The following is a 144,179-nucleotide window of genomic DNA, read 5'->3' as shown; positions in this document are numbered from 1 at the left end:
AAAAAAAAAAAAAAGGGTGGGAATGGGGGAGCTTCAGATCAGCAAAGAGGCTGGAAGTGACTCCAAAGGTGGCAGATTTTGTCAGTTAAAATCTGTCTTAAAATGAGCTGCTTATCAAGATATTTTAGGCTGAATTTGAAAGCAAAAGTTGCACTTTTTTTGCATTTTCCTTCTAAACTTGTTTTAAAACCATTTGTATTGTAGAATATTGTACACATACAGAAAATACATAAAATATACATGTTTGGTTTAACAAATTATTATAAAGCAAGTCACATTTAACTACCTCCTCAAGCCAACACCCGCAGAACATTGCCAGCACCCCAAAAGCCTCTCCCAGCCTCTACCCATTATGACCACATCCCTCCTCCTCCCCACTTTTCTGACTTTTATGATAATCATTTCCCTGCTCTACTTCATAATTTTATCCCCTAAGTATGAATCTCTAAGCACCGTACTAGTCTGTCTGTTTGAAGTTTAAATGAATTGAATCACACAACATGTGTTCTTTATGTCTAGCTTCCTAAGCATAACATTCATCCGTGTTGTGTGTAACCGGGTTCATTAGTTTTTATTGCTGTATGGCATTCCATTGCGTGAATATACCCCAATTATGTCTCCATTCTCCTGTTGATAGACTTCTGGGTTATTTGCAGTTTAGGGTTATCACAAATAATGCTGTCATGGCCATTCTTTTCATTTCTTCTGATGCACATGTGCAACATCTTTCTTGGGCATATAGTCAGGAGTAGAATTGCTGGATCATAGAATATGCAAATCTTCAACTTAGTAAATAATGCCAGTGGTTTTCCAAAGTGCTTATCCCAATTTACACTCTTACCAACAGTGTATGACAATTTTCTCTTAACTTTTAAGAGAGGAAAGACATGTTAAAATATATTTAACTACATGAAATCCATACATTTGACTATTGCAAAAACAGGGCACGTTTTATGGACTAAGTTCCTACAAATGGTATGAGTGGTGTGCTCAATAAGTGCTTTTGCTCTGGGCTCTGACAAAGCTGAGTTCAAATGTTGGTTCTGTCACCTATTTTATGTGTTACATTAGGCAAGGCATTTAACATTTCTAATTGTTTTCTTATCTGTAAAACAGGGGTGAACATAGCATGTAATTCATAAGATTGTTGTGTTGAGATAACATATTTAAGGTGCCTAGTATCTTGTCTGGCCCAGAGAAAAACTGAATATAATAGTAGCTATTACATTGTTATTATTATTACTACTATTACTGTTATGTGTACTCAGAATTTCCTTTCTAATCATAGCAGTGAGAAAGATTAGGAAGCAGAAAGTTAGACTTGACCATCTATACTTGTATATTTTCCAGTAATGTCCCACATCAGGAAATGGTGGAATAGTCTCATAAAAGGAGAATCAAGTTGTTTACAAGCCAAGACTCAGTTTTGTCTGAGTGGCATCGTCAAGAGAGGACCTCCCAGGTCACTTTGACAGTTTTACATTTCTTGGCATCTCACACAACGTGCTTGGAACCCTGAGCTCTCCACCACCTGGCTGGGGCGCTCAAGCGCTCTGTTGCCCTCATTCCAGGCATAGTCCCTGGCGTGCTCCTGACTTTTGAGACCACAGCTGTGGTAGCAGCACGGCAGCCACATCCAGTTGGACCTCTGTTCACCATCGTGCTGGGATGCAGCTGCCAGGCTCTGCTCCCAGAGGACTATGGTGGCTGGCAGCCAGCAATACTGAGAAACGTGAGTCATAGAATCCAGGATGCAGGGTGGAAATTATTGTAAAATATCCTACAATGAGTGAGCAGGAAGGCTGCCAGTGAAATTCTGCACCAGGGTTGACTGATCCCACAGCAGCTTCTCTTCAGCACCTGTTCCTTTTGTCCATTTTTCTAAGAAGAAGCCCAGAAGGCATCAGAAAGATTTCTGCAGGGCTCTGGTAGCTCTCTACATGAATGGCCCATCACGGTTTCACGGGGCAGGGCCTTGGGCTGGAACTCCTAAAGGGAGGAGGGATGTGACACCACATTCCTTGTTCTTTTAAGGCCAAGCCTTCCCACTTCTGACTGCTTCGTTTTGGAGAAGTGATGTATTGGGAAAGGCTCAGGAGTCTGCTGGATAGGGAACTTGAGTCTGGGCTAGCCAAAAATCTGAATCAGAGTACACACACACACACATACACGTGTGCGCGTGCAAGTTCAGTGACTTTAAATTGATCTTGCATTAGAGAATCTATTTAATAAATCTTGGAATCACTTTAGACTACTCATTCTTTTCATGCTGCATATCATATTTCTCCACTCCAGTCAGTTCTCTCTGAAATGTTCCCATGTGGTGTTTCCCTTCTTACTTTGAATCTCGCTACCTTTATTCCTTTTTTACTGCAAAGATCTCCCCCTCCAATCAATTTAATGTCATTTAAGCAATTCTTTTATCATTTTATGATGAAAAGCTCAAAAAGCCCCCCATCTACCTATGCAGTAATACAAAAATTCTCCACCCTGGAATTTAAGGTCCTTTACAGTCCATCAGTTTTTTAATTCTCATTTCCCACCGTTTCTCAGTGAATTCTTACATACAGTCAAATTAGGGGACTCATTTTTCCCTTTAACAAGCTACACCCTCTGTTCTTCTGTGGCTCACCTTCTGACACCATTCACTTTCTTTCCCTCTTCTTCTATCAAGCTCAGTATTGACAGCATGTGATATGGGTATCTCTGCTGTCCCACGATATGATTAGGTGGTAAACCAAATTTTAAAAACTTTAATATGTAAACTTCTAATTAAAATGTTTTGTAGAATAATCAGATTATCACATCACACTCATGACTTTGTGGATATCATTGTCCAGGCTAGTCTAGAGCAGGTAATGCCACAGTATCTCACTTATGCAGACTGAATAATTATAGGGGGCTTCCCTGGTGGCGCAGTGGTTGAGAGTCTGCCTGCTGATGCAGGGGACACGGGTTCGTGCCCCGGTCCGGGAAGATCCCACATGCCGTGGAGCGGCTAGGCCCGTGAGCCATGGCCGCTGAGCCTGCGCGTCTGGAGCCTGTGCTCCGCAACGGGAGAGACCACAGCAGTGGGAGGTTCTGCTGTAGATGATCCATGCCTAGGGTTCTTTCTTTTCAGAAATGTGTAGAAATTTTACTTCTGGAAGCTGTCATTCATTTAGCAAGTGAAATACAAACATTAGGGTTAGGATTTTACTCTTTGTTTTTCTCTTGTGTAGAGCCCATTAGAGAGCCCTGGTTAAAAATGAAATTTTTACAGTGTAAGGGTGAGCCCATATTGGAAACATAAGTACTAGTAGTGACTGGTGTTTGAATGATTGCACTGGAAGTTAAATCTGCTGACCACCATGTTCTGGTGAGCTTTATGGAAAGGTGGGTACACACTAAAACGATTTCTGTTTTGTTCTGAAGTGCTTGGGCTTTCACATAGAAAGGTCCTGAACATCTATTGCAAATCAGTTCTCCTCACTCACAGCTCAGCAGTCTTTCCCAATCAGTCTGCCTCCACAAAATAATGAAAATATGTATGTTTTGGGCAAGCCATAAACTTCATTTGTTTAGAAGGCTCTGGTTAGAAAGAAGATGAAGAATTGGGTAAATGAGAGAAATTTATCATTTTTTTCAGTTACGGAGATAATTCACTCCAGAAAATAGGTATGGTGCCAAATACCTGTGAATGAATTCAGCATATCTGGGGAATAGAATATTTAAAGAAACCCCATTTATCACATTATTTAAAAATAGCCAAGATGAATGGATAAAGAAGATGTGGTCTATACATACAATTAAATATTATTCAGCGTGAAAAAAGAGGGAAGTCCTGCCATATGTGACAACATGGATGAACCTGGAGGACTCTACGGTAAGTGAAATAAACCAGCCACAGGAGGACGAATACTGCTTGATTCCGTCTACATGAGTTATTTATAATGGTCAAACTCATACAAACAGAGAATAAAGTGACATCTTCCAGGGGCTGAGATGTGGGGGAAATGGAGTGTTGCTGTTCAATGGGTATAAATTTTCTAGATGAAGAAGTTCTAGATATCTGCTTTATAACATGGTGCCGATAGTTAACACTGTATGGGCAATTAAAAACCTGTTAAAAGGATACATCTCGGAGGAGCTTCAAGATGGCGGAAGAGTAAGACGTGGAGATCACCTTCCTCCCCACGAATACATCAGAAATACATCTACACGTGGAACAGCTCCTACAGAACACCTACTGAATGCTGGTAGAAGACCTCAGACCTCCCTAAAGGCAAGAAACTCCCTCACATACCCGGGTAGGGCAAAAGAAAAAAGAAAAAACAGAGACGAGAATCGGGATGGGACCTGCACCCGTGGGAGGAGACTGTGAAGGCGGAAAGATTTCCACACACTAGGAAACCCCTTTGCGGGTGGAGCCTGCGGGTAGCGGAGGGGGGAAGCTTCAGGGCCGCGGAGGAGAGCACAGCAACAGGGGTGCAGAGGACAAAGCGGAGAGATTCCCGCACAGAGGACCGGTGCCGACCGGCACTCACCAGCCCGAGAGGCTTGTCTGCTCACCCGCCGGGGCGGGCGGGAGCTGGGAGCTGAGGCTCGGGCTTCGAAGGTCGGATCCCAGGGAGAGGACTGGGGTTGGCAGCGTGAACACAGCCTGCAGGGGGTTAGTGTGCACGGCTAGCCGGGAGGGAGTCTGGGAAAAGGTCTGAAGCTGCTGAAGAGACAAGAGACTTTTTCTTGCCTCTTCGTTTCCTGGTGCGTGAGGAGAGGGGATTAAGAGCCTGCTTAAAGGAGCTCCAGAGACGGGCGCGAGCCACGGCTATCAGCGCAGACCCCAGAGACGGGCATGAGACGCTAAGGCCGCTGCTGCGTCACCAAGAAGCCTGTGTGCGAGCACAGGTCACTCTCCACACGTCCCCTCCTGGCACCCTGTGCAGCCCGCCACTGCCAGGGTCCCGTGATCCAGGAACAACTTCCCTGGGAGAACGCACGGCACGCCTCAGGCTGGTGCAACCTCATGCCGGCCTCTGCCGCCGCAGGCTCGCCCCGCAGCCGTACCCCCTCTCTCCCCCTAGCCTGACTGAGCCAGAGCCCCCGAATCAGCGGCTCCTTTAACCCCATCCTGTCTGAGCGAAGAATAGACGCCCTCAGGCAACCTACACGCAGAGGCGGGTCCAGATCCAAAGCTGAACCCCGGGAACTGTGCGAACAAAGAAGAGAAAGGGAAATCTCCCCCAGCAGCCTCAGGAGCAGCGGATTAAATCTCCACAGTCAACTTGATGTACCCTGCATCGGTGGAATACCTGAATAGACAACGAATCATCCCAAGTTGAGGAGGTGGACTGTGGGAGCAAAGATATATATATATTTTTTCCTTTTCCTATTTCTGTGAGTGTGCATGTGTATGCTTCTCTGTGTGATTTTGTCTGTATAGTTTTGCTTTTACCGTTTCTCCTAGGGTTCTGTCTGTTTTTTTGTGGTTTTTTTTTTTTTTTTTTTTAGTATAGTTTTCAGCACTTCTTATCATTGGTGGATTTGTTTTTTGGTTTCGTTGTTCTTTCTTTCTTTTTTTGTAATTACGTAAAAAATTTTTTTTAATAATTAGTTTTTCTTTCTTATTTTAATAACTTTTATTTTACCCCTTCCTTCCTTCCTTCCTTCCTTTCCTTCCTTCCTTCCTTCCTTCCTTCCTGCCTTCCTTCCTTCCTTCCTTCCTTCCATCCTTCCCTCCATCCTTCCTTCCATCCTTCCTTCCTTCTTTCTTTTTCTCTCCCTTTCATTCTGACCCATGTGGATGACAGGCTCTTGATGCTCCAGCCAGGCATCAGGGCTGTGCCTCTGAGGTAGGAGAGCCAAGTTCAGGACACTGTCGACCAGAGATCTCCCAGGTCCACGTAATACCAAACGGCAAAAATCTCCCAGAGATCTCCATCTCAATACCAACACCCAGCTCCACTCAACGACCAGCAAGCTACACTGCTGGACACCCTATGCCAAACAACTAGCAAGACAGGAACACAACCGCACCCATTAGCAGAGAGGTTGCCAAAAATCATTATGTCACAGACAACCCAAAACACACCATCAGACGTGGGCCTGCCCACCAGAAAGACAAGATCCAGCCTCATCCACCAGAACACAGGCACTAGTCCCCTCCACCAGGAAGCCTACAAAACCCACTGAACCAACCTTAGCCACTGGGGACAGACACCAAAAACAACGGGAACTATAAACCTGCAGCCTGCGAAAAGGAGACCCCAAACACAGTAAGTTAAGCAAAATGAGAAGACAGAGAAACACACAGCAGATGAAGGAGCAAGGTAAAAACCCACCAGACCTAAGAAATGAAGATGAAATAGGCAGTCTACCTGAAAAAGAATTCAGAATAATGATAGTAAAGATGATCCAAAATCTTGGAAATAGAATGGAGAAAACACGAGAAACATTTAACAAGGACCTAGAAGAACTAAAGAGCAAACAAACAATCATGAACAACACAAAAAATGAAATTAAAAATTCTCTAGAAGGAATCAGTAGCAGAATAACTGAGGCAGAAGAACTGATAAGTGACCTGGAAGATAAAATAGTGGAAATAATGACTGCAGAGAAGAATAAAGAAAAAAGAATGTAAAGAATTGAGGACAGTCTCAGAGACCTCTGGGACAATATTAAACGCACCAACATTCGAATTATAGGGGTTCCAGAAGAAGAAGAGAAAAAGAAAGGGACTGAGAAAATATTTGAAGAGATTATAGTTGAAAACTTCCCTAATATGGGAAAGGAAATAGTTAATCAAGTCCAGGAAGCACAGAGAGTCCCATACAGGATAAATCCAAGGAGAAACATGCCAAGACACATATTAAACTATTGAAAATTAAATACAAAGAAAAAATATTAAAAGCAGCAAGGGAAAAACAATATACAAGGGAATCCCCATAAGGTTAACAGCTGATCTTTCAGCAGAAACTCGGCAAGCCAGAAGGGACTGGCAGGACATATTTAAAGTGATGAAGGAGAAAAACCTGCAACCAAGATTACTCTACCCAGCAAGGATCTCATTCAGATTTGATGGAGAAATAAAAACCTTTACAGACAAGCAAAAGTTGAGAGAGTTCAGCACCACCAAAGCAGCTTTACAACAAATGCTAAAGGAACTTCTCTAGGAAAGAAACACAAGAGAAGGAAAAGACCTATAATAACGAACCCAAAACTATTAGAAAATGGGAATAGGAACATACATATCGATAATTACCTTAAATGTAAATGGACTAAATGCTCCCACCAAAAGACACAGATTGGCTGAATGGATACAAAAACAAGACCCATATATATGCTGTCTACAAGAGACCCACTTCAGACCTAGAGACACATACAGTCTGAAAGTAAGGGGATGGAAAAAGATATTACATGCAAATGGAAAAGAAAAGAAAGCTGGAGTAGCAATTCTCATATCAGACAAAATAGACTTTAAAGTAAAGACTAATAGAAGAGACAAAGAAGGACACTACATAATGATCAAGGGATAGATCCGAGAAGAAGATATAACAACTGTAAATATTTATGCACCCAACATAGGAGCACCTCAATACATAAGGCAAATACTAACAGCTATAAAAGGGGAAATCGAGGGCTTCCCTGGTGGCGCAGTGGTTGAGAGTCCATCTGCCAATGCAGTGGACGCGGGTTCATGCCCCAGTCTGGGAAGATCCCATGTGCCGCGGAGTGGCTGGGCCCGTGAGCCATGGCCGCTGAGCCGGTGCGTCTGGAGCCTGTGCTCCCAACGGGAGAGGCCACAACAGTGAGAGGCCCGCGTACTGCAAAAAATAAATAAAATTTAAAAAACGGGAAATCGACAGTAACATAGTCATAATAGGGGACTTTAACACCCCACTTTCACCAATGGACAGATCTTCCAAAATGAAAATAAATAAGGAAACACAAGCTTTAAATGCTATATTAAACAAGATGGGCTTAATTGATATTTATAGGACATTCCATCCAAAAACTTCAGAATACACTTTCAAGTGCTCATGGAACATTCTCCAGGATAGATCATATCTTGGGTCACAAATCAAGCTTTGGTAAATTTAAGAAAATTAAAATCGTATCAAGTATTTTTTCTGACCAAAACGCTATGAGACTAGATATCAATACAAGAAAAAAAATCTATAAAAAATACAAACACATAGAGGCTAAACAATACACTACTTAATAACCAAGAGATCACTGAAGAAATCAAAGAGGAAATCAAAAAATACCTAGAAACAAATGACAATGAAAACACAACAGCCCAAAACCTATGGGATGCAGCAAAAGCAGTTCTAAGAGGGAAGTTTATAGGAATACAATCCTACCTTAAGAAACAAGAAACATCTGAAATAAACAACCTAACCTTACACCTAAAGCAATTAGAGAAAGAAGAATAAAAAATCCCCAAAGTTAGCAGAAGGAAAGAAATCGTGAAGATCAGGTCAGAAATAAATGAAAAAGAAATGAAGGAAACGATAGCAAAGAGCAATAAAACTAAAATCTGGTTCTTTGAGAAGATAAACAAAATTGATAAACCATTAGCCAGACTCAACAAGGAAAAAGGGAGAAGACTCAAATCAGTAGAATTAGAAATGAAAAACAAGAAGTAACAACTGACACTGCAGAAATACAAAGGATCATGAGTGATTACTACAAGCAACTATATGCCAATTAAATGGACGACCTGGAAAAAATGGACAAATTTTTAGAAATGCACAACCTTCTGAGACTGAACCAGGAAAAAATAGAAAATATGAACAGACCAATCACAAGCACTGAAATTGAAATTGTGAGTAAAAATCTTCCAACAAACAAAAGCCCAGGACCAGATGGCTTCACAAGCGATTTCTATCACGCATTTAGACAAGAGCTAACACCTATACTTCTCAAAGTCTTCCGAATATAGCAGAGGGAGGAGCACTCCCAAACTCATTCTATGAGGCCACCATCACCCTGATACCAAAACAAGACAAAGATGCCACAAAAAAAGAAAACTAGAGACCAATATCTCTGATTAACATAGATGCAAAAATCCTCAACAAAATACTAGGAAACAGAATCCAATAGCACATTAAAAGGATCATACACCATGATCAACTGGGGTTTATTCCAAGAATGCAAGGATTCTTCAATATACGCAAATCAATCAACGTGAAACACCATATTAACAAATTGAAGGAGAAAATCCATATGATCATCTCAGTAGATGTAGAGAAAGCTTTTGACAAAATTCAACACCCATTTATGATAGAAACCCTCCAGAAAGTAGGCATAGAGGGAACTTTCCTGAACATAATAAAGGCCATATATGACAAACCCACAGCCAACATTGTCTTTAATGGTGAAAAACTGAAACCATTTCCACTAAGATCAGGAACCATACAAGGTTGCCCAATCTCAGCACTGTTATTCAACATAGTTTTGGAAGTTTTAACCACAGCAATCAGAGAAGAAAAAGAAATAAAAGGACTCGAAATCGGAAAAGAGGAAGTAAAGTTGTCACTGTTTGCAGATGACATGATACTATACATAGAGAATCCTAGAGATGCTACCAGAAAACTACTAGAGCTAATCAATGAATTTGGTAAAGTAGCAGGATACAAATTAATGCACAGAAATCTCTTGCATTCCTATACACTAATGATGAAAAATCTGAAAGTGAAATTAAGAAAACACTCCCATTTACCATTGCAACAGAAAGAATTAAATACCTAGGAATAAACCTACCTAAGGAGACAAAAGACCTGTAGCAGAAAATTATAAGACACTGATGAAAGAAAGTAAAGATGATACAAATAGATGCAGAGATATACCATGTTCTTGGATTGGAAGAATCAACCTTGTGAAAATGACTATAGTACCCAAAGCGATCTACAGATTTAATGCAATCCCTATCAAATTACCACTGACATTTTTCACAGAACTAGAACAAAACATTTCACAATTTGTATGGAAGCCAAAAGACCCCGAATAGCCAAAGCCATCTTGAGAAAGAAAACGGAGCTGGAGGAATCATGCGCCTGTACTTCAGACTATACTACAAAGCTACAGTAATCAAGACAGTATGGTAATGGCACAAAAACAGAAAGATAGATCAATGGAACAGGTTCGAAAGCCCAGAGATAAACCCACGCACATATGGTCACTTTATTTTTGATAAAGGAGGCAAGAATATACAGTGAATAAAAGATAGCCTCTTCAATAAGTGGTTCTGGGAAAATTGGACAGCTACATGTAAAAGAATAAAATTAGAACACTCCCTAACACCATACAGAAAAAATAAACTCAAAATGGATTACAGCCCTAAATGTAAGGCCAGACACTATCAAACTCTTAGAGGGAAACATAGGCAGAACACTGTATGACATAAATCACAGCAAGATACTTTTTGACCCTCTTCCTAGAGAAATGGAAACAAAAATAAACAAATGGGACCTAAGGAAACTTAAAAGCTTCTGCAGAGTAATGGAAACCATAAACAGAACGAAAAGACAACCCTCAGAATGGGAGAAAATATTTGCAAATGAAGCAACTGACAAGGGATTAATCTCCAAAATTTACAAGCAGCTCATGCAGCTCAGTATCAGAAAAACAAACAAACCAATCCAAAAATGGACAGAAGACCTAAATAGACATTTCTCCAAAGAAGATATACAGATTGCCAACAAATACATGAAAGAATGCTCGACATCATTAATCATTAGAGAAATGCAAACCAAATTACAATGAGATAATCATCTCACACTGGTCAGAATGACCATCATCAAAAATCTACAAACAATAAATGCTGGAGAGAGTGTGGAGAAAAGGGAACCCTCATACACTGTTGGTGGGAATGTAAATTGATATAGCCACTATGGAGAACAGTATGGAGGTTCCTTCAAAAACTAAAAATAGAACTACCATTCGACCCAGCAATCCCACTACTGGGCATTTACCCTGAGAAAACCATAATTCAAAAAGAGTCATGTACCACAATGTTCATTGCAGCTCTATTTACAATAGCCCAGAGATGGAAACAACCTAAGTGTCCATCGACAGATGAATGGTTAAAGAAGATGTGGCACATATATACAATGGAATATTACTCAGCCATAAAAGGAAACAAAACTGAGTTATTTGTAGTGAGGTGGATGGACCTAAAGTCTGTCATACAGAATAAAGTAAGTCAGAAAGAGAAAAACAAATACCATATGCTAATACGTATATATGGATTCTAAAAAAAAAAAAAAAAGTCATGAAGAACCTAGGGGCAAGACAGGAATAAGTACACAGACCTACTAGAGAATGGACTTGAGGACACGGGGAGGGGGTAGGGTAAGCTTGGACAAAGTGAGAGAGTGGTAGTGTATATATGGACATATATACACTACCAAATGTAAAATAGATAGCTCGTGGGAACCAGCCGCATAGCAGAGGGAGATTAGCTAGGTGCTTTGTGACTGGCTGGAAGGTTGCCATAGGGAGGGTGGGAGGGAGGGAGCCACAAGAGGGAAGAGATATGGGGATATATATATATGTATAACTCATTCACTTTGTTATAAAGCAGAAACTAACACAGCGATGTAACGCAATTATACTCCAATAAAATTGTTGAAAAAAAATGGATAGATCTCATGTAAAGTGTTCATGTCACAATACAAAAACAAAGGGGCAGAAGGAAACTTATAGAGGTGATGGATATGTTTATTACCTTGATTGTGGTAATGGTTTCATGAGTGAACGCATCTCTCCACACTTACCAAATTGTATATATTAAATAGGTCCAAAATTTTTTTATGTATCATACTGCAATAAAGTTTTTTCTTTTTCTTTTTTTTAAAGAAATCCCTTTTAGAATCTTTTTTACACATAAACGTATTTTGGAATATGTATAATTGTTTTTTATTAAGTATAGAATTTAGCTTGTTTCGTATGTAGTTGATACATAGAAAAGTCCAACTGTAACAGGTCAAGGCTCTTAAGGGAAAATGCTGTATTATTAATGGTAAATAAATATGGCTGCTGTGACAGAACTCTGAATTTCCAGTGACTTTACACAGTACAGTTCATTTCTTGTGTTGCAGCCTGTTGCAGGTTAGAGAGGGTTGATCATTTAGGGACCCAGTACCACCCTCCTCTGGGTTCTAGGAGTTCTTTCCATCCCACCAGCCAATAGAGAGGGAGAGAGAGAAACACACATGGGTTGTAAGGGCTAGATTGAAAATTGCACATGTCACTGCCACTCACTTTCTTTTGGGCAGAATTTAGTCCTAGGACCAGATTAGCTTCATGCCAAGCTTTATGACAAGGAAGCAATAAGCTCACAACTTTTGGTGAGGACCAGCTTTCTCACAGTTCTAACTAAAAGGAATCTACACAGTTATCCAAATTAGCAAACTTTCACCTACTCTGGCAAGCCACTGTGCTGGAGGGGTCGTGGGTCTTTTCACTATGAGAATGCTCTAGGGACCCCAGCATCCTGTTTGTGAGTCCTACCACAAAGTGACAGGCTAACAGAAGCTTCCTCTATGAAGAATGAAGGCCTCGGATATGATATAGCCCTTGAATACCTGGCCTGGGTCACTCCTTTCCAACAACAGTAGAAGTTGTTAGGTGTCAGGCATAGGCATGAGGGATATGAGAACCCAGTTTGTTTTTAGAATATGTGAAATATTAGAAGGAGGTGTAATGCTCTAGAGTTTTCCTAAGACTTAAGAAAATAGACTGTGGACAGTCTGAATATGCTCAGCTTGAAGCCTTCCTGGATAAACTGTGGTTCTGTTTTTCTTTCAAAGTACTTCTTGCTCAAAGATGTGTTTCCTCCTGCTGCTTGAAAATAGACGCCTAAGGAAGAAATGAGAATGGTTTTGCAATGAAAGGTTAAGGCAGGCAGTGGTTATTGATGAGAGAAGTAAGCTGTGATAGTATGAGAATGTGTTTTACCATTTGCTTACTTTACGGAACATAACTGACTGAGGGCCTCAGATGCTACTCTTTGAAAATTGTCTTGGCTTTGCACTGAGGCCACACTTCCCATGAGCAGGTCTCTGCTTCTGAGAGTTACCTCTGTTCAAGAACTCCCTGATGGGTTTTTTGAAGTTTCCTTTGACTTCATGAGTCTCAGACACTTCTACCCAACTTTCTCTCCCCCTCTCTCTTACCTGGGGTCTGACTTGCATCACAGTCTGATGCTTTCCCAGCCTATCCTGGCTTCTTCCTTATTGCCTTTTACATGGGCATTTTCCTCGTAAAGTCCCTGCACATCCTTCTTGGTATCTTCTTCTTGGAAGACTAACACAAAAGCATATGCTTAATATTACTTTGCTGACTGTCACTTACAAAGAAAACACATATACAAACATGCACACCACATGTTTCCACAGAGGTCAGTTCTAATAAGTCTTTCTTTAAAATTCCTGTGAATTAAGAGAGGGAACTGAACAACCAGGAACTTGGGAAAAGAGTTGTTGGGGAGATCGTGAAGCTTGGGGCACTGTTAAGTGATATTTGGCTAGGGAACAAAGAAGCCTAAATTCTCTCTCTCTAGGTCCTTAAGAGAAGAACATACACGGGAAACAACAGCAAGTGGGTGATAATGTACTACTTTACTGTTTATTATGTTTATTATTGGTTGGCTTGAACTCAATGAGGAGCTTTCTTGTAGGCTGGGCTGGGCTTGAGCACCCAAGCTAGACTAAAGACCTAATGGACTCTTCAAAATCTTTAACTCAAACCTAATTTCCAGAATCCACCTACCCTTCAGCCAGACACATGGGACAGGAGACAAGTGAACAAGACAAGTGAACAAGCCCATGTGCTTGAAGAAAAGAGAGAGCAAGATGGCTGAGTCTCCTCCCACATGGGAGTGGACTCTGCCTTACTTCACCACCTAAGCCAGGGGGAGAAATGGAACAATTAAAGAAGTCATCCCAGAAATTCACACTGACCCCACTGCTAGTGAACAAGACCTAGTCAGAGTCTTGGAAACCAATCCAATCAGATTACTATTTCCTTTTTTCAGGGGAAGAGAGGAGAGAATAAGGAGGAGCAGATAATATTCTCTCTCCTCAGGGAGCATACCTGGATCCTTACTAGAATGGACATCAGTCAGCTAAGAGCTCTGTGTGTGTGTGTGTGTGTGTGTCTGTCTGTCTGTCTTATAGGAGGCAATCTCTTCCCTTGAGGAGTAGAAAATTTAATTGGGAGATGAAACACATGCATACAGAGCAATCAGATAACAATTTATAGCTCAGCTCTGTGATTCTGATCAATAGGATGGATGGGAACAACATGGGCCAGGCTGACTAGCCTGAGCTTCCAAGAAGAGTTAGACCAGGGTCGAGAGAGATGGAAGGAGGGGCATTGGTTAAGTGCTCATGTGCTGGCATGCAACAGACCTGGGTTCAAAACCTGACTCCACATCTTGTGAGGTTTAGCAGGTTGATGAATCTTTCTGAGCCGCATTTTCCTTATCTGTAAAATAGGAATAATAATCTTATATGACAGGTTGTTGCAAAGATTAAGTGGTAGATGACTGCCTATCATGATAGGTGGAGGGGAGGAACCATTCCAGCGGAGAGGAGCAGTGGTAGCAGAGATGCATGTAGGGGACCAGGAGGAGACCAGCTGGCCAGAGAGAAGAATGCACTTTGTAAGGTCTTGGAAAGTCAGGCTGGCTCATGTGATGGGCCTAGTAAGGCTGCAAGGCTGGCTGATATTCCAGCTTGATGCAGAAAGAAAGGAGATTAAGAAGGTTTTCCAGTAAGCAGTAGCAGATGAGGGTGAGTGTTTAAATATTTAAATCCCTGGGAACAGTAGGGTAGAAGGGTTCAGCTGGAATGAGACTTGTACTCTTCCTCCTCTAAGGGCCCCACACACAGGATCTACAGCATGGAAGAGAAGACTGCATTTTCTCATATCAGTCAATCAAGGAAACTTGGAATTAGGGAAACTTGCAGAAGACCAAGTGGAGATTTTGCCTGTTGCGATGCTAATTGCTTGCAGAATTGTGTTCACTTCCTATAGCTACAGCTGCATTTGCAAATAAGATATGTAAGGAAGCTAAAAGCAGAATGACAGTGTGGAGTCTTATTGAAAAAGTTATTTCTCAAAAATTTACAATTTACATTTTTTTCATCACAAAAAACCCAGATAAAAGGCACTTGGCCTCTAATTTTTATTCCAACCTAATTACAAAATGACTAATCTGTTTACTGAGCTCTTTAATATTTATCCATATTCCCCCTGCCTGTTGAGTTTAATACACATCCAAGCCTTTTTGGTTCTTGGACCTACACAGATGTAATTTTCTATGTTATTTTCACATTAAGTTAAATACTCCTGGTCCTTCTGACCTTTTTCCTCCATTGGTTTAATCTTGACTTTATCCCAGACTCGACATGCATGGCTGTCTGTTTTTATTAAGATATTCTGGTCTGCCTTGGAAAACAAAAATTGCATGTGATGTAGCCCATTGGGATTTTAATCACAGCAAAAATGACCACAGGATTAAAGATGCACAGCTTGATTTAAACAGTCTTGTTAATAAGTACTCCCCCACACCCAAGATTCATTCCAGCCAAGGAGCACAGGCAGTAAAATTGGCCAGCCCACATTTTTTCATCAATCATTAGTCTCCTGTTGCCCTGGTTCTGATCTAGTGGAGAAAATAAGATCTTCAGGGCCTGTGACTGCTCTGCTTTCCAGTATATTCTGGCTTGGTCCAATTCTAAGTCAACTTGATGGCTGGTGTTTTTTTTTGGGTCACAACAAATGAACTATTTTATTCTTTAGATTCTTAAAAAGAAATTGAGTGAATCTTTGCTCACTGCTAGCTTTTCTAGATCTCTCCCAATCTCTCTTTTTTTTTTACATCTTTATTGGAGGATAATTGCTTTACAATGGTGTGTTAGTTTCTGCTTTATAACAAAGTGAATCGGTTATACATATACCTGTGTTCCCATATCTCTTCCCTCTTGCGTCTACCTCCCTCCCACCCTCCCTATCCCACCCCTCCAGGCGGTCACAAAGCACCAAGCTGATCTCCCTGTGCCATGCGGCTGCTTCCCACTAGCTATCTACCTTACATTTGGTAGTGTATATATGTCCATGCCTCTCTCTTACTTTGTCACAGCTTACCCTTCCCCTTCCCCATATCCTCAAGCCTATTCTCTAGTAGGTCTATGTCTTTATTCCTGTCTTACCGCTAGGTTCTTCATGACATTTTTTTTTCTTAAATTCCATATATATGTATTAGCATACGGTATTTGTCTTTCTCTTTCTGACTTACTTCACTCTGTATGACAGACTCTAGGTCTATCCACCTCATTACAAATAGCTCAATTTCGTTTCTTTTTATGTCTGAGTAATATTCCATTGTATATATGTGCCACATCTTCTTTATCCATTCATCTGTTGATGGACACTTAGGTTGTTTCCATCTCTGGGCTATTGTAAATAGAGCTGCAATGAACATTGTGGTACATGACTCTTTTTGAATTATGGTTTTCTCAGGGTATATGCCCAGTAGTGGGACTGCTGGGTTATATGGTAGCTCTATTTGTAGTTTTTTAAGGAACCTCCATACTGTTCTCCATAGTGGCTGTACCAATTCACATTCCCACCAGGAGTGCAAGAGTGTTCCCTTTTCTCCACACCCTCTCCAGCATTTATTGTTTCTAGATTTTTTGATGATGGCCATTCTGACCAGTGTGAGATGATATCTCATTGTAGTTTTGATTTGCATTTCTTTAATGATTAATGATGTTGAGCATTCTTTCATGTGTTTGTTGGCAGTCTGTATATCTTCTTTGGAGAAATGTCTATTTAGGTCTTCTGCCCATTTTTGGATTGGGTTGTTTGTTTTTTTGTTATTGAGCTGCATGAGCTGCTTATAAATTTTGGAGATTAATCCTTTGTCAGTTGCTTCATTTGCAAATATTTTCTCCCATTCTGAGGGTTGTCTTTTGGTCTTGTTTATGGTTTTCTTTGCTGGGCAAAAGCTTTTAAGTTTCATTAGGTCCCATTTGTTTATTTTTGTTTTTATTTCCATTTCTCTAAGAGGTGGGTCAAAAACGATCTTGCTGTGATTTATGTCATAGAGTGTTCTGCCTATGTTATCCTCTAAGAGTTTGATAGTTTCTGGCCTTACATTTAGGTCTTTAATCTATTTTGAGCTTATTTTTGTGTTTGGTGTTAGGGAGCATTCTAATTTCATTCTTTTACATGTAGCTTTCCAGTTTTCCCAGCATCACTTATTGAAGAGGCTGTCTTTTCTCCATTGTCTATTCTTGCCTCCTTTATCAAAGATAAGGTGACCATATGTGCGTGGGTTTATCTCCGGGCTTTCTATCCTGTTCCATTGATCTATATTTCTGTTTTTGTGCCAGTACCATACTGTCTTGATTACTGTAGCTTTGTAGTATAGTCTGAAGTCAGGGAGCCTGATTCCTCCAGCTCCGTTTTTCGTTCTCAAGATTGCTTTGGCTATTCAGGGTCTTTTCTGTTTCCATACAAATTGTGAAATTTTTTGTTCTAGTTCTGTGAAAAATGCCAGTGGTAGTTTGATAGTGATCGCATTGAATCTGTAGATTGCTTTGGGTAGTAGAGTCATTTTTACAATGTTGATTCTTCCAATCCAAGAACATGGTATATCTCTCCATCTATTTGTATCATCTTTAATTTCTTTCATCAGTGTCTTATAATTTTCTGCATGCAGGTCTTTTGTTTCCTTCGGTAGGTTTATTCCTAGATATTTTATTCTTTTTTTTCCAATGGTAAATGGGAGTGTTTTCTTAATTTCACTTTCAGATTTTTCATCATTAGTGTATAGGAATTCCAGAGATTTCTGTGCATTAATTTTGTATCCTGCTACTTTACCAAATTCATTGATTAGCTCTAGTAGTTTTCTGGTAGCATCTTTAGGATTCTCTATGTATAGTATCATGTCATCTGCAAACAGTGACAGCTTTACTTCTTCTTTTCCGATTTGGATTCCTTTTATTTCTTTTTCTTCTCTGATTGCTGTGGCTAAAACTTCCAAAACTATGTTGAATAAGAGTGGTGAGTGTGGGCAGCCTTGTCTTGTTCCTGATCTTAGTGGAAATGCTTTCAGTTTTTCACCATTGAGGACGATGTTGGCTGTGGGTTTGTCATATATGGCCTTTATTATGTTGAGGAAAATTCCCTCTATGCCTACTTTCTGCAGGGTTTTTTTAATCATAAATGGGTGTTGAATTTTGTCAAAAGCTTTCTCTGCATCTATTGAGATGATCATATGGTTTTTCTCCTTCAGTTTAATATGGTGTATCACATTGATTGATTTGCGTATATTGAAGAATCCTTGCATTCCTGGAATAAACCCCATTTAATCATGGTGTATGATCCTTTTAATGTGCTGTTGGATTCTGTTTGCTAGTATTTTGTTGAGGATTTTTGCATCTATGTTCATCAGTGATATTGGCCTGTAGTTTTCTTTCTTTGTGCCCTCTTTGTCTGGTTTTGGTATCAGGGTGATGGTGGCCTCGTAGAATGAGTTTGGGAGTGTTCCTCCCTCTGCTATATTTTGGAAGAGTTTGAGAAGAATAGGTGTTAGCTTTTCTCTAAATGTCTGATAGAATTCTCCTGTGAAGCCATCTGGTCCTGGGCTTTTGTTTGTTGGAAGATTTTTAGTCACAGTTTCAATTTCAGTGCTTATGATTGGTCTGTTCATATTTTCTATTTCTTCCTCATTCAGTCTTGGCAGGTTGTGCATTTCTAAGAATTTGTCCATTTCTTCCAGGTTGTCCATTTTATTGGCATAGAGTTGCTTGTAGTAATCTCTCATGATCTTTTGTATTTCTGCAGTGTCAGTTGTTAATTCTCCTTTTTCATTTCTAATTCTATAGATTTGAGTCTTCTCCCTTTTTTTCTTGATGAGTCTGGCTAATGGTTTATCAATTTTGTTTATCTTCTCAAAGAATCAGCTTTTAGTTTTATTGATCTTTGCTATCGTTTCCTTCGTTTCTTTTTCATTTATTTCTGATCTGATCTTTATGATTTCTTTCCTTCTGCTAACTTTGGGGTTTTTTTGTTCTTCTTTCTCTAATTGCTTTAGGTGCAAGGTTAGGTTGTTTATTCGAGATGTTTCCTATTTCTTAAGGTAGGATTTTATTGCTATAAACTTCCCTCTTAGAACTGCTTTTGCTGCATCCCATAGGTTTTGGGTCGTCGTGTCTCCATTGTCATTTGTTTTTAGGTATTTTTTGATTTCCTCTTTGATTTCTTCAGTGATCACTTTGTTATTAAGTAGTGTATTGTTTAGCCTCCATGTGTTTGTATTTTTTACAGATATTTTCCTGTAATTGATATCTAGTCTCATAGTGTTGTGGTCAGAAAAGATACTTGATACAATTTCAATTTTCTTAAATTTATCAAGGCTTGACTTGTGACCCAAGATATGATCTATCCTGGAGAATGTTCCATGAGCACTTGAGAAAAAAAATATATTCTGTTGTTTTTGGATGGAATGTCCTATAAATATCAATTAAGTCCATCTTGTTTAATGTATCATTTAAAGCTTGTGTTTCCTTATATATTTTCATTTTGGATGATCTGTCCATTGGTGAACGTGGGGTGTTAATGTCCCCTACTATGAATATGTTAGGGTTGATTTCCCCTTTTATGGCTGTTAGTATTTGCCTTATGTATTGAGGTGCTCCTATGTTGGGTGCATAAATATTTACAATTGTTATATCTTATTCTTGGATCTATCCCTTGATCATTATGTAGTGTTCTTCTTTGTCTCTTCTAATAGTCTTACTTTAAAGTCTATTTTGTCTGATATGAGAATTGCTACTCCAGCTTTCTTTTCTTTTCCATTTGCATGTAATATCTTTTTCCATCCCCTTACTTTCAGACTGTATGTGTCTCTAGGTCTGAAGTGGGTCTCTTGTAGACAGCATATATATGGGTCTTGTTTTTGTATCCATTCAGCCAATCTGTGTCTTTTGGTGGGAGCATTTAGTCCATTTACATTTAAGGTAATTATCGATATGTATGTTCCTATTCCCATTGTCTTAATTGTTTTGGGTTTGTTATTGTAGGTCTTCTCCTTCTCTTGTGTTTCTTGCCTAGAGAAGTTCCTTTAGCATTTGTTGTAAAGCTGGTTTGGTGGTGCTGAACTCTCTCAGCTTTTGCTTGTCTGTAAAGGTGTTAATTTCTCCATCAAATCTGAATGAGTTCCTTGCTGGGTAGAGTAATCTTGGTTGTAGGTTTTTCTCCTTCATCACTTTAAATATGTCCTGCCACTCCCTTCTGGCTTGCAGAGTTCTGCTGAAAGATCAGCTGTTAACCTTATGGGGATTCCCTTGTGTGTTATTTGTTGTTTTTCCCTTGCTGCTTTTAATATGTTTTTTTTGTATTTAATTTTTGAGAGCTTGATTAATATGTGTCTTGGCGTGTTTCTCCTTGGATTTATCCTGTATGGGACTCTCTGTGCTTCCTGGACTTGATTAACTATTTCCGTTCCCATATTAGGGAAGTTTTCAACTATAATCTCTTCAAATATTTTCTCAGTCCCTTTCTTTTTCTCTTCTTCTTCTGGACCCCCTATAATTCAAATGTTGGTGCATTCAGTGTTGTCCCCGAGGTCTCTGTGACTGTCCTCAGTTCTTTTCATTCTTTTTTCTTTATTCTTCTCTGCAGTAGTTATTTCCACTATTTTATCTTCCAGGTCACTTATCCGTTCTTCTGCCTCAGTTATTCTGCTATTGATCCCATCTAGAGTATTTTAAATTTCATTTATTGTGTTGTTCATGATTGTTTGTTTCATCTTTAGTTCTGCTAGGTCCTTGTTAAATGTTTCTTGCATTTTGTCTATTCTATTTCCAAGATTTTGGATCATCTTTACTATCATTATTCTGAATTCTTTTTCAGGTAGACTGCCTATTTCCTCTTCATTTATTAGGTCTGGTGGGTTTTTATTTTGCTCCTTTATCTGCTGTGTGTTTTTCTGTCTTCTCATTTTGCTTATCTTACTGTGTTTGGGGTCTCCTTTTTGCAGGCTGCAGGTTCGTATTTCCCGGTGTTTTTGGTGTCTGTCCCCAGTGGCTAAAGTTGGTTCAGTGGGTTTTTCAGGCTTCCTGGTGGAGGGGACTAGTGCCTGTGTTCTGGTGGATCAGGCTTGATCTTGTCTTTCTGGTGGGCAGGTCCATGTCTGGTGGTGTGTTTTCGGGTGTCTTTGGACTTATGATTTTATGCAGCCTCTCTGCTAATGGGTGTGGTTGTGTTCCTGTCTTGCTAGTTGTTTGGCATAGGGTGTCCAGCACTGTAGCTTGCTGGTCGTTGAGTGAAGCTGGGTGCTGGTGTTGAGATGGAGATCTCTGGGAGATTTTCGCCATTTGATAGTATGTGGATCTGGGAGGTCTCTTGTGGACCAGTGTCCTGAAGTTGGCTCTCTGACCTCAGAGGCACAGCACTGACTCCTGGCTGTAGCACCAAGCGCCTTTCATCCACACGGCTCAGAATAAAAGTAGAAAGAAAGAATTAGGAGAAGAAGGAAAGAAAAAAGAAAGAAAGGAAGGAAGGAAGAAAGAGAGAAAGAAAGAAAGAAAGAAGGGAGGGAGGAAGGAATGAAGGAAGAAAGGGAAGAAAGAAAGAAAGAAGATAAAGTAAAATAAAGTAAGTTAAAATATAATAAAGTTATTAAAGTAAAAAATATTAAGAAAAAAATGGACGGATAGAACCCTAGGACAAATGGAGGAAGCAAAGCTATACAGACAAAATCTCACACAGAAGCATACACATACACACTCCCAAAAAGAGGAAAAGGGGAAAAATCATAAATCTTGCTCTCAAAGTCCACCTCCTCAATTTGGGATGATTTGTTGTCTATTCATGTATTCCACAGATGCAGGGTACATCAAGTTGATTGTGGAGCTTTAATCCGATGCTTCTGAGGCTGCTGGGAGAGATTTCCCTTTCTCTTCTTTGTTCTCACAGCTCCCAGGGGCTCAGCTTTGGATTTGGCCCCGCCTCTGCGTGTAGGTCGCCTGAGGGTGTCTGTTCTTCACTCAGACAGGACGTGGTTAAAGGAACAGCTGTGTCGGGGACTCTGGCTCACTCAGGCCGCGGGGTGAGGGAGGGGCACGGAGTGCAGGGTGAGCCTGCGGCGGCAGAGGCCGGCGTGAGGTTGCACCAACCTGAGGCATGCCGTGCATTCTCCCGGGGAAGTTGTCCCTGGATCCCAGGACCCTGCTCCCCGGAAGGGAGGTGTGGAGAGTGACTTGTGCTCGCACACAGGCTTCTTGGTTGCTGCAGCAGCAGCCTTAGTGTCTCATGCCCGTCTCTGGGGTCCGCACTTTTACCCGCGGCTCGCACCCGTCTCTGGAGCTCCTTTAAGCAGACTCTTAATCCCCTCTCCTCGCGCACCAGGAAACAAAGAGGGAAGAAAATGTCTCTTGCCTCTTCGGCAGGTCCAGACTTTTCCCGGACTCCCTCCCGGCTAGCCGTGGCGCACTAACCCCCTGCAGGCTGTGTTCACGCCGCCAACCCCAGTCCTCTCCCGGCGCTCCGACCGAAGCCCGAGCCTCAGCTCGCAGCCCCGCCCGCCCCGGCAGGGGAGCAGACAAGCCTCTCGGGCTGGTGAGTGCCGGTCGGCCCTGATCCTCTGTGCGGGAATCTCTCTGCTTTGCCTTCCGCACTCCTGTTTCTGTGCTCTCCTCCGCGACTCCGAAGCTCCCCCCTCCGCCACCCACAGTCTCCACCCGCGAAGGGGCTTCCTAGTGTGTGGAAACCTTTCCTCCTTCACAGCTCCCTCCCACTGGTGCAGGACCCGTCCGTATCCTTTTGTCTCTGTTTATTCTTTTGTCTTTTGCTCTACCTAGGTACGTGGGGAGTTTCTTGCCTTTTGGGAGGTCTGAGGTCTTCTGCCAGCATTCAGTAGGTGTTCTGTAGTTGTTGTTCCACGTGTAGATGTATTTCTGGTGTATCTGTGGGGAGTAAGGTGATCTCCGTGTCTTACTCTTCCGCCGTCTTCGCCTCCTTCCCGGATGGCTGTTTTTGTGGCTAAACTGGAGCGTCAGATTTCTTTCTTGCTTATCTCAGTCTAAAGCCCCAACGCCACTCCCCATGCTGCAGTGAGGGATGCTCCTGTGTCAAGGGAATTACAGAGGCAGTGCATGGATTCCTTGCTCATGGGAGGCTTAACAGAGACATCAAAATTGGATGAAGAGGGTTCCTTTTTCTCCACACCCTCTCTAGGATTTATTATTTTTAGACTTTTTAATGATGGCCATTCTGACTGGTGTGAGGTGATACTTCATTGTACTTTTGATTAGCATTTCTCTAATAATTAGTGATACTAATTATTTCATGTGCCTGTTGGCCATCTGTATGTCTTCTTTGGAGAAATGTCTGTTTAGGTCTTCTGCCTATATTTGATTGGGTTTTTTTTTAATATATATATTGAGTTGTATAAGCTGTTTGTATATTTTGGAAATTAATCACTTGTTGGTTGCATTGTTTGCAAATATTTTCTCCTAGTCCATAGATTGTCTTTTCATTTTGTTTATGGTTTCCTTTTCTGTACAAAAGCTTTTAAGTTTACTTAGGTCCCATTTGTTTGTTTTTATTTTTATTTCCATTACTCTAGGAGATGGATCCAAAAAAATACTGCTGCGATTTATGGCAAAGAGTATTCTGCTTGTGTTTTCCTCTAAGAGTCTTATACTATCCAGTCTTACATTTAGGTCTTTAATCCATTTTGAGTTCATTTTTGTGTATGGTGTTAGAGAATGTTCTAATTTCATTCTTTTACATGTAACTGTCCAGTTTTCCAAGCACCACTTATTGAAGAGACTGTATTTTCTCCATTGTATATTCTTGCCTACTTTGTCGTAGATTAATGGACCATAAGTGGGTGGGGGTTTATTTCTGGGCTTTCTGTCCTGTTCCACTGATCCATGTGTCTGTTTTTGTGCCAGTACCAGACTGTTTTGATTACTATAGCTTTGTAGTATAGTCTGAAGTCAGGGAGCATTATTCTTCCAGCTCCATTCTTCTTTCTCAAGATTGTTTTGGCTACTCAGGGTCTTGAAGAGTGTTGTTTGTCATGATTGTCATGAATTTATTTACATATCATTAACTTTGTTTCTACAGCATATTTTTAATAGCTGCATTTTATTTTATCATAAGGATATATTATAATTGAAACAGTTCTCTGTTACTTGACATTAGGTAATTCCCAGATATTTTTTAAACAAAATTCACATTTTATTTAGGTTGAAATAAACTATACAAAATTGATTTTCTTCACGAAAAATAACAGCAATATTTTCTATATTATTCCTAGATAAGCCACAAAACACTATTTTTGTAGGTTTTCTAGGTTTTGCTTGTAAATCAAGATGAGGCAGTAGATATAGTCATGGAAAAAGACAGAAGAAAACAGACAAATCAGTTGTCAGTATCCATGGTCTCTGATCCTGTCTTGACCATGAAACAGAAGTGTTCAACATATACCTGTCAAAAAGCTTATGAAGATGTAGGCTCAATAAAGGAATGTAAACAGCAACAATCAGATGTGGAACAACAATGGCAGGCTCTTCCATTCAAACTTTAACTATAACTTGTTCCTTCAACTTCATTTGATAAAGGCAAAATCTACACTGAAATCCTTGCTTGGTGAGCTCACACGTTTCTCTTACAGTCTGATCATTTTAACGGTCCCGTACAGATTTTTAACAGCATACGTAGAACTCCTACTTTTCAGAGGTCAGTCGTGAGCTTCATTGTAATGTTTTATTAAATGTATTCCTTCCTCCCATACCTCCTCCTCAAAGTTTATTTCTTCAAAGAACCAATAACTAACTACCTGACAATTGGATCCACAGTGACAAATGTTATATCTAAAATGACTTAACTAATACAATTTCAAAGTACCATTAGCAGAGATCACACAGAGTGTAACATGGTACTTTCAATGCTATCTTCTGGAAGAACAGTTAGGTCTCCAAAGCATGGGACTTCAAACGGGCCATTTAAACAGGAAGATTATCAATGACTAATGTACTCAATGGGAGGCCTACAGGTCAAGGTATTCAGTGATTAAGTGGCCTACGTACACCTTACAACTTTTCTTTAAGATATTTTCAAATTTCTTACAGATTTTTTCAAATATCAAATATAAGAGAAAGCCTATTTTAAAAGTCTCTTAGGTATTTTCAGTGGTTTCTGAATTATCTGTAGGAAGCTCTGGCTTACTTGTATAGAGTTTGATATATGTACCCACCATTAAATCCAAATCGTGTTTTAAATTTATTTATTTATTTATTTATGGCTGTGTTGGGTCTTCGTTTCTGTGCGAGGGCTTTCTCTAGTTGTGGCAAGCGGGGGCCACTCTTCATCGTGGTGTGCGGGCCTCTCACTATTGCGGCCTCTCTTGTCACGGAGCACAGGCTCCAGACGCGCAGGCTCAGCAGTTGTGGCTCACGGGCCCAGTTGCTCCGCGGCATGTGGGATCTTCCCAGACCAGGGCTTGAACCCGTGTTCCCTGCATTGACAGGCAGATTCTCAACCACTGTGCCACCAGGGAAGCCCCAAATCGTGTTTTATATCAAAATTTATGTTAAGCAAAGTCAAGTTACTTGACCTTTGGTCTGTCAAAGTGTTCCTCAGGTATGCTTTGAGACGCTTTCGCCCATTTTCATAGCGTTCATTCTCAAACTTCATCACAGGAAGAATACATAGGACCTTCAGCAATGCATAAACATTAGGAAAAAACTTGATGTCTGGCAGATGAAGGGCTTCATAAATAGTGGATGGAAGTTCTATATCTTTCCGTGTTTCCACCTGATTCTCCAACAATGCAACTCAGCAGAGAGTGTGTCAGGATTAGGTAAATCACTTCTGTACATGTCAGCATGATGCTCCTCTGATGTATTGAATTTAAGCTGTCCCATGACAGAGGGTACCAGAGGTAAGCATTTAAGAGCTTTGAGGTGTTGTTCTGAGAAGATATCTTTCAGTTCCTGAATAATGTGTTCCACTGTTGGAACACTTAGAGTTTCTTTATAGTAACTCTCAGAGGTTAGCTGAGATTCCAGGTTACTGTGCTGAACTCTGCGAAATTTCCCTGGGAGTTTCATCTGAATATCAAGTTTGGCTGCCAAATTTGTGGCTTCCTCAAACCAAAATTCATGATAAACTTCGATATTTTCCATCACTTCATTTAGTGAATGTAGCACTGCAGTCAAACTACTGGCTGCAAAGAAGACATCAGAAGTTTGCCCCTGAAGATTTTTCCCAAAGGCTCTTGTAAAAGATAGAACATTTTTAAGAACAACAATGGTAACGATGAAATCAAAATCTGTTACTACACTACAGGGTAAAAATGCTCGGCCAGCTATATACAGTTATTCCATCTAACATTTGTGTCACTATTTATACCATCTAAACATAAAACAAGTGCTTGTAGGAGGTCCACTAAGATTTCAAAAGCATCATGCCTGCCTGTCCACTGAGAATGGCAAATTTCCTTCAGTTCTTTGCCCCTTTCTTCATTGTTCTGAAATAGGACAGAAATTACATCGTCAAGCTCTAAAAGCAGTTGTGGTGATCCACGGGAAAAAGAACAAACTTCCTCAATTGTTCCTAACGCGACAGATACTCCCATAACAGGCACTGATTTTGCCAACCACATATTTAAGGCACAGGAAGAGCAGAGTATGTACATAGCTTGGGGATATTTCTCTAAAAGTCTAGAAGCAACAACTTTCATTTTGGAAGAAAATCCACTGGACACAGTGTAAGCCTGGCCACAACAGTACCCCATGTTGAATCCCCACGTCTCAGTTATCGTAGTGTGAAATTTCACAGCCAGAATTTCTGCATCAGCTTCATAAGGCAGGAAGCCCACAAATTCCTCTCTCAGGTGTGAGCTTCATCAACAAACCTCACCAACACAGGCAGGTGCTCTTCCCCTGCTAAGTCCACCACATCGTCAGTGACGATGGAAAAGAAGTGAGTCTCTCACTTCCCTTAGGGTTTCTTCCCAAATGCAGCTCTCACAGCTCTCTAGCATCTGTTTCTGCTGTGTTTTCAAACAGAACAATGTGTTAACTGCTGCTGTCTCAAAGCACCTTCTCAGAACCTCTCCACCAGAATTGATCCGGCACTCCAGCAGTGCTTGAAAGTTATCAGGAGTAAAGAGACCTTCTGGGATTTCATCAGCTTCATGTCCATCCAGAGGTGTGTTCTGTTTTCCTGTAAGAATCAAAATTTCAAATAAAGATTTTAAGTATTCTTTGTTTTCCTTCTCTTCAAGGGTTAAAGGTAAAATGTCTTCACCCTGCTCTTCACCCCTTTCTTCTGCACTGGAGTTCTGAGCATTGCTGTTGTTTATTTCCTTATGTTTTCGTTCCTGTTCAGAAGTTTCATCAATTTTTTTCTGTTTCAGTGTCCTGATTTCATCTTCACTCAATTATTTTCTTCGTTTTCTGTGTCTACTGTGTGGATTATTCAAATGGCTGGTAAGATCAAATATTGTTGGTATTGCATTAGCTCGAAGAACTGTCCTATAAGGGCTAGTTCTACAGATCACAGACATCTCAAAGTGTTTGGCACACAATCGATAATGTTTATTTAGTTGATCAGGTGTTCTATCTTCTAAGTCTGCTCTCCTACAATTCTCCACCCGCTTCTGACATCTGGCTGGATCCCGCGGGAACCTGTAAAAGGCCAGGTCCGACTGCGAGCTCTTGCGTGTGCAGTTGGGGGCCGCGCAGAAGTTCGGCATTGTCTTCTGCCCGCTGGCCGGCCCAGCCCTCCCCTCGCCGCCTCTTCAGGGCAGCCCGCCTGTCGGGGTGGGGCCGGGGAGGGGCCCCAGATTTTTGTTTAAAAGTACTGATATAAATATCCCAGACTATCAATTTGCGGTCACACAATGATGATTTCCTTAGAGAAAATGCTTCTAATTGGACTTTCTGGGTCAAAGGTTATTGGCATTTTAGGGGCTTTTTATATATATTATCTAATTACCCTCCGGAAAGAGAATTGGACTTCAGTTTCAGACTCGCAAGCAGTGTGAGCAGCTGTCTGGTCACTGAACCTTTGCCAACACTAGATATTGACCATTGGTACCTTTTCATATCTTTATTGAAGTCATATTAATTAGCTACACTAGAGGATTATAAAATAATAATAGTTACACACTGGCCCCTTCCTAATGCCAGATCCTAAGCTGAACACTTTACACACACATAAACATTTCCCTTAAAAGTCCCATCCATCCTGGGAGATGGTGTTATTAACATCCCCATCCTTTAGATGAGGATATGAAGACAAGAATGGTTAAGTAACTTGCCTAAACTCTCATAGCTAGTAAGTGGCAAATTTGAAACTAGGATTGTGTGATTTCAAAGTTTGAGTTTTTACTGACACAACCATCCTGCTTCAGTAGCATAAGTTTTTAGATGCTGCATAATCTGTCTTAAGTTGATTCCCCAGAAAGGGTTTCAGACTTTGAGATCTGTGTGCAGGAGAATTATTGGGGAGTGCTCTTGGGAACAGTCCCTGGGTTCAGGGCAGAGGCAGAGAAGCAAGATGGGCACAGAGGGAGAAGTTGATTAGCAAAGCAGTTGTGACAAAGGCCTCAGCGAGTTCTGGAGCCAGGGTTGGGGTGGGAGGTGCTTCAGAGCATCCTGCATTGGGGCCAGAAAGCCAGACCTTCATAACCCAGTCATTGAATGTGGGCCTGGCCGGATAGTGACTTAACCCTGGATAAGGCAGCTCCATTTGCCCAAAGGCAAGTCCCAGAGAGGCTCCGCTGTGAGCTGTCAGGCAGGAATGAGTGCCTTGGTGCTGAGTGGGGGTATTAGCAGCACAGCACACATCCCCTCAGAACTCAGAAACAGTTGTTCAGGGGACTGACCGGATGAGTCAAGCATAGGCCCAGAGTCCTGCCTGTCTTTAGTCTTTCTGGGAAAAGTATAGTTTTCCAAGGAATTTTTCCTCCTTTTCTGGGACTAGCTGGAGAGGGTCATTGTCACAGCTGTATTCAGCTTCAGAATGTTGGTGATGGGGGTGGAGGAAAGAGCTGAGGCTGTGGTCAGGAGTCCGCTAGTCACTGTTCATTAGCTGGTGATGTCACAAAGGGTCTTGAGGGAGGCAATTTCTGGTGCCCTGTGCTGGTACCCCTCTTTCACTTCAGGAATCACCTTGCCCCATTTTCAGCTCATATGGTTTTATGGGGTGGCCCTCTCCCCAGCCCCAGGAACGGGCACAGTACCAAATGCCTCTGGCTACAGTGATTGGTTAAAGAATAAACAGGTGACTTCCCTAGGCTAATGAGAGTCACACCTGGGACTTTGGCTGGAACATTTGGGAAAGAGATTCTCTTTCTACCATGGTTGCTCCAGCCTGGAGTTTCTGGTGGCTATCATGGCCTTTACTTGGAGAGTACTCATTGGGAGAAAATGGGAGGAAAAAGACACATGGAGGTAGCGACAGAAACAAAGAGATACAGAGACAGAGAGGGACTGATTTCAGTGACATGGTTTTAGCACCTGAATTCAGACAAGCCTGTGGTTATACTTTCCTTATCACCATTCTTCAGACTTTTCAATTACCATAGCAAATAATTTCCTTTTTCTCCCTCTTAAGAAAGTGTGGCTTGGGTTATGGCCTTTGCTTTTGACAGAGTTCTCATGATAAAAGAGATAGCTGAAGGTCTCAAAGCACAGTAAACAGGGCTTCTTGGCCACCAGCGGCAGTTTTGGGGGGGAGTGGTCTAGTATCCTTGAGCATCATAGAAGGCTGTAGTGACCACCACTACAGTGTAGTGACGGCACTTACCTAGGGTCACAGGTGCTGGAAAATCCAGTCGGAGGACATACCTCTCCCAATGCAGAGAAGGAACTAAATGTACACTGACCTTCCCTAAAATCTTTATGTGATAAATAACACGGGTATTGATGGCTGGTGAGGTGAGATGGGCTGCGTTATGTGCTGAGAGATACAAAGATGAATCAGTCATGAACTCTGGCCTCAAGGGGCTATTCTCAAAGTTTTTTTCTTTTCTTTCTCTTTTTTAAAATAAATTTGTTCGTTAATTTTTGGCTGCATTGGGTCTTCGTTGCTGTGTGTGGGCTTTCTCTAGTTGCGGTGAGTGGGAGCTACTTTTCGTTGAGGTGCACGGGCTTCTCACTGTGGTGGCTTCTCTTGTTGCGGAGCACGGGCTCTAGCTACACAGGCTTCAGTAGTTGTGGCACACAGGCTCAGTAGTTGAGGCTCGCGGGCTCTAGAGTGCAGGCTCAGTAGTTGTGGCACACGGGCTTAGTTGCTTTGCAGCACGTGGGATCTTCTGGGATCAGGGCTCGAACCCGTGTCCCCTGCATTGGCAGGTGGATGCTCAACCACTGCACCACCAGGGAAGCCCTCAAAGTTTTTTTCTTAAACTCAACGTATTTGAGGTAGAATTGACAAGATTTGAGTATCAATGGAATGGAGGAGAGGAAAGGGATGATAGAATTAAGAATGACTGTAGCCAAAACGATTAATTAAGGTGGGGAGTAGAGGAGAATCTGATTAACTGAATTCTGGTTCACCCAGTCTTACTCACTGTAGGAAGAGCCATGAGCCATGCAGTTTTCTTCCCTTCTTCCCTCCCTTCCTCCCTCCTTTTTCCCCTTCCTTCCTTTCCCTTTCCTTCCTCCCTCCCTCCCTCCCTTCTTCCCTTCCCTTTCTTATGCCAGAGGTAGATATTCATGAAGAATGAGAGGCCAGAATTGGGAGTGCAACATGTAACAATTAAATGACAGTGTCATAAAACTATCACTCTGCTAGATTCCAGGAATAAAATAGGATGCATTTGTACTGATTTAAAGTTATCTATGTTTATTTGCTTTTCTACCACTTGCTATTTTGAATGAAATAATTATTTAATGTGTCAAAGATTATTTTCCTTAATACATGCCTCCTTATTTACCACTCTGCTTCATCTCCTCTCTTTTTTTTTTTTTTTAATTTATTTTATTTATTTATTTTTGGCTGTGTTGGGTCTTCCTTGCTGCGCATGGGCTTTCTCTAGTTGCGGCGAGCGGGGGCTACTCTTCGTTGCGGTGCACAGGCTTCTTCTCGTTGCAGTGGCTTCTCCTGTTGCAGAGCACAGGCTCCAGGCACACGGGCCTCAGTAGTTGCGTCACTCGGGCTCAGTAGCTGTGGCACACGGGCTCTAGAGCGCAGGCTCAGTAGTTGTGACGCACGGGCTTAGTTGCTCCGTGGCATGTGGGATCTTCCCAGACCAGGTATTGAACCCATGTCCCCTGCATTGGCAGGTGGATTCCCAACCACTGCACCACCAGGGAAGCCCTATCTCCTCTCTTTTTTCCTGTTCCCTCTTACTAAAAGCCAAACGTTGATAAGAAAGTAAAAGAAAATACAGAAGTTGTGTCTAAATAAACTTAAATTGTGTTCATTTTTCTCCATTTTTCAAATTGTCCAATTTCATCAGACAATGACCTCAGTCTAGCCTAGAATAATAAAGGCAATTATCAGCTACTTTGCTGCATGAATAAGCCCTAATTTTGCTTTGCCAAGCAGTCCATTAACTGTTTGCTGGATTCTTCTTTTTTTCTTCTTTGTGTCGGAATCAAGGCAAGCATCACAAGCCAAGTAGCCATACTGCAGACTGGAAGTAAGTGGAGAGCCAAACAAGGAAAACAGACTCAGGGACGATTAATTGTCCCTGAATGAGAAACAACCTACTCTGATCAGAGAAGACCAGTGTCACTTAACATATGACCAACTACTGTCCACGGAATGAATTACCATGGTAACCCAGGGCTGCAGAGCACAAAACTTCTGGATCAACCCCATTTTGTGCTCATTGGTCACATCTTGTGCCTTCTGACTCTTATTGAATATCTACTGTGTGTAAAGCATGTGATGAACTTCATCATTACTAAATAGAATTTGGACAAAGCCCAACCCCCCTTTCCAATACAGAATGTACCTTAGGAATAAGATTGAGCAGAAATATAATTCCATTCCATGCCCAGAGACTATACGGGTATCCACTTGAGATGGGACGATACTCATTAGGCTTAGTCCTGATGCTCCAGGCAGGCCCACTTCAGCTCACTCTCGGGGCTGAATCCAAATCACTAGGGTGGGTACAGTCATGTGTCAAACTGACTACACAGCCAGAGAAAACACTGGAGAATAACCAAGCTGAAAGAAAGCATCTTTCCAAGTCAGGGCTTACACTCTCCACAGCTAGACCTAAATCAGTCTGTCCTTTGACTGTGGAATTGGAAAGTATCCTTAAATTGGACTGATGTCCGTGAAGCTCAGAAAAGCTGGAAGAGAATAGGATGACACTTGGCAAATAATAACCTTACCTTCAGGGAAATCCACAAAGCTTACTGGTTGTCAGAAATTCCCACAAGGAGCTCTCGCCCTGCAGGAGTCTTGCCAATTACAAAAGTTCAAAGCTTATCGAGGAGTCACTCTTAGCCTGGCACTCTGCCAAAAGCTTTGTAAGAGTTAGTTCACTTAAATCATCCAGTGAGTCTATGATATAGTTTTTAATTAATCTGGGAAAACGGAGGCTCCGAGCGGTTAATTAATTTGACTAGAATCACAAACTACAAGGTGGTAGAACCAAAGTAGTCTGACCCCAGATAAGCCTATGCTCTTATCAGCTCTGCTTTGCTGACTCAATGCCCAGCTTCTTGACCTGGCAAGGAAAACTATGGAAAGCTGTGTATACGGACTGTGGGGCCCACACAGAAACATCTTCCTTGGGCTGTCCTCTAATATTATTCCCTCTGCTTTGCCAGAATGTAAATGAGAGACCAACCTGGCTGAACCATGCCCTTATGTCATTTGTGGAAATGTAGTAAAAGGCATTTGTTCCCTGCTATTCGCTGATCTAAACAGGGATTGATTTGATTTATTTCTAAATAGTTTTACAAATTAATTTGGAGGCAGTATGCTGTAGTGGTAAAGAGCACGGCCTTAGGAATAAGCCTGCCTGGGATCAGTATCAGCTCTGTGTCTTACAGCTAACCCGCCTGACCCTCACATCCTTTATCTGTAGAGTCAAGGTGATGATGGTTCTTACTTCGGACGATTATTATGAAAATTAAAATGAAGTACTTAGAAGTGTTCTGAGCACAGAGTTAGCCCTCAGAATTAGATATTGGAATTATTTCTCTGCTTGCTGTTTTCAGAAAGTAAGTTACATTCCCCAAATCTCTTCCCTAGAAGTCTTGCAGCCAGGTGTGCTCTAGAATTCACAATTTGGGGGATTTTAGAAAGGTAACAGGGCATCTGTACTGTATATGCTTTATGATGTAGCTTCCTCGGTGGGGCCTGGGACAGCACACAGTGATCAAATGCAGGCATATTTCTTCAGCAAAATGTATAACTTCTTACTCTCAGTGGGATAAGTAGAGATGGTAAGAAGTCTCATGTCTTTTGTGGCAAGTGAGTTTGCCTGTGACTACAAATAAGTAAAATAAATGGGCTTGTTTTCAGAACTCTTTGCTTTTCAGAATTGTGGACAAGAGACTGTAGATGTTAACTGCAGGACAGGAGTTTCACTAGGCATCCAGTTCCACTCCCAGCTTCAGCCATCTCCTCCCTGAAATGGATCCCCCATCAGCACTTCCTGGACTCACTTTCATGTCCAGGTACAGAAAGGACAACTCCCGGTCACTTCCTATTGGTACTGCAGGCCTGACTTGTTTTCTTTCCCATCAGACCTGCTCCTCCTCCCATATTTCCTCTCTTTATTAGCAGCATCTCAAATTCCAGTCCCCTTGGAATCCCACCTCTCCAGCCAGTCGGCTGCACTGCCCTGCTGCTGGTGCTCTCCTGCTCTCCTGAAGTCTCTCCCCCATCGTCTGGCTGGAACCTCTCTCCCTCACTGGTTGTCCCAGCCTGGCCATCAGACACAGGCTGCTGGGTCAGTCTCCCCACAGTGCCGCTCACATCCTGGTCCTCCACATTTGAAGATCCCTCTTGCTTTCAGGAGAGTCCTAGCTCGCCAGCCAGCTCTTAAGGGTCTGTGGAACCTCTTCTTAACTTCTCTTTCCAGTCTCACCTGCCTTTGCTCCAGCACACCTGTGGACTTGCTGTTTGTACAACAACCCATGCAGCTGTCTCTGTGTGTTGGTGTGTCCTTATACTGAGCCTAATTTACCCTCCCTCGTCTCTACCTTTTGAAACCTTACTCAAGCCATTTGCTGCCTCTTCCTTGAAGACTGTTTTGATTGCTCCAGCGGGAAGTGTTCCCCTCCTACCACCCCATCGTCCTTTCCTTGTTGCTTCCCTCGTTCTCCGGTTGCTCTGTCCATCTTGCTGTCTGTAGGGAGGCTGCATAGCATCATGGTCAGGAGTCCAGGCATTACGTACCTCATCAGGTTGTTTTTAGCACATTTACTGCTTTGCTGTGTGTAAAGGAAACCATTTGGCAGAGTGCCTTGGGGACAGCGAGTACTCTTATCAGTGTTTGATATTTTTTTGTTGTTGTTTTTCTTATTCTGTACGTTATACCATGAGTGCCCTCGTGGAAGAAACATGTCTAGTTCATTGTTCAAATCCTCTTCAGTGCTTTTCATAATCTCTCACACACCATGGGTAAAATGAACATTTGTCAAATGGAATTCTTATACCTTCATACTCTTCCTTTTTAATATTCAACTCACCTACAGCCCTTTTTGGAGTGAAGGTCTCAGAAGCTCAAAAGAATGAAAAGGTCGAGCCAAAGTGAGAAGATTGTGTTCTTGTGTGTGTGTGTGTGTGTGTGTGTGTGTGTATTTTTAGTATTTATCTGTATGTATAGTATTTTAGTATACTTTAGTATATATTTCTATATGTAGTATTTGTATTTAAATACACAAGAGTCATAGGGACTATATCCATTTCTTTGAATGGCTCAACCTAAATAAAATCTGGAAAATTCTATATCCATCAGTGCTCCTGAGGAATAGCGTACGAAGAATGAATGAGAAATAAATCAGTTTAGGGTATGAGAAGAGGACCACCTGGCAGAGGCAACGGGAAGCTTCATTAAGGTCTGTTAAACCCCAGCTACTAGGTCAATAACGGGGATTTGTTTTGAGCTCTGTAAAACTGTAAGTATGTTTAATTGCACTGTGTCATCCAGGCAAACCGTTGACCCTTCTCAGATGCTCTGCTGTCAATCCAGCTGCTGTGCCAGCTGTTTCCTTTCGTCCCAAAGCCGCTCCCCCAGGTTCAAGTGAGCCAAGGCAGCCAAAGAGATAAAAGCCTTTCCTCTCACTGGAACTGGATGCCTGTGTGACAGACCATCTGCCACAGTCCTGCAGTATCTGATCAGATTCCCCCTCTGCAGTAGCTGTGGGAGGGGCAGCCGGGTAGTTGAGAGCAGAGGCATCATAGAGACCAAAACAGAAAACTGTATCTAGTCCAAGTCATCAGATCCAAAGGGAAAGGCACGCTTTACAGACAGAGGGCTTTTAAGCGTACGGTTGAGTTGCAGTGTGAGCAAGGAGAGTCTGCCTTTCTTCCACCATCTCCAGCCCTGGAGGTAGGTGGGCACTGCCGGGACCCTCCTCAGGATTCCAAGTTGGACACAGTTGGGGCCTAAACATGCCATCCTGAGTGTGTGTGGCTTTTGCTTGTTTTTTTCTCCACACATAATCCATTCTTAAGAGCACCCCACTTTCCTCTGGGGAATTATTGCATTCCATAGTGTGCAGTCATGATGTGGTAGTAAATCCAGGGCACGTGTCCCCCAGTTTGCAGTTGAATATTCCATGCCAAACCCTTCAGCCTTTACTTAGATCCTGCACGTGTCCCCATTGCCTTCTAGAAAATTCTCTTTCTGCTGAAGTTTCTAAATAAGTTTCTATGGCTTTTAATCAAGAACCCAAACTCAGACCCTGTCTGAGTGATGGGCACCTGAAAAGGGCCTTTCTACAAACACCATTTCCATTCCTTCTAGTCCTTCTCCAGAAGGCTTCCAGGCTTAAGGGAACATTCCCCAGAGGAGAAGAAAGAAACAAAAGACTTCCATAAACAAGTAATCCAGGGAGCCGGCTGTGGGCAGCATGGGCAGCAGGGTTGCACTCACTCAGCATCTCCGGAGCAGCTCACGCTAGCTGGACCCTGCAGGAAGGTGTGGGCTGAGCTGGTCAGCTCATTGAAGCCCCACCCAGCTAAGCATCCAAACTGAGTTTATGCTCTTTGGTTGAAAACCTTTTCTAAAATGTACTCATATGTTTTACATTTCTGTATCAAGCTCTACTGCAGCGGTGCCCTCAGGCCCCATTTCTTGGGCCCCCTGGAGCTGTTTGCCTCTGTACTAATTGCCGCGCTACTTGAGTGCCTCTGTAATTTTTAGTGTTCTCCCCCTCCCCACTTCCTTATTTTGAGTAGTTTTCTCTCACTTCTCACCACTAAACGTGTCTGCACACTGTATCACTCTTCTAATTTTCTATCACCTTTGAAACCAAAACGTCAGGCTGGTTAGAACTACGTGTAAAGCATAGTGAAGGCTTTGGTTGTGAGTAAAATGCATCTCAGCACATGGGCTTTGTGGCGTTACCTTTCCTCCTATAAAGGAGTTTTCTCTTGTATTCTGAAATGATAAGATTGTCAGAGCTGAACTCCAGACACAAGAGATGTTTCTGTGCTCAGAAACCAATTTTATTTCTCTCAGATTTGACTGAATTTCCTCAGCTGCTTTTCCTCCTCCAATGGACTGTTAATCGTCTTGACAAAAATCAGTAGAAAGCACTGAGTTCTTACAGGCTGCTCTTGATGAGATGTTTACATCAGAGTCCACCCTTGTCAGAGAGGAGACACGAAAGATGGATCAGATAGCTTTTGTTGCATAACATGCCACTCTGAAACCTAAAAGTTTAGAATGACGATCTTTGTCTGTTCGTCTGTGATTCTCTGGTTCAGAAATCAGGCTCAGTTGGGGTGGCGTGTTCCTGCCCCACTTGATGTCACTTGGCGACTTTAGCTAGGACACCGGGGATGGTTGGGAAGGCTGGTTCTCTCTCACCTCATGGTCTCATCCTCCAGGAGGCCAGGTGGCCAGCTTGAGCTTCTTCCTGTGGATGCTGGGTTACAAGACGGTGAGGATGGAAGCTATGACAGTAGGCTCAGAGGTCCCACAGTGTCACCTCAGCCATATTCTGTTGGTCGAAGCAAGTCACAAGACTGGTCTACACTCAAGGAGTAGAGAAATAGACTCCATCTCTTGATGGGAAAAGGTGCAAAGATTTGTGATCATTTTCAATCTATAGCAGCAGGAACCCCCAAGCTCATCATTTTATAAAGGACCAATAAGGCATAAACTCTTCTGATTCTAAAATAATCATCTTTCCCTGGCCTTGTCCAACCTCTTGTTATCTGATTAGTGCTTGTGAATTAACAGATTGCTTTCATGTTCTGTATTTCATTTATCTACAGGACAAACTTTTGAAGTGTGTCATTTCCTGTTTTGAGGTCAAGGATTAGAAGCCCAGAGGAGTTAATGACTCACTCAGGGTCCCACAGCTATGAAACAGGGGCACCTCAAGTCCTGTGCTTGTCCCCTGTGCTCTTCTTATGAGGAATTCCATTTATTTCAAGAGGTCGGTCTGCTTATTTCGTATCATGTTTGAGATCAGATTGAAGCTGGTTCTGCCCCCGGTTCAGGGGGCAGATTGCTGGTTCAGGGCTACCACTGACTCATGGGAGATGAGCACACATTCGTCTGGGATGCACTTCTCCCTAACCACAGAGTTGTGCTTACAGATGCCACAGGTGCTTTCAGTGGGCTCTAGATCGGCTACACTGCAAGTAGAAGTATTGGTATGTACAGCTGGTACTCCTCAGAAGAGCAGGACTAATAGCCATATCACTATAAAATGATAGCCGCAGACTGGGAACTTTTATGGCTTCTAAGCATATATAGTGAAATTCTTTAAACCCGTTGCCTTCAGAAATCTATAGCATCTACCTATCCTATTAAATGAGGTATGCATGCCATGGTTCTCTAGCACAAATGAAGTTTTGAATTCAGCTGGAAACATGTTTGAGCTGTTAAATAGTCATCTTAAAAAAAAAAAAGGAACGTTCTACCCACCTGCCTGAGAATCTTGAAAATTTACTAAGGGGATGCTTTAAAAACGAAATGTGAATAAATTAAATCATCGAACAGAGCCTCCACACTGGACAGAAAGTTCAGGGATACATGGAGGGATCAGAGATCATTATTGCCAACTGTGAAGGAATGTCAGCCTTAAAATGGCTACGGTGATACATTATTTATTTACCTACTGCATTTCTATGCTTCCTCTAGTTTTTCATTTCAGATGCCAAGGAATCTGAGGCAGGGTTCTTGGAAAGTCACTTAATTTTTGTACCTTGTGACACTTAGCGGTATGCTGTCATTGATGCTGCTTTTGCAGCTTCACATTTTTATTATATGGAGGATTCTTACTTGTAATTCCTTTCTTTATTCCCAGTTCTGTGAGAGAGCCAGGGCAATTTCTCCGTCTGAGTGAGGAAGCCGAGACTATGAGGCTATTCTAAAATCACAAGTTAAGTCAAAAGTGAAGCTAAAACCCCTGTTATAATTCCTTCCACCTGTCGTATTGCTGGCTTTTAAAAATATGTAATAGTCTATGGATTGTTTTCCAAATATCAAATAAATAAATGCACAAATAAATGAAAGTCTAAACAAGAAAATAAAAAATTATTTAAGATCCCACCACCTAGAAATAACCACTGTCATTCTGTCATTGGCTGGCTCTGTTTTCTTGTCTTTAGTATTACTGGTATTATATGTGTATACAGATTTTTATCATGATTTTTGTTGTTTGGCTTGTTTTGCTTAAACTTAGATCAGGAGTATTTTTCAATGCTATTATAAAATCTTTGGAAATATAACTATGAAATGCTGCCGTGATACCATGTCATATGCATATTCCATAATCATTTAATCAGTGCCCTGTTGTCTGACAGTATCATGGATACTATCTTGTTTTTAATCCAGTACATAACAATGGAATGAAAAAGGTTATGTATAAATTTTCTTTTATATTTCTGGCTTTTTCCTTAGGACATATTCTTATGGGCCTGTAGGGTCAAAAGCCGTTACGTTTTTTAAGGCACTTGACATTTCTTAAATATTAAATCTCCCCCATTAAATTCAGGCGAAACTCAGACTGTGAAAGACAACTTCTCAATAGTAAGCACCAGGGTTCGCTCTACTGGAAATTCTCTTCTAGGAGAGGCAGGAACATATTCGATGGACAGTGGCTTGGTCTCACAAATTACACCCTACACAGAGATTGGTAATAATTTCTTTAATGGGCTTTGCTGTCTTACTTTTGCTCTCTGTGTCCCTGTTCTAAGATTCTGCTGTGACTTCCACAAAATTCTCCACTATGAGATTAAAAAGTGGGAATGAGAGGAATAATTAAAGTGTGGAAATCTGGTGAGAAGGCTGTGTTGTAGTTATCCTGGGCCTGCTGTCCTTTGCATCTATTCCTTCTGCCTGGAATGCTCAGTACAACCTTTTCGTTCAGTTACTTCAACTCATCTTCAAATAATCAGCCTAGTCCTTGCTTCCTCTGGGCAGCTTACTCTGTCCTCCTCCCCATTAAATCTCACTATAGTGGCTTCGTGGTACTTACTGCCTAGCTGTGGTGTTTATCACATTTTAAACCTTACATTTATTTGAAGACGTGCTTGGTTAGTATCTGCCTCACCTACTAGATCGTGAATTTCAGTCACATCTGATTGTTGCACATTATTGTGTCTTCAGTACTTGGCATGTAAAGGTTCAATAAATATTCGTTCACTTAATAAACGACTGAGTGAATGGATGAGTGAAGACAAGGCTATATCAGTATCAAAATAGAAGAAGTCAGGGGTCAGGGAACGTAGGGAGCAGGGAGGTGAGTGTGGTTCCAAAAGGGCAATATGAGGGATCCTTATGGTGATGGAAATATTCCCTAGCTTGACTGGGTCAGCGTCCATACCCTGACTTGGCAAGACGTGGGTAAAGTGTAGACGGGATCTCTCAACCGCATGTGAATCTACAGTTATTTCAAAATAAGGTTTAATTTAAAAAACAGAAGTGATGTTCAGTCTGTGGAAGTTGGCCTAAAACACTTGTCTGAACACTGAGTTAAAAGGTGAGGAAAGCTCCAAATTACTTAACATGGTTGCTGGTGGACTTGTCCACTACATGATGAGTATAAGGATGTTGGAGGAGCTGTTTCTGTCACTATGCTCCTCCTATAAATGTTTGGCTGGAGAAAACCCAGATGTACATTTTCTGAGACATACAGAGGGTATCAAATGGGAATGGAATGTTTAAGAGCTCTATCTTGTAAGGAGTAAAGAGCGGCCTTTTTGAGGATGCTAAACCATCTGTAGTCATGGTCTGGCTTTTCTAGCACTGTAACATATGAGCATGCCATTCAGTACTGTCTTTATATATCCTGCAGGAAAATATCTTCTCCTCATGCTTTTTCTGGTACTGATTTATAAGTTTATGATGGAAGTGACTGTTGCTAAGCCCTGGTCAGAATGTTCCCTGGGATCTACAAAAGCCAAGGTGTTTGCCTTTGGTTTACAGAGCAGAGAGAACTTTCAAGATGTCAGTGGTAGCTGAGCTCTGTTCCCTAAGGAGGGAAAAATTTATTGCAAAAATCCTTTACTTAGTGAGAAAGTAATTTGGCATCAGATAAAATAGGAGGGAGACCTTATCAATATTAGGGTCATATCAAGAGCTCATCTTCTGATCTTTCTTTAACGTATATATGTATATATTTTTAATAATCTTTCCTTATAAACACATTAGGTTTTTCTTTCTCTTCAGATTTGTTATAGTAGTTGTGGGAGGATTCCCTTTAGATTTGGTCAGTGTCTGGTTAGTATATAAATGTGCATGTTTCTTTTCTAAAGGACAAAGAAAATTTTGTCTTCAGTTCTTATAAACTACATTTCAAAGGCAAAATTTATTTGTATTTCTTACACAGTTCTTTGAGTATTTAAAAAATTTTTCTCCCAACTCATACCCTGCCTCTTCCTTTCTTCTGTTTTCTCTGATTACTATCCTCCCATAGAATTTGCAGAACAAAATAACTCTGCAGTAATAGGTTGTAACTGCTCAGTAATTGCAAGCACAGTGCTTGAGTGCTTCACGCAATGGGTTGGTACAAAAACAGGACCCCTTCAGGTCATCTCTGCTGGAGATATTTATCATCAGAGAGATGCAAATACAGTCATCTGGAAAATGCTTTTTTAAAAATTAATTCAAAGGATGTTGCGTAAGAGTGGCCAAAATCTCATGATCCACAAAGCTGCTAGCAATGAGAATAACGGAATACAGAACACACAGAAGCAGCACTCGATTGATGCTAAAATGAAGGAAGGTTTTTGGGAAGGAGGCTGAAGAGCACAGGGTAAGTCAGTTCTTGTTTGACAATCTGATTACTAAGAAATAAGAGAGAGTAAACAGCCTACTGGATTAAAGGTCTGGTGGGAACCAGTAAGCTGCTCTCTGAGCACAGTTGCCAGGGTGATAATAAAACCATTGAGATGTGCAGAGAGATGGACATGGATCTTCTAGCAGGAGAAACAGCAAGGAAAATGGAAGTGAGCGTTGGCAAATATTTTCCTGCAAACTTGCAGAAGCTCTGTTCTTTGCAAATAATGGGTAAGGTGTTAGTCTTTATAAAGCTGCACTCAAGGCAAATTTTATTTTCCTTGTATAATGAGGTATCGTAAAAGATGTTACTGGAAAACAAAACATCACTGAGAAAAGGACTTGAAAAACTTGAGGTGGGTAAGACTTCAGAGATAAGTTATCTACACTTCTTGAAAATCTCCGGAATTAATGATGCTAAGTCCACACTACCAAATATTTAGAATGACTATAGGTCAGTTGAGTTATCCAGTCTGAGAATAAAGGAAATCAGAAAATAGTTTGAGATGAATGAAAATGAAAACACAACATACCAAAACTTACAGGCTGCAGTTAAAGCAGTACTTATGGGGAAATGTATAACCGTTGATGACTGTAGTTTTTAAAAAGGATATAGATATCAAATTAGTAACCTAAACTTTCATCTTAAGAAACTAGGAAATGAAGAGCAATGTAACTCAAAGCAGCAAGTAAGATTAGAGCAGAAATAGATTAAAGAGCAAATAGAAAAATGATAGAGGAAGTCATTCAGTAAATATAGTTGAGCATGTTTATGTGCCAGGCATTGTGCTAGGTATAGCTAACACCACGTCTTTCTCATCCCCTTGTCTGTGGGTTCCTCGTGGGAAAGAGTTTGAGTGAATCGCCTTTGTGACCTCTACAGTGGTTTTTAGGTAGTACTCAATGAATGTGGCCCATCTGACTGAAAGATTAGTACTCACTCATCCTTATTTCTATCAACAATACTCAGAGGTTGCTACAGTTCATTATGCCTGTTTGTGTAATAATATCACTAGCTAGAAATTACTGAATACTTTCCAAGAGACAGACTCTACCGTAATCACTGATGTTCACAGAAATTTTGAAAAAAGTATGAATATCAGCCCTTTTTATAAATGAGGAAACAATGTTGAATTGTAGGTCACAGATAGTAATATGTGGTGGAGATGAGATTGGAGCTGAAGCCTGCAGTACTCTTCCCACCACACCATGGTGAGTACTAAAGGAAAGTGTCACTTGAATTGGACCGAATATTATGGAAAACAAGGTACTAAGGATTCCATGTCCCAGTGTGCTAAACGACATGACCTCTGAGAACAGCTGCCCAGGTAGGCACAGCTGTCCAAGAGGGGTGCCTGGGAATGTCGTCCTACGGTAGCTGCTGCCTTTCATGGAAAGTGAGCTTTCAGATTTCAACGCTGAGAGCTATGTAAGGCCTTCCAAAATTGATTTTTTTCCTATGATGGCTTTTGTACTCTTTAACAACCCAGGCTTATTTTTTGATTGAACTAGACCCTAGTAATTTCCAGACTAAATGGATTTCAGAAGTTCCAAAAAGCTGAACTGTTTGAAAACTACACAGCCTACATGCGGCCACAGAGGGAATCTTCCTCTTGAGCCAACTGCATTCTGAATATTGAAAGTCATTTTTACAGCTAATGCAGTTTTTCCAGATGGATTCTTTTTCAGATTTGGTCGACATTACCAGAAATATAAGTTCTTCTTATTAAAAAAAAAAACCCATTTCTTTGAGTTTGAAATAAATCAAAGTTAGAAATAGTGTTCTGTGAGTGGAAATGTGAATTAAGATGCCTCTAACGTCACTTGTTCCTGATGCAGTTTTCCCTGAGGATGTTGTCAGCAATGCACTGTGATTGTGTTGAGAAGGAAAAAGAGCTACTTTGTAAGGCTTAGTAATCTCTCCAGAATTAATTCCATAAGGGACAGTCAGTACATCCATTTTGGCTAATAACCACAGTCTATGGTAGTTATCCGAAGTAAGCACCCTTTCCACCTGGAAGACAAATTTGAAAGCTAAATTCTTGCTTTTATCTTGGAGATGTCTCATTTTGTGGTGTCCCTGTGATTTAATTGTCAAGCGTCTGTGTTGCAAAGTTTTGTTTTTAACTTCTTAATTGAGGCATAACATGTATATAGTTAAGCATATAACTCTTCTGTGAACAATCCAGTAAATGTTTCCATATGTATACATCTGTGTAACCACCATCAAGACCAAGATACAGAACATTTCCAGCACCCCCAGAAAGCTCCATTGTGCCGCCTTTTAGCCAATAACCTCTTCAGAGGTAACCGTATTCTGACTTCTATCACTATATATTTGTTTTGCCTGTCCTTAAGCTTTGTAACCATAGAATCATGAATGTGTATTCCTTTGTTTCCAGTTTGTTTTGTTCAACGTTATTTCTGTGAGATTCATCCATGTTGCATGTAGCACTAGTTTATTCTATTTTGTTCTGTGTAGTATTCCATTGTACCACATTTCCTTTTAAGCATCATAGCCAAGATGACCATACATTTACTCAGTGTGATAGGCAAAGAACCTATCTGTCACTGCTAGAGGAAGATACATTAAATTTTTAAAAATCCTATGGTCTTATCTCACCCTACAGAGAGAGACAGAGAGAGAGAGTGAGCAAGAGAGAACATCATCTAGCCAGAAAAACTTCATCTCACATCGGCAGACAAGTCAGCCCTTTATTGGGTCTGAGCAGTTTCACTTTTCAACTGCCTCTACAATGGTTTGCAATATTCAGGGATTCCTAATAAGAAGGTAGTATTGGTAATTGACGAGCGTGGAAGAAAACACTGCCTTTTTGGCTCATAATCAGTAAAACGTATTTAGTCGTTGAAACATCATTGGCAGCTTCAAAAAGAGGCAGTTTCTAGGAGCAGTACACTTGGGACAAGTGTTGATGGTGTGGAAGCCTGAGTCATGTTGACACTCAGTAGATATCAGTACGTGGAGTGTACTTAGTGCACTCAATACGTGAGTATATGAGGACCAGGAAGAAAGAGGCTCTATAGCTAGAGCCCATAGACATGAAAGAGCAGAACAAAGTGAGATGGGTGAAGAGGTTTAATGGAATAAAACCTGAGACTGGGGTGATTTTATATAGAGCTACGATAGTATGGTGTATCTGAACACGTATCACAGTTACAAGGGGGTGGAGATGAATAGAGAAATGGGAGCCTAGATCGTCTTCTAGCATTTGAGACTGTTTTATGATCTTGTAGGGGAGTGAGGCATTCTGAGGTCATTACAGCATAAAGTGTACAAAACTCCAGACCTTATCAGTGCATTGTCTTGAGCCAGCCATCATGATAGTCATGCTAACTAGAAGCAGAGAGGCATTTGATAAAATAGTAAAAAAGGAGAATGATGTAGAATTCATATATCATGAAAGAAAGAGCTTGAGGTGAGAACATGACTTATAAACTCTTTCAGCTTCACCATTCCAGTTATATCATTAAAATAAATAAGTATTTTGTCTACAATTCATTCATTCATTCAACTAGTTTTTGTTGAGCTCCTCCCATGTGCCAGGATACGGGAAGAGACTTATAGGTACCAATGCCCATTGTCAATGACCACACTCTGAATCAGCATCTTAGCTATTTTCCAAGGACATTTTATCCTACATCTGTTTTTGCTGCCTGTACTTTCAAGTCTGTGACTATATTTACAGTTTTCTTTTTGCCTTTGACATTTGCACTTCTCACCTCAATGCTTCAGTAACTCTCCATGCCCATTACATATCCTGCAGCTAATAGCTACGCTGCTTACCTAAGAAAAATAAAAGAAAAATAAAAGAACCTTGATATTGAGCTGCATGAGCTGCTTGTAAATTTCGGAGATTAATCCTTTGTCGGTTGCTTCATTTGCAAATATTTTCTCCCATTCTGAGGGTTGTCTTTTGGTCTTGTTTATGGTTTCCTTTGCTGTGCAAAAGCTTTGAAGTTTCATTAGGTCCCATTTGCACATATATACAATGGAATATTACTCAGCCATAAAAAGAAACGAAATTGAGCTATTTGTAATGAGGTGGATAGACCTAGAGTCTGTCATACAGAGTGAAGTAAGTCAGAAAGAAAAAGACAATTACCGTATGCTAACACATATATATGGAATTTAAGAAAAAAAAATGTCATGAAGAACCTAGGGGTAAGACAGGAATAAAGACGCAGACCTACTGGAGAACGGACTTGAGGATATGGGGAGGGGGAAGGGTGAGCTGTGACAGGGCGAGAGAGAGTCATGGACATATACACACTAACAAACGTAGTAAGGTAGATAGCTAGTGGGAAGCAGCCGCATGGCACAGGGATATTGGCTCGGTGCTTTGTGACAGCCTGGAGGGGTGGGATAGGGAGGGTGGGAGGGAGGGAGACGCAAGAGGGAAGACATATGGGAACATATGTTTATGTATGACTGATTCACTTTGTTATAAAGCAGAAACTAACACACCATTGTAAAGCAATTATACCCCAATAAAGATGTTAAAAAAAAAAAAAAAAAAAGAACCTTGAGTTGGGAATTTGTTGAGAACTACGAGCCAAAAGCTCCTACATCCTGACTGTGCATTTTCTGAGCATGGTTTACAAAGGAAAAGCATCTGGGTTTGCTTGGGTGTGGACGGAAGAGAAAAGTAGGCATCTGCTGGTACTTGGGGTGTCTATAATGAAGTTCCTTCAGTGTCAGGTACCCCTACTATAAGAGGGAGGGGAATTTGTTTTCCTTCATCCTTTAGCCTCAGATGGTCTGAGAAATGTATCGATTGTGCAAGTTGCTCAGTGCTCAGGACAGGAAATGCAATAAGAAATGTCATTCAGACGCTGAATTGCATTCATTTTGGGTTGAGAAAGAAGGTCCAAGGAGGAGGAATGGAGAAGATATAATGGACTGATAAAACAAATCTGGAAGGAGAGAAAACATTTGACCCTAGCTGAGGTTACAATGTTACAACAGGACTCTTGTTTTTTGAGCACTTACTACTTGTCAGACCCTGTGCAGCTCCCAGGGCTTGCAGTATCTGATTTAAGCTTTCTGGCAATCTGACCAGGTGTCTACTATTAATTTTATCATATTAAGAAGAGGAGACTGAAAATCAGATACTTTCTGTAAATCACAGAGCTTATACACAGCAGATCTGGGATTTGAACTCTGGCCTGAGTGACCCCAGAAGCCATGAATTTAACCAAGTGGCATGCTGTCCCCATCTCTATATGTAGGTTGAGATAAGGGAAGCGGTATAGGACAGAATGCTTTTCATTAGGAGGTGAAGGTAATCAGAGGCAGAGGTACCTGCACGTTTGGAGACAGAGAATTGGAAGGATGAATCCTCAAGTTTTATAAAAACTTGCAGGCTCTCTGCAAACCTCTGAATACTCTAGTGCATCAGGTAGCTCTATACTTGGAGCGGTGGGTATCACTGCCAGTCAAACCTGGATATGTCCTTCTATACGGAAACCTGATTTTCTTGTCTTCATTCATCAACCACTCTGAAGCTAAACCAGGACCTCCACAACTGGAAAAGCTCGCTAACCTTCTACGAGCTGTCTCCTTATGATGTCTCATCTGCATCTCACCATGCTGCTGTGAAGTACGATGCAGATGTAATTACTCCATTTTCATAGATGAGGAGTCTGAGCCATAGGAAACTACATGGAATTGGACTAGCTGGGTCCCTGCCCCCTCCCTGTTCTCCAGGCTGGTTCCGTTGTTTGTGCTTCAGTCTGTGTAACCCGGCCAAAGAACCAGTGCCAATGCTTGTCAGAATTTAAATTAAATTTCAGAGGGTTCACAGGCTTGATTTCTTCTTCTCTTGTTTTTTTTTTTTCCCTTTTTAGGAAAATGGTCTCAGAGACTTGATGTATTCGGTCGCTTCGAGTCCTTCCTACTCCAGAGCCAATTCCACAAGCTGTTTCTGGGAAATGCAGGGAGCAGAGCCTCACCCAGACCCGCTGAAGCCTGAAGGGTGGCAGAACAACCAAGGGCCTCCCTAGTGATTCTGGAATCATGAAGACTGCACAGCCTTCCCTACTGACTCCATCCATGCTAGTGGGGCTAGAGTCATGTCTTGCTTACTAAAAAGCATGAGCTCTTCATTATGCCAGGCATTATGCTGTGTGCCGGGGATTTAGAGGTAAATGAAACTCTGTCCTTACCTTCAAGGCTATCATAGCTCAGGCAAAGTGTGTTTGGGGGATAAGCCTAACAGCCTACCCTTAATAAGCCATGGTTAAGCATGAGACCAATTGCATGAATAACGTGTTACAGGATTTCTGAGGAAGAAAGAATTGATTGTGCTTTGGGTAAGGAGAATGAAGGGGGGAGGCTGTTTGAGTTGGGCTTTGGGGCACGAGGAGTGTTTTACAGCAGAGGCAGCATTATGAGCAAAAGTGAGAAAACATAGGAATAGTTTGAAAATGATAATTCCAAAGAGGGTTCTGTGATTTTAATTACTTCCTTAAAGCCGTATTCATTTACTTGTTTATTCAGCAGATATTTGCTGGGTTGCTACCTGTGCCAGGGCCTGGCTAAGCTCTAAGGATGCAGCAGTGACTAGGACCAGCCAGATCCCCGCCCTGTGGAAGATGAAAGTCTCATGGAGGAAGGCAAAAGCTAATCAGCTAATTACACAGGTATTTCTTTGGTAACAGTAATGACAAGTAGAAGTAAAAGGGTACCAAAAATGTGCCTAAAAAGGGGCTAGAGCTTGTCATTGGAAAGTGAGGAGGCCGTCAGGATGGGCTTCTTTAAGGAAGTACTATTTAAGTTGGAATCCAGAAGATGATGAGGAGTTAGTTAAGTGAACGGGAAAAGCATTCCGGACGTAGGAAGTCGTTATGGGCTGATCTGTGTCCCTCTCTCTGATTCATATGTTGAAGGCCTAGACCCCAGTACCTCAGCATGTGACTGGATTTGGACATAGAGACTTTAAAGGGGTGAATAAGTTAAAATGAGGCCACTAGAATGAACACTAATCCAATGTGACAGGTGTTATTCTAAGAAGAGGAAATTATGATACACAAAAAGATACCAGGGGTGCAGGCTCACAGATCATGTGAGACAGTCACTTGCAAGCCAAGGAGAGAGGCCTCAGGAAATCAACACTGCCAACACCTTGATATTGGACTTATAGCCCCCAGAACTGTGAGACAAATTTCTGTTGCTTAAGCCACTCAGTGGGTGGTATTTTGTTTTGGCAGTCCTAGCAACTAATACAGGAGTAGGGTATGCTGAAGCCCTAGGGTGTGTGGGGCTCTGTTTGAGGACTGGAAAGGTGGCAGCTGTGGCTGATGACAATTTTGGTTTTGACTTGGTTAAGTCTGTCCCCTGTCCCTGGAACTTGGCATTCTCTCCTTGTAAGACAAAGGTCCTGGATTGATTGACCATCTCTGAGGTTCCTCCTGGGTCTGTGATGCTCTAAATTCAGTGCATGAATCCTTATAATAATCCTAGGACCCTAGGGAATAAATGGGCAAGATGATTATTTGAGAGCCTTTCAAAACATTCATTTTTCCTTTCAGCTTTATTGAGGTATAATTGACAAATAAAATTATATACTTTCAAGTGTACAATGTGATGATTTAACATACATAAATTTTGTGAAATGCTTATCACAATCAGGTTAATTATCATATCCATCATCTCACATAGTTACTTCCACCCTTTTGTGTGTGTGTGTGTTGAGAACACTTAATATCTGCTCTTTTAGCAATTTTAAGTATGTATTATTATTAACTATAATCACCATGCTGTACATTAGATCCCCAGAACTTATTCCTCTTTTTTTTTTTAAAAAAAAAAGAAGATGTTGGGAGTAGGAGTTTAGTAATTAATTAATTTATTTTTGCTGTGTTGGGTGTTCGTTTCTGTGCGAGGGCTTTCTCTAATTGTGGCAAGCGGGGGCCACTCACTATCGCAGCCTCTCTTGTTGAGGAGCACAGGCTCCAGACGCGCAGGCTCCGTAGTTGTGGCTCACGGGCCCAGCCGCTCTGCGGCATGTGGGATCCTCCCAGACCAGGGCTCGAACCCGTGTCCCCTGCATTAGCAGGCAGATTCTCAACCACTGCGCCACCAGGGAAGCCCCCTTATTCCTCTTATAACTGAAAGATTGGACCCTTTGAGCAGCCTCTTCCCCAACCTCTAGCCCCTGGTAACCACCATTTTATTCTCTACTCTCCGTTTCTATGAGTTTGACCTTCTTTTTTATTTTGGATTACACATATAAGTGAGATCATAGAATGTTTGTCTTTTTCTCTCTGGCTTATTTTGCTTAGCATGATGTCCTCTTGGTTCATCCATTTTGTTGCAAATGGCAAGATTTCCTTCTTTATCATGGCTGAATAATATTCCATTCTCTCTCTTTCTGTTCACATTACATCTTCTTTACCCATTCATCCATTGATGGACACTTGGGTTACCTATCTCTTGGCTATTGTGAATGATGCTTCAGTGAACATGGGAGTGCAGATATCTCTTTGAGATACTGATTTCATTTTCTTCAGGAATATACCCACAAGTGGGATTACTGGATCAAATGATGGTGTCATTTAAAAATTTTTGAGCAAACTTTATACTGTTTTCCATAAAGGCTGTACCAATTTACATCCACATCAACAGTGCAAAAAGTTTCCCTTTTCTTCACATCCTTGGCAACACTTATCTTTTGTCTTTTTTATAAGAGCCGTCCTAACAGATGTGAGGTGATAACTCATTGTGGTTTTGATTTGCATTTCCCTGATGATTAGTGATGTCGAGCACCTTTTCATGTATGTGTTAGCCATTTGATGTCTTCTTTTGGAAAAAGTCTACTTGGGTCCTTTGCCCATTTTTATATTGAATTATTTTGTTTGTTTGCTGTTGAGTTGTATAAGTTTATTATATATTTTGGATATTAACCCATTATTAGATGTATGGTTTGAATATATTTTCTCCTATTCCAGAGGTTAGCTTTCCATTTTGTCAATTATTTCCTTTGCTGTGCACAAGCTTTTAGTTGGTTGTAGTCCCACTTATTTTTCTTTTTGTTGCCTGTGATTTTGGTATCATATCCAAAAAAATTATTTCCATGGCCTATGTCAAGGAACTTTTTTCCTATGTTTTCTTCTAAGAGTTTTCAATTTCAGGTCTTATACAGTAGTCCCCCGTTATCCATGGGGGATGCCTTTTAAGATCCCCAGTGGATGTCTAAAACCATGGATAATATCAAACCCTGTATATGCTACATTTCTTCCTATACATAGATGCCTATAATAAAGTTTAATTTATAAATTAGGCACAGTAAGAGATTAACAATAATAATAATAATAAAATAGAACAATTATAACAATATACTGTGATAAATGTTATGTGAATGGGATCTCTCTCTCGCAAAATGTCTTATTGTATGATACTCCTCTTCTTCTTGTGATGATGTGGAATGATAAAATGCCTATGTGATAAGATAAAATGAGATGAATTACATAGGCATTGTGACACGGTGTTGGGCTGGCTACTGTTGACCTTCTGACAATATGTCTTTGGATGTTTTTCGATCATTGAGCCATGATGATGTTGATGGTTGGATGCCAGGAGGAGACCGTGTAGATGGTTGCGGATCCCAGGTAGGATGGATCAAGATAGCATGAGATTTTATAATGCTACTCAGAAGAGCATGCAATTTAGAACTTATGAATTGTTTATTTCTGGAATTTTCCATTTAATATTTTCAGACTGCGGTTGACTGTTGGTAACTGAAACTATAGAAAGCAAGACCATGGATGGGGAAGACTACTGTGTTTAAATCTTTAATCCATTTCAAATTAATTTTTGTGAGTGGTGTAAGATAGTGGTCTAATGCCATTATTTTGTATGTGGATATCCCGTTTTCTCAACACCATTTATTGAAGAGACCATCCTTTCCCTATTATATGTTCTTGGCACCCTTGTCCAAGAGTAGTTCACCATTTATGTGTGGCTTTTTTCCTGGGCTCTGTATTCTGTTATATTGCTCTGTGTATCTGGTTTTATGCCAGTACTATACTGTTTTGATTACTATAGCTTTGTAATATAGTTTAAAGTCAGAACATGTAATGCATCCACGTTTGTTCTTTCTCAAGACTGCTTTGGCTCTTTGGAGTCTTTTCTAGTTCCATACAAATTTTAGGATAGTTTTTTCTATGTCTGTGAAAATATCAATGGAATTTTGATAGGGCTTGAATTGAATCTTTATATTGCTTTGAGTAGTATGGACATTTTAACAATGTTAATTCTTCTAGTCCATGAATATGGGAATATCTTTCTATTATTTATGTCTTCTTCAGTTTCTTTCATCAGTATCTTAATAGTTTTCAGTGTTCAGATCTTTCACCTTCTTGGTGAAAGAACATTTATTTCTAAGTAGTTTATTGTTTTTGATACTATAGTAAATGGATTATTTTCTTAATTTCTCTTTCTGATAGTTCATTGTTATTGTATAGAAATGCACGTGATTTGTGTGTATTGATTTTGTATCCTACAACTTTGTTAAATTCACTTATTAGTTCTAACAGTTTTTTGGTAGAGTCATTAGGGTTTTATATACATAAAATTATGTCATCTGCAAACAGAGACAATTTTACTTCTTCCTTTTCAGTTTGGTTGCCTTTTATTTTCTTGCCTAATTGCTCTGGCTGGGACTTCCAGTACTGTGTTGAATAGAAGTGGCAATAGTGGTCATCCTCGTCTTGTTCCTGATCTCAGAGGAAAATATTTCAGCTTTTCATCATTAAGTATGATGTCAGCTGTGGGCTTACCATATTTGGCCTTTATTATGTTGAGGTACATTTCTTCTATATCTCATTTATAGAGAATTTTTATCATGAAAAGAAGTTAAATTTTATCAAATGTTTTTTCAGCATCTGTTGAGATGCTTGTAAGTTTTATCTTTCATTCTATTAATGTGGCATATTACATTTATTGACTTACGTATGTTGCATCCCTAGGATAAATACAACTTAATCATGATTATGATCTGTTTAATGTGCTGTTGAATTCTATTCGTTATCTTGTCTTTGATAACTGATTTCTGGAGCCCTGGCTTAGTGTTATTTCATCTGGCTTCTGGTATCTTGGATGTCAAAAGAGGTGTTGATACTTTTCCCTCCAAAAATAATAATAAGTAACATGAATTGAGTGTAAACCATGTTCTGGGCACTGTACAGAATGTGTTACATCCATCTTATCCCTTTTAAATGAGGAGATTGAGGTACCAGGGGTTTAAGTAACTTGCCCAAGTTTCCACATTTACATGTAGAGGAGCAGGAACTTGCCTCTAGCAGCCTGTCTCTACACACCATATTTTTAACCTCTATTATATACTGCCTCCTGTGTAATTATGGTATCTATGTTGTAGGGATGTGTGAGGACTAAAAGAGATACTGCATACGCTGATGTGTGTACACAGGAGGCACATATTGTATTATTATTATTAAGGAGAGAACACATATTGGCTCTAATCTGCAAGGCTCTACTATCATGCTTGATGTCTACATTCTAGCACAGAATAGCCAAACAGTGACAGATATGCGTGCGTTTACACTCCCATGTTTAAGAAGGATGGAAGAATGTGTGGCACTGGATTCTGAGGGGTTTAATAGGGACAGACCTTGAGGACTTTGTGGGGAGCTGGCTACTTAGCAAGACCGGCGACCAGGAGCTCCTGTTTCCATACACCTTCAGGAGGTCATTTTCTGGTCTTGCCTGGATCTTGTAGGCACAGGCCTGACCTCTGTCACTGCAGCCTGGCTTCCTAGTTTGTGCTTGGCTCAGGCAGACTCCCCAGGTGCCCTCCCAAACTCCCAATCACCTTTCCACTCTGTTAAAGTAACTTTGCTATGGGGAAAGAGACAGGCAGAGTTAAGCTATTCTCCAATGATGTCAAATAAATTGGCAAGGTATCCAGGGAGGGAAACTGGGTGACTGGAATAGTGGTATAAGAGATACTTTTCCCTGTATACCTTTTTAAGTCTTTTGGCTTTATATCCAGTGAATGTATTATTTATTCCCACAAAATGAAATTCAAAACTAATGCATAAATAAACAAATACATAAATCATGTTCCCTAGGTGGTTCTGCTGCACAACCAGGTTTGAGAATCACTGCATTAACTCATCATAGGGAGGAAAATAAACTCAAATTTCTTAGCCCATTTGTCAGTCTTCTAGTGTAGACATCTGCCTTGTATCCCCAGCACTTAATACAGGGCATGGATGAAGGGTACTCAATAAACATTTGCTGAATTTAAATCATTCTTCACCTGACCTCTACAGCAGACAGGTGAGTTGGTCTGATGTTCTGTGTGTGTATCTTTACATGCCACCTGTAACAAGGGCCACATCATCATGGCCTGCGTGAAAAACTCTGATTTCCAAATATCTAGCACTAAAATGCATTTCACTGGGTAGCCCCAAGGAACAGTGGGTCTCCTGCTCTTATCCTGTTCTTTCAAAATTGTGGTCTTTCAAGGTAAATTTGGAAAGAGCCTCAGGGCAAAAGTCAGAACTCTGTGTTTACAGGGAGTAATGCAAGCTTGGGCGCATCTCCATGGAGGAGGGCACATCTTGACCCAGCCTATGAGAATGGCTAGGATTTCATAGTGCTGTCATGGGAAAGGTGGACTTGGGGGCTAATACACTGCAGGTGGAGATATGGAAATGGCAAAACATAGCATGGGGAAATGCTTCAAGTGGGAAAGTATGTGGGTGTTTATGGGAAAATGGGAGCAGCCAGCTATGGGAAAGGCGAACTAGGAGATGCAGGCTGGAGAAAGGAGTGGGCCAGATTGTGGGAGGCCTAATGCAAATAGTGTAAAAGTATTTGACATGATACACACACAGAGAAAATGATTAATTGTTATCTCATTAGAATTATTAAGATGTGGTTGAAGAAATAATGCAGATTATGGCCTTGTAGCTAAATTGGGCTGCTATTTTAAGCAAGAAATATACCACAAAGCTTGCTATAAAAGCAGACAGCACATGTGAAACTACACTCTCCAGAAAAGGAATGAGTCCCTGGGACAGATGCAGGCAGGTTTTGATGTTGAACCTGCTGAGAATAATGAGGAGAGAGGTAGTGAGTGGGAAGAATAAGATAATCATTCCTTAAAGAAAGGAATATAGAAGCAGAGTAAATAACTGTTTTCTCATCTCAGTGTAACAGGGAAAGAAAGGCTGAGATAGGTGATGATAAAAGGTGGCCCAAGATGAAATGGAGGATCAAGTGACAGAAATCGATTCCCCGGAAATTGTATATCCATTCTGGGCTCAGAGGCAGAGCCACCCTAGACTTTTGTTCCATATTCTCAGCTCAATAAATTCCTCTCCTTTTCCCTAAAGCACTTCTCACCGAGCCTTTGTTGGAAAGGATGGGGTGTGCTCTTCCATCTCGGTCTGAAAGCTGCCAGGCAGCCTGAGTGTGAGGCGTGTCAGCATGCCTCCCCACAGATGCCAAGGAACCCTAGACAACATGAAAGAGTCCAAATTAATGGAAGACAGAGCAAAATAAAGTACTCCATATGTGAGCCCTATTTGCCCACAAATGTTTTGAGGGAGGAAATAGGAAAGACATCAAGCAAAATGATCTTCTTTCAGAAGGTCAGTTTTATTCCTCTAGGAGAGCAAAGGAACCTGGGGAGTGTGGATCACAGTTATAAATTCCACCCCCAAACTGGGAACAGGTATTTGTTTTATAAGCTAAAAGGTCTTAAAATGTGGGAGTTACCTTTTGATACAACCTGATGCAGAATATCCCCTCCCTAATAAGTTTCAGGCCTTATAAATCAAGGCACATTCCTTAATAGGATTATTTTTTTCTCTTTCTCACTTTTAATGTTCAAATTCCTAATAACAGCTCTTTTCATGGGAGATGGGATGAATTTAGAAAAGATGTTCTTCAGAGACTAGATGGAGCCCACACCGTTTCCCTGTCAGGCTGAGTGAAATTTCCTCTTAGGCTGACACATAACTAGCTTACTCCAACTTGGTGTGTAAGGGGGCTATGGATGTAAATTTGCATGGAAAAAGGTCTAGGGCAAAATTAAAGATCAAGAGAGTCCATTTACTGTTGCAGCTGAAAGATCAGCCTCAGCAGGGCCAGTACAAGGTTGTGGTGAGTAAGGTGCCTAAGGCTAAAATTTAAGGAGGCACTCACTCTTAGGGTTATTTAAATATAGAGTAAGCCCCAGGAGCCTCCTTAAGTTTTGCCCCCCATGTGCCTCATTCTGGCCCCTGCCCAGAACCTCAGTGCTCTACTCACAAACACCCAGACATTTTATGTCTGCCTTGACAGTTTATGCAACTAGGTCACCATTTATCCAGTAGGTATGTTTCTAAATATTATTCACATATATTGAGAAGCTTGATCTGTTTCTTAGGATCTTCTACTGGCAAGGGCCCCAACCCTGTTACTTTTCTATTTACCTTATTGCTTCATGCAGAGAACCTTAAATGCACTGCAAGAAGTTAACATTGAATGAATTGGTAAAAGAAAAATAATCTTGGGGTGTTAATGGTCACCTCCCAAATTTACCTGTTTTACAATTTTGTTTTCCTGTTTGATCTTCTACAATTTGAGACCACCTGTGATAAATTTGGATTTTTGCAGTTAACTGTCCCTCCAACCAACCAGGAAGCTAAACAAAATAAGAGTTACTATGACTCATCTTACTGCCCATTCATCATGCATACATTCTAGGTCAAAGCTATATGCTGTATTTAAGGGTCTTACAGTACCCAATTGATCCCGTATTATTCTCAGGGTTGAATTCACTGGGAACCTACTATTAACCACCTGGAGAAATGAATTCTCACATTCTGTGGTCCTTGATTTAGCATCTTGCTAAATAAGGGCATCTATATCAATCTGGATAACAGGATTCAAATCATTTGGTTTTAATCTCTCTTTTTTTTTATATGTATCATGAGGTAAGTTTTGGCCAGTACAAGCCTGAATCCACAACAGTTTTAAGACTATGGCCAACAGAGGACATTTTCAGGTCATTTCATCCTAAGTATCAGAAAAGTTGTGTTATCTACATCATTCATTGCTGAATGCTATGGCAATATGATAACTGAATATCTAAGAGGGATACTTCTCACATGTACAGCTCTATCACTACCTTTTTTCTGACTGTTTCCATTGCTCTTATGCTTAGAAGGTCCTTTACTATTAAAAAACAAAATTCAACTGAGTAAATTTTAAAAATCATATTGGCTTTATTCAGTGATTCATGAATCAGGCAGCATTCAATCTAGCAGATAGAAAGAAGTTCCAAGGAGCTGTACAAAATGAAAGACTCTTATGGGCAGAGGGAGCAGGAACAAGGAAGTTACATTGGACAAAAAAACCGATTGGCTATATAGCAAGGTTATTTCCTTTAGGAGATGGTGGGGGTCTATTGGGCAGAGTACCTAACTAGTTCTGATTAGGTGATTCCTGATTGACTGGTTTAAAATGGCATTTCTGGGAGAGCTGAATCTTTAAGAGTTGGTTTGGTGATGTGGGGCCTAGCATAAGTGACTCCATTTTGGGCTTGTTGTCTTGTTTTAAAAAATTTCCCCCTGATCAGACTCTCAGCCTATCTGAGAGATGTGATTAAAAAGTTAAGGCGTGGGATTTCCCTGGTGGTCCAGGCAGGTTAAGAATCTGCCTTCCAATGCAGGGGATGCAGGTTTGATCCCTGGTTGGGGAACTAAGATCCCACGTGCCACAAGGCAACTAAGCCCACGCGCTGCAACTACTGAGCCCATGCCGTCTAGAGCCCACACGCCATGACTACTGAGCCTGAACGCTCTGGAGCCTGCATGCCACAACTAGAGAGCCCGAGCACCACAACTACTGATCCCATGCACTCTGGAGCCCACGCACTGCAACTACTGAGCCCATGCACTCTGGAGCCTATGAGCCACAACTAGAGAGAAGCCCGCCTGCCGCAATGAAGAGCCCATGCGCCAGAAAGAAAGATCCCACATGCCGCAACAAAGATCCCATGTGCCACAGTTAAGACCCAACTCAGCCAAATAAATAAATTAATTGATTTTAAAAAGTTAAGGCATTAGCTTACCACCTAAGCTACTCCCAGCTGCTACTCTGGAGTTCTCACAGGTTTTGCCGAGTCTTTGTGTGATATTCACAGGTCACAACATCGGGTTCACATTCTTTGTTAGTCATTGTTTGTTCCTTTTCTAAGGTTCTAGTCTTAGGAAGATCATTTTCTTGGTGGTTCCTATGTTCTAGATTTTGAGCTGTTTGTCTTTGGAAAGTTTTTCTTTCCCTCTGGGTACATCATTTCATTTAGCTTAGGGGAGAAGGTCTAAAGTAATTTCCCCTTAGACTCTGAATATCAGCTTCCTAATGGCCAACTTCTGACCATAGAGCTACTTATAAAAAATCCTTTCAAATATCTGGTCAGGTTTCAGCCAGAACAAATGCTAAATATTCCTGGAAGTACTGAACAACGCTTTGGACAGAGAGGCATCCCTGAAGAGGGTGCAAAGGAGACTTCTCTCCCAAGATTCAGAGCCATTCCCCAAAGATAGTCAAAAGAAAGAAAGACTTAGTTCCCCTGAGAGCTGGCAACAGGTGGTAGGACCCTCACTGCAAATGGAGAGCAACCCACATTTCTGTCTGGCCATATTTTTGGGCCTCCAACCTGATGGTTGAGCTGCCTGTGTATGCAAGAACCAACAACCGACATGTCTCAGGCAGGCAGAAAGCCAAGCTAAGTTCTCAGGATACAAAACAAGACAGATAAGAAGGAAAGAGCTGTCCCTGGGAGAGAAAGGATCAACAACCAATGGGTACCCCGAAACTGAATTCCCAAGAGTCTAAATTTGGAAAGGAAGGGACAACCTTTAATTTTACCTTTCTCTCTCAACTGGGTACTACAAAGATCCGTGAGAGCTGACTCTGGTAAGATTTCTCACGCTTCACTGGCTTTTGCCACTTTCCCCAGGATCTTATCTGCAGGCTCCAGAGAGAGTGGGGTTTAAAGTAGAGAGTGTTGCCCCAGATTCTACCAGAATTTGTCACTTTTTACCACTAATTTTAATTTTGGTTTCCCCTTGGCTATTTAAGGGGATAACTGGTGCAGTTTAGCAGAAAATCCCTCAGAGTCCCATCAACCCTGGGAGGGGCCCATATGGGGTCACTGCTTCAAGGGAGATATGGGGGCATCTATAAGGATACTAACTTGGCAGACTTTTGTTTACAGTCTTGTGATCTCTTCAGAGTGGAGTGGCAGTTGAGCTAGAGGATTTGTAGACTGTGCGTACTCAGGGGAAGGAGGGTAGAAGGGAGCAGTAGGAGCCATGCCAGTCTTAACAGTCTTTTGTTTTAGGTACCACTTGGGTCTTTCATTTTCATTAGCCTTTTGCAATGAATTTTTCAATGAAGCTAGTTTGGAATTTTGAAACATTTTTGGAGGCTTTTGCATGCCCAAAATAATTTGTTTTGATTTGGGAAACTTGCTTTCAAGTGTACCTCTTAAATGAACGATCTTGTTTAATTGGAACATTCCCCGTAATGGCCATTGTCGTTCTAGGTTGTCCTAGTAAGATTTTGCCATTTTTGTAGATATCTACAGCTTCTGGGGCCACAGTTCTTAAATGTAAAGTAAGTAGGTGTGCCAGAAGGTGGCACATTCAGTTCTTTGAAACTAGAGGATCCCATTTCTTCAGCTAAGCTTTGGGTCTCTCAAAGCCAAATTAATACCTAAGAGGTATTAAATACAAGCAGATAGGGACAAACCACCAATGGCCACAAGATCTTCATGGTGTTGGCGTTTTTGTGGAAGAAGGAAACAACAGGGCAGCATCTGATAGAAGTGAGACTGGGAGAACCCAGAACGGTCAATAGGTATTCACTGGAAAGCAAGGCAGGCTGATTTGAGAGCAGCAGCTGAAATGAGGAGGGGTGTTTCTTTCTCTAATACTGGATGAGTGCAAGGAGTCCACACTAAAAAGGTTTGAGGGAGCAGCAGTAGTCCAGCCCCTGTGAATTCTCAAAACCAGCCAGTCAGAGCTCCTATCAGGACAGGGTCCCAGGCTGAGGAATAACTGCTGGAAGTAGAATGAAAACTGAGCAGGACAGAGACAACAGGGACAAGGAAAGACAAACCAGGGAGGGGAAGAGCCAGGAAGCCTCAGGAAGTGAGCTGCCCTATTTTTTGAACATTACATCACAGCTGAAAAGGGTGCTCTGAGAAGTTTTAAACACTCTGCTGAACACGCCTCATTCTAAAAGTTCAGGAAACCAATTTCACACAAAAATCAGCAACAGAAGAATATGGAAGTCAAATCCATACCAAGTTATTATAAGATAAAAGAATAAGGAGCAGAATCTCATCCCTACAGACAATGAAAGCATGCCAGAAAGACATGCTCTCAAAATGGAATAAAACTATAACCTATTATTTTAAAACAAACTTAAAGAGACTAAGACAAAGATATAAGATATTAAAGAACAGTACAAATCAGAGTAAGAAAAACTCAGAAACGAGGTGGCAAAACTCGGGAAAAGACTAAAAGTAATAAAAAACCTTGTGGTCTTTTTATCAGCTTCCTTTTTTTTACCAAGTAACTAGAGAGATAATAGCTCTAAGGGCCAGTAGTGAGTATTGCATACATAGGTACGTATAGAACTAAAATGAAATGAGAGCTAAGGAGAGGTTGTAGTTTATAATTATATCAGTATTGTCATTCCAACACTGTCATATGTATCATGTGTGAAAAGAGAAATGAGTAATTATTAAATATTCTTATTCTGTCACCCCTGCTGTCCTTGAAAGCCAGGATTCTCAGTGTGAAAGAAAGGAGGCATATATATATATATATATATATATATATATATAATAAAATTATATATAATATAAAATTATATTATATATATATTATATATATAAATTATATTATATATTATATATATTATATTATATTATATATATTATATTTATATAAAATATAAAATTATATATAATATATATATTATATATTATATATATATTATAAATATATATATTATATATATTATATATATATATATAAAAGGTTAAGTAAAAGTTCTGCAGGCTTAAGTTTGAATTGTAAGCAGCAAAATGAACTCATGAAGTCCTGTGTGTGTGTGTGTGTGTGTGTGTGTGTGTGTGTGTGTGTGTGTGCGTGTTTCCTAGTTCTGTGTACTAATGAAAAAGCCTAGAGATAATGACCAACCCAGTAGCAATGAGTTAGTACCCAGACTGTGGTCTTGAAATAAAATGTTTTCCTAAAAGTAACTTGGGCTTCATAAAGAAATAGCTGATTCTAGGTCTGGGGCAGGAAAGCTGAGATGGGCATGGAATATCTTGTCCCACGCCCAGAGGGGACTGCTTGGAAGCTACCAAATCCTCCTTGGGTCATGACAAAAGGACTCTCCCAGTCAACTTAAAGAGGCTCCCACTGGATAAAGGTGGGACAAATTGTGTTTCAATAATGATAAAAATCACAGTGGGTGAAGCCCAATCAATATGTTTAAACCCATGAGTTTATAGCATTACAAAATTAATCACCTTCAGAGAATGACAGAAAACTACTTCATTGTCTTGAAAACCTGTACATAAATGAAAAGGACCAAGCATCTTCCTACCTTTCCTATATGAACTGTACCACAAGTAGTCAAAGAGTAGAAGAGGACAAGTGTCTCTTTATAAAATATTCCAACAAATAAACTAATAAAATGTCTGACTCTATTTTTTTGATGTTTGACTGCTGTCAACTTTTAAGCCTCATTCTTTCTCTTTTCACCTTTTGCTCCGAATCTGGGCAAGCTGATAAGATTGGGTGCTCTCTCCTTTGGCACCTATGGAAAGTTCAAACCACACAGGTCCCATCCATGCACAGAAACCCTCACCTCAGTCTAACCTTCTAATCAAAATAAAAACCCTAAGCCAGTGTCCTTTTCTTGGTCTCTCAAGTCATTTCTGGGCTAACTGAGAAGACCAGCCATGCTCCTCCAGAAGCTTCATTATGTAAATAATAAGCCTTTTCATTCCCTCTCGGTATGTGTGTGTGACGTTATCAGTCTTGACATCCAAACCAATTTTGGATGGGGATCCATTCTTTCTCTTCAGAATGATCTCGTCATAAGCTAAAATGAAAAGATAGAATGTTGCCATTTGTAACACCCAATTAAAAAAATGTATCTAAGCATTCAGTGTCAAAGGCTGCTAATATCATAAAATGAGAGACACATCAGACACGTGTTCCTCCTATAGTTTCGATAGAATCTGAATCTGTGTGTGTGTGTGAGTGTGTATTCAGAACAAGTTAAGACATGATGGATCTGGTACTCATACCCTGCTTGTGGAAATATATATTGGTATTATTTTTCTAGAAAGAAATTTGGGAATAAATTTTAAGAACCTTAAAAGTTGTGAAGTTCTTTGTCACATCCTTGCAGATATCAAGTCTGAGGAATGATTAGTGACATGATAAAATATTTATACATAAGTATATATTTACAGTATAGTAATGTGGTATCATTTAAAGTAGCTAAAGAAGGAGGATATGTAATGTCTAAATGTAAAGGAAAAGGCTGAATGACATGCAGTAAATTAAAAGATGCTTTTGAAAAAAAATGTAATAAACATCAATGCTTGAAATAGTGTTAAGTTTTTTTAAAAAGCAAGAAACAAATGAGTGTTTAAAATGGTTATATATATGACTAGTAGAAAACCTGGGAGAAAATTCAGCAATGTAAGCTCTGTGGCTCCTGATGAAAACCAATGTTTGAGAACCGTTCTCCAATCAGCCTGTGAGAAATGAGAGATCCTCAGCAAAGTCAGCAGGCAGCACTTACCACATTCTAAGGCTACATGTTCACTGTAGACTGGGTCTATAAACCTCATTCCTTCCTTGGTCCAAATACTCTTGCAATAATAAGTAGGGAAAGGAGCCTTAACATTCCCTAAAGGGGGGTGATAATAGAGAATGCCCTCACCTTTTCAAATAAAAGATGCAGGTCATCATTATCATCATCATTGTCATCAATCATCATTGATTCTGTGCTTGTCAGGGATGGGCTCATCAATACCAGAGCCCCTGGGGCACTGAAAGGCAACTTTTCATATCACACGAGAGCACACACATGAGAATTTTAGTCTCCCTGGCAAGCCTGTAAGTTCCAAGGAGCTGAGTGTGTGTCTGTCCTGATCCCTGCTGGGGCCCTGGCTCCCAGCCCAGAGCCTGGCACAGAGAGAGTACCTGATTAATATCTGTCAAATGGATGAACAAATGTTTCTGTGACAGATGTGCTCCTAGGGAACCAATTCTCCAGTGTTTAAGCCTTCTTTCTCTAGTGAGAGATGGACTGAAATTATCTCTAGGAAAGGATGCTCTATGCCCTACCCCAACATAATGGATTGTTATTAAATGTGGGAAGCCTGCTACTTCAATATTAATACTATCTACCATTTATTGTACCGTAGAAGGTATAATAAATATGTGTTGAATATTTCATATTCATTATGTCTAATACTTGAACCATGTTATCTCCCCATTTTGCCTATATGGAAAATGAGACTCAGAGAATTAAAGTGACTGGGCTGAGACCACAGAGCTGGGAGCCCCCAAGTCAAGGTGACTGTATGTTTCCATAGCCCACATGCAGTCATAAGGATCAAATCAAGAAAAGAGAGAAGATGAAAGTTACCTCTAGATGTCTCCAAAGAAGGGAATGAATAAATAAGAATATCATCAGTAGGCGGTGAGCTTAAGTTGGTGGGAAACTCCCAAATATTTCAGTTGGTTTGCTCATTTTCATTTGATAAGGAAAAATGGAGTTCTTCAATCAGTTACCTTAATCCTATCTTCAGGGAAGGCAAAACATGGTGTTAGAGATGAGAATAGCTTAAAAAAAAAAAAAAAGAGGGCTTCCCTGGTGGTGCAGTGGTTGAGAGTCCGCCTGCCAATGCACGGAACACGGGATCGTGTCCCTGTCTGGGAAGATCCCACATGCCGCGGAGCGTGAGCCATGGCCACTGAGCCTGCGCGTCCGGAGCCTGTGCTCCGCAACGGGAGAGGCCACAACAGTGAGAGGCCCTCGTACCGCAAAAAAAAAAAAAAAAGATGCTGAGGAAAATGGGGACTTGAATCAGGTAGAGAATTTTTTTCAGGTGTTTTATAAACTTTGGCTGTACGGAGATTCACTATTGGAAGGTGAAGAGGAATGAGCAATTAATGTATTAATGGGACAAAACGTTAGCAAAAATGAAACAAATATCCAAATGATTTCAATTTGAATATTTCATCCAGAAATGTGTACGCATGGAATTTTAATTTGTTTATTGACACTAAAAATGGAAATTAAAGGATAGTTTCTATTCTTAAATATTAATCATTTAGGAGAAATGGTTAATAATGGGGAATTGAAATACTTTCATAAATGGGATTCAAAACCAATAATGAAAGTAAAGATTTTAAGATTAAAACAATGAAAACGTGATTGTTAAACAGTATCCAGCCAGAGAATACAGTAGTGATAAAAATAATTCAAGTGTTTTATAGATGCTGACATTTTTTGGAGAATTTGTAAAGTCCTTACTTTTGTAAGAAGAATGTATTTTACCACTCTGAGACAGAAAATGTTCTAGGTGTCTTAAAGAAAGTTAAATAATATACAGATTTGCAAGATTCTTACTGACCATTATCGTCCACTGATTCTCAATACAGGCTGCACATTAGAATCACCTGGATAGCTTAAACAATGTTCATCTTGGGTCCCTACCCCAGACTAATTAAACCAGAACCTCTGGGAATGAAAATCAGTATTTTTAAAAGCTCCCCAGATGATTATATTTTGCTGCCAGCGTTGAGGATCACTAATTTAAACAGTGATGAGTAAGATTATGTACCTGATGAAAGTAAGAACCATGCATGATTTATTTAGCATGGTATCTGGGACATGATAGATACTCGATAAAGACTTGTTGAATGAATTTAGTAATGCTGTGGCATATCTATAATTAGGAAAGCCTACCAATGCTTCCTCCCCCCATAATGTCATTTTTTAAATTGCCTGTGCTGAGTGATAACTTATTTTCACTTCTCCTTGAGTATGTGTTCAAATAATATTTTCTGATGCGTAGTCTAAAAAACTGAAAGGTCCTATGAAATGGGACTGAATTGGGATGTGTCTATTTCTTGTCACCCAGAGGAACCAGCTAACTCTCTTGCCATCAAATGGTCTCTTAGCACCTGATACTGGGTGGGACAATACTGACATTCTGACACCAGAAGCCATGCTTTGACACATTTTTGATGGTGACGTGCTGTAAGACATATTCTACGTAAGAACCAGTATATCCATACATTTAAATCTGAAACGAAAATCAGTACTTCCCTTTAATATGTGAGATAATCTCTGATGTTTTCTATTGTATTTTATTCGTTTAAAATGTTAGTAAAATGTAATTTCATGACCCACTAGGGGATCTTCACTCACACTGAAAGACACTGCAATAATTGGACAGTGCACATAGCATGGCCAAAGCAGAATAACAATGCTTTCCTTGCTGTGGAAGAGAAAATGGATTTTCAGTGCTTATAACTAACTCATAATACACTTGCCGGAAATGTATGTCTTATTGTTTACTGTCTATTTCTTGCAATATGAATGTATGCTTCCTGGGGGAAGAGCTCCCATCTGCCCTGTACATCATTGTTATCACCAACCAGATAGAAACACAGTGCCTGGCTCATGTTAGCCACTCAAAACATGCTCATTAAGTTGATGAACAAATAAATGAATAAGTCTGTACTATAGTGATTTCCCAAATACAATAACATTACATGAAATTTTCAATTATTTTCCAAACAGCTTTCATTTCCAAAGTCGTAGTTATACAATTTTCATCCTCTTGAAAAGCCAGCAATGTCATTATTGTTTTAAAAGGGATTATTAAAGAGATACATGGCATATTCAGTGGAAAATATCACGCGCCTCCTACAACTCATCCCAGAGTTTAAAAAAAAAATCGTCTTTGTTCGTGGCCCTAAGACCTATGAACCGAGAGAGACAAATCTATCTTTTGAATATTTTTCTGGGAATAATAATTTCCAAATATCTTGGCAGGGAATTAGGTAGCCTTTGGAAGTAAGAGAGCCATCAAATCAGGAGCCTGGGAGCCATGAATGGTGAATACCAGTGAGGCTGCCAGATCACAGGAAGGTCCTGACCTATGAAGGAGGGGATTGAGAAAAAGTGAAAATGACCAGTAATAGGCGCACAGTGGAGGAAATGAAGAAACAAAGGGCTACATGGCAGGGGACCTGGGAGCACAAAGGCAACCCAGGGAAAGAGAGAACAGAGGAAAGGGTGAGAACATATATCTATAGCTGTCCATCCATATACACACAGAGCATACCACAGATATCACATAAGTCTACGTCAGCCAGCTCTCACGGAGCCAACTGACTCACAAGCTTCAACTTAAAGATTTGTTGCACTTAGAGATACATAGTCCAAGCTTCTGGTGTTGATGGAAGTTGCAAATCCATCCGTTCACTTAGTCGGTGAATGTTTATTGAACATTTGCCTTGTGTAAGTATTAGGAAGAGAATGGCCAGTATAGTAGATGCACTACCTGTCCTTATGACATTTTTATTCTAATGGGGAATTGAGACACAGTTAATACTAATAAATGAATTATACAGTTAATCATTGATCTCAATTTAAAAGATTATGGAGATGGCCAATGGTATTGTAAACACTTGAGCTATGATCTAAAGCATGAAGAGGAGCCAACTAGGGCATTCCAAGTAGAGAGGACAGTATTTGCAAAGGCCCTGTGGCAGTGAAGTCTGTTCCATTTGAGGACAGTGTGGCTGGAGCACAGAGAATGAGGGCAGAATCACTAGGGAAGTAAGCAGGGTCTGGACTTGCAGGGCATGCTAAGGATTTGCTATTCTCTCCTGAGAGAAATGGGAATCCATTCAAGGGTTCTAAGCAGAGTTCAGAGGGTCAGCACTGGGGAGAGATCAGGGGCAGGATTTAATATGAGTATATCTGTCTAAGGCCGATTCTGTGGCACATGTTCCAGCCTGCTGGTTGTCAGTTGCTGTGAGCCTCTCATTCTAATTCTAACTGATGAGGTTTTGTTAGGCCCAACAGCTTTAGTTCTTTTACTGAATGATCTTTCCATTATGTCCCTGAATCTGTCCATTTTACTGTGCAGAGAAGTTCCCCAGTTTAAACCATTTCTCATTAGAGAATGATTAAAAAAAAAAAAAAGCTTTGCCTCTCTGTTACTACTGAAGAAAATGTTCTTGAGAGAGAGGCTTGTCTTAATCTTGGGGCTGTAACTCGTGCACTCCAATAATGATTTGCAATAAATCTGCTTAAATCCTCATCATATCTCCCTTTTAATCCACAGCTCCTTCCCGACATATCAAGCTTGGGAAGACACAAATCCCCTCACTTATTAAAAGAAACCCACAGCTCCATAACCTGAGAGTGTAGTTCCATTTGTGCAAGAGTGTGACTAAGTACAGCTTTGTGAAATTTTGATGAAAATGGAATTTGACTTTCCAGATGAGGAAAGTGAGAGCCAGAGGGCTTGGGACTCTAACAGTCCAAGAGCCCTATCTAGACAGCTAGGATGCATCCTTCTGGGGTTTTTATATTGCTTTTCAGATTAGATCCAATTCAATTTGACTATGAATGCTTATTTCTAAAAAAACCTATTCTTGAAAAAATTCAGGTGTGAAATCTGAACCTTAGTGGGAACATTTGAGTTTAATTACCACATCTAAAAATGAGGGAAGATTGGGAAAATTCTTTTAAATATTTATAAAGGAGTTATTGTGTGTCAGGCACTGTGCTGAACACAGCTTTCGGTGCACTATGTCATTTTACCCTTGTAACTGGTCTATGAGGTAGATGCTACTAACATCTCCATTTTACAGGTGAGGAAAATGAGACTCAGAATGGTTAATTCAGTGCTTGAGATTGTGGAAGAACCAGGATCTGAACCCTGTCTATACATTTCAAACACCCTCTCTTTTAATTCCAGTACAATACTATAACATTAATTGCCTAAAATGTATGAACACCAGGCCAGTTTTGACAGGTTCCTAGTATTGTCTAATAATGTGACGTTAGTAACTCAGGCTGTCGTCTAGGAAAGGTGGTGACTTGAGTTTAGAAATCAAACCCCTCCCTCCCCTCTCTTCCTTCCCATAAACTGACCAAAAAGACCAAAGAATCCAAAAACAGGGGGAAGAAAACTTGCATCCGTACAGGAGACCAGAGATGCTGCCATACGCATGTCAGAAACTTGCAGGAATTTCTGATATGGTACAGAAATCGCATGTGAAAGTAGGGCAGTTTTAAGGGAACGAAGCAGAAACGCATCTGCAGAATCCTTAACAGCCTCTAATTTGGACTCTGCGGTGGGGTGAGGCAGGCTGCAGGACAGAGGGGTTTCCCTCAGAGCTCCTGCTACACTGGGGTCAATCAACAGCAGTCAACCCAGCAGGCAGAGGTTCCATCAGGCAAAAAGCCCTGGGGAGGTGGGCTGCATATTGAGAGGCAATTTAAGGGCAACTGGGTGGATTTTTTTTTTTTCCTCTCCATCTGTGATGTCAAGAAGGTAACAAAACATTACCTACAGCAAACATTTCAATCAGAACATGCAATTCGTTTAGAATACAAACTTCCTAAGTAAGATAGGTAGTCTGTCCCAAGGAATGGAGCATGCATTTGTTTCTTAGCCTTGGGATTACACAGGGAAGATTCCATTGGTATTTGTGGTGTAGAGAGAAAGGTGGTGTGCTGTTTGCTGGTTTTCAAGGTGTGGAAAGTTGATTCTTATCATTCCTTCTTTTCCTCTCTGTAAGTTCTACCCCCTGCCTATCCTATAAGACCCAGCTCAATTGCCCATTCTTTCATAAAACCATTACTAACCTCCTTAGTTTTCATCCCCCTAAACCAGCAGTAATGTCTACATCCTTCTGTGTTTGTTTGCTAATTATTGTTGTTTACTTAATTTTTAAAGTCATAGTTGTATAGGGTTAAAATCAAAACTCACTACTAGGAGGGTATAAGATGAAAATATATCTCCCTACCACTCCAGCCCTCTACCTTCTCCCCAGAGGCATTTTCTGTTTTCAGTTTCTTAACTATCTCTCCAAAGATAGTCACCTATACCAGCAAATAGAAGTTCCCTCTGCACATTTTTCTGCCCCTTCCCTCCTTCATTTTAGCATGTATCTTGGAGATTATTCTACATCAAACATAGAGATCCACCTCATTTATTTCCATGGCTGTCTAACATTACATTCATGTCTCCCTCTTTTGAATCCCACTGGTGTACCTGCATTGCTGCTGTTAAGATACATGTCTCATTGCCCTTGAGATCTAGTGTCCGTACACTTCTCTGCTGGATTTTAATTCATTAATGGCAAAGACTATATATTATTCTTTGTTACATTTCTTTAAGTCTTATTATCATCTTAAGGTAGAAGTATGAAATAATTAAATTGTAAAGCTCTGTCAATGTGCCATTTTGTCATAGAATAACAAGTTTTTTTTAAAAAATTGAGGTACAATTTATAAGCAATAAAATGCTCAAATCTTAAGTGTTCAGTTCGATAAGTTCTGACAGTTGTAACTAACAGTCAAAGTAAGATATGGAATGTTTCCATCACCCTGGAAAAATCCCACATGCAGCCCTCCAGTCAATTTTTAACTGTCCCCCACACCAGAGGCAATGATTTTCTGATTTCTGTCACCATATGTCAATTTTCTGTTTTCTTGTACTTAATTTAAATGAAATGACATAGTATATATTCTTTGGTTCCTTTTCATTGCTGAGTAGTAACAACTTGCATGTATAACGTACAGCAGTGTTAATTATATTTTTCATGTTGCACATTACATCCCTAGCACTTATGTATCTCACAATGGGAAGTTCTAGTACCTTTTGGCTATCTTTATCCAACTCCCCCTCTCTTACCCACAGCCTTTGGTGATCACAAATCTGATCTCTTTTTCTCTGAGTTTGTTTTTGAAGTATAGTTGACCTACAACACTATGTCAGTTCCTGTTATACAACATAGTGATTTTTTTCTATACATTTTTAGATGGTCACAACATTAAGTCCAGTCACAATATGTCACTATACAAAGATATTACTTAGTTATTGCCTATATACCCCACACTGTACATTTTGTAATCATGATTCATTTGTTTTGCAACTGTAAGTTTGTACTTCTTAATCTCCTTCAACTATTCCTTTCTTCCCCATGCCTCCCTCTCCTCTGGTAATCACCCATTTATTCTCTGTATTTATAACTCTGTTTCTGTTTTGTTATGTTCCTTCATTTGTTTTGTTTTTTAGATTCCACATGTAAGTGAAATCAAGCAGTGTTTGTTTTCCTTTGTCTGCCTTATTTCACTTAGCATAATACTCTCTAGGTCTCTCCATGTTATTGCAAATGGCAAGATTTTATTCTTTTTTATGGCTTAGTAATATTCCATTGTGTTTGTGTGTATGTGTTATATATATATATATATCATATCTTTTCATACTCTTTATCCATTCATCTGTTGATGGGCACTTGGGTTGCTTCCATAGCTTGGCTATTATAAATAATGCTGCAATGAACATAGGGGTGCATATATCTTTTCTAATTAGTGTTTTTGTTTTCTTTAGTTAAATATCCAGGAGTGGAATTGCTGAATCATATGGTAGTTCTATTTTTAATTTTTTTTTTTTTTAAAGAAGATGTTGGGCGTAGGAGTTTATTAATTAATTTATTTATTTTTGCTGTGTTGGGTCTTTGTTTCTGTGCAAGGGCTTTCTCTAGTTGCGGTGAGCGGGGGCCACTCTTCATCACGGTGCGCGGGCCTCTCACTATCGCGGCCTCTCGTTGCGGAGCACAGGCTCCACACGCACAGACTCAGTAGTTGTGGCTCACAGGCCTAGTTGCTCCGCGGCATGTGGGATCCTCCCAGACCAGGGCTCGAACCTATGTCCCCTGCATTAGCAGGCAGATTCTCAACCACTGCGCCACCAGGGAAGCCCTCTATTTTTAATTTTTTGAGGAACATTCAAAATGTTTTCCATAGTGGCTTGGCTGCACCAATTTATGTTCCTGCCAACAGTGCATGAGGGTTCCCTTTTCTGTACATCCCTTCCAACACTTGTTATTTGTTGTCTTTTTGATTGTAGCCATCCAGACAGCTGTGAAGTGATATCTCATTTTGGCTTTGATTTGCATTTCTCTGATCATTAATGATTTTCTTCTAGAAGTTTCATGGTTTCAGGTCTTACATTTAAGTCTTTAATCCATTTTTAATTTATTTTTCTGCATGGTGTGGGAAAGTAGTCCAGTTTGATTCTTTTGCATATAGCTGTCCAGTTTTCCCAACACCATTTATTGAAGAGGCTGTATTTTCCCCGTTTAATATTCTTGCCTCCTTTTTCATAGATTAATTACCCATGTAAGCGTGGGTTCATTCTTGATTCTCTATTCTGTTCCCTTGATCCATGTGTCTGTTTTTGTGCCAGTACCATACTGTTTTGATGACTGTAGCTTTGTAGTATAGTTTGAAACCAGCTTTTTTCTTCTTTCTCAAGATTGTTTTGACTCTTCAGGGTCTTTAGTGTTTCCATACAAATTATATAATTATTATAATTATGTGAAAAATGATGTTGGTATTTTGATAGGGGTTACATTGAATCTGTAGATCGCCTTGAATAATATGGTTACTTTAACAATATTAATTCTTACAATCCATGAACATGGTATGTCTTTCCATCTGTTTGTGTCATCTTCAATTTCTTTAATTAGTGTCTTATCAATTTCCAAATACAGGTCTTTTACCTCCTTAGTTGATTAATTCCTAGGTATTTTATTCTTGTTGATATGATTGTGAATGAGATTATACTTTTAATTTTTCTTTCTCATAGTTTGTTGTTAGTGTTTAGAAATCCAACAGATTACTGTATATTAATGTTGTATCCTGTAACTTTACTGAATTCATTGATGAGCTCTGGTGGGGTTTTGGTGGCATCCTGAGGATTTTCTATGTATAGTATCATGTCATCTGCAAGCAGTGACAGTTTTAATTCTTCATTTCCAATTTGGATTCCTTTGATTTCTTTTTCTTGTCTGATAGCTGTGGCTAGGACTTCCAATACTGTGTTGAGAGAGTGGGCATCCTTGTCTTGTTTCTGATCTTAGAGGAAATGCTTTCAACTTTTCACAGTTGACTATGATGTTAGCTATGGGCTTATTATATATGGCCATTATTATCTTTTTTTTATATTTAATTTTATTTCTTTTGGCTGCGTTGGGTCTTTGTTATTGTGCACGGGCTTTCTCTAGTTGTAGTGAGCGGGGGCCACTCTTCGTTGCAGTGCACGGGCTTCTCATTGCAGTGGCCTCTCCTGTTGGGAGCACCGGCTCTAGGCGCGCAGGCTTCAGTGGTTGTGGCGCATGGGCTTAGCTGCTCCACAGCACGTGGGATCCTCCCAGACCAGAGCTCGAACCCGTGTCCCCTGCATTGGTAGGTGGATTCCCAACCACTGAGCCACAAGGGAAGTCCCTGGCCATTATTATCTTGAAGTATGTTTCCTCTATACCAACTTTGTGGAGGTTAATTTTATCATAAATAGTTGTTACATTTTCTCAGAAGCTTTATTTGAATCTATTGAGATCATCATATGGTTTTTATTCTTCAATTTGTTAATGTGGTGTATCACATTGATTGATTTGCAGATACAGAACAACCCTTGCATCCCTGGGATAAGTCCCACTTGGTCATGGTTTATAATCCTTTCAATGTGTTGTTGAATTTGGTTTGCTAGGATTTTGTTGAGGATGTTTTCATCTATGTTCATCAATGTTTTAGGCCTGTAATGTTCTTTTTTTGTGTGATATCTTTCTCTGGTTTTGGCATCAGGGTGATGCTGGCCTCACAGAATGAGTTCAGAAGGCTTCCTTCCTCTGCAATTTTTGGGAATAGTTTGAGAAGGATAGGTGTTAACTATTCTCTAAAAGTTTGGTAGAGTTCATCTGTGAAGGCTTCTGGTCCTTGACATTTGTTTTCAATTTTCTTCTGGTAATTGGTCTGTTCATATTTTCTATTTCTTCATAGTTCAGTCTTGGAAGAGTGTACATTTCTAAGAATTCGTCCATTTCTTCTATGTTGTCCATTTTATTGGTGTATAATTGTTCATAGTAATCTCTTATGATCCTTTGTATTTCTGTGGTGTTGGTTATAACTTTTCCTTTTTCATTTCTGATTTTATTGATTTGAGCCCTCTCTCTTTTTTATCTTGGTGAGTCTGGATAAAGGTTTATCAATTTTGTTTAACTTTCAAAGAAAATTTGTAGTTTCATTAGTCTTTTCTATTTTTTTTTTTGTCTCTATTTCATTTATTTTTGCTCTGATCTTTATGATTTCTTTCTTTTCACTAGCTTTGGGTTTTGTTTATTCTTCTTTTTCTTACCTTTAGGTGTAAGGTTAGGTTGTTTATTTGAGATTTTTCTTGTTTTCTGAGGTAAGCTTTTATTGCTGTAAATTTCCCCCTTAGAACTGCTTCTGTTGCATTCATGGATTTTAGATTGTTATATTTACATTTTCCTCCAGGTATTTTTAAATTTCTTCTTTGATTTCTTCAGTGATTCATTGGTTGTTTAGTAGTATATTGTTTAGGTTCCACATGCTTGTGCTTTCTGCAGTTTTTGTCCCTATAGTTAATTCCTAGTCTCATAGTGTGGTGGTTAGAAAAGATGCTTGGTGTGATTTCAGTTTTCTTTAATTTACCAAGGTTTATTTTTTCTTCTAACATGTGATCTATCCTGGGGAATGTTCCATGTGCACTTGAAAAGAATGTGTATTCTGCCGTTTTCTGATGGAATGTTTTATATATATATATTAAGTCTATCCGATAATAATGTGTAGTTTAAGGCCAGTGTTTCCTTATTGACTTTCTATCTGGATGATCTGTCCATTGATGTAAGTGGGGTGCTAAAGTCCCCTCCAATTATTGCGTTACTCTCAATTTCTCCCTTTATGTCTGTTAATATTTGCTTTATGTATTTAGGTGCTCCTCTGTTGAGTGCATATATATTTACAATGGCTATATCTTCTTTTTAGATTGATCCCTTGATCATTTTGAAATGTCCTTCTTTGTCTCATGTTACAGTCTTTGTTTTAAAGTCTGTTTTGTCCGGTATAAGTATTGCTACCCTGGCTTTATTTTTATTTCCATTTGAATGGAATGTCTTTTTCCGTCCTCTCACTTTCCCTCTGTGTTTTTAGATCTGAAGTGAGTTTCTTACAGGCTGCATATATATAGGTCTTGTTCTTGTATCTGTTCAGCCACTCTGTGTCTTTTAATTGGAGCACTTAGTCCATTTACATTTTAAGTAATTATTGCTAGGTATGTATTCATTGTCATTTTATTAAACTTTTTGTAGTTCTTTTTTGTTCCTTTCTTCTTTGTCTTCCCTTGTGATTTGATGACCATAATTATTGTTATTTTCAGATTCCTTTCTTTTTTCTGTGTTTATATTATAAATATTTTGTTTGTAGTTGCTGTGAGGTTTATAGATAGCAATCTGTGTGTACATATCTGTATATTTATATCTATATATGATTATTTTAAATTGCTGATCTCTTAAATTCAAACACATTTTTAAAACCCTGCATTTTTACTCCCCCACACCACATTTACTGTTTTCAGTGTCATATTTTGCATCATTTTTTTGTGTGTATCCCTTAACTACTTATTGTGTATGTAGATATTTTTACTACTTTTGTCTTTTAACATTCCTACTTGCTTTATATGTGGTTGACTTACTACCTTTACTGTATATTTGCCTTTACCAATGAGCCTTTCCCTTTCATAATTTTCATGTTTAGGTTGTGGCCTTTTCTTTTTCACTTAGAGAAGTCCCCTTAACATTTCTTATAAAGCTGGTTTGGTGGTGCCAGCTTTAGCTTGTCTGTGAAACTTTTGATTTCTCCATCAAATCTGAATTAAAGCCTTGCCAGGTAGAGTATTCCTGGTTGTAGGTTTTCCCCTTTCATCACTTTAAATATATGCTGCTCCCTTCTGGTCTGCAGAGTTCCTGTTGAAAAGTCAGCTGATAGCCTTATGGGAGTTTCCTTGTGCATAACTTGTTGCTTTTCCCTTGCTGCTTTTAGTATTCTCTCGTTATCTTTAATTTTTGCCATTTCAATTACAATATGTCTTGGCATGGTCCTCTTTGGGTTGATCCTATTTGGGACTCTGTGCTTCCTGGAGCTGGATGTCTGTTTCCTTTCTCAGGTTAGGAAAGTTTTTCAGATATTATGTCTTCAAATATGTTCTCTTCTCCTTTGTCTCTCTTTTCCCATCTGGGACCCCTATAATATGAATTTTAGTACACTTGATGTTATCCTGGGGTCTCTTAAATGGTCCTCATTTATTTATTTTTTAGTTTTTCTATTCAGCTTCAGTTATTTCCACTATTCTGTCCTCCAGCTCACTGATCCATTCCTTTGTATCATCTTATCTACTGTTGATGCCTTCTAGAATATTTTTTATTTCAGTTATTGTATTGTTAAGCTCTACTTGGTTCTTCTTTATCTCTTCTAACTCTTTTAAACTTTTCATTGTGTTCATCCATTCTTCTCCTGACTTCTTTGAGCATCTTTACAATCACTACCTTGAACTTTTTATCAGGTATGTTGCCTAGATCCACTTCAGTTTGTTCTTCTTTGGGGGCTTTACCTTGTTCCTTCCTTTGGAACGTGTTCCTCTGTCTCCTCATTTTGCCTAATTTGCTGATTTTATTTCTGTATCAATATTTGGTAGTTTGTTTATGTTTCCCAACCTTGGAGAAAAGGCCTTTTGTAGGAGATTGTCCTGTGTGTCCCATCCGCTCATTCCCCTCTGGTCACCAGAGCTATATGCTCTAGGGGTGCCCCTTATTTGGGCTGCATGGGTTCTTCTGTTGTGGCAGGGTTACTCAGTGGGTGGTCTGGTAGGCATGGCTGGTCCTCTGTCTGGTCGATTGCCAGATTCTGCTTTGTGTGAAGGCTGCTGGCTGCTGGTGAGTGGGACTGTGTTACAAGGCCACTGGCTGTGGGCCCAGGGTTGGGGGTCCTGGGACAAGTGCTGGCCCACTGGTGGGCAGAGGTAGGTTCTGGAGTGGTGGATGTAGGGCTTGGGGTCTCGGATAGAATGTCAGCCTGCTGGTGGGCAAGGCTGGTTCCTGAGATTGCTGGCTATGGGGTCCAGGGAGTCCCAAAGCTGGTGTTGGCCTACCGGTGGGTGGGGCCAAATCCCAGGGTGGCTGGCTGAAGGGCTCTAGTGGTCCTGGGGCTGGTGTCTGCCAACTGGTGGTCAGGGTTGGGGCCCAGGGAGTCCCAGGGCTGGTGCCTGACAACTGGGTTGTGAGGCTAGTTCCAGGGCTAGTGTGAGCCCACTGGTGTGTGTAGCTGGGTCTCACGGTCTCTGGCTGCAGGGCCCTGGTGGTGCCGGGGCTAGTTTCAGCACACTGGCATGCAAAGCCAGGTCCTAAGCCCTCTGGTGGACAGGGCTGGGTCCTGGGGCAGCAGGCCTGTTGGTGGGTGGGGCTGTGTCTCTGCCCAGGTAGTTGCTTGGCCTGAGACAACCCGGTACTGGTGCTAAGAGCCTATTGGGTGGGGCTAGGTCCTGATGTTAATAAGCTAGAGGGAGAATTCCCAAGTGGCACTTGCCAGCACCAGTGTGCTCGTATTAGAACATGCTCCCCAAAATGGCTGCCACCAGTGTCTATTTCCCTGGGGCGAACCCCAGCTGTTTTCTGCCTCTCCAGGAGGCTCTCCAAGATCAGCCAGTGGGTATGATCTAGGCTTCTTTCAAAATACTGTTTCTACACTGGGTCCCAGAGCATGTGAGATTTTATGTGCACCCTTTAGGAGTGAAGTCTCTATTTCTCACAGCCCCGAGCTCTCCTGAAAGCGAGCTCTACAGGGCTTCAAATGTCCTGGGTGCTCATCTTCCCTGTGCAGGACCCCCAGGCTGTGGACCCCAATGTGGGTCTCGGACCACTTACTTCTTGGGGAGAACCTCTACAATTATAATTATCCTGCTGTTTGTGGGTTGCCCATCCATGGATACGGGCCTTGACTATACCATGTCTCTATTTCTCCTACCCTCTTATTATGGTTCCTTCTTTATATCTTTATTATTTATTTATTTATTTAATACAGCAGGTTCTTATTAGTCATCAGTTTTATACACATCAGTGTATACATGTCAATCCCAATCGCACAATTCATCACACCCCACCCCACCCCCACCGCTTCCCCCCCTTGGTGTCCATACGTTTGTTCTCTACATCTGTGTCTCAATTTCTGCCTTGCAAACTGGTTCATCTGTACCATTTTTCTAGGTTCCACATATATGCGTTAATATACGATATTTGTTTTTCTCTTTCTGACTTACTTCACTCTGTATGACAGTCTCTAGATCCATCCATGTCTCAACAAATGACCCAATTTCGTTCCTTTTCATGGCTTATTAATATTCCATTGTATATATGTACCACATCTTCTTTATCCATTCATCTGTTGATGGGCATTTAGGTTGCTTCCATGAACTGGCTATTGTAAATAGTGCTGCAGTGAACATTGGGGTGCATGTGTCTTTTTGAATTATGGTTTTCTCAGGGTATATGCCCAGTAGTGGGATTGCTGGATCATATGGTAATTCTATTTTTAGTTTTTTAAGGTGGTTCCTTCTTTATATCTTTAGTTGTAGAAGATCTTTTCTGTGAGTTTTCTGGCTTTTCTCATCAACAGTTGCACTGTAAATAGTTGTAATTTTTGTGTGCCTGTGGAAGGAGGTGAGCTCAGGGTCTTCCTACTCTACCATCTTGGCCATGCCTCCTTGATTACTGTAGCTTTATTTTGAATTCAAAGAGTATAAGTTTTACCACTTTGTTCTTTTTTAAGATTGTTTTTTTCTTATTTTAGACCCTTTGAATTTTTATATAAATTTTAAGATTACTTTGCACTTTTCTTCAACAAAGCCTGCTGGGATTTTGCTTAGGACTATATTAAATCTATAGGTCAATTTCAAGAGAATAGACACTTTCACAATTTTGAGATCTATGATTCATGAAAATTGTATACTTTTCCATTTATTTGGATCTTATTTAATTTCTCTGAGGATGTTTTGTAATTTTCAATGTAGAGGTCTTACATATCTTCCATTGGGTTTATTCTAAGGTGTTTGATATTTTGGTTGCTATTATAAATTTAATTTTATTTTTCAATTGTTTATTACCAGAATAATGCATTACAATTAATCCATGTATTATATATTGGTATATATTATGATAGTTATGATTTATCAATGAATTGCTGTTTTAATCATTATGAAATGTCCTTATTTTTCCTCTTGTAACTTTTCCTGTTCTAATGTCTTCTTTCTCTGATATAATATGGCTGTGTCCCTTTCTTATATGTTGTGGTATGCATGGTATATCTTTTTCAACCCTTCTAATTTCAACCTGTGACTTTATGTTTAAAGTATGTTTCTTGAAAACAGCATATAGTTGGATCTTGCTTTTCTATTCAGTCTGACAGTGTCTGCATTTTACATGTAGTGCTAATCCATTTACACCTAAAGTAAGTATCAGTATTGTTGGAGTTGAAGTTTAGCTTCTTGGCATTTACTTTCTATATGTCTGTATTAGTTTGCTAGAGCTGCTATAACAAAGTACTACAGACTGGGTAAGTAACAGAAATTTATTTTCTCACAGTCTAGAGGCTGAAGGTCTGAGATCAGGGTGTTTGCAGAGTTGGTTCCTTCTGAGGGCAATAGAGGAAGAATCTGTTCCAGGCCTCTTTCCTTGGCTTGTAGATGACCATCTTGTCTCTTTGTCTTTACATTGTCTTCCCTCTATCCCTATGTCTGTATCCAAATGTCCTCTTCTTATAAGGATATCAATCATATTGGGTTAGGGCCCACTTTTAACTTAATTACCTCTCTAAAGGCCCTAGCTCCAAATGAAGTCACATTCTGAGGTACTGGGGCTTAGGACTTCAACATATGAATTTTGCGAGGAGGCACAGTTCAGCCCATAACAGTGTCTCAAAGGTCCTTAGTTCCTTTGTTCCTCCTTTCCTGCCTTCTTTTGGATAAGTCGGGTACATTTTTAGTGTTCCATTTTATACTTTTTACTGACTTCTTAGTTTTACCTCTTTGTGTTATTTTTTAGTTGGTTGCTCTAGAGATTACTATCTGCAACTTTAACTTTTCACAGCTACCTTCAAATATTATACCACTTACGAACATTCTAAGAATGTCACCACACTATCATTCCATTTACCCCAAGCTGACCTTTGTGCTCTTTTTGCTATATATTTTACTTTAACATAAAGTAAACCCTATAGTAATAATGCATGTAGAAATAAATATGTTTAGAAACCCTAAAGTATATTGATATTAGTTTTACCTTAAATAGTCAGTTATCTTTTAAAGATATGTGAAAATGAGAAAAAGTTAATAGTCTTTAAGCAATTATGTATAAAAGTATAATTAAAAGATATATAGTATTTTAAAGAAATATAAAAATACATAAATGTATTTATTTCTACATGCATTATTACTATTATTAAAAGTAAATAAAAATATGACGTATTTTCATTCAGCAACTCATACATACTGTTCTGTTGACTCTGGCCTCCATTAAAGCAGCAGTTTCTGACCTTAGCTGTTACAACCAGAGAGATGAAGGGTAAGTGCAAAGGGAAAGTCCCTATAAAGGAAAGAAATCAGTCTTGCATGTAATACTGGGCTTAGAAAATACTACTCCCTGCTCAGACATAGGCATACTGCATTCCTTCTCTACCATGGCCCCAGGAAGCTCTTTGTCAAGGCTCAGCAGGGCTTTTGCACACTATTAGAAAGATATACCTTCTGAATTTTAGCATCCAGTGAGTCTGCATAAGAAATCATGGATGGATCTTTATACCACCCATCACTCACCTTTTGCGAGGAAAATGGAATAGGGCAAAGGCAAAGAGAGAATGAGGTCTTCTGAAGATAAGAATGATCTGGTTTACAGGAGTGACTCTCCACTGGTGAAAATACTGGGGCTTGGAGATATTGAGAGATTTTTTTTGGTATGTAATTGTAGAGCTACTAGTGAGGATGGGGTGGTTTTGATGGTCCTCTCTGTCTTTCTGAGCAGCCCCCCATTATTCCCATCACATAGCCTTATGGCCTTTATGGCAGAAATGAGAATGAAGATGCGATGTGCAAAGTGTGGGCATCTTGGCATTAGAAAGGGCAGTGCTCTGCATGCTTGTCGTCTCTCTTTGCTTCACATACCCCTGGCTCTCACCCTGGTAGTGCCAGCTCATATTCTGAACTGAGATTCTCATTTGAGGAGACCCTAAGGCTTCTAATATCAGGCAGGGTCCTACTGCCTGAATGAAAAGAGAGTCACTGAATTCAAAATGAGAATGAGTAGTGGTTAAGTGCTTCATCTAAATTAGTTCATATGCTTAGTGCTTTAAAATTTGCCATATGTGAATGTAAATGAAACCTCATTAGATTATGCCATTATGCAGTAATCATTATGATCTGATAGATTTGACAGATCTTTGCAAGTCATTTTTTCAGATATCAGCTGAAATTGCTAATATCCATAGTGACTTATGCTTAGAAAATATTGCTAGGTATTTGTTTTACACAAATGGTTAATACTCAGAGTGAACATTCTCAGGCAATAAATTGAAATAAATTGAATAATCTCAGAACCTGTTTGTCTGTCATCACCAGTTAGGAATATTTTGGTTGTAAAAGAGAAAAAAAAGAGCTCAAACCAAATTAAGCAAAAAATGGGAGTGAGGAGGGTAGTTCTTGGCTCACAGATCTGAATGACTCAGAAATGATTCAAGCAGTGCTTTATCCGATAACATATGTGTTGTAACCGGAACCTGATTTTTCTCTTTTGCTCCATCTTTTGTAGTGTTGGCTTCATCTTCATCTTCATCTACACACTGCCCAGTCCCCATTCCCAGCTCTTTTCTTTTCTACAGCTGGCTGCTGCTAGCTGCAAGCTCATGACCAGCCTTGAACTACGTTGTCCAAGGGAAGAGGACGGGTCCCCTCTGGTTGTTCCTGCCTAAATCCTTAGATATCCTGTCTCTTATTGGCTCACATTTGTTCATGTGTCCCTCTTGAATCAATCATGGTGGTTAGGGGAGGAGGAGACCGTATCTGGCTTAAATCCCTCAGGGCCTGGCCATGGAACCTAGTGTGAGTCAACCCTACCGGAACCACAGAGTGTCAGAGGAAGGAAGGGAGGGATGGTTCCCCACCGTGGTCTGGGGACACTGGCCTGGCACCTGTGTTAGCGTCTTGCTATCACTGTCTGGAGATGGTGACCTAAGAAGTGTAATATTGCATCACATTCAGTCCTTTCTTTGTTTTATAAACCCCAGTCTTTGGAATTTTCCTTATCACGTAACGGATGCCTCCTTTTAGGGCATCTACAGGTATGTTTTGCCCTTATCAGGGACCTCCCCTTCTTGTCAGGTATAAAAGTACCTCTCATTCAAAGACTTCCAGCAACAAAATTAAATAGTCTGTGTTTCATTTCAAAATGTGTACTTAGCTGTTTTACTCCTGGGTACTGTAACAAGTGTATCTACCTACAAGCTGCAGAATTGTTTGAATTACCATCATCATCATCATTTTCACTGTAGACACTGTACTAGGCACATTGCATGTGCTGTTCTATTCCAGTCTTGGAAGTCACTCCTTTTTAAGTCATATACACATTTCAAGGCCCAGTTTCAGATCTTCTTCTTCCAGGAAGCCTTCTACAATCACCCTTACCCAATATCTTCCTTGGGTGATCTTTTTTGTTTGAATTATTTATCATGCTCTGCTTTAATCTATCTTCCAAACTGGATTGTTAGCTGCTCAAGGGCGGTGGCCTTAACTCCTGCTTCCTGTATCCTCAGAGCCTAACACAGTGGCCTTGAACATCAGGGGCTCAGTAATTATTAATTATTACTCAAGACTGTGGGACTCTCATTCCTTAGAGGAAATCAGGAAACCTTTGTGCCACATAAGAAAGCTACTTATGCAGGCCATATCCGGGACATTCTCCTTTGTCTGAGCGCTTGCAGGTTTATTCTGTAAAATTACATTGCTCTGAACACTTCTCACACTAAGGAGACTGAAGACTTAGGACCAGAAATGTTTCCCTTAGCAGTTCTATTTTCAGCACCATTCCCGGTAATGGCACTGGGATAAGCATTTATAATATCTGAACTTTGTGAAAGTTAGAGAAGATTGGCATAAGACAGAAGGATCACAGAGCTTGGAATCACATAGATCTGGGTTTAAGTTCTGCATCTTTTCACTTACTACCTGTATTACCTGATGAGAATTACTTAATGTTTATAAACATTAGCATTTTCCCCTATAAAACTAGAAATATAATTCCTACATCAAAAAGTTGGGAACTATTCTTGTCTCCATCACAACTGGAAATGCTGCAATACAATTGAATTCTGACACTAACTACCTGGAGTTAGCATCTGACACCACAGGTTTAGGGCATGGTCCACAACAAGACTTCTGTTCATACACTAGCCACTGCTCAGGCCACCTACACCTCAGACCAACAGGCTCTCAGTCTGTGAGTTTCCTGCAATGCCCCTCAGATTTGATAATTTGCTAGAACCATTCACATAACTCAGGAAAAGAGTGCTTATGTTAACAGTTTGGCTATAAAAGATGACCATAGGGCAAAGTCTAGGAGGTAACACAGAGCTTCTGTGCTCTTTCCCCATGGAATCAGGGTGTATCACTGTTGCAGTACATTGATGTGTTCAATCACCAAACTCCACCGTGCTTTGGTGTCCAGAGATTTTATTGGAGTTCCATTATGTAAGGACGATTCATTAGGTCAGTGGTCATGTAACTGAACTCAATCTCTAGGTCCCTCTTCTCTCCAGAGGTTGGGCTGGCTCAAGTCCCAAACCTCTAATGACATGGTAGGTCTTTTTGTTGACCAGCTCAGCTAGCACAACTGCAGCTAAGGGCTCCACCATGAGTCACCTTATTAGCATAACAAAGACACTCCTTGCCCAGGGAATATCAAGGGTTTTAGAAGCTCTCCACCAGGAAACAGGACAAGCAGCAGACAAATTTTTTGTTATGCTCAAGGAAGTTTATGAGGTAATGAATGAAAACATACCTTTATGGTAAGAAAAAGTGAACATGGAACTAAGTAAAGCATTGAGTTTAAAGGCTGAGTTTTTAATGATTATATTGTTAGCATGTTGTCCCTTCCTCCATTTTTCAGTTCTTCAGGACTCTACCAAGATTCCAGCCATGAAAAGACACAGAACACGGAGTGGGTAGTGTAATTGTGGCATTACTCAACATGAAAAGGGATCTGTTGTAACTTATGTTTGGATTTAATTAGTGATGTATAGGACAGCTTCTGAGTAAAGAAATTATTTTAGCCACTCTTCATAAATAATGTTTCCATAACAAGAAGAACAGAGAGAAGGCCAGGTAACCTACTTAGGATAATGTCAGGAGGAGGAATGACAATGGAAACAGGCTTAGATCTCATCAAGTTACAGATATAATGAACACACATGCTGAAGACTTAGATATGCCAGAGTAAAAAGCTGTGATCTTCACATTCTGCAGTGCTACTTTGGATCTGTGTCCCTGGATGAACTCTTTTGAGATTCCACTAGGTTTTCATATCACATCTAGCCTTGAAAATAGGCAAAAAGTACTTTGAGAGAGTCTTTCAGTGGGACCACTATGGCGAAACCACTGGGAGCCACACATCCATTTTCCAGCCATGGGATACTATAAGAGGTCAGAATGAGTGATATAGACAAATGTTTATATTATCATGCTCAGTAAAAAAAAAAAAAAAGTCACAAAATTAAACACGAATATGATCCTATCCTTATCCTCATGCACGCATGCGGATGGACATAAAAATACTGGGAAACATGTCAGGATATTAATAGTTCAAAATTTCTGAATCATGGCATTACCATTTAATTTCCTGCCCTTCTTTATTCTCTTCAGAATGTTTACATTGCTTATGCATTAGCTTTATCGTAATAAGAATATTTTAAGACAACAAGGCATGCTTGTGTATATATTGCTCTGTAATTACTTTCACTTTATTCCCTGTGTGTCTAAATGATAAGCTTATCTCCCCAAGTGGAATTTAGCACCTGAAAGAGGCATAATGCCTCCGATTTTAGGCACATGGTTACCTTTATGTTAGGTTCTCACTGTTCGTCAGTTTCTGGGTGGGCACATTGGCTGCCCACATTTGCTTTCTCTGAGCAATTGAAAAAGGTAGACTCCTAGAGACCAAAATTTGGGATGAATGTGTAAGGTCAGCAGAAATATTGGTGGCTTAATTCTATGTTAAAACTCTACACAATCTTCTCTAACCCCTTTCACAGTAAAGCCCATAAGATTTTAGACAGCCATCCATTCATAAAAGTTCCCTCCTAAGTCTAGACTTGGCATATCACAATCCGTAAAGTAAGGCTGATGATTCAAACAGAGTACCTGGGAGCAGATTGCCTTTGAATGGATGCTAGTTCTTTTTCAGAAGTAGAGGACTGGGAGGAAATATTGAAGAATGAGTAATGTTTTCTCATGGACTGTTGCAGAGCAAGCCATTCATTGATTCAAAAAATATCATGTTAGAGCTTTTAGAAAACTATGGTGAGCAGACCAGATGAGGTCTTCATTTCATGGAACAAACCCTTTCGATGCAGAGAAAAATCCTCTCAGCAAACATATAACTTAAGGGCATTTTCCCCTGTCCCATAGTGTGTCATTGGCAATAGGTGCTGGCTATGAAAATAACCACTTTTGAACTTAAAGACACCTCGTTTTCTACTTTGCTGCATCATTCATTCATTTATTCATTCACTCACACACTTTTTCATACAAACAAAATTCAAAAAAACCCAGCAGGCACCTTTACTATAACACTGTGCTAGGCATGGAGGGAGTATGGGGGGTAGAATATTAGGTCTGACATATTTCTGTTGAAAACCATCACCCAATAGACATGATGCTTCTGATCAATGATGCATATTATCTGGATTTCAGAGTTTTTCCAGCCCTCATAGTCCTCAACTTAAAATGACTAAATCATCTTTTTTCTTTGCAATCTATTAAATATACACTTCAACATAATTTAGAACACATGGATTTTGACTATACCAAATTTTAGTATATAGGACTCTTTTCCATCTCCAAATAACTGAGAAATAAGGAAACAAGATTTCCTTCTGCATATTAAACTTGAAATTGAAATAATGAAGCCTCCCATTTTCTGATCCATGGGGACTGGCCATGATGATCAGAGCTGGCCTTCTTCAGGTAATGCCCCTGCTGTTGTCATGAATTAAATATTGACAATAGAAATCTCACCATACAGAACCAATTAAACAATTCAGAAAAGTTAAAGAGACCTTAAGAGGCCCAAAGATAAAATACATGTATTATTAGGTGAAGAAACAAATTTCCTAGAGGCGTTGTTTAGAAATACTGTCCTTGAATCTGTCCTTGAAACCTCATCTGTTTTCTTGCAACATGATGGAGTATGAACACCATCACATATTGTGTTTCCATCCACTGATTGACTAGGTCTTTAGTCTTAAGTGACGGTGACAAATAGAAATACTCATTGACTTACCAACAAGATGAATAGGGATTTAGCATCAATCATCTTATAAAAAGCCCCAAATGACATTTGAAACTAGGAAAAGGAATTCAAGCAAAACAGAAATTATTCTTGGGCCCATCAGTCACATCTTTGTGTCTCCACTAAAAGTACCTCTTTCTCTTTCTCTCCAAGATGGGCAAGTGGCTCATCTCCCAAGACCCTAGCTTCACTGAGTCTGTGCTTCATCCCCATGCATGGCCTCAGGGATTTCCCTTTCTTGCAAATATAATTTGTCTAGGAATTGATTCAGTGTTTCAGTAGAAAATTTACTGTTATGCTGTGTGCATAAACAACTAGTTGATTTTCTTTAAAAAGTCAAATAATGGGTCATTTCAGCAAACAGATCTCACGGGCTGATGTCGGATCAGCATTTATTTAAACTTTGCATGATCAAAGAGGGACAGTTCTTCCATTTCTAAAGATTTATCAAGGCCTTAGTTTACACTAGGTGACGTTCTGGGATTTTGGTGGTATAGAGACAGATAAACTTCCTTCTCTCATGGTAGGTATGTTGGGGGAGAACCACCATGAGTGAATTAACAAAAAGAAAGGCAGAGAAAGGGCGGGAGTGAGAGAGAGACGGAAAGAGGAAGAAGGAGAAGGAGAAGAAGGCAAAGGCTACCAAGAAAGAAAGGAAATTATAAAGAAAGGAGGGAATGAGGGAGGGAGGGATGAAAGGAGCAATAAGAACTCTGAAACAAGCAAGAGATAGAGTATACATGTGTAAACCATGGCCTTACAAGCATCACAACTCTAGTTCAATGGAACGTACAAATTAGAGCCACGTGATTTTAAAAGTCAGAAGCCTCTAATAACCCAGCAGCTCTGAATTATGTCATTGATGGGCTATGGCCGCATTGGTTCCTAAAATAATGTGATGTGAAGACAAGACTGCACTCCCCACTCCTACAGTAGAAAGAGTACTGAGTTTCACTTATACCCCTTTCTTGAAGAGTCATAACCAATATTACCATATGAAAGATTCTGGAAAGTCACCTATTCTGTTAAACTTATTTTATTGTGGAAACTTTATTCCTGTTCCACTTATTAACCTCCATCTTACTTGTGTCCCAAATGGTTACCACGTGAGTAGGACGACTAGTGGAAGAGGCATCTTTAAACAGAAAGCATTATCACGTGGACACTCCGCCTTATTAGAGAGTAGTCAAAAGACAATAAAAAAAAGCAGTATCCACCTTCTAAAGATTTATAATATGAGCATGGGTCAGTTCAGTTCATTAGCACCCATCCTGTACCAGTCCTGGGAATCAAGATGTGAGTAAGGCACAGTCTGCCTTCAAGAAGTCCCAAGAAGGTATGGTATAATAAAAAAAAGTTGTTCCATGTAAATTAAAATGCAATTCAGTATTACTTGCTACAGTAGAGAGAAAGGCACAAGATACCAGGGAAGCACAGAGATTACCTGGTTAAATCTGAAGGAGTCCTAAGGGGTATCATGGAAGGCTTCATAGAGGAGGTGACAAGAATTACACACGTAACATCACTGGAGGATAATCCATGACAGTACAGCTATCATATGGGAAATGCTCTCAGTTCCCAACCCTAAATCTACAGACCTATTTCCACCAGCTCTCACTCTCTCTTCCTTCTCTCATGCTTACTTCCCTTTTCTCCAGGACTGCACGTGGACGACAAATTGTCCTTCTCTTTCTCCTTTCAATCTTTTTCTTGAAAACATCAACATCTAAACATGTTCAAGTGCCTCTTATAACAAACAAACAAGCAAAACCAATTCTCCCGTTAAAAATTCCTCTCCTGATACTATGTCCCTCTCCACTTTCCTTCCCTTTACAGCCTGTGTTTTTGTAAGAGTTGCTTTTATTCGTGTCTCCATTTTCTCACCTCTTACTGCTCACCCAGTCCAAAATGCCTTATGATCACATCAAGCCAACATCACAATGCTTATTAAATGACCAGTAACCACCACGTTTCTAAATTCAGTGACCACCTTTCAGCTCTCCATTATTTAATCTCTCTGGAGCATTTCTTGGTGTTAACTTACCACTCCCTACCCTCTTGAATCACACTCTCTCTTTGGCTTCTGTGACATGACATTTTCCTGATGTTCCTCTAACATCTCTGTTCAATCCCTCTTTAGGTCATTAAATATTAGAATTAGTCAAGGCTTAATCACAGGACCCCTCTACTTTGCACTCTGTACTATTTACTCTATACTTTCTGCCTCAGTTTCACTGATATCCCTGGATTCAGTTATTACTTACACATGATGAACCATTAATATAAATCATCAGCTTAGCTTCCAACACATAGACCTGTCCACCTGGCATGTACACTTGAATACTTCTAGGTACCTTGATCTCAACAGATGCACAATATCCAGTTTAGTCCCTTTCCATTGTCTTCTGTCCCAGTGAGTAGCATTCCCATGTGTCTAGTTCCATAAGCCAGAATCCTAGGAGCCAGACTTGACCTCCTTCTCCCTCACTCTTGCATATCCAGTCTATCAACAAGCTCTCTCAACTTCCAAATCTGTGCATACCTCTTTCCACTGTCACAATCTTAGCCCAAGCAGCCATCATTTTTCATTTGTCTTCACTATATGGTTAGCCAAGTATTTTCTAAATGCAAACTGACCAGGCCTTCTGCCTACTCTTAGCTGGAAGACCGAAATCTTTAGCATGGTCTACAAGGTCCTTCTTTTTCTTTTAATGTGGACCATTTTTAAAGACTTTATTGAATTTGTTACAGTATTGCTTCTGTTTAATGTTTTGGATTTTGGGCCCGGAGGCATATGGGATCCTAACTCCCCCACCAGGGATCAAACCTGCACCTTTATTTATTTATTTATTTATTTATTTGGTTGCACTGGCTCTTAGTTGTAGCAGGCAGACTCCTTAGTTGCAGCTCGCTGGCTCTTTAGTTGTGGCAGGCAAACTCTTAGTTGCGGCATGCATGTGGGATCTAGTTCCCCGACCACGGATCAAACCTGAGCACCCTGCATTGGGAGCATGGAGTCTTAACCACTGTGCCACCAGGGAAGCCCCAGAAGGTGAAGTCTTAACCACTGGAACACCAGGGAAGTCCCTATAAGGCCCTTCTTGTGTTTATTGTTGCATTGCTTGATTCATTCCTTTAAGAAATGTGTTTTGAATGCCGACACTGTTCAAAGCACCACAGAAACAGTGATAAAGAAAACAAATAAAGCTCCTGTCCTCGTGGAGGCATGGAATATATATCCTAGTGGGGGAGATCAACAATTAAAAAGTATAAAAAATAGAGATTTATTTTCAGGAGTGATATGGACTATGAAGAAATATTAAGTAGTATAAGGGATTAGGGAGTAACTAGCTAGGAGTAATTTTAGAAAGGAGGTGGAGGAAGCCTCTTTAAAGAGAGAACTCCCATGCAGAATACTATAGGAGGTGAGAGCATACTTGGGGCCCTAGCTCTCTGCTCTCCCTTGTTCTCTGTGCTCTAGACTGATTGACAGTTTTTATACTCCCCAATGCCTAAGGCTACTCCAGGGCCTTTACACATACCCCCAGTGCTTCCTCTTTACCTCCTCATATTCCCCTGCTTCTTCTTCTTTTTCTCTTCTTCCAGTACTTGTAATGCTCTTCTCCCCTCTCCTCACTGGACCTCTTTTTCTCCTAATCTTCAGATCCAGGCTAAACTCACTTCCTCTAGGAAAAAGCTTTTTGGCCCCCTAGACCAAATCAAACTTTGTTATCATGTATTCTTACTGATTATGCCCTTATCTTCATGTTGTCAGTTGAGTTTTGTAATGTATGTGGGTGGATTTTACACATTCAGTGGAATATTTACTGTTACTTGTATTTTAATTAATACTAAAATTATTGAAATTGAAATTTTTGAAAACTAGCTTCTCTTAATAAGTTTTAATCTCAAGGATGAATCACTTTTTCAATTTACAAATCTAGTTATTTTCTGTATAAATATAAGAAATGTCTAATTTGATTAATATAATGTGATTAATAGTAATGTTAGTTATAAATGTAACAGATTACATTTTCCATAACATTTAATCTAACTTGTTTAGTTAATTAATCATATCTCCTTAGATGTTTCAAATTACAGTCACAAATGTAATAGATCTGATTCTCCCAGGGCACAGTTATAGGCAGATCTAAAACTCAAACAATTTTCTTAGACACTTGAACACTACTTTCAAAACTAATAAATCTCAAATTTTGGATGTAAGGGATCAGATTATCAAATAAACAGTTTACAAATACAATCAATCTCATTATCCTATACATTTCCAATTAAAATCACGTTACCAGTTAACCATTTAAAATCAAAATAACAAGTCCAGTGGGTCAGTCAGCTTACCCATTTCATACAGTGTAAATCCGCGTTTATCCCCCAGTCTGCACAGTGTGTCTCAAGAATTGATGTCCTCAATCTGTGAGGCAGGTGGGGCTTGAGGTGGTCAGAGTCCATGGCCTGATTCCTGCCAAGAACAGCCTCATACGGGGTTCCAAATCCCTCCAGTAAGCAACTCCAGTATTCCTTTGAAATATTATCTGTCTCATGACATGGTAACGGTTGGGAAGCACTGCCACAGATAACAGACACACAAATTATTATGATTGCAAAACCTGTCAAAGCCAGATAACAAGTGTTAATACTTACGGGCGTGTTTTACATATGTTACCACCTCTTGGCTTTATTTCGAGACCTCACGGAATGCAGACACTTACCCAGATAAGCAGAGCAGATTTGCCATCTCTGGTCAACTGAGGTCACTGGCCTAGGACACGGGACATTGATGGATTTGCCTACACGTCCAGAGTAATTCTACGTGAGTCTCAGATTTAAAAGCTGAGCCCTATTTTGTAGTCAGGCTCTGCATCCTTTCCTCGTTCTTGGAAAACTGCAACCTCTTTCACAATTGTATTGCCTGATTTGAGCTGGTTCTACTCACCCTACCTGGACTGAAACTGACACCTTTCCTATCACGTGGAAAATGTCTACATTCCTTATATTTTAGCTTCTCCTGTCTCTCTTGCCACCATTATTCTATAGTCTCTTATTTATATATAAGGTTATCACAGTTTTAATTTTACATTTAAGATCTTGATTACTTGATTATTCTCTCTCTCCTTCAATGGACTGTGAATTCCATTAGAGACCTGACTATGTCTGCCTTTTGCTCAACATCTTATCTGTACTCTGTGGGACAGGATCAGTTTACCAATGAGCAAATGAAGAATGAAGAAATAATTGTCTAGAGGTGTGGTATCCACTAAAATATAAGAGAAATACACACAATGCTCTTAACCTATTACATTTCACTGGACCTCAAAGCTGGAGCAATCTTCCTTATAACTTGCAAAAGTCATCATATAGGTAATACATAGATATACATCAAGGGATATGTTCCCTGGACAAACAATTTGGCCATAACAAATATCTAACTGCCTTCAGAGAAATGAGCAAAACATCAAAACATAATAGATTGGGGTAGTTCTGTACAAAGTCAAAGATAGGAAATATTCTAGGCCAGTGAGATGAGTTTGATTTTTCAACAAGAGGATGCTACTCAATGGGATACTCACCAAGGGAGACACTGAAATTAGCCTTCCTAGTAACGTCCAGAGGAAAAGGTACCCAAGGACACCTGGTCTGGACTTTGAGGAAACTATATCTCTACTGTGGAAATAATATCCGTCTTCAAACAACCCTGCAGAGCAAAAGGCCTACGGTTAACGAGCTGAGAGAACCAAGACTTGGACACTCTTCCCTGCCTCCCTCTCCCTACCACTCCCTACAAGCCTTCTCCTAACTTCATCTGCTACTCTTAAGCCATCCTTTAGGTCTTAGCTCCAGGATCACTGCCTTTAAATTCTTTCCAACTCCCCTCCACTTCAGCCCCTCTTACTGGGAGAGAGGTGTCAGCCCTGGGCTCCCATAGCATCACACACCTTCCATGTCACATTATGCAAGTTCCACATCATTTCATACTCACTTCTCTACCTGTTTATGTCCTTTAATAGATTGTGGATTATATGATGGCAAAAGTGAAGTATGATTTGTTTATCATTCACAGTGCCTTGCACAGAGCCAGACTCATAGCAACTGTTCAATAAGCACTTATTGAATGAATAAATTGTTCTGCTCCCCTGTTTAGAAGACACTTTCTGATAATTATCGACCTTCGCATGACAAGAGGGTGCACAGGGAGAGGGGTGCAAGTCAAAAGAAGAACGTGTGTAATCTGTTTAGGATTTCTAATTTCACTGCAAAGTGATAAGTTGGTGCTCTGACATATACACCAGTCTCTGGGCGCTTAGTGAGTCCATTCTTGAGAGAGAAGTCAAGTTTGGCCAGTTTTTTCAGCAGCCTTCCTCAGGCAGATCCTCTCTCCATCTGCATCTCTTTCTGATCCCAAGTTTTGCTTTTGAAACATTCATACATGGGAGGAAAAAATGATTCAACACTCAACCTGAAGGCAATTCTACACTGAAAGAGATGAGCTAGTAAATGATAAAAAGTGGCTTGCACAAAGACTGCATTCATTAGAGGTGCCCTGACGTTAGATTTTTATTCAGTTTAGTGGCTGTGTAGCTGTTTAGCTATTGAATGTTATGATCTAAATTTATTCTACATTGAATCTGAAAAGAATTTAACCTATAATGAAAAAACGCTTGTCTTACTGGTTTCATCCCAGGAACCTATTTTCACCTTAGGTGAACTATCATGCAGGGCTTTACTCTCCTCTTTTTCCAGAAGCCTTGGGGTTTAGTGAAAATGAAACTTAAAGCAGAGGTAGGGAAATATGGAAGGCACTCTGCTGCCTCGGGAGGGTGGTGTCCAAGGGAGGGAGTGTTTTCCACACCAGGCCAAGCTCTTGTCTCTTCATTGCATTGTTCTGATCTTAGCTTCCATACTGATCAGCTGACCAAAAGGAAGGGATAAGTAGCAGGTCTTTGGGAGCCATTTGAAAAACTTTGTACCATCTCCATTTTAAGAATGGACCTTGGGGCTTCCCTGGTGGCACAGTGGTTGAGAGTCTGCCTGCCGATGCAGGGGACGCGGGTTCGTGGCCCGGTCTGGGAAGATCCCACATGCCGCGGAGCGGCTGGGCCTGTGAACCATGGCCACTGAGCCTGCGTGTCTGGAGCCTGTGCTCCGCAACGGGAGAGGCCGCAACAGTGAGAGGCCTGCGTACCGCAAAAAAAAAAAAAAAAAAAAAAAAAAAGAATGGACCTTGGCTAGAGTTACTTTAACTTGTGATTTGAATGATTACTACCATTATTGCATATTTTCAATATCCCAGACCCTGTGCTAAATCCATACTTTGCATTTATCCCTTTTTTTTTTTTTTTTTTGCGGTACGCGGGCCTCTCACTGTTGTGGCCTCTCCCGTTGCGGAGCATAGGCTCTGGACGCGCAGGCTCAGCGGCCATGGCTCACGGGCCCAGCCGCTCCGTGGTATGTGGGATCTTCCCGGACCGGGGCACGAACCCGCGTCCCCTGCATTGGCAGGTGGACTCTCAACCACTGCACCACCAGGGAAGCCCTGCATTTATCCCCTTTAATCCTTACAATGATCCTATAAGTTTGGCACTCATTCCATCAATTGCTAAGGCTTAGAGACATGAAATGACTTGTCCAAAGTCACAGGAAAGGAACTGGCAGTGCCACGACTTATACTCATGTCTGTCTGATTCAGAAGTTCATATTCTTTACCACTGTGGTGGCTTCCACAGGAGCAGGTTAAACATCGCTTGATAAGCACTGGCAGCTCTGACTCAGTGGCCGCTGCCACCAACCTGTCCTAGGCTATAGTCTGTTGTGGTTTCCATAGCTCTTTGAGGCCACAACCTCCAACCTTACCGTGGATAATATAGCAGAGTGATGATTACTTATAGGACAGTCTTGCCAAAAGTAAGAGTGACATATCAAGAATGCTTCCAGGCACTGAGACAAGAACCACTCTGGGTTAACCAAGGGAAAAATTCAAGGTCTTTCTCTGCTTTCCAGGTTAAAGGTTTTGAACATTTTAAAGAAAGAAGAGATACATGTGAGCGAGCGTGTCATGTTCAGGGTGAAATAGAATTATTAACTTTCATATAAGGCCAATCATAGGTGTTCAGTATAGATAAAACAGGTAGCATTTAGTAAAACGAAACCCAATCACATGAAATCAGTACTCATGATTTCAATCTTTTATTCAACAAATATTTATTATTTAGTATACCTTGTGGAAAGCTCTGTCCTAGATGATGGAGACTTTTTCCTCCACTTAAGCTTCTGTTATAGTTCTCAGATCATAATGTAATTAAAGACAACTGGTGATGATTAAAGGGTGACATGGGATCCAAGTCAGCTTTCCCCCAGAGCGAGGGCCAAAGCCTGCCTCTTGATGTAAGGAGTCCTGCAGGGGGATGCTGTAAACCAGCAAGGCTGTCTTCAGGAGTATCAGATAAGGGGCCAGGACACGATTCTGCGCTTTGAATAAGGATTTGGGAGAAGGGGAAAAAATGGTTATAGAATTACATTTAGTTTTGTATTGAGCATTATCCCGAGGTGCTTTTCACATGTCTTGAAGAAAGTGCCTAGGATCTAAGGAAATAGGATACTCTGAATTTGCCTTTTTTTCCCCTTGGACTTCTAAAAATGAACTTCGTAGATAAGGTCAATTGAAGTTCAGTGCTTCTTTTTCTTGGGTCTGTGTGTCCCTAAGATATACAGATTCTCCCTCCATACCAGTAGACTGTGTGGCCTATCCCTTCTTTTCAAACTTCTGAGAGGATTTGCCTAATATAAAATACATGATATGATAACTAACATTTTACTCAGGACTTGCTATGAGCCAGGCCCTGTATCATGCATTTTTATAGAAGCTATGTCGGGCTGGTTTTCTTCCTATGCCCATTGTATGGATGAGGGAAACTGAGGGTTAGCAGATTTAGGTAGTTTGTTCAAGTAAGTGACAAAGGTGGGGTCAGATCCAGGTCCAACTTCCATGTCCTTGACCTTAAACAAATACTATACTCACCACTGAACAAGTAAGTGTGGAGTGCTGGCTGTGTGCTTGATCTTCTAGACACTGGGGATGTGGAGGAGAGGAGAAGAGGCAAAGTTGTTGCCTGCAGAGATTTCTTCTGGGATTTGGGGGGAACCATAAACAATGAAACAAACATGAAATCTACTATCAGGGAGTGAGAGTTGTATAGGCAATGGGATCCTATATTGATAGCTACATGTGGATATGTGACTTAAAAAAAAAAAAAAGACTAGAAAGACACATACCATAAGGGTGATTATCTCTGGGTGGCCAGATTTTTATTCTCTTCTTTACACGTTTTTGAAAATTTTCAAGTATTCTGTAGCAGCTATAGACTTCTGATATAATCAGATGAAACCCATAAATGTTATTAAAAACAGAATTTAATCTTAGAAAATCCTGACAAACTGCATATAGTTTAGGCCCCCTCCTCTTACCCTTTTTCATTTCAGTCCTTTGTATTATAAAAGAAGCAAAGTTTGGTGTTTTTTGCATCTGTATGAGTGTGAAATATTTATTCCTCTCCCAGGAATTGTGCTGGCTCCCTCCGCCCCAAGCTTTTCTGAGTTTGTGCACATCAGGCCTTCTCAGTGCTGCCTCCACACTTGAATCTCCTGGGCAGTGTTTCAGATACTGATGCCAGAGCCTCACCCCCCCGCCCCACCCCCGAGACCTGCTGAAGCAGAAGCTGTGTGTGTGTGTGTGTGTGTTTCAGTCTCCCAGGTGACTCTCTTGTGCAGCCAGGGTTGAGAATCCTGGGATGGTGAGCCCCGTCCCGCTGATCCTCAGAGCCCTCCCTTTCTGGGGAGCATCCTTAGCCCCTGCCTTCCTCTCTGTCTCACTGGGTCTGGGATGGTCAGGGAAGAGAAGGAGGAGGCAATGGGCCCAAGCAGGTGGCCAGAACGAGGCAGAAGCTGGGCAAATCCTGAGCCCTTCCAGCACCTGGCTGCAGCCCCACCCCAGCCTTCTGACCTACTTACTCAGGGCCTGCAGTGTGAGCGACTCAGGCCTGGAGGAGAGCAGAAATTGTTAACAAAAGCCAGACGCTGTGCAGATGGGGAGCCGGGGACACGCTCCAACCACAGTAGAATTCTCACCTTTCCGGAACACAGCGCTCGCTGTCACAGCTCCGGGCCTTTGTCTGTGCTGCCCTCTCAGACCGAAATGTCCTTTGATGCCAACTCTCTTCCCCTGGGGCTGAGTTGTGCTCCTGCTTGAAGGCTAAGCTCTGTGAGTTCCTTCCTGACCCTCTGCTCCCCAGATGGGACGACTCGCTCCCTCTTCATCTGTGGCTCCCACCAGCAGGAATTTGTTCCCAGCATTAAGGCAGCACTTCAAGGCTTGTGTCACCTGGGGAGGTGTCTGCCTCCCTGACCAGGTGGGGAGTCCTCAAGGGCAGCGCATGTCCTCATTCATCCCTGTGCCTCACACGACTGACTGGCGAGTAGAAGGGCCCAGGTCTTGGAGTCGGACAGAACCCAGTTCAATCCCGGCTCTGGTCTTACGGCTGATTACATAGCCAACCGCTGAGCCTGTGGTACTCACCTGCACAGGCTAGAAATGCAGAATCCTGAGTCCCGCCCCAACCAGTCTCTGCATTTAGCAAGATCTCCAGGTGATTCAGACACACAGTCAAGTCTGAAAAGCATATGTAGGCCCCTAATCCTCAACTTCCTCAGCAGTGAAATGGGCATAGTGACTGTGAACTTATAGGGTCGTGTGAGGCTTAAATAAGGCAACATGCTCAGAGAGTCTGCTGCAGAACGGAGCACATAGGAGACATTTTTATTGCTTCTGCTCAATGAACGTTGCCCTGGGAGCAAGCAGGAGTCTGCGCTGGCCCACATTAAGGGCTCTGCGGTCTGCCCCATTGAGACTTAAGCACTTCAGTGGAGCAGACCTCTCAGCCCTCCAATGGGACCTGGGAGGGGAAGATAGTCTCCCTGTGGCCCAGGTTTGAGTAGGGGCTGTGGTCTCTGCTGTACTTTATAAGGGGCCTTGATCCCTGCAAAGAACAAGTGTGTGTTGAGCTGCAGTGCTCTGCCGTGCTGAGCTATCACCTCCCCCGCTCCCCCCAGTGAAGTCCACCTTGGTCTCCCTCACTTTGTGAGGTCCAGTATCTGAACTGGGAAAACCCCTTTAAGATCTCAGAGAGCTACAAGCAATTCATACATGATTGAGCTGCGGAACAGGAAAGTATGGCTATTTGGATTGGACATCTTTTTATTCATTAGACATTAGTACTGATTACTCATTCCATGCAGTGCAAGGAATATATCAATATCACATCATCACTCATTTATGAGAACTTTTTTTTCAATCTTCTATATCATTTTGTACTTATTTATTTAATATTTGAGAATCATGATGAGCTCTACGCAGAGATCAGTTTTGAGGGAAGTTATTAGTGTTGCAGAAAGATAGGCTGGGAAACACCGCTCCCACGTAGTGATGTCTTTTCGCCTTGGAATTCCCTGACTCCGTTGCTGCTGGAGAGATAGGCCCACGTGTCTGTCTGGCTCACAGACTGCCTCTTTCTGGGGCAGGGACAGAACTGAGACATCTCTCTGCTCTCATCAGATCCTGCCAGCCAGGGCAAATAGCCAAGGGGAACGACATCATTTCAGTGACACCAGCCTCAAGTTTGAACCTTCAGACCTCTCTCCCAGACAAATTAGATCATGGTTACTCTTCCGTCTACTCTCTGGGACATGGTAGAGAAGCCTGACCCAGAAAGCCAACAGAAGCCCCTGGGGAGATGCAAATACATACTGGCAAAAGGCATGTGCATCTTTCAGTGACATGGCCTGAGGCTGGTTCAGGCCAGGATTGAGAGCTGGGGACTCTGGGCAGCCAGCAGGCATTTCTGGCAGGGCTAGAAGGCAGTTGCCAGGGTGGGGTCAGACTGGCTTCTAATTACACAGCAGACTCAGGACCCAGAATCGATTGGAGCTGCTAGTAAGGTGTCAGAGTAGGGAGTGGGAAGCCAGCAGGTGCAGCGCTGGGGGTATCTAAGTATGAGAATTTGCCTTCCCGGACCTTATAATCTAATAGGAGAGATTAGACTCCCAGCTAAAAAGAGTTCAGATAAATGCAGTTGTTGCCAGGGCGACTCAGCATCTACTCCAGCCTTAATTCTCAGATAGGGCTTGGAGGTTGTAGAGAGTGATCGAGACTAGAAAGTGAAGTGTTGAACGTGTTTTTACACAGTGTGTTGGAGGGATAATTGACATACAATTAACTACACGTACTTAAACTATACAGTTTGATATGTTTTATGATCTGTATACTACCTGTGAAATCCATACCACAAGCAAGGTAATGAACATATCCATCACCCCCAGAAGTTTCCTGTGCCCCTTTGTAAATCCTTCCCTGCTCTCCCAATCCCCAAGCAACCACTGATTAGCCTTCTGTCACTGTAGAGTAGTTGGCATTCTCTAGAATTTTACATGAATGGAATCATGCTCCGTATACTCTCTTGTCAGACTTCTTTCACTTAGGATAATTATTTTGAGATTCACTCATGTAGTTGCATGCATCAGTCGTTCATTCCTTTTTGTTGCTGAGTAATATTCAATTGTATACCACAGTTTATGTATCCATTCACCTGATGATGGATATTTGAGCTGTTTTCAGATTTTGGCAATTATTGCTTGATGTTGTTTTATTCTATATTTATTTATTTTGGCTTCATTTCTGCTGTAAACATGTATATACAAGTCTTTGTATGGATCTGTTTTTCATTTACCTTGGTAAATGCTTCAGGGTATAAGGACTGCATCATATGGCGCATGTGTATCTAACTTTGCAAGAAACTGCTGGACTGTTTTCCAAACTGGTTTTATGCATAAAATATTTGGGATACTTATACTAAAAAAATTATTTGTTTATCTGAAGTTTAAATTTTACTGGGTGCCCTGTATTTTATGTGGCAGGCAATTCTATCCCCAAATAAAAGCCCAAGATCAGACCATTCTCTCCCAGATCAGGAACTGAGAAACTTTTTCCGTAAAGGCCCAGACAATAATCAGTTTAGTCATTATGTGTTATATGGTTGTAGTTACTCAGCTGTGCCATTATATTTTGATGATAGCCATAGACAGTATATAAATGAATGAGCATGGCTGTGATCTAATAAAATTTTACTTACAAAAACAAGGGGCAGCTGGATTTGGCCCACAGGCCATAGTTTGCTGACCCCTGTCTTAGATCACTGATTCCCAAGGTGTGGTTTCTGTTATCAAATGCAACTTTGTGTGCCCAGTGCACAGTGAGGCCAAACAGTAGTGAAATGTCAGAGTTTGTAGCAAAGAAAACTTTATTGTAGGGCCATGCAAGGAAAACGGGTGGCTCATGCCCCCCACCCCGAACCCTGAACTCCCTGAAGGGTTTCAGCAAAGCATTTTTAAAAAACCAGGTGAGGGAGGGGTTGCTTGTTGCAGACTTCTTGGTGTTGGAATTGTTTGTTCTTGCAGCTACCTTTGTAGGTAAGGTCACGATGTTCCTGTAAATCTCCAGCAAGACAAATATTATTCTCTGTTCTGCAACTTTTTATCTCTATGTGGATGGAAAAGTGTTATACCCTTAAAGGTCAGAGCCTTGAGAATGGGCTATCCTGTATATTTCAGGCTATAGGCAACATTCTTAACTTGAAGCAAAAGCAAGAGAATACAAAGATTAAAGTAAAAGAAACAGATCTAATATGGAGTCAGATTTGTTCTTCCCTATTATAGTTCCAGGATCAGGAGCATGAGTATCACCTGGGAACTTGGTAGAAAAGTAAATTCTCTATTTCTGCCTGAGACCTACCAAGCCAGAAGCTCTAGGGATGGGTGGGGCTCAGCCGTTTAAGCCCCGGGAAGTTCTGATGCACACCAAAGTGAAAGAACCACTGCTCTAGAGTCTTAGTTCCCAAACATGGACGATCATCAGAATGCCTGGGGCACTTCTTAACTATAGACACAGGTTTTTCCCTTTCATCACTTTAAATATGTCCTGCCACTCCCTTCTGGCTTGCAGAGTTTCTGCTGGAAGATCAGCTGTTAACCTTATGGGGATTCCTTTGTATGTTATTTGTTGCTTTTCCCTTGCTGCTTATAATATTTTTTCTTTGTATTTAATTTTTGATAGTTTGATTAATATGTGTCTTAAAGTGTTTCTCCTTGGATTTATCCTGTATGGGACTCTCTGTGCTTCCTGGACTTAATTGACTATTTCCTTTCCCATATTAGGGAAGTTTTCAACTATAATCTCTTCAAATGTTTTCTCAGTCCCTTCCTTTTTCTCTTCTTCTTCTGGGACCCCTATAATTCGAATGTTGGTACGTTCGGTATTGTCCCAGAGGTCTCTGAGACTGTCCTCAATTCTTTTCATTCTTTTTTCTTTATTCTGCTCTGTGGTAGTTATTTCCACTATTTTATCTTCCAGGTCACTTCTCTGTTCTTCTGCCTCAGTTATTCTGCTACTGATTCCTTCTAGAGAATTCTTAATTTCATTTATTGTGTTGTTCATCGTTTGCTTGCTCTTTAGCTCTTCCAGTTCCTTGTTAAACGTTTCTTGTATTTTCTCCATTCTATTTCCAAGATTTTGGATCATCTTTACTATCATTACTCTGAATTCTTTTTCAGGTAGACAGCCTATTTCCTCTTCATTTGTTTGGTCTGGTGAGTTTTTACCTTCCTTCTTCATCTGCTGCGTGTTTCTCTGTCTTCTCATTTTGCTTAACTTACTGTGTTTGGGGTCTCCTTTTCGCAGGCTGCAGGTTTGTAGTTCCCGTTGTTTTTGGTGTCTGTCCCCAGTGGGTAAGCTTGGTTCAGTGTGTTGTGTAGGCTTCCTGGTTGAGGAGACTGGTGCCTGTGTTCTGGTGGATGAGGCTAGACCTTGTCTTTCTGGTGGGCAGGACTGTGTCCGGTGGTGTGTTTTGGAGTGTCTGTGAACTTATCATGATTTTAGGCAGCCTCTCTGCTAATGGGTGGGGTTGTGTTCCTGTCTTACTAGTTGTTTGGCACGGGGTGTCCAGCACTGGAGCTTGCTGGTCATTGAGTGGAGCTGGGTCTTAGTGTTGAGACAGAGATCTCTGGGAGACCTCTTGCCGATTGATACTACATGGGGCCGGGAGGTTTCTCATGTACCAAAGTCCTGAACTTGGCTCTCCCATCTCAGAGGCTCAGGCCTGACATCTGGCCGGAGCACCAAGACCCTGTCAGCCACACGGCATGAAACTGATATGAAATCGTGCTACTGCGAAACTGGCAGACGTTCTTTCCTGCTCTTGACTGAAAGACTCTCCACTGAGGATCTGGGGTATCTTTTCTTTTACACTTCACTGGATTCATCCACAGTAAATAATAATAACCATGATGATGATGATGATGATGAAATATGTGGTGTCTCTTGATAATCCAAAGATTTTCTCATATGAAATACCTGTACTTCTTCCCAGTTCTCAGTTTTGTCTCCCGTGGTGCTAACTGGCAGAAGCACCTCTGTGCTGCTGTTTCTGAGGGCTGCTGCCCACCTTCGCCCCAGCCTAACAGCCCCTTGGCACCTAGGAAGTGGATCGTGAAGCCCCAGTGGCAGCCCAGATCTGCTCCGGCCACTTGCGTGCACCTAAGAGTTTTACATGCTTTAAATGTGAGTATGTAATACTCATAAGAACCCTTTAAGGGAGATGTCATTTTGGTCAATTAGCAGGTAAGCAAACTTAAGAGCAGAAAAATAAGTTTGCCTTCAGGTGACATAGCTGATTAGTAAACTAGCAGAGATTTGAACTGAGATCCATTCAGTTTTAAAATCTTGTCCACCACATATTTCTTCTTCTCTTTAGTTTCTGTACAACTGAGTAGATAACAATTGAGTAGCTATCGATAATAATACAATAAGTATAATAATAATAATTTTAAAGTTCATGTTTTTATTAACTTTTACTTATCCCAATTAATTTTCTTTCTACCTCAATGGAGTATAATCATTGTAAACAACTTCTATAATGTCAAAGTTGGAAATAGTCAAAGTAAGCCCAGTAAGACCTTGTATACTTGAGTGCTAGTATTTATTTTCTTTTACTGGAGCAATGCAGAATTTCTTCTACCCAATTATCTTGGGGTCTAGAGACAAAATAGTGGTCAAGACCATGGACAGTTCCAGGCTCTACTGCTTGAAAACTGCATAATTTTGGACAGTCTCAATCTCCTCATTTGTAAAGTGGGGGTAAAAGTGGCATTTATTTTATGGGGTTTTTGGTGGGATAATAACATATGAAAAGCATTGGCCTATTCCTAGCACATAACAGGCATTCAGAGAATTTTATTTTCCCTTTCTGCTTTCTTTCTGATCTAGTTTGCCACTATTTCTAAGCTCCTATTTGATAAACATGACAGGCAAATACACTCTACTTATAAATTTGAAACTCTGTCCCACTATATATACATAGATATGTGTTTAAATATATGTGTGTGTGTAAATAAAATGTTTCTTTAGTTTTGTGGCATATAAAAATGCTGTTATCTAAATCCTTTCTGCCATTTTTTTGAGTAGAAAATCTCTCTCCAAATATTTCCTTTTCTGTTATTTCAGTCAGCAAGACAAATAGAGGAAGGAAATCACAGCCAAAAAACCCAAAACAAACAAAACACACACACAAACACACACACCAGGGAAGGCGTCGTACGTCAATCAAAAACAGAAAGAAGGAGTCTTGCTCATCTGAGAGCCCCTAACATCTCCTTGAAGATTCTTTCAAAAAAGAAAAAAAAGCATCTTTTTCATTCAGAATGCAGGAGAAACCCCCCGTGTCCCTCTCACCCTCTCAGCCAGGTACAGAACCAGCTGATGCCCCAAGGGCATCGTTAAGTTAACTGAGGGAACATCACTGACAGGTGAGCCAGCCTGGAAGGTTTCCACGTTCTGGGCAGCTCTCCGCCCGGTCCCTGCTCCACTGCCTACCAGCACCTGCCAGATCACAGAAATGGAGCAGCTCAGCTCCTCTCAGGAGCAGCTTCGAGATCAAGCCAGGCATGCTGGAAGACCCAGCCTACGTTCAGGGCTCCTGAAGCGGTCTTCCGCCAGCACCAAGAGGCACCACTCTTCTCCGTGGAGGCTTTTTGCAGCCCAGGCATTCCCCCAATTTTTAGTAGGCCAAAGGGAGATTTTGAGCTTGCAGTAATAAGATTTTCTTTAGAGAATTAGGGAGAGGTGACAGCATTGAATAGCCCTCACTGAGTCATCCATCGGTCTTTGTATCTTCATGTGTAATAGCTACCATGTATTCGGTGTTGACAGATGGGGCACTTTTTATACATTATCAAATTTGACCTGGATACCAACCCTACAGGACAGTTATTATTATCATCTTCAGTCTATTCGTGAATACAGAGGCTTAGAGAGGCTAAGTCACTTTCCTAGGGATGTACAGCCAGTAATTGCTGTAGCTGGGGTTTGCTCCAGGCCTGTGCTTGCTTTCTTTTTCTTAAAGAGTAAACACTAAGTCCTAAAGAGGAAAGCAGAGGTGTGGACACATAGTAGGCCTACCTGCAAGTGGCTCATGGTTTCTCCTAATGCCCTTCCTGGCCTGACATAAGTTTCATGGAGGGTATTGGATTTGGGCACTTGAACAACAGACAAGGTGGCTCTGGGCCACCCTCATCCTGAGTATAGTACGTATTGTGTGGACCTATAAGAAATATTGCATAGCCTCTCACTTGGGTATCACGTGGGGAGCATTCAGGGATTACTTTTGAAGAGAGCTCTGTCATTTCTGGTCATTACAGCACCACCTTAATATGAATGTTTCCATCCACAAAACAGAAATGAAAGAGCAGCACCTCCTGAGAGCATGGACTGTTGAGATGGGCAAAGCAACGAGAGAAAAAGGTTTTGCCACCACCTTAGTATGAGCCACCAAGAAGCTGTCAGCATCTTCTGAGCAGGCTGGTCAAATCTCCTTAAACAACCTACCCCTGGAAAAGGCAGCCTTGGGCAGCAAACAGTATGGACCGGGGGAGGCCCCTAGCAGATATCACTTACTTTTAAATGAGAAACTAAAATAGGAATGTTATCCTATGCCATTTGAGAACTATTTTACAGTATTCAAAGAGCTGCTGCAGGTAATTATGGGATTTGGTCATAAGTCCAGTGGAGTCTCCACCCAGTCTAATTGTGCATGAGGAGCAGATTCGAATTCCCTTGTCTCTTTTGTAAAGTCTGCACCTCCTACACCGTCCCTGCTCCATGGGTACACTCGGAGACCTTCAGTGTGACAGCACTCTCTTGTAGCTCTGCATCCCCACTGCCTAGCATGGTGACTCAAGGTATGTTGGTTGTTGAACCGAATTGAATGGATTAAGCTCATCAGCCTTCTTCTTATTATGGGACTCCCTACCTAGCCCAGATTCCCAGACTTAACAAATCATTAATACCAAGAAGACGTCCTCAACACCCCCGATGTGTCCATCATTAATTTCTTGGAAGGTTTGTACCGGGGCGGGGGACCCCTCTGCATCCTGCCCACATAGCCTTGAGCTCCAGTGGATGACAAAGGCTTCTGACCATTGCCCACCGAGGACATGCATCTTCTGAAGTTCCTTTGACAGGGTCCTTCTGCACTTGGGTTCCACCATGTGTTCATGTGTCTATAAAACTCTACTAATGTCCCCTCATAGGGCAGGGCTCTCTGGGTAAGGAGTGGAGATGTCTGATGAACGTTAAGCAGACATATGAGATTCTGTCTTAGGTGCATGACTCGGTTCCTTAGTGACCTCATCGCAGAGCTGAAGCTACATGATATCTCTCAATAGCAGTTGTCCATACGAGCACCTGTCCCTGGAGGAAGAGCTGCTGACATGGCAGAAGATCCTAGGCCCCTCCACCTTGTCCTTGACCATCCTCTCCATGTCTTTGCCTCTGCATGGCTTCTTTGGAAGAGACTGAAAGAACCTGTGGTAGAGAGAGAGTGGGAGCAGATCCTTATTAACTGTGCCACGCTGAAGCTCTTCTGATTCCCCTTGCCCTGAATTTGAGAACTCTGAATGGAGAAGCCCTGTTTGCATTGCTTTGTCATTCAGTTCTGTCAGTGCCATTTACCCTGGTTTTGTGGGACCACATGGACTTCAGTTACCTCAAAGGTAGTAGAATAGGAGTGGAACATGGTAAAAATTACAAAAAGAAACTGAGCTTGGAAATAATGAATTAAAATTTGTTGGAAAACACAATGTTAAGATGTATACTACCACACCATATACACATCCAACGTGAGGATGTGTACGTGCACACAGCCTGCAGGCACAGGTGTAGTATGCATGTGGGTCATCGTCCCGTGACTCAGTCCATACCTGCCACGTCCAAGGCCAGCAGCTTAGAGTCAAGGAGCAATTCCCAGTCACCTTAGTGTGTCTCAAATAAGCAAAAAAAGCAGAGACATCCTCAAGAGTTTCTTACGTGGCCAGGGGAAGGGAGACTGGATTCGAAGCTTGACGATAGCACATCAAGGAGGGTTTAGCAGGCATCCAGGCACACAGTAAGTGCTGAGTACAGTGACAACTTATTAGTCCATCTCTGAACAAGCAGACAGAATCACTCTGGCCCCAGGTGTGGCATTTTTGAGAAAAATGGGGTCTCCAATTTACTACTTGGCAGAAGGTTGCTTCACAGCATAATTGGAGACAGAGCCCACAAAGGTGACAAAACTCAATGAGCTGATCCACTACCTGAGAAGCTTTTGACCTTGTCCATCCCCCTTGGAAGAGCCAAGTAAACACCAGTCTCCTGGAGACAGCAGAGCTTTCACGAGAAAGGACTCCGGAAGCTGCCACTCACAGCTACCAGAGCCCTTGAGATTTACACAGCAGAGAAGGAAGACAAGTCTCCTTCCCATTGTGTGGCTTCTCCACCCTGCTCTGTCTGGATGTGCCACACACCCCCTCCTACCTTTCCATTCTGCGTATACTAGGGAAGAAGCCCAGTCCACTCAACAGGCATTTACTGAGCATCTTCTGTGTGCCAAGTGCTGTGCTTACCCATATATCCTTGCGCCCCCAGCTGAGGGCATGAGTCACCAGTTGAGATCATGAGGGATTATTAACTATTTTATTAATAACGACTGCTTCATACATATCTAAAATGTGCCAGGCAGTGAGCTAAAGAATTTTATATGTGTCATTTCAGTTAATGGTCCCAACGATCTAGTGAAGTCAGAACTATTATTATATGTGAGGCTCAAAGAGGCGAAATAGCTTATGGATATAGAATTAGCAGGTGGTGGAACTGGGTGTGAACTCAGGTTCCAGAGTCCACACTTCAGCCAGATCACTAAGGAGAGGTGAGCCAGGCAGCGAAGTGGGAGTGAAGCCTCTCTGTGCCTTGGTCAGGATCTGGGCAACATCATTGCTGAAGTGTTGATGACACATGGCTTTCTGGAATGGGACCATGGCCGGCAACAGAAGAGGGAGGGATGTGGGAGTACAGCTTTTGCTCCAAGAACTCCCTACAGGCCTCTGTGTTCCTCCAAAGTCTAGCTGCGCCACCCAGGCCAGGAGCTTTGCTATTACACAAACCTCTGTTCTGTTGTTTCCCAGAGCAGTGACCCTGGACAGCTTCCTTAGCTTCTCTGAGCCTCAGTTTGGTTCTCTATGGAAGGAGTTGATATTCCTCCCGCTTCAAGTGCATCAGAGGATTAAATGAGCGACTGCATTTAAAACAAAGTCCGCCACAAAGTGGATGATCAATGAGAACTCACCAGATCATCTCCTCTTAACTCGAAGGATCGTGGCTGGCCTCTGAACCCAGATGTACTGTAATCATTCACTTATTCCTCTTTCCTGGCATCGCACAGACTTGATCCATTCGGTTAATGTAATAATGCTGGCTCTGGCCTCAGAATGCCAGGGTTCAAATCCTGTCTCCACCGCTTACTACAGTCTTGAGCACATTACTTGAATTCTCTGAGCCTTAGTCTTGTTACCTGTAAAAAGGAGATAGTAATGGTACCTACAATGTAGGGTTGATATGAAGATTAAATGAGATAATCCATGTAAAGCAAAGTGTCCAGCACATAGTAAGCCTTCAATAAATAGTACACAGTAAGAGAGAAAAAAAGCTATAAACCAACATTTATGCAGCATTGTCTGTGTGTCAGACACAGCACTAGATGCCAGGGATACTGCGGTAAATGAACTGACCTGGTCGCAGCCTCCCTGGAGGTCCCAGAGTCCAGAGAGGAAGACTCACAAACCAGTAAACCAAGAGATAAATCTAACATTACAAATGGTGGCTCAGCCTGGGGGAAAAATGAACATGGTTTGGTGATAGAGAGTAACAGGTGGGACCTACCTTGTGAAGGTCAAGGAAGGTTGTGAAGTCTGAAAAATTCTGCATATTATAGTTCCCCTCTTCAAAATTCATCATGTTCGTTAACATATTAAAGACTGAGAAATCTTCAGTAAAGAAGTGAAGAAATCCATTTAATTTTGTTTAACCTATAGGTTTTTCCAAATTGTTTTGACTACAGTTGATTTTTCCCTGCAGAAGACCTTTCAATCATCTTTTAAAAGTTAATGTTCTGCTGAGCACATTTCAGAGGCTGAACTCAGCTAGTATTTCTCTGTAATTAGCTGTTTTTGGCAGCCCCAGGCAAGAATCTTTCATTTGCTTATTCTTTGGATTACAATGACAATACGGCTTGTGAAAAATGTGTTTCCAGGTGTCACATTCATCCTGTTTTTCTTCAGTGCTATTGATTCCTTCTCTCTCTTTGAACTTCTTTCTTGGTGTATTTCTTCGTGTCTCTTTGTTAGCAAACTGGTTTTCACTCTGTCTCTTTGCAGAGGGGTGAAAAAGCTCCTTTTCAACGGGCAGTGAATTAAGGTGAGTTATACAGCGGGCATCACAGCATGAAGGCTTGAGAGCATTTTCCCAGAGCCAGCCCGAGGCATCTGTACCTGGGTTGTGAGAGCAAATGTCCTGTTTAGAATTCAGAAGTGACAGTGAGGCCGTCAAGCCAGCGGGCAAAGATGTCCAGGGTATTCCCTGATTCGCAGCAGCAGGTAAGAAGAGAGAGAAAAGAGATACAGAGCTTCCAACCTCGGTGTCACTCTCCAGAGTAAGTGAGGCTGATCCAGTGCTGCTCAGCTTCACAGTAGAGCCTGGAGTAGGCAAAGAATGACCTTGGGGCACAGGAAAATGTCCTTGTGCACAAAATGTTTCATACTTCAAACTTGAGAGGGAACCAGAAATTCTACTATTTGTCTACCATGGGGAGGGCTTAATAAAATACCAGTATTTCCTGAAATTGAATTGCAAATATTTCATGAACTTGGAATCAGATGGACCTGTATTTGTATCCTGACACCACACTGAAGCTCTGGGACCTTACTTACCCTCTCTAAGCGTCAGATGTCTCATCCATGAAGTGGGGCTACTGCCACACACCTGGTATGAGGATTAGCTGGGAAGGTGGCAAGTGCAGTGGCAGGCACTTGGTAGGGTATTTTAAAAGGGCATTTTGCCTCTCCTGCCCTTCGTGAGCCACAGCCAGCTGGTAGCACCACCAGGGTGAGTAATTCACTAGATTTAGTCCTATCGCAGGGTGGGGGCAGGGAGCAATGGTGAGGAATAGAAAAAAGGATTTGAAAATGTAGGAACACTCAAATATCTGGAGCACGGGGCCCCCAGGGCTTGCACCCCACTGGCTGCAAACAGTGAAGTGTGGAGGCCTTAGAGGCATATAGAGAAGGAAGGAAATGTAGGGATGAGTATGGGAGGGCTCGGGCTCCAGGGAACACTTTGGATCCCTGACACCATGGCTCAGAGCAAGACATGGACCTGCAGTACACAGTGAGAGCCAAGGACCAGTTGTGTGACTGGAGGTGATGTTCTGCTCTGTTCCCCAGGTGGCCACCTGGTCAGCAGCAAAGCGCCGTCTTTCTCTTCCCGAGGATGCCGCAACTATTGGCACTGAGAAGTATACCGGACAGGGCTTTAAAAATCATCCCACTCAGCTTCCTCGTTACACAGGTAGAGAAGCTGAAATACGGGACGAAGGCTGTTGTACTCGGTGGGGCAGTGTAATCTAAGAAACCCGGCTCTTAACCCCCCAGTTTCCTCTTTCCACTAGACCTAATACTATACACCAGGACAAATAAATAGCCTTGCATGGGGAAAACTTCCCTGCTAAGCTTCTGCTTTGGGAACTAGGAGTGTCTCAGTACCTGGCATAATGCACAATGCCAGCCAGTGTATTTGAACCCAAATATAAAGAAGACATCTTTTTTTTTTTAATTACTTATCTCCATGATATCATTTTATTTATTTATTTTTAAAAACATCTTTATTGGAGTATAATTGCTGTACAATAGTGTGTTAGTTTCTGCTTTATAACAAAGTGAATCAGCTATACATAGACATATATCCCCATATCTCCTCCCTCTTGCGACTCCCTCCCACCCTCCCTTTCCCACCCTTCTAGGTGGTCACCAAGCCCCGAGCTGATCTCCCTGTGCTATGTGGCTGCTTCCCACTAGCTAGCTATTTTACACTACCAAAGAAGGCATCTTTTATTCTTTCCCTTTGCTCCTTCCTCTTTTTGCCTTTTTTGAACACGGTGATGGTGCAGCGACCGTTCTGTGACCCTGAGGATACTTTGAGGATGGGGCCAAACACCAAGGAGGAAGGGGAGAAAAGGGGAAGGGGGCTGGGCCATTGAAAGCATCGTGGAGCCACCATGCAGTCTGGACTGTCAACTGTGGGCTTATTTTACATGAGAAAAAGTCTCCATTTTACAGTGGGTGTGGGCGTGGGTATGGACCTATAATATAATGTCAGACAAGCTTGACTACAAATTCCAGCTCTTTATGACTTTAAACAGCCTAGTTAATTTTTTTCTGGAATTTCCATTTCTTTGTCATCACATAAATACTGATTGCCATTAATTACTCTGTGGCAGGAGTTGTGCTGCCTACTTTACGTGCATCATAGAGCGAGTGTCACCTCCATTGTACAGATGAGAAAACTGAGGCTGAGGTTGGCAAGTAAGTTGCCTAAAAATGAATTCAGACCTAGAATTATCTAACTGTGGACATCTATGTTCTTAAAACAACAGGTGTCCATACCAAATGGATGAAAAAGTTCTACGTCAAGGTTTGTTGCGAGGATTACGTAAAATTGTGTACCGAATGGAACACAGGAAGCCCTCATTAAATGGTAGCTACTATAATAATTTTTAGATAAAGGTTTTTTTTTTAATTTTATTTTTTGGTTTTGTTTGTTTGATTTATGAGACCTAGAAAAAAATCTGTGGACAAAAAGGGAGTAATCCCAGAAGGTAAAGTGAAAGGATTAGGATAGGAGGGAATTTTTCCTCTGTTATTCCTGGCAGTGGCCAATTATTTATAGATGATTAGAAGCTAGTACTTTCTACTGTATCTCAAGGCCACTCAGAAGGGGTCCTGGACTGGGAATAGTAAGAAATGCGTTCTAATCCCAGTGTATTAATAACTCACTGTGTAAACCTAGACAAATCCCTTCCATTTTCTGGATTCTTGTTTTCTGCCCTGTAAAAGGAGATAGTTAGATTGGGTTATCTCTAAGGACCTCTTCCTGTTTCTTCTCTGATCATTTCACGCTCATGCAGAATGGGCATACCCCCCATAGAATACTTACTTCAATGAAGTCTTCAGTCTGTCATTTCAAGATACTATATATTCATACTCAAGACTATATTAATTTCAAGGCCACTACTCATATATGTTAATTTTAGCATCTTATCACCGTATCATTTTTCCTTAACACAGGTACTACAGTTACTTCCAAAAATTCCTTTTAAGATATTAGAAGTAAGGAAAACTTACAGATAAAATCAAAGTATCAATAATCCTAAAATTGGACTTCCTTTCCAAATTATGTTTTGTTTAGACCGCTATAAAAAATGAATCAGGATTTCCCACCTGACAACAACACAATGTGTTTACAAGCTTTCAGCATAAAGAAGAAGCAGCCCAAATTACACATGCATTCGTAGAAAGGCTGTAAATCACTTGAGTGACTCTGGCAGCTGTCCTAATAAAAGCTGCATTCTACACTCACTCTGGCCCATTATATATACATTCCAAGATCCCAAGGCCCCCAAGCTGTCAGCAGTGGGAATAATTGTGAGGAAGATTCAGAGACAGTCTTGGGGAAGATACCTATCCAGGAGATGGCTGGAAATTGGTGTTATCTTCTCAGCACCAGCCCTACAGGCCCATCCCCAGAGGGCAGAATAAGAACCCATGATCCAAAGTATTTAGGAAAATATAGGGAAGAAGTTCCTAGTCCGCAGCTACTTATAGGCAGTGACTTTCTTGTCATCATAAGAAGGCAGGTCACCTCTTCATGATGATGTCGAGGGATCAAACTTTAGGTAGAGGTTGGCCTCGATGAATGTCATCTTCCCTTCTATCAAGACTGACTAGGAGTGCAGGTTTTGTTTGCTGTTGCTGTTAACTGAACTCCAGAGTTTGTTTGGGTTTCATTAGTTTCTCCATGAATGTCCTCTTCCTGTTACGGAGAAATCCAAGGAATCACACTGCACTTAGTTGTTATGCCTCCTTAGTTTCCTGGGGTCTGTGACAGTTTCTCAGTCTTTCCTTGTTTTTCATGACCTGAACGATCCTGAGGATTACTAGCCAGGTACCCTGTGAAGTCCCCCAAACTTGAGTATTTCTGATGTTTTTCTCATTGTTATATGGCTGTTATGGGTTTTTTGAAAGAAGAAACAGAGGTTAAAGAAGTAATATCATACCAGGGGACACGTGACATCACATGACAACACTGGTGAAGTGAACCTTCCTCACCTGGTTAGGGTGGTGTTTGCCACGTCTCTCCACTGCAAAGTTCCCGTTTTCCCACTTGCCTCTGTTCTTCAGGCATGAGTCACTAAGCCTAGCCCACCTTCAGAGGGCGAGAGCGGACAGAAATTAAGCAGTAAGATCCATAAGTGGTATCTTTTTAAATTGTTCATTTGAGCTGTTTTTGCTGGTATTTAAAAGAACAATTTATTTTTGCATGTTGACCTTCCAGCTAACAACCTTACTAATTCACTTATTAATCTAAAAACTTTCTTTGAATTCTTCTGAAATTTCTAGGTACAAAATCATATCTATTGTGAAAAATGACTATTTTATGTCTTCCTTTCCAATCCTTAAACATTCATCTTTTTGTCTGCCTTATGACACGGACTTTCAGTAGAATGTGAAATCGACATAGTTAGAGCACGTATCATTGTCTCACTCTCAGAGAGAAAGTTTTCAACACTTTACCATTAGGTATAGAAATAACCTATGTGGTATTTAGAAAGTTCCCTTCTATTTCTATTTTGCTAAGAGTTTTTATTATGAATAGATGTTGGATTTTAAGAAATCTTTTACTGTATCCATAAAATTGATCATATGATTTTTCTTTTTTATTTTGTGAAGGCGGTAAAATGTATTGATCAATTCCAAATGCAAAATCAACCTTGAATTCCTAGAATTAATGTGATCAAGATGTATTATCCCTTTTTTGTCTTGCTGAATTTGGTTAACAATTTTTTTTTTTTTTAGAATTTATGCAGCTGTGTGCATGAGTTATTATAGCCTCATTAAATGAGGTGGGAAGTGTTTCATTTTTTTATCATCAAGAAGAGTTGTTCTAAAAATTCTTGTATCCCTTTCTTAAATGTTTGATAAAATTTACATGAGGAGACACCTGAGTCTGCATTTTGGTGGTGGGGGTGAGGGGCAAGTTTTAAATTATGGATTAAATTTCAGTAATATTTAGAGGAGCATTCATATTTCTTCTTCTGTCAGTTTTGAAATTTTAATTTTTCTAGAAATCTATTTCATGTAAACGTTCAAATCTATTTACATACATTAGCTTATAGTATTCTTTTATGGTGTTCTTTTTTCATTCCTGATGTTTGGTATTTGTGTCTGCTCTCAATTTTTTTAACTTGATCTGTCTTGTCATGGTTTATCTGATTTATTAGTCTTTATAAGACCAACTGTTTCTCTTTATTGATTTCTGCTAGTACCTTTATTGTTCACTTCCTTTTACTTTGGATTCAATTTACTTTTATTTTTCTAATTTTTTTGGGAAAACCTTTTTTTTTTTTTTTCTTTTTTTTTTTTAGCGGTATGCGGGCCTCTCACTGTTGTGGCCTCTCCCGTTGCGGAGCACAGGCTCCGGACGTGCAGGCCCAGCGGCCATGGCTCACGGGCCCAGCTGCTCCACGGCATGTGGGATCCTCCCGGACCGGGGCACGAACCCGTGTCCCCCGCATCGGCAGGCGGACTCTCAACCACTGCACCACCAGGGAAGCCCGCCAAGAAAACCTTTTGTTAATGCCTAGACTTCTGATTTCATAACCTTCTCCCTCGGCCCCACTTATATGTATTTCAGGCCGTTAATGTATCTCAAATACACCTTTAGCTTAATGTTACAATTCTGATGTTATTCTTTTTTATTATTTTGTTTAAATATTTTCAGATTTCTACTATAATGTCCATATTGACCCATGGTTTATATGGAATCATGCCTGCTAATTTTGAAACATATGGGGATCTTCTAAGACACACACACACACACACACACATATTTTCTGCTTGTTCTCAGTGGGGAGGTTGGTCTTTAATCTCTCATTTCCAGAAGCAGAATTCCCTTTCCTCTTTATTTTTGAATACTTTGTAAAGACTTACTTCTCAATGAAGCTCTCTCTAATCAACCCCGTTCCATTCTCTTCCCTCAGCATATCCTGTCTGGTTCCGTACTGCTCAATCTGCTCCTGTATTTCCAACAATGGGAGTTATGCTTGCATCCATGCTCCTTCCCACCACTGCTTACACCCAGGACATTGTATTTTAATTCCTCCATTCCTCACCTCAGCACCTCACATGTAGGGGGAAATGCCATGGATGTATTCCAGCCCCTGGCTGACAGGTTAGCCTGCCACTGGTCATGCCTCTCGAGCGGGCATCAACCACTGCCTGCTGGTAGAGATATGATGGTCAATGGTCAGTGACTGACTTTGATGCAGTTACCCCGCTAGACACACAGCTGGCCACTCTCACAAGAGTAGGAGTGCTTGTTTTCCCACCTGGCTTCTCTCCTATATCTGGAGCTCTGGCTTTGTTATCTGAGTTCAGAAGCCTTGACTACTGTGGAACAAGATGGGTCTGAATCAAGCATTGGCCCTTCTGGAGCTCAGATGCGGCACCTAATGGAGATTCTGTCAACTTGGACTCTTATCACAATTGTTTAGAGAGAAAAATGAGGGTGTTTGGGAGTGATTTAGCTGTGTGGATTGTGGTGACTTGCCTTGCTACTGATTTTATATATTCAGGGGTCTCTAAAGTGATTGTTCTTGGAATGGTCAACCACCACCACATCGATTTCTATGAATCTGATGGTATCTGGAGAGGGTCCAGTCCTGCTTGGCAGGATACATTGGGAAGTGAAGTGGCAGGCCCTTTCTAATGAGGCTCTGAGAGCAGAACGTTGAATATGGAGGAGGGAGGGAGGGAGGTGGCGGGCTCAAAGCAGGTTGCTTTAAACACAGCCAGCATGGTCCACTTATGTGTCCCCTTTACTTCATGTGCAAATCCAGTCCTGTCCTATAGTTGGACATTCATTCCCCCCCGCCCCACCTGCCCCAACCCTGGGATTCTGGACGCTAAGATAAGAGGGGCCCCAGAAAATTTTAGTATAAGAGGTAATTACTTAGTCCTAATACCATTCTTATTTGAGTTCGTATTTGCACATGAGAAGAAATATATGTATCAGTAAAAAAGGTAAATGCGTTAGCAGTGATTATCTTCTGGTAGAAAAAACATGGATTTTTATAATATTCCACAATTATTTTTTATATTCAGAAATATATTGGTATGGCCAAAAATATATTTCAATAAAGGACTATGTCCTCTGACTCAATGGTCCGCCTCTTGGAATATATCCTAGATTAGTAATTTAAAACACAGGAAATATAGTTATGTATAAACATGATGATCTATAACAAACTAGTTTTTGTAACAGTGAATGAGCTATACTTTTAAAAATAATCTAAATATGCAGTAAAAAGGATATATAGGATTACATAAATGTTGACACAGTTATAGTGTGGACTATTATGCAGACTTTAAAAACATTTTTAAAGGGTTTTTAAAGATTTGGGAGAAAGCACAGTGTGTACTGTGAAAAGAAAAATGTGACTTTCAAACTTTCTTCACAATGTAATATGTTTTAAATATAATTATAATTCTGTACAATATACAGAAAAATGTTCAGTAGGTAGCTTTGGATGGCAGAATACTGGGTGACTTTCGCATATTTTTTTTCTACTTCGTTTAACTTTTCCTTAGTGAACATGGTTTATACACACATATACACACACATATCCATTGAAAAATTCATATCAGAAGGAGCTTTAAACCCTGGGAGTTAGAGGTTTGCTTACTTAAACTCTGAGGAGAGCAATTGAGGCTTAAATGAATATAAATTTTTATGTTCATATAATTTTTTCCCTAAATTCAACATTAAATGCTTATGCGGTTATTGAACCAATATCTAGAATAACCTCACCAATTACTTGGAAATCTTGTCAAATGGAAATGCAAAGGCACACAACTCAAATGAGCCAGAGGGTCTGAGGTCAGATGTTATTCCATCTTCAGAAGATGATACTCCAGCAGGTGCATTAATCAGCCTCTGTCTTTCTCTAAATAAATGCTTATTCTGCTCAGGGACCAAGTTCTAATTTGATCTATTCATACTTGAGGGGGTTGGCATTTATAATTCATTATGGGCTTTGGCTTATTGCTACATTCCTCACATTGCCACCAGACTGTACAACTGTGAGAGGCACAGTTCTCTGTGTTCAGCACATCCTGGACCACTCCATGCAAGCCGTCTTGAGAACTGTCCTCTAGGATGTATTTTCCACATAGCATTCTGGTGGGCAATGCCCCCTGGAGTAGCAGGGTCCCCGAATTTTACACAGATTCCTGCTGTACTTGACTTCTCACCTCTCTTCTCCCATCTAACTTCATAATTCAGTTGGGAATTGTTTATATTAACCAGAAACTGAAATAACGGTCAATATAGACATCAGAGGAGGAAGTGGAGGTAGTTAAAAATGTGGAGAAATGTGACAGTTCTTACCCAAATCAGATTCTATAATCCTTAAAATAGCAAGTGTTTTAAGCTTCACTTCCTAAATAGAGGTCTACTGACTCTACTGTTATGGGAAATTGTGATCAAATCAATACTGTATATTACTAATATTATATTGCAATGTGCCAAGTTTGAATGGGAACAGTAGGTTTAAAGCAGGGTCATTAGTTTGATTGGCTAAATTGTTTAAGTGGCTGCACATTATGATTATAGTATATATGAAGATTCAATCAAAGCTGAGCTCCCGCCTCCCCCGACCCCCCAAAAAAGAAACAAAGGGTAAAAGTTTTTTTAAAAAAGAGCGTCCTCATCAGGGTGGCTAGTCTCATCCATGCTGCAGTAGAATAATCCCCCCCCCCCCCACGTCTTAGGCTTACAGCAACAAAGGTTTGTCCCTCACATCAGTCTGATGTGGATTGGGGACTTCCTGAGTGATGTTTCTACAAGCAGTGGCTCAGGGACCAAGGCCTCTTCCATCCTGCTGTTGCACCGTCTTGGAGTCTTTTGCTTCTGACTGTTCAGATCGATGACAGAGAGAGGTACCAAAGAGAAAGCACTCCCATTTTTAATTCATATAACCCCCCCCCAAAGAAAAGATGCTTAGTTACTGGCTATTCAGTGAGGAGTTACAGCCTCTGCCACAGGCGGGAAGTGAATTGTTGCATTCTAGCTGGAACAGTTTGTTCCCATCAGGGAGCTCATGTATCTCATGCGGTAGCTTGGTACCTTCTGGGCTCCTGTGTGAGTCTCCCAAGGAGAATGAATCTGTCTACAGGGCTAGTGAGTTCCTGACATGAAACTCAGCTATCCTTTCAACCATAGCCCACTTTGGTCACATTTTCTTTAAACTAACACATACATTCATTCCCTAGGACATGTGCGTATTCTGACTTTCCAGTTTCCTTGAGAATCGAGACATCCACCTCTGGACTTTTATTCACCCTGCTCCTTTCTGCCATGATGACCCCTCTACTCTAACTCCAAACCCTACTTGTTGAAATCCTTCCTTTTTTAGGAAACATTTTGAATGATGCCACTTCTGTGTTTTTTTTTTTTTTTTCTGTACTCGGGCCTCTCACTGTTGTGGCCTCTCCCATTGCGGAGCACAGGCTCCGGACGCGCAGGCTCAGCGGCCATGGCTCACGGGCACAGCCGCTCCACGGCATGTGGGATCTTCCCGGACTGGGGCACGAACCCGTGTCCCCTGCATCGGCAGGCGGACTCTCAACCACTGCGCCACCAGGGAAGCCCTGATGCCACTTCTTTTACGAAGTCTCTGATCCTATCAATTAAATGTTCATTTATTTAACAGATATTATTGAACATTTCTTAAGTGAGAAGCACTATCTTAGTCCCTGAAGAACTAGTGTCAAACAAAATAGATAAATTCTCTCATCTTGTGGAATTTTATCTTCCAGTTGAAAGAGACAATAGTAAAGAAAGTAAAGGGTTTTAAAATCACCAATTGTAGTAACGGCTGTGAAGAAAAGAGAGTATTATGACAAAGGGAGGTGGACTGCTTTAGTTTGGACAGAAGCCTTTTTAAGAAGGTAACACGTGGGCTGACACTTGAATGTGTGCACTTCCTTTGTCCAGGGCTCACGGCAGAGTGTTTGTACCACTTATAAAATGCTTCTCGTAATCTACATGATATTTGTTTTCCCTCTATCTCCTAGCCCAATATGGTAGATTATGAGCTTCCTCAAGGAAAGAGCTATGTCTTATTTATCCCTTTCACTGAAATAACTTTAAATTCTAGTTTCTAATTATGACATCTAATCAAACGGCTAATACCTAACATAGTGCCTGGCACTTAATAGTTGCCTAATAAATGGAAACCTAGCTTACTGAACACACACACACACACACACACACACAAGTGTTCAGACATGAGTGTTGGATTGAAGAGAATTGAATTGACTAGACATCATCAGAAGTAACCCACAATGTTAAAAACAGACAGTTTCCTCAGGTCTAGCTTGACAGTGAGTCAGCCTCTCTGTGGCATCTCTCAAGTCATTTTGAGAGTCATCCCCACTTCCTCCGTATGTCACTCTGAGCACACAGCTAGCCCAAAGGAATTTCTTGGCATCCAAGCACATTTCCTCATGCAATTTAGTGGCTAGGGCTCATGCTTAAAAGAATAGGATAAAATATATTCTCCTACGGAGCATGGCATCTTGTCAAAGAGTGAATGTGGAGTGCACTAGACTGCTCTAGCTATCAATCAGTACAGTCCTGGCCAGTTTCTAGAGTACTGAGTGGAGAAGGCCATACTGGACTTAATACCCTTGCTGTTACAAGGCAAACGGTATAATACTACTTTTATTATTGTTAGCGCTGTTGTTATTATTTTGTTCCCGAGCAAAGCCCTTGACCTGTCTTATTTCTTTTAATCCTCCCAACAGCCTTTTGAAATCAATTCTATTACCTCCATTTTCCATAATGAAGAGCTGAAGTTTCCCCAAGTTAAGAAACATGTCTAGCTGGCAGAGCTGGTAAGTGGTAGAGCCGTGTTCGGAAGTCTCATTCCAGAGCCCATGTGTGTCATCGAAACTCTAAGACAGACATTGTTCTATTAATTAACTTGGCACTGCCTCTCCTGTGTAAGGCAGGGAACATTTCCTGGGACTTCCTTCGCCATGTGGTCCTGAATTAGGGCCACCAGAGGAACTTGTATGAGATTTGGGAAGTGGAAGTGAAGCAGAGGCTGTCTTACCGGGGGAGCAGTCAGGCACAATGAGGAGTGATGCCCAGGTGCCTGGGAAGCCTCAGCCAGCCCCTGCTCTCTTCCTGTTGCTCGTGCAGTTCATCTGTTTCTGCCACCCAGCAGCAGCCTCAGGTGCGCTCCCACGTGGTCGGTCACCGGCTGCAGGTGAATTCCTGAGGGGCAGCTGATTCTACAGAGCAGGAGTTTCCCAGCCCTCTCCAAGAACTTCCCCTTTGTAACCCTTTGTTGACAGCCAGGTGCACACAGCTTCTCATGTTTTCCTACCAGCTCTGACCCGTCTGCCTTCACCAGTGTATCAGGTGTGTGTGGCTTGTGACTGATTCTCTGACGCCTACTTCAAGATTTTCGTTTTCCTATATCACCATTTGTATGAACAATGATTCTTCCACTAAATCCTTTATTCTCATAATAGTTGTAGAGGCTCTGTTTTCATGATTGACACACATGTGAAATAGACATGATAATGATAAGACCACCACTCCCTGCAATGTAGCAAGTGCCTCATGCTAAGGGCTCTGTATGCGTTACCTGGTGATTCTGCAGATTCTTTCTTACATGAGGCCATTTCTGAGTTATGCTGGCCGTTCTTCTGGCAAAGAAAAGGACTGGGTTTATAAAAAGTAATTTATGACTAAAAACCCCAGCAAGGTGACTTTCTCAAACACATAGGACTTTGGTGCTGATGTGCCTGCCTGTTTAATTGCCCTCTTTAGTGCTCTAGTCTCTCAAAAGGATTATTTTCACGAGCCGTGAGTGACTTAACTCATATGGTGACGTGTATCCTTCATCTGCTGCAACTGAGAGGCGTTAATCAGCACTCTCACAAGGTGACTCACCAGGGATGTTCTTGCCAAGCAAGGATTGGGTGTTCAGACAGCCCCCATGTCAGAGTGAATGTAAGCCTCCAATTTCACTTCACCTCCTTAAAAATCTTTCCCTTTCAAGAATCGCTCTCCAGCTCCAGCTCCACAAGCTGTGTGATAAATATTTTTATGCCAAAAATTAGCCTTGCAAAGGGCAAACTTTATCATTCTTTCCAAAGGATGACCACAAACGTTTCATTCAAGGATGATGAAGCCCTTGATGCCATCGTTATCAATTCGCCTTCTCATACCAGCACCCTGATCCCATCTCTTAAGTGTACGTATCACCACACGTCCAGAGGCAGGAAGCTATATGCAGCCCTTCTTTATTTGACCACCGCAGTGAGTCACACTGTGTGAACCGATAGCCCTTCAAAGCCTTGCCTGCAAAAAACTCTCAATTCCCAATGAGTGGGTACCATAGCCACCTGTACATTCCACTTTTTGAGAAGTTAAGAAGCCTACCTTATAAGAATAGCTAACCCTCATCTGACCTCATAGAATGGAGGGATGCGGGATTCAGGCCTGGGACGTTCATAAGGAGCTGCCTGTGGTTATAGGCATAAGAGGGACCAATGATTCTGAAAGTGGGTACCCCACAACCCCAAGGTATAGTGTAATGAAGTGTCTTCTGCTCCCCCAAATGACTCCTTGACACTATTCCTTGATCACTGTAAGTCCATAGGTCCAACAATTAACTCGCTACCTTACACAAAGAGAAAACTCAATAAAATGGTAGATGAATGAATGGCAAATGAAAAAAGTCCATAGGAATCCATGTGTGAGAGGACTAAGGCTTTTCTTCAAGGGGAAGTAACTTGGATCACAACATAGCAATAAGCAGAGTTTCAAGGGACTTGGGTGCCTGTTTATCAATTGTGTCTTTTAGAGGAAGCTCCATCTGTACCCAGTGAAAATGTGGCCCTCAAGACTTCCTGCATCCAGAGATATGGACAGATGGTGGCTAGAGGGACCAACTCAGCCACTTAGCTGGCTTCCTAGTACCAATCCGTGTACCACCTGAGAGAGAGGTGTATTTCAGGTAGAGACCCGTGAGTTTGATGAGCAGACCATGACTTTACCCAGCCTGTCATGTGACTGGATGTACCTGTTTACAAAACACCTCTCTGAGGTTAGATGTACTATATGTGATCAAAAGATCCATCAGTCTACCTACAGGATATGGGTCTTGCCTCATTGTCCTAGCCCTCTAACCACCCCACTTCCCATAGCACACCATTCCCATCTTCCTTGACTCAGTGTCGTCTGTAAGTACATACGCTTGAAATGAAAAATGGCAATAATGATGGTGATGATGATGGTGGTGATGCTGGTGAGCCTTTAAGAAGTGCTTGAAAGGCTAGGTACCTCTTTTAAAATTTGATCTCCATGCAGCAGCAGCTATTATTCTCATTTTACGGATGAAAAAACTAGGTCTTAGAGTAAACATCTTGCGACGGTTAATTAGAGCTTAATTTGCTTACCTGATTGATCCTTTGCGCTCTGAGGAAAGCACCCTTATTTTCTTCTGTTTTCTGACTAATTGAAAATCCATTCTTTCTACAGAAGTCTTATAGAATACTTATTTTATATTTCCTTCACAATCCATAAGAACACTGAGTTGAAGTTTGCTAAATTCCATTCCAGTTTTTCTTGGTGTGATTCAAATGGCTTCCTTGGAACACGTTGATCAGTAGCATAGTAGAGTAAAGACCTTTTAAAGCCATAAAGATGAGCACAGCATCATTTTAACAGCAGCCACAGAAATGTACATATAAAGCTATCTTAGAGTATTTAAAGCACTTATATTTCTAAAATCTAAATTATCCAAATAGCGTCATTAAAGAGGAAAACATATAAAACGTATAAAATTAAAGTGATTTTTGGAATAGCACATATGGATTTTGTGACAAGCTGTGGGCTATGTCAGGAAAAGGTCATTTGCTGGTTCTTTTATAAATGATGCTGTTTGGGAATTCTTCCCAGGGTTGTTAGAGACGGATGCGGAGCAACAGTTCTTAGTCTGCATCTCTTTGCCAAGTCTGTGATCAGCTGGCTACATTTGCTCCCTGGTAGACGGTGGATTTGAGCAGGAGCTGGGCAATTCTGTCCCTTCATCTTACATGCTTTCCCTCTTGGCTGAATATAGGATGAGGACAACAATGCCAGCCCCCAGTGGTGTGAGGTGCTGGTGTAAAAGACAAAGCGATGAAAGACCAAAGGGATTTTCAAGGCTGGGGGTCCTCACAGAGTCTGGCCAGGATTCTGGCTCCCAACCCACTTCCCACCTCCACTCCCTTACCTGATCCAGACCTGTAGCCTATTCAGAGAAATACTAGGACTCAAGGCCTTCTTAGCTTTGGACTGGTTGTTCTCGTACAAGCATAACACGACTGAACTTCAGGACAGTGAGCAATTATAGATCTGCCAGGGGGCACATGCTAGAGAACTGCTCTTCTTATATTGTTTCAAACTAGGTCCTGGGGGCAGGATCAAGTTTTGTGAATGCCAGAGGGCCCTTGAGAATGATCAGCGTTTTGTTCTTAACAAGCTGTTTTTAGGTGTAGCGTGTATTCCTTTTTCCTCCTGGTGACATGCCTTGGCTCTGTAGGCAGCCCACCCAGATCATGGTTTGCCCCTGTCTGGTTCAGTAAGAGCTCCCTGCAGGGCAAGCCAGCAAAGCGAAGAGCAAAGTATCAGGCCTCAGGGGACCACACACCAGATTACTGGACAGTTGGACCAACTCTTCTAAGGTTTCCTCTGTTTCTCCCAAGACATCTCAGAGATGTTTTCTGTCAGATTTATTTCACTGTGCCATGTTTATTTCAGCCATATTTTATGAGTTAAGCTTTGTATTTAGGAAGCAAATGGTTTTCATGCTAATTTCTCCCCAAAGGCTCTCTAGGCAACGTATAAACCAATATTTGCTTTGCTCCCAGGTACAGGAATAATGATCTTTATGCAAAACACATTAGTTTCTTTGGGCCTCTTTCCTATTTCCAGTACACATGTTTTTATAAACACATACCTGAAGAATTTTGGCAAATGTATCACCTTTCTTCTTTGTTCACGAGATATTTGTTAGATTATCTCTAGTGTTCAGTTAACTTTCAGTTGGCCAGAAGAACAGGAAGCTAATGAGATGATTGCCCTGAAGTTTCCTTGCAGTCCGACAGTGGACTTGCGGATGGGAGGCTGTGTTACAGATAGGTTATATATAAAGGTATAGAGCCGCAGAGCTGGATTTTGATGCCTGCTCTGGTACTCACTGAATATGTGACCTGGGCAGGCCTCCTAACCTCTCTTAAGCTTGGGGTTTTCAGAATATGGGGATTGATTATCCCTAGATCAGAGGGTTAGTGAAAGGATAATATGAATTTATATGTATATATACCAATAGGTGCTTAGCATTGAATCCAGGATATGTTAAGTATTCATCACAACGTAGCTGTCATTACAACAAAGGACTTCAGTGAAGGGGCTGGCCAGTCTTAATACTATTATTGACTGAGACCCTGACGTCAGGACTTGTGTGAACCTGTATCCGGATTGACAGTTGCAGGAAACTAAATATCAACTTTCCGAAAAGCATTGAGTGGATCACTAAAGTCACCGAACAACTGGTTATTTTAATACAGAAAATTGCACCACTAAATAATATTTTGGTCTTACAACTTCCCTCAGCCAATTCTTAAATCACTTCTAAGACCATTACGTGGAGAAAGCCTTAGGTAATATTCTGATATCTGTTCTTCCAACCTGTTTCTCCGCCCTCACCACCCTCTATTTACACACACACACAGTATTACATAAAATCAAATGGGATGATAACATATAGAATATTTTGTAGCCCTTATTTTTCACTGAGTGAAATATTGTGAATATTCCATTCTACCTAATTAATAGCTGTATGGTGTCAAAAGTTGACTTCATTGACTGTTTGAAATTTATTTCCATTTTTAAAATATTCTAAGTGACATTTTGATGAAGATCTTGAAACATATATATGTGTACATATTGCTATTATGTTCTTATAAAAACTTCTAGATGCAGAAGTTTGGGGTTCTAGGATATACACATACTTTAGGGCTTTTGTTGCATCTTGTCAAATTTCCATCAGAGATACCAGATCAGTTTATACTCCTGTCCGGCGAATTCTGGTTTCTCCTAACCATTTAAAAAACTTGCCAACTTGAAAGATGGAAATAGTATATCAATTTTCTTTTAATTTGCATATCTTTGATTCTTTTCACACATTTATTGGCTCTTCCTCTTTAGTAAACTGCTATTCCAAACTTTTTTTTTTTTTTTTTTTTTTGGTGGTACGCGGGCCTCTCACTGTTGTGGCCTCTCCCGTTGCAGAGCACAGGCTCCGGACGCGCAGGCTCAGCGGCCATGGCTCACGGGCCTAGCTGCTCCACGGCATGTGGGATCCTCCTGGACCGGGGCACGAACCCGCGTCCCCTGCATCGGCAGGCGGACTCTCAACCACTGCGCCACCAGGGAAGCCCCCAAACTTTTTATTTATTAAAAAATTGATAAGTTGTGGGATGAAGTTGGGAATATAATATCTTAACATATTTTGTTGGCTTTCAGGACTGAAAGTAAAGTAAATGTAACAGCAATGATAGACAGTTGCTTCTTCACAACAGAAACTGTGCCCAGTAGAACACAGTGATCTCTGGAGATGCTAAGTGTGTTGTGGACGTCTGACAATGGTTAGAACAAGGTCTTCTAATAGTAAAATCATGATAATTAAGGATTTAGCCCCCAAATAACTACCATGAGACAATGAACGAAAACTCCTCCATCTTAAAATATAAAGGTTTATTATGGCTCACCTAGAAATGCTACCTAGACCAGTTTCCAGATTTTTTCAGGAAATCCTGAAAGACATTACTGCAAATCATACTTGTAGAACACTAAGTTAATAGTCATACAAAGACACTCAGAAGTTCAGAGATATATAATATATAAGAAGGTCATATGTATTATATATATAATATATGAGGATATAAAAATACAATATATAAGAATATATATATATATATACACACACACATATATGTATCTACAGAGAGGGAGAGAGAAAGAGAGAGAATGTATGAGAAGGTCATTCTTACATCATTTCTGTTTCTGTTTTATAGTAGGTGTTTCACAAAAGCTGTTGTATGGATGGTGGTCATGGTGACTTTCATGCTTAACTTGCCTCTAGGCTTAGCATTTAAAATGAAAACCTCTGAAGGAAACTTCTACCATAAGGTAATGTGCCCTGGAGATCAGAGAGAGCCCACCCATGTTCAGACCTCATTAAGGCTTATAGATTCACCCTTCCTGGACCCAAACGATTTAAAGTGACAAGTCTTGGTTTGTGAGTGAGCATGTGTAAGAGTGTGTGTGTGTGTGTGTGTGTGTGTGTGTGTGTGTGTGTGTGTGTGTGTGTGTGTTTAGAGGAGCACATGGGAAAACCCTTGATTATAGGGTCACAGCTCACAACTCTGAATCAAGGGCCAAGAGTTGCCGAATGGATGCTTAAAATGAGAAATTGTCCATAGAATTTGAGAAATGTAGTTGCAATTTAATTTGCTTCTCCTTCTAAGATCCGAGGACAAGTAAAACACTTGAGTACTTCACCCACGTGAAACAGGCCCAGTGCTCTTATACACACACACACACACACACACACACACACACTCACTCGTGCACACTCTTGAACGCACCCCTCTTATCCCTAACATAAAGGCTCCATCTTTCACAGCCAGCTCTCATGTACACTTTCCTGGGAGGTATACAGGTCACAGATACCTTCTCTGACCCTGCTCTCCAGCTTCATATTGTGACCTTAAATCCCTTCTCCTTCAGTTTAAAGAGCAACATGGTGAAGAGGTGGACAGTTTCTGCTTCAGAGCCTGACAGATAAGGATACAGTCTGACCTCTGCTACTTACTAGCCCTGTGACCTGAAAAAAGTTACCAAAAGAAAAGAACAGTTACCAGCTTCCTGTTCAGTGAAAAGAGCATAAAAATAGCATCACCTTCCCAAGCTAGTCATGTGTATTAAATGTGATAAAATGTGCAAAGAATTTAGCAAGGTGGCACAAAGTAAGTGTGCAGTCGTTGTAAGCTCTCATTGTGGTTGTGACTGAAACTCTCCCAAATAGAGAGATTCTGCAGTTAATGAAATATTGGCTCTGAACTTCACACAGAAAGGAGGGTGAAAGAAGGGCAGAGGTTTGTAGTATTTAATGATAAAGCACAATTGCTGGACACCTCTGTAGATTCTTTCCCTCAGCTCCTTTCTGTTGCTTCCAGCTGGTTCTCAGAATAAGCCATGTGTGTGTACCTAGTTAAATTTCCACTTAAAAATGAGACAAAGCCACTTTCCTATTTCATTTTAAGAACTGAACAAGGGGAAGAGAATCAGCTGAGGAAACAGTGGTGCACCCCAGGCAGAAGGAGCCTGAGTCATCCTCACTATTAGGCACAGGGCACTCTGCTGGAATTCTAGCCCCCTACAGGCTCCTCCTGGCGCCAGGAACAAGGCAGTCTCTGAGCCAAAGCCATCTCTTCTGCACTGAGGCAAACATCCCAGGCTAATGTAGTTATCAGATCCTTCATCTCATCTGTAAAAGGAAAGAAAGAATGTAACAATATTAAATATTTTTCCTTTTTAAAGTTATCTCCATTTTAATTATAAAAATAACATTCGTTATAGCAAATGTTGGAAATTCCTCCCAAGTACAGTAAAAAAGTTAAATTTATTATAGTCACATCATTGTTAAGATATTGGTATATATCCTTCCAGACTTTTACATATATATTAAAAAGATGGGATAATATTTTAGCATCATTTCCCCACTGAATAGAACATGAGTATATGTCCATATAAATAGTCAGATATAAAACATAATTTTGATGGTTCCAGAGTACTCTACCTTGTAATGACATCCTTAGTTCTTTAACCTACGTCTTATTTTTGTACATGTGACTTGTTTCTGATTTTTTTTTATTCTTATAAACACCTAAGTGATGAACAGCCTTCTAGCTACATCTATGAGCCCGTCTAAGAGCATTTCTTCTGGAAGAAGTAGAATTGTGGGTTAATGGGCATATGTAGTTCTGATGCTTTTGATGTTTTGCCTGGGAAGTTTGCATCAGCTTATACTCTACTAGCAGCCTATAAGATTTAATTCAGACTCAGGGGATAAATCTTAGCCAGGTTAAGCCAGTGGTGGTGAATTCCATATCCCTTTCTAGTGACTAAGTTAGTCATGGGCACATCACACAGTCCTGGTCAGTAAAACTGAAGGGACATCTCCTTGAGGGCATCTAGGAAATGTATTCCTCTTTGATTAAAAGAGACACAGAAGGGAAAACTGTACATTTTTCCAGTTCTTGAAGTGGAAGAGGATGTCTGGAAAGAGCTTCTGCACCCAGAGAGTGACCATAAGGGCACATACATAGAGGACAAGAGACAGTGTGCAGAGGATGACAGAGGGGAAGATGAGAAAAGTGAGTCCTTGACAGTGTGGTGAGGCACCAAATTAACCACCAGCGACCGTGTCTAGACCAGACTCTTGTATGAAGTAATCAACGTTCTGATTTTCTGAGCTACATTTATTCAGGTTTTCTGTAATTTGCAATGAAAAACATCCTACCTGCAAAAATGATATACAATTGGTTTAATGTTCATTTTCTTGATTACAGGGAACTTGAGCTTTTTTTATAACTTGGCCACTTATGTTGCTTCTTTTGTGAACCATCTGTTATGTCTCTTGCCATTTTCCTACAAATGTATTGCCTTCATATTGATTTACTAAATTTTCTTTAAATTTTAAATATTAACCCTCTGTTTTATGTGTTACAAATATTGTTCCTACGTTCAAACTTTTCAACATATTGAATTTTAAAAATTTTCTATATTTGACCTATGAATCTTTTCTTCCTGCTTTCTTCATTTGATTTTGTGCTTAGTATTTTCTCACACAAAGAACAGATATTCATCTATATTTTGCCCTAGTTATTTCTCGGTTTTATTTTTTATATTAATTCTTTAATGTACATTTTGGTGAATAATATGAAATAAAGATCAAGTTTTCAAAGAATGCAGGGAAATCCTAACACTATTGAAAATGACAACACTTCCCCTATGATTCTTAGTATCCTTATCTATATTTGTACTACACCCAGGCCTGTCGGATAGTTTCCTGGTCTTTTTTGTGAATATCTATCTGTTCTCCTCTTATACTAGTTCATACTACTTTAGTAATTGTAACTCTTTTTTTTTTTTAATCAATTTATTTATTTATTTAATTTTGGCTGCATTGGGTCTTTGTTGCTGGGCGCGGGCTTTCTCTAGTTGCGGCGAGCGGGAGCTACTCTTTCGTTGTGGTGCGCGGGCTTCTCATCGCGGTGGCTTCTCTTGTTGCGGAGCACGGGCTCTAGGCATGCGGGCTTCAGTAGTTGTAGCACACGGTCTCAGTAGCTGTGGCTCGCGGGCTCTAGAGCACAGGCTCAGTAGTTGAGGCGCACAGGCTTAGTTGCTCTGCGCCATGTGGGATCTTCCCGGACCAGGGCTCGAACCTGTGTCCCTTGCATTGGCAGGCGGATTCTTAACCACTGAACCACCAGGGAAGTCCTGTAACTCTTTAATATATTTTGTTATCTGGCAACACAAGCCCAACTTCACTATTACTTTGCAAACTTTTTTGGTGACTCTCACTGATTTCTTTTTTATGTATGGGTTTTAAAATCATGTTTAATCATGTTTAAATGTCCCCCAAATCCTATTAGGTGGTTTGTTTTTTTTTGGGGGGGTGGGGCTGATTACAGTAAGATTATAAAATACTGTAAAGAGCTGATATCTTTATAACATAGTGACTTCCTGTTCAGGACTGCATTTCATTTGACACATCTTTTAAGTCTTATTTGATTTTCCCCAGTATTTTGTTTTAATTTCTGCATGTAGTTTCTATCCCTTAATGTTAATATTTTCTCTAAATGATTAGATTTTTAGAAAAGTGATGCATTTGCCTCTCTGGATTATCAGAGAGGCTTTTTAAAAACTGTACAATACAGATGTCAGTAGCAACTCTTCAGTACTAAATATAGTCAGTTAATTATGCAGTTCTCAATCTTTCAAAAATATTAATGCATATTAGACAGAGCAGGATCCATGTAGACACCTAGCTTTCATCAGTGTCCTCAAAGTTATGAACTTTCTGCTGATGCCAAGGTGGCAAACAATCTAATTTTAGTAAAAAATAAAGATAACCATCATCCAATAAACCTAAAATCTCTCAAAGGTTGGACAGGTAAAGATGCTCATACCAATTACTAGATAAATACAGCATCTGCCTATTATACGTTTAAAGTCAAATAAGATGTGAATAAAACTATGTTTACTAAATTACTTAAAAGTATTTGCAAGTCAGTCTCCCACTTGGCATTTTTTACATAAAAATAAGACTGTTTCATAGCACAAGATAAAAGGATAGTATTTGGGGCTTCCCTGATGGTGCAGTGGTTGAGAGTCCGCCTGCCGATGCAGGGGACGCGGGTTCGTGCCCCGGTCCAGGAAGATCCCACGTGCCGCGGAGCGGCTGGGCCCGTGAGCCATGGCCGCTGAGCCTGCACGTCCGGAGCCTGTGCTCCACAACGGGAGAGGCCACAACAGTGAGAGGCCCGCATACCACAAAAAAAAAGGATAGTATTTGGAGGAGCTTTGAAAATACTACACATTCAGAATCCAGTCTTCTTGGGAGAAACTCAACCATGTTAAGAGGAGCCCCAGCCTCTCCCCCCTGTCTAGAGCAGACTCCCTAAAATTTTAAATTGATGTTACTCCTCACCCGTTTTTAAGTTTTAAGGTCTTATCACTATCACATTATAAATTAAAAAATAACATTTTAATTTGTTTTATGTTCTTTGCATGTATATTTTTAGTTATGTTTTTAGAGGTTACTCTAGGGTTTCTCATATATATCTAAACTCATAAAAATCAGTATCAAATTTAGATTAGCTTAATTCCAGTGATGTATATAAATGTTACTCCTATAAAGCTCTATTCCCTTCCCCTCCTTTTGTGGTATTATTGTTATACATATTACATCCATCAGTGTTACAAACCTAGTAATACATGGTTAAAATTATTGTTTTACCATCTGCAGTAATTTCCTTATCCCAACGCAGTTTTGCTCCTACCCACCACCTTTGTGCTATTATTGGCAAGTGTAATACATGTATGTTACATTTCTATATGTTATAGGCCCAACATTATGATATTTACATATTATTATGTAGTTGCTTTTTAAAACAGCTGTCAGAAAAAATGAGAAAATATGCATTTATACTGTTTTTTATACCTTTACCAGTGCTCTTTGTTTTATCATGTGGATTTGAATTACTATCTGGAGTCACTTCCCTACGGCCTGGAGAACTTCCTTTATAGTTATTTCTTATCAGGTGGTCCTACTAGCAACAATTCTATCAGTTTTTGTTATCTTGGAAAGTCTTTATTTCACCCTCATTTTTGAAAGATAGCTTTACTGGTTATAGGAGTCTTGGTTGATGATTTTTTACTGAGAATTTTGAATGCTGTCCACTGTCTCTGGTCTCCATTGTTTCTGCTGACAAGTCAGCTATTCACATTATTGTGTTATTTTTGTAAGTGTTAAGTCATTTTTCTAGCTGTTTTCAGGATATTCTCCTTGTCTTTGATTTTCAGAATTTCAGACACTGTGATATGTCTTTTTGTGGATCTCTGTTTTTTATCATACTTGTAGTTCATTGAACTTCCGGGATATGTAGATTATTGTTTTTCAAAAAATTGGGGAAGTTTTCACCATTATATTTTGAATATTTTTTCTGTTCCTCTCTCTCCCCTCTCCTTCTTTTACTCCTTTTATGTGCGTGCTGATGCACTTGATAGTGTCTCACATTTCTCTGAGGCTCTGTCTACTGTTTTGTTTTTTGTTTTTTTTTTTCCCGGTACGCGGGCCTCTCACTGTTGTGGCCTCTCCTGTTGCGGTGCACAGGCTCCGGATGCGCAGTCTCAGCGGCCATGGCTCACGAGCCCAGCCGCTCCGCGGCATGTGGGATCTTCCCGGACCGGAGCACGAACCCGCGTCCCCTGCATCGGCAGGCGGACTCTCAACCACTGCGCCACCAGGGAAGCCCTTCTGTCTACTGTTTTTCATTCTTTTTTCACTGTTCTTTGGCTTACACAACCTCTGCGGCTGCATCTTCAAGTTTGCTAATTTTTTTCTGCCAGTTAAAATCTGTTGCACCCCTCCAGTGATTTTTTAAAATTTTCAGTTATTGTACTTTTCCACTCCAGAATTTCCACTTGGTTCTTTTCTCATAATTTATATTTCTTTATTGATATTCTCTATTTGATGTAACAGTGTCATTATATCTCCCTTCACTTCTTTAATCATGATTTCCTTTAGTTCTGTGACCAGATTTGGAATGGCTATTTTAACGTCTTCTGATAGATCTGACCTGTGTTCTCTCACAGGTTGTGTTGTTGCTTTTTTCTCCACCAATGTAGCAACTCTGGGCACTGGTCTCCCTCCTCCGGGGCTTGTTACCGTTATTTGCTGGTATATATTTTAGTGTCTGACTGGATCACTGTAGTGGAGTCTGCTCCCCGCTCCCTTCCCCATCCACAGTGTGAAGCCTCTGGTGTTGCTCCTGAGGGAGGCGCAGCTTTGGGTGAGCTCAGTCACCCTGGGATGACAGTGGTTTGGGCAGGGCTCTCTTTTTTCCTTTCCCTGATCACATCCACGTGTACATGCCATTGACTGCTCCGTTGTTTTCAACAATGCCCTGAGCATAAATTGCTCTACAAACAAATCCAGTCAAATTGTGGCTCCACAGAAGGACATAGTTTCTGAGGTTGGTGTTTGATGTTTGCTCTGACCCTGGGTGGGGGGTCGGTAGAGGACGGGGGGCTGCTCTCAGCTCTTTTATTCCATGATTTTCTGCTACCAACTAGCCAGCCTATAGTCCAGGCTGTATCTTCATTAAATCCACAGATCTCCTCCCAAGTTTCCTCTCATCACAACCTCCTCTCCTCTCGAGAGCACCTTTGAACTTCTTCACTCTCTGTTGCAAATGAAGTTAGTTCCTTTGCAAAGATATTAGGAGGTATCTGTTTTATAGTCTGCTTCTCCCTCTCAGGCATAATCTCCCAGCCAGGGCTCTGGAGCTAGAGGTGGGGACAATGACGAGCTGCTCTCTGAGTGACTCTTCTGCTCTAGGACCTGAATGCTTATTGTGTGTGGGTGTGGAGAGGAGAGGCTAGTAGCCTGAGGTCCTCCCAGCTTGCCTCTCCTGCCGTGGAACCACGATGCCATGAGCCAGCAAGAGTGTTGAGGCCATCAGTAGTCTCAGCTGCTGTGCCCAAGGTAGGACCTGCATTCCACAAATGGGGCCTGGGTGGAAGAAGGGAGTCCGCATCTCTCGAGTGGATTCAACTGGGACTTATCATCAGCAATGAGTAGCTTGGGGCATGATGAGAAATGCTGAAGCCTTGCTCCCTCCAGGAAGTAACCCTCTGACTGGGAGCTGGCAGGAGAGGGTGCCCTGTGTTCTTGAGGGCAGCAGTCAGGAGTGGAGCCTCAGCCTTGCTGAGCTAGGAGGTGGGGAGGAAGGAAGGTTTTTGCTCAGATACTGCAAACTCTAGTCTTTCTTAACAAAGTTTTCTAGGTTTTCTTGAACATATGTTTCTTCCTCTGCTGTTTATACGTAGGACTATTTCCAGAGGCTTTAAATTGTTGTTTTTAATCATTTCCACCAGTTTCACTGGGGAACAGGTCAGTGGAGCTCTTTATGCTGTCCTGCTGGAGGTAGCCCTCTTCTAAGAGGAAAGACAGAGAGCAGTCGGCCTCATTCCCACGACGCAGCCCTGTGCCCTTCCTATAGGTGTAGGTACCTAGTAGGTCATTAAAGCTCATTTATTGACTTGACTTTTCTCAGTTTGGTAAAGCTGTATTTCCAGCAGCGTTTATAGTTATAGTTTCTCCTACATACACGTAGTTGTGCTAAAAATCTCTTCTATCTATAAACATCAAATATGTTAGCATTCTTTCCCTTGAAATAACTCAGAGAAGATTTTTCAGAGTTTATGTTATCCGTTGCTTTAAAACCCTTGGCATCCAACCTTGCAGTTTACTGAGACTTAATAAAAAATGATTTTTCTGAAGTTTTTACCCAAGTAATCAATTAGATCAGTAGGACCAAGTCACATACCCACTGCTACGATTCTGTAATCTCCTTCTGGTAGGTATCAAGTAACAGATTTGGATTTATTGGTGATACTGTTTGAAGCTGAAGGTAAGTAATTATATTACTTTGAACTGTTCATGCTTAATTCCACTCGAGTCCAATCCGGAGGAGGGGCGTGATGAAGGGTTACCGACAAAAGCAGGACAAGACTCCACATGCACTTAATTTACATTTAGCTCCTGGCCCGTATTTGGGATGGGTTGCATCCATTCACATTCTGTCCGGGGGAGAGGGTCTCCTGCTGTGCTCTCTGCCCCTGCCATTGCTATTACAGTTGTGGGGATTCTCAGAGTGTGGGAACGTCTGTTGAAAGTACAGATTCCTGGGCCCCATCCCGGAGATTCAGGTTCAGTAGATTCAGGGTGTGGCACAGGAATCTGCCTTGTTAAGGGTCTACTGGGCTGCTTCTAATGCAGGTAGTATCCCCCAGCACTCACGCTGAGGAACTGAGCCAGGTGCCACTCAGTGGACGCATCATCCAACCCTCCTTGCTCTCATTTCCTCCAGGCCAAACATACGAGCGCTTGATTTCCCGGTTGCTCATTGACTAGGAAAGAACATGGTGGTCATGTTGACATTCTGCTTATTAGCTTCTTTCTCATTACAGATTCATGCATTTATATTTTATTAAATATCTGTTTACAGACCAAGTTTGAATCCACCCAAATCACCAAGGCTATTAATATTAAGAGGTAGCTGTCTTTACACCTACATATTTCAGATCATCTGACCACTCCTGGGAAGAATGTAAGCCACCTTTTCTGAGAGCAAGCTGGCACTAAGGGCACCAGTATCCGGTATCTTGACTCGGTGATGTGTAGAACACAGCAATTCCTTTTTCTCTTTGAGAAAGGAGATAGGAGGGTAAAAAGATTGCGTATAGGCTTCGGAGCTGGGCAGACCTGGGTTTGAATCCTTTCTGTGCAGCTGCTGAGCAGTGTGGACTTACTTCAGTTGCTTATTCTCTTTGAGCCTCGATTTCTTCATGTGCAAAGTAAAAGTAATAAATTCAATAGGTAAGAATCTCTGGTTGAGTCAGAATACCCACATTAATCTGGCAAAATATATACGTACATGCATACAAACATATATACATAGGAATATCTTGACTCCAAAAGCTCTGAGGTAGGGCTAGCCTCAGGCAGAGTCGAATCTAGGAATTCAGATGAGTTCATCTGAACCCATTTGCTCCCCATCTCTTGACTCTGTGTTCCTCCCTGTAGACTCCATTCTCAAGCTCCCTGTGGCTGCAGCCAGCAGCTCCATTTATACATATCTCTTTCCAGGTTAATAATGTCCAGCGGGAGAGAACAAATGCTTGTGCCTCCCTGAGCAATCTCAGTAAGCATCTCGTTGTAAATCATTCTCTTTGGGCCAAATGCCCATCCCTCAATCAGTCACCATGACTAGGGAAACATGATGTTCTGATTGGCCAGGCCTGGGTCCCATGACCTTTTGGAGCTAAGGATACATCAACTCCACATGCATCACATGGCTGGGAATAGTGTGGCCTCCAGAGGAAAAAGGAAATGCTGCTACCAAAAGGAAGAGCTAGAGAGAATACAGGACCAACAATCTGTAGCTCTCTAATACATGAAGACCTACATCACAGGTCTTAAATGAGGTAATCCTGGTAAATCGCCAGGCACACAGTAAGTATTCAATATGTAACGATGGTTTAGAAAATAAACCCTTTCTTACAGTGAACTGCGTCCTGTCTTTTCATAAGCTATTACTTGTTAGGAGCATCATCTCCTAAAGGAGAAAAAGATGACCTGAAGTCATTTTTTTTTCCCCTAAAGTCTAAATGGAAACAAAGTTCTTAGACGTCCGAGTCTTTCCAAGGTTGAATTCCTGTAGAGAGAGGTCAAGGTAAAACAGAGGAAAAGTGGGAAAAGAAAGGGGAAGGGAGGCATAGCGCACTGCTGGCACACAATGAGAGCTGGGTTTGAATCCTAGTTCCGAGACTCTCTGAGCCTCAGTTTCTTCATCTGTATATTAGAAATGATGAGTATTGCCCACTTGCTTCTATAGTGATAACCGAACAATATGATGGCTGTGAAAAATAAAGAATTACAAAGGGAAAAAAATTAAATAGTCAAATTACTATGAAGAGAATAATAGCTATATTGATATGCTAGGTACAATTGAATATTGAATATCTGGGGGCCAGGCACTGTGCTGAGTTCTTTAACAGATGTCATCTCATTTAATTCTTGTAGTCATCCTAGGAGGCAGGTACTATTATTGCATCTTCACTTTACAGATGAGGCTCAGAGAGATTGCATAGCAGACTCAAGATCACACAATTTATAAGCTGGGATTCAGTTTAGGTCTCTGATTACTTCTTTTCATTCAGCCTTATAGCGTGCCCTTTCTGTTTAGTCCGATGCCCCTGTGAATGTGCTGGGACAGTTGTGGATGGCTACTTACATCTGTCTTACCCAGTCCTCTCCAGTCACATGCACACACACAGTCACGTTAGCACATGCCCCTTCCTCCTCCCTCTTTTCAGTGGAGTCACTTTCTCCTCCACTTTATGTTCACTAGTCAGAAGTTTCTCCAGGTGAAAGAGACAGCCCTAGACATCAGCATCTGCACAGACTACCTCTCTGCAGCAGCCAGGATCTCGGTAGCCTCCCAGGAGCAGAGGTGTAGGGTAGCACCTTCCCCACTGGTCTCTGCCTGCCCGCTCTTGAAGAGCTGCTCTGTGTTTACCTTCAGTAAAGTGTACTGGTTGCCAGGAGTCCAACTTAATAGAAATTCAATGGCCGTTAGGAGAGAGTTACGATGACCTGAACCATAGAATTTGGACTCATCATATTTATCGTATAAAGGACCATTCTAAGATCTAGAGAGGGAACAGAGGGAAGCTTCTATGCGCCAAGCTTATATGTACAGATTGCACAGTCACAAATTGGATGTATTTCCCCATAACACCCTATTTTATGGCTTCACGTAATTACTTTGTCCCTGGGCCTCCATGCATTTCAGGCGTTCAGCACAGGCAATCGTTCTAGTCTGATCAGAACTTTATTCTGGTACAAGATGCCATGTCTCTGATTTCCCAGGTAGTTCCCATGAGAGTACTTGAACTTCTCATCCATGAGTCCTGATTTTTGTTCTCATGCATTTGGGCCCATTAAGGCTCATTACACTCTTGAGTCAGGCCTCTTACCAGCTCCTGAACTTCCTCGATGCACGATGTGGGGCAGATAGAGGAATACTTGGGGGCTATACTTCTGCTTTGAAACAAGGCAGAAATACAGCACAGATAATTTAAGCAAGTTGCCAAAGGTCACACAGCTGGTGAGTAGTAAAACCATGTTTTGATGCTAAAAAGTCTGGTCTCAGAGGCAGTGCTCTTAGCTACTGCTCTGTCACTGCCTCTGATAGCAAGTATTCAACCAGTGTCACTTACTCTTTTTCTCCTTTTGTATAATAAACTGTACTGGCAGTAAGGCCTTGATTTCTGTTTGGAGTCATGAAATCCTTATTGCAAGCCACTCCTTTGAATCTCAAAAACCCTTACACAGAGAATCTCAAACTTGGCTTTCTGTTGTAATCACCTGGGGAGCTTCAAAAAGGAGTAATATCTAGGTCTCATCCTGCAGGTTCTGAGGGAATGGATCTGGGCTGCGTCCTGAGCAGGAGGGTTTTTGAAGGCTCCTTAGGTAATTCTAATGCACGGCATGCCTAAGAAGCCTGGCTCTAACAGACCTGCGCAGCAGCACGTTCACCTGGCCAGGACAATCGCACTCCATCTGACCAGATTTTATTTCCAGGTGTTGGTGACACAAGCAGACACACACAAAATGTGTCAGTTTAGACACACAGCCAAAGGGGAAATTCAGGTCCATCACATTTCCATAACACAGCTTCATACACATGCCTGTAGCTGCCGGATCCGTTTTTGCACGTCCCTTCACCGCCGGGCCCTTGAAGGGTATGTGTTTAGGTGTAATAGCACGGTGCTGTGTCTCAGACTGTTTATACTAATCCCTATAGTTGGTGAAACTGTCACTTCATAAACGCCATTGTAATATGAAGGGCTTTTCTAAAAATAGAGTGTTTTTGTCTTCCAAAGTCTATGCCACCTGGAACTGTTGAATGCACACAGCTCCAGTGCAACTACAGCAAAGGTGAAAACCTGCTTTTACCTTATTTCTGTTTTCCAACGGCCCGTGCTTCTGGATAGCCTTCCCACCTAGTGGAGCCAGGAAAATATTTAGCAATTTGAATTTTTATATTCCCAAGTAAAATCATGGCAGAGTAGCATCCACTAGGGCTTGTGAGAAAGCTCGGCCACGCCCAGGAAAGCGACTGGCTCCTCCTTCTGGAAAGCCAGCCCCTTTTCTTCAGAAAAGAGTCTGAAATGCAGACTGCTTCCAGTGAGCTATGTTTGATAGGCTGCTGAGGGAGGTAAGGTGGCCATGGAAAGCCAGAGCTCAGGATTCGCTCACTCATCCATCCACCGACATGTTCATGCCACGAGCACCCGCCCTAGCCTCTGGCAGGCCCCAGGGACCAGCAGTACACAAGGCGAGCGTGGCCCTGCCTTATGGGGGCTCATGGGCTAATGAGGAGGACGGACGTTAAATGATAAAGTCACATAAATACACAACTACAAATTGTGATACGTGCTGAGAAAGAAAAAAAAGATGCTATGAGACAAAGTAGCAGAGGAAATCTCCTTGAGGTTGGATGGTGGTGGAGGGACAGGGCAGCCACCCCAGGCCTAAGGGATGAGTCAGATGTGGCTAAGGGAGAGGGAGAGGAGTATTCGGGAAGGGGGCTTTATGAGGGCACGCTTACCCATCCCTCAAGGAATTAGCAGGACTGGAGGCAGTGAACCAGGGCAGGAAGGATATTAGGAGGGTGGGAGAGGGAGGTAAGGACAGACCACTTAGGGCCTTGGATGCCAAGGGGGCAACTTGGGATTTTATCCTGAGCCCCCTAGGAGCCTTGAGGGTGGTTAAAGTGGGGGTCTGCTGGGGGAGTAGATGGAGAGATTACATGACCACTGTTTGCCTTCCAGGTGGAAAAAGGATTGGAGAAGCACTAATGGATGTGAGGACACAGGAGGGAAGGTGAGAGGTGACGGCTCACAGCATCTTCGCCCTTCTGATCAACCTCGCCTTTCTCTTGCCTGAATCCTTGAGGGCAGGGAGCAGCAGGTATGTCCGTTGCGAGTCAGCACTTGTGTTTTCTGTATCTGGAGGGATGAGGCGGCCAGGATGGAGTGTGGCCCTGCCACTGTGTCCTTATTCTCATCCACACTGTCCTCTAGGACCAGCAGAGCTGCAGGTCTGCTTCCCACCTGACCCGCAGGATTCTTGCCCTTGCATGTCTCTATCCTTTGGTGATAAACAAACACCTGGTATGAATATATTTACCCATTTATCTAGCTCTTGTCTGTCCCCTTTTTTGCAGCCTTTCTGCCAGTGTCTCAGTCTGGGCCCTGACCTCCTTTCGCCTGGCTTGCTGTAGTAGATTTCTAACTTCCCTCGCAACTGGGTTTGGAACCTCCAATGCCTTCTGCTAATCAGGCCTATCTTGAAGTCTGACTCATCCTTCCAAACCCCAATCTTCAGAACATCACTCCCCTGATTTTTCCTTGGCTCATCATTGCAGAACTGAGGTCCTTTCATTTGCATTCAGGTCTCCTGCTCCCTGGGTTCTCGACCAGACAGGACCGTTCTTTATTCTGGGACCATGGTCTTTGGTCTCCTCTCTTTTGTCTTTGGCATATGCTGTGCCTGACAGACTTGAGTGATCCCTTCTGTGAGGGACAGGAGCGTATCCTCATGTGACTTACTCCCCAGCCTCCATCCTCACTCTGCCCTACTTGTTCTGGGAGGGCAGATACCATAGCTTGTCCCTCCCTGTCGCTGCCCATCTTACTCATGGGGTCTGGAGACACAGCACACTTGGACACATGCACCTGGAATTTTCTTCCCTTTTCACCCATCCTCGGGGATCGCTATCAGTTTAGCAATGGATCAGAGCTGAGAGACACCTCTGTTCTTTACCTCTAGAAGCTCACATGCTTTCTCATCCTGCTTTGTCTCTTTCAGCACCAATCATGCCAGTCAGTGTTTTCTTTTAACAGAATAGAGGGCTTGAGAGACTTCTCTCTCAGCCAGTGTAACAGTATTTGCAGCAAGCCTTCCACCATGTCAGCCCCTCAGTTCCAGAAGTCGCTTCCTCAGTGACGGGAAGCTAGAAGAGGACCAGTTCCATTTTCACCTGCTCTGCTTGCAAATGGTCACAAATTGATAGTGCGAGCCAGCTGTTGGTTGACTCAGCTCCACTGAAGGGAGTGAAAGCCTTGAATGTGTGTTACCTTCTCTGGGTCCCTGGTGGGTTCACAGGCTCCCACGTCTGCAGAGCCATGTTAAGTGGGCATGTCATAAGGCATCAGCAGATCGTTAGCTGATGCAGAGAGTACCCTTAATGAAGTGTCAGGAAGCATAACCATGGCCCCTGAATGGCATGGCTTCCAACACTGCAGCTTCTGATTGCTGATTTCTCAAGGACCTTACTAGGCTTCAGGGACATCACAGCTCTTAAATGTCAAAGAAAATAGGGACAGTGCCACCCAGGACTTAACGGGGAAATGTCTGATGACAACTTGACAGGCATGGGGCAATATTCTCCAAAAGGTCTGTACTGTCCCCAGTGTCCTGACTTCCTCTGCACACATCTTCTTAACTTTCAAACTCCATTCAACAAGAAATTATGAGAATACTGACAATACCCAACATTGGTGAGGGTTTGGAGCAACAGGAATTCTCATCTGTTGTTGATTGAGGTGTAAAATTGTACAACCACCACTCTGAAAAAGGTTTTCATCTTATAAGACTAAGTATACGTTTGTCCTATGATCCACTCTTAGGCCTTGCCCCAAGAGAAATGAAAACACATTAATAGAAATACTTTTACTCAGATGTACATAGGAGCCTAAGTGTTCACTAATAGAAGAATGTATAAAGAAACTATGACATAGTCATACAGTGAAATACGACACAGCAATAACAAGGGACACACTACTGATATATACCGCAACATAGATGAACCTGGAAAACATGATGCTGAATGAAAGGAACCTTACACAAAAGAGGACAGATTGTGTGATTCCATTTATGTGGAATTCTAGAACAGGCAAAACCAACTTATAATAGAAATAATCAGAACAGTGGTTGCCTCTGAGGGAACGGAGGGCAGAGATCAACTGGGAGGGGCCATGACAGAACTTTCTAGGATGATGGTACTGTTCTCTATCTTGATAGCAGTTTGGTTTACTCAGGTGTCTGCATTTGTGGAAACTCAGAATGTACACTTAAAACTTGTGCATTTCATTGTATGTAAATTTTCATCAAAAGAGAAAACTGTACACAAATATTAACCTTAATGATTGTCACGCTGAAGTATTTAGGAGGAAGTATGCTATTGTCTACAATTTACTTTGAAACAAAAGACATAAGATGGATCGGTGGATGGATAGAGGGATGGGTAGATGGATGAATATGTGATAGAGCAAGTATAGTTGAGTGTCAATGCTAGGACGTAAATGATGGATGTATAGGTATTCATTGTAAAATTCTTTCAACTTTGCTGTATGGTGAAAGGCCTGAAAGTAAGGTTCAGTATTATGTGCTGCCTTGACATCTGGTAAAATCAGGAGGGCCTCGAATGGTCTTACCTCAGGTTCCCCTCCCCACTCTGCTTGCATGGATAAGGTCCCCAGCCAAACAGTCCTCTTTACCCAGGGCACCAGATGCACTGCCTGTAGATGCAGTCCCTGAGTTGGGGGCCTCAGTTCCCTGCTAGTCTGAGGAATTATTCAACCAAGTCAGTCCCATCCTCCCATGGGGCCAGGGACACCCCACCTCCTGATACTACAAAGCTTGCTCACAGCCCTGGTTGTCCACTCTGTTCCTGGAGGCAACCTCTATGGGATCCTGTCCAGTGTGTGGTGTCCTCCTCCCCAGGCTGTGAGTATATGTGACTAATTTGGGACTGACATGTACACACTGCTGTATTTAAAATGGATAACCAACAAGTACCCACTCTGTAGCACAGGGAACTCTGCTCAGTGTTATGTGGAAGCCTGGATGGGGATGAGAGGGGAGTTTGCGGGAGAATGGATACATGTCTATGTATGGCTGAGTCGCTTTGCTGTGCACATGAAACTGTCACAGCATTGTTAATCAGCTATATTCCAGTATAAAATGAAAAGTTTAAAAAAAAATATCTCATCTGTCCCGTGTCGGGTGTTGTGTGTCCAGCCATCCCCATCACTCCAGGGTGGGATCCCTCCATGGCAGATGGAGTGAATAGGAGACAATTAAAACTTGCTGTATGTTTGAAATTTTACTTTAAAATGTTGGGAAAAAATGTATGTGCCCAGTAATGAACGATGTTACAAAGGAGAAAGCATTGCTTCTAACTTTATTGAGCTTAGCGTTTACTTAGGGAAATTCTTAGTAGTATTAAACCACACACTGGGCACTTAAATGTGGCACACACTTTACCTGCTCTCTGTCGTTAAATCCTGATTTGCCCAGCATCTGTCAGTGAGTAGAACAGTATGAGAACTAATGTATGAGAACCTAGTGGCCTGAGGGTAGAAAGTCCTGCCCTACTTACTAGCTCCGTGACTTCTAGTCAAATGACTTCCCTCTCTGGGCCTCTATGCTTTGTCTATAAAAAAGAAAGGTTGCCACAATTCACCCTTCCAGCTCTAACAGGCTAAAGATCTGTAATTTTGAAATCAGTGTGCTTATAATTACCTTATGACAGGAGAAAGGAAAGAGGCATCTTATTTCTGGGTCCCTGATCCCTGCATTGTCACTCATTTGGGAAATAGTTTATTCCAATGCAAACTTACCCCCTAGTTTCCACCAGAGCATAAACCCCCAAAGAGCAGGCAATTATTTGCCTGACTAATTTAATCATCTGGTTTTGAGAATTTGCACATCAGCCAGGGAAAATAGCTTTTTTGTTGCTGCTGTTACACTAATACTTCCCACTGTGAATCACATAGTCAGATAATTCAACCCAGCTTCCTTCTGGACAATCGTTTAGAGGCGAACCATGGTTTTCCTCTAACTCTCCGGAAGGTTAGTGTGAGGATTTCATACAGGGACAGGCCACATCTGTGCAATGAAGCTGAGCGTGTGACTAAGCAGTCTGGATGTGTGGATAAAATTGTCACACGTGGTCAGGACAGATTCACGGCATGTCTGCAGAGATAGCAGTTTTTTTCCTTTTATTCTTCTCAGGCTTCAGCTCTCTGAAGATTGGTAAAAGATGATGGCTGATCTGGGGCATATTCACTGAGGACAAAGAGAGCCGGATTGTGCTTTGGACACATCATTCTGAGGTGCATTAAAATCTGGCTGAAAGCTTGTGGGAGAAAGGACAGATAGTCCCAATTATCCGCAGATACCCACATACCTCTGCCTGTGAAAATAGTCAGTTACCCATCACTGATGGGAATGTTTCCACTGTAGGAGGACTGGGCTTGCTCTAAACCAGGATTTCTCAGCCTCAGCACTAGTGATATTTTGGAGATTGTTTTTCATGTTGGGAGCCTATCCTGGGCATTGTGGGATGTCTAGCACCATCCCTGGCCTCTTATCAGTAGATGCCAATAGTATCTCCCTAGTTGTGACAACTAAAATGTCTCCAGACATTGTCAATTTCCCCAAGCTGGGAATCACTGCTCTAAACCATCCATACTCCCTTTACTTGACTTCTGGAGACCAAGCTAGACATTTATGAAAAGGTTGGGTAGGGTAAGGGAAGGAGCAGATGCTTCACCACCCTGACCTCAGGCGGCTGTGAAGAAAGCTTAGTTTCTAAAGAATGCCCTCAACTTGGCATACGTTTTTTAATTGTGGTAAAATACACGTAACATATAATTTACCATCTTGATCATTTTTAAGAGTGATGTTGCTAAGTCTATGTATATTGTTGTACCACAAATCTCCAGACCTTTTTCATCTTCCCAAACTGAAACACTATGCCCATTGGACAACTTCCCATTTCTGTCTCTACCCAGCCCCTGGCAATTACCATTCTACTTTCTCTCTCTTTGAGTTTGACCACTCTAGGTATATCACATAATTGGAATCATACAGTATTTGTGTTTTTGTGACTGGTTGTCACTTAACATCGTGTCCTTAAGGTTCATCCGTGTTGTCAGAATTTCTTCCATTTTAAGGCTGAATAATACTCCATCATACTGTTTATTCATTCATCTATTGGTGAACCCCCTTGGGTTGCTTTGGGCTATTGTGAATAGTGGACATGGATGTTCAGATAGCTGTTCAACATCTTGCTTCAATTCTTTGGGATATATACCCAGAATTGGAATTGCTGGATCAGATGGTAATTCTAGTTTTAATTTTCTGAGGAACTGCCATACTGTTTTTCATAGTAGCTGTACCATTTTACTTTCACAACAAGAGCACACAAGTATTCCAATTTCTCTATATCCTAGTGAACGCTTGTTATTTCTGTTTTTTTTTTATAGTAGCCATTCTAATACATGTAAGGTGGTATCACATTTGGTTTTGATTTGCATTTCCCTAAAGATTAGTGATGCTGAGCACCTTTGCATATGCTGGTTGGCCTGTGTATTATTGAAAAAATGTCTACGCACATCCTTTGAACATCTTTTAATAGAGTTATTTGTTTTTTTGTTGTTAAGTTGTATGAGTTCTTAATATATTCTGGATATTAACCCTTTATTAATTATATGATTTGCAAATATTTTCTGCCATTTCTGGGTTGCCTTTTCATTCTGTTAATTGTGTTCTTTGATGCACAGAAGTTTGGTTTTTTTTTACTTCATGATTCCATTTATATATCATTTTTTAAAACATCTTTATTGGAGTATAATTGCTTTACAATGGTGTGTTAGTTTCTGCTTTAGAACAAAGTGAATCAGCTATACTTATACATATATCTCCTCCCTCTTGCGTTTCCCTCCCACCCTCCCTATCCCACCCCTCTAGGTGGTCACAAAGCACCCAGCTGATCTATGCTATGTGGCTGCTTCCCACTAGCTATCTATTTTACATTTGGTGGTGTATATATGTCCATGCCACTCTCTCACTTCGTCCCAGCTTACCCTTCCCACTCCCCGTGTCCTCAAGTCCAGTGTCTACATCTGCATCTTTATTCCTGTCCTGCCCCTAGGTTCTTCAGAACCTTTTTTTGTTTTTTTCAGATTCCATATATATTTGTTAGCATGCGGTATTTGTTTTTCTCTTTCTGACTTACTTCACTCTGTATGACAGACTCTAGGTCTATCCACCTCACTACAAATAACTCAGTTTCATTTCCTTTTATGGCTGAGTAATATTCCATTGTACATATGTGCCACATCTTCTTTATCCATTCATCTGTCAATGGACACTTAGGTTGCTTCCATGTCCTGGCTATTGTAAATAGAGCTGCAATTAACATTGTGGAACATGACTCTTTTTGAATTATGGTTTTCTCAGGGTATATGCCCAGTAGTGGGATTGCTGGGTCATATGGTAGTTCTATTTTTAGTTTTTTAAGGAACCTCCATACTGTTCTCCATAGTGGGTGTATCAATTTACATTCCCACCAAGAGTGCAAGAGTGTTCCGTTTTCTCCACACCCTCTCCAGCATTTATTGTTGGTATATTTTTTGATGATGGCCATTCTGACTGGTGTGAGATGATATCTCATTGTAGTTTTGATTTGCATTTCTCTGATGATTAGTGATGTTGAGCATTCTTTCATGTGTTTGTTGGCAATCTGTATATCTTCTTTG

At 41.2% G+C, this 144,179-nt stretch overlaps 1 protein-coding gene and 1 long non-coding RNA gene across 2 annotated transcripts; one reads left to right on the top strand and one right to left on the bottom strand.

Moving 5' to 3' along the window:
- Window positions 1-24,272: 24,272 nt before the first annotated feature.
- LOC101281112 (52 kDa repressor of the inhibitor of the protein kinase-like) lies at window positions 24,273-27,772 on the bottom strand. The gene is given in 6 exon segments (XM_012537558.3): window positions 24,273-25,290; window positions 25,590-25,817; window positions 25,820-26,387; window positions 26,390-26,910; window positions 26,913-27,001; window positions 27,003-27,772. Coding segments are annotated over 6 exon segments (2,277 nt in total). The 3' UTR covers window positions 24,273-25,189.
- A 19,483-nt stretch (window positions 27,773-47,255) lies between these two features.
- Window positions 47,256-137,527, top strand: LOC125963818 (uncharacterized). Its single transcript, XR_007476232.1, has 3 exons — window positions 47,256-47,625; window positions 47,982-48,124; window positions 137,400-137,527. It is a non-coding gene; the product is annotated as an uncharacterized LOC125963818 (long non-coding RNA).
- Window positions 137,528-144,179: the final 6,652 nt, after the last annotated feature.

This window comes from Orcinus orca, chromosome 3, assembly GCF_937001465.1.
Source record: "Orcinus orca chromosome 3, mOrcOrc1.1, whole genome shotgun sequence".
NCBI classification, from domain to species: Eukaryota; Metazoa; Chordata; class Mammalia; order Artiodactyla; family Delphinidae; genus Orcinus; species Orcinus orca.
This window is presented reverse-complemented; position numbering and strand designations above follow the sequence as displayed.